This window comes from Argiope bruennichi, chromosome 5 (assembly GCF_947563725.1).
Source record: "Argiope bruennichi chromosome 5, qqArgBrue1.1, whole genome shotgun sequence".
In the NCBI taxonomy this organism is placed as follows: Eukaryota; Metazoa; Arthropoda; class Arachnida; order Araneae; family Araneidae; genus Argiope; species Argiope bruennichi.
The window spans coordinates 124,937,766-125,081,944 of NC_079155.1; the positions used below are offsets into that span (position 1 = coordinate 124,937,766).

At 28.2% G+C, this 144,179-nt stretch overlaps 5 protein-coding genes across 7 annotated transcripts; 3 read left to right on the plus strand and 2 right to left on the minus strand.

Moving 5' to 3' along the window:
* Positions 1 to 13,785: 13,785 nt before the first annotated feature.
* Positions 13,786 to 42,028, plus strand: LOC129968671 (ribosome biogenesis protein SPATA5-like). Of its 2 annotated transcripts, XM_056082798.1 has the most exons (14): positions 13,786 to 14,073; positions 14,798 to 15,118; positions 17,329 to 17,748; positions 21,360 to 21,495; positions 24,183 to 24,227; positions 24,339 to 24,432; positions 25,691 to 25,822; positions 29,106 to 29,223; positions 29,314 to 29,435; positions 32,340 to 32,549; positions 34,224 to 34,357; positions 37,745 to 37,874; positions 38,410 to 38,574; positions 41,559 to 42,028. In XM_056082798.1, exons 1-14 carry the CDS (start codon positions 14,043 to 14,045, stop codon positions 41,733 to 41,735), a joined length of 2,235 nt encoding a protein of 744 aa, XP_055938773.1. In that variant the 5' UTR covers positions 13,786 to 14,042; the 3' UTR covers positions 41,736 to 42,028. The 2 variants fall into 2 exon arrangements, with proteins under 2 accessions (XP_055938773.1, XP_055938774.1); XM_056082799.1 differs by lacking the exons at positions 13,786 to 14,073; positions 14,798 to 15,118; positions 17,329 to 17,748; positions 21,360 to 21,495 and adding an exon at positions 22,062 to 22,233.
* A 262-nt stretch (positions 42,029 to 42,290) lies between these two features.
* Positions 42,291 to 56,209, minus strand: LOC129968672 (GPALPP motifs-containing protein 1-like). The gene is made up of 6 exons (XM_056082800.1): positions 55,677 to 56,209; positions 52,356 to 52,693; positions 48,205 to 48,324; positions 47,919 to 47,984; positions 46,184 to 46,249; positions 42,291 to 42,562 (listed from the first exon to the last, which is right to left on the minus strand). The coding sequence occupies exons 1-6, from the start codon at positions 55,705 to 55,707 to the stop codon at positions 42,419 to 42,421; spliced, it is 765 nt and encodes a 254-aa protein (XP_055938775.1). The 5' UTR covers positions 55,708 to 56,209; the 3' UTR covers positions 42,291 to 42,418.
* A 530-nt stretch (positions 56,210 to 56,739) lies between these two features.
* On the plus strand, positions 56,740 to 86,471 carry LOC129968451 (nicastrin-like). Its single transcript, XM_056082319.1, has 15 exons — positions 56,740 to 56,912; positions 57,980 to 58,081; positions 58,287 to 58,410; positions 58,509 to 58,630; positions 60,953 to 61,110; positions 64,412 to 64,547; positions 68,764 to 68,870; positions 68,981 to 69,148; positions 70,300 to 70,524; positions 72,630 to 72,802; positions 74,473 to 74,626; positions 74,981 to 75,068; positions 78,774 to 78,931; positions 80,037 to 80,145; positions 85,071 to 86,471. Exons 1-15 carry the CDS (start codon positions 56,858 to 56,860, stop codon positions 85,274 to 85,276), a joined length of 2,085 nt encoding a protein of 694 aa, XP_055938294.1. The 5' UTR covers positions 56,740 to 56,857; the 3' UTR covers positions 85,277 to 86,471.
* Positions 86,472 to 86,699: 228 nt separating this feature from the next.
* LOC129968452 (electron transfer flavoprotein subunit beta-like) lies at positions 86,700 to 99,678 on the minus strand. 2 transcript variants are annotated; one of them, XM_056082322.1, is made up of 7 exons: positions 99,540 to 99,678; positions 95,509 to 95,667; positions 93,845 to 94,003; positions 93,412 to 93,474; positions 90,238 to 90,396; positions 89,927 to 90,108; positions 86,700 to 86,848 (listed from the first exon to the last, which is right to left on the minus strand). In XM_056082322.1, the coding sequence occupies exons 1-6, from the start codon at positions 99,591 to 99,593 to the stop codon at positions 89,938 to 89,940; spliced, it is 765 nt and encodes a 254-aa protein (XP_055938297.1). In that variant the 5' UTR covers positions 99,594 to 99,678; the 3' UTR covers positions 86,700 to 86,848; positions 89,927 to 89,937. The 2 variants fall into 2 exon arrangements, with proteins under 2 accessions (XP_055938297.1, XP_055938295.1); XM_056082320.1 differs by lacking the exon at positions 86,700 to 86,848 and adding an exon at positions 88,711 to 88,846.
* Positions 99,679 to 99,916: 238 nt separating this feature from the next.
* LOC129969474 (serine/threonine-protein kinase Chk1-like) lies at positions 99,917 to 118,811 on the plus strand. Its single transcript, XM_056084059.1, has 14 exons — positions 99,917 to 100,069; positions 100,691 to 100,780; positions 101,265 to 101,364; positions 103,910 to 104,033; positions 104,112 to 104,176; positions 106,005 to 106,074; positions 107,318 to 107,503; positions 110,387 to 110,491; positions 110,912 to 111,010; positions 113,065 to 113,140; positions 114,361 to 114,541; positions 115,512 to 115,640; positions 117,443 to 117,544; positions 118,419 to 118,811. The coding sequence occupies exons 2-14, from the start codon at positions 100,716 to 100,718 to the stop codon at positions 118,518 to 118,520; spliced, it is 1,404 nt and encodes a 467-aa protein (XP_055940034.1). The 5' UTR covers positions 99,917 to 100,069; positions 100,691 to 100,715; the 3' UTR covers positions 118,521 to 118,811.
* The last annotated feature ends 25,368 nt before the right edge of the window (positions 118,812 to 144,179 follow it).

Genomic DNA, 144,179 nt, shown 5'->3' on the forward strand with positions numbered 1-144,179 from the left:
TGCTGCGCCTTTCGAGTTATGCGTGGCCTAGTGGCCAGAATGACTCGTCTGTTTCCGATCTTTTATTGGTCTTGAGTTCGAGTCTCAAAACCGATGAATAGTATAATTTTTTTTATTTTTTTCATTTTTCATTATTTTTTTATTTTTATCCATGCATATTCTGTGGTTACAACGATTTCGACATATTTTCAAGCCTCCTTAAATGAAATTTTTCGTCTAAATCTGATTTAATTTAAATGAAACTTTTAGTGTCTATGACTTGCACATGCGCAGATATCATCCATATACTTAGCATTGTGCATTTAGAACCAGATTTCCATCACATTTGAAACTTGGTTGATTGGCATTAGGAATCTTCGAATGCTGCGACTATCGAGTCATGCGTGGCTTCGTGGCCAGAATGACCCGTCTGTTTCCGATCTTTTTTTGGTCTTAAGTTCGAGTCTCAAAAACAATGAATAGTATAATTTTTTTTATTTTTTCTTTTTTTCATTTTTTTTTTTATCCATGCATATTCTGTAGTTACAACGATTTCGACATATTTTCAAGCCTCCTTAAATGAAATTTTTCGTCTAAATTTGAATAAATTTAAATGAAACTTTTAGTGTCGATGTCTTGCACATGCGCAGACATCATCCATGAACTTAGCATTGAGCATTTAGAACCAGATTTCCATCACAGTTGAAACTTGGTTGATTGGCATTATGAATCTTCGAATGCTGAGCCTTTCGAGTTATGCGTGGCCTAGTGGCCAGAATGACTCGTCTGTTTCCGATCTTTTTTTGGTCTTGAGTTCGAGTCTCAAAACCGATGAATAGTATAATTTTTTTTTATTTTTTTCATTTTTCATTATTTTTTTTATTTTTATCCATGCATATTCTGTGGTTACAACGATTTCGACATATTTTCAAGCCTCCTTAAATGAAATTTTTCGTCGAAATCTGATTTAATATAAATGAAACTTTTAGTGTCTATGACTTGCACATGCGCAGATATCATCCATATACTTAGCATTGTGCATTTAGAACCAGATTTCCATCACATTTGAAACTTGGTTGATTGGCATTATGAATCTGCGAATGCTGCGTCTTTCGAGTCATGCGTGGCCTAGTGGCCAGAATGACCCTTCTTTTTTTGGTCTTAAGTTCGAGTCTGAAAGCCGATTATTGGAATAACGTTTTGATATTTGAGTTTTATTTTATTTTATTTTTATCCATGCATATTCTGTAGTTACAACGATTTCGACCGATTTTCAAGCCTCCTTAAATGAAATTTTTCGTCTAAATTTGAATAAATTTAAATGAAACTTTTAGTGTCAATGTCTTGCACATGCGCAGACATCATCCATGTACTTAGCATTGTGCATTTAGAACCAGATTTCCATCACAGTTGAAACTTGGTTGATTGGCATTATGAATCTTCGAATGCTGCGCCTATCGAGTTATGCGTGGCCTAGTGGCCAGAATGACTCGTCTGTTTCCGATCTTTTTTTGGTCTTGAGTTCGAGTCTCCAAACCGATGAATAGTAGAATTTTTTTTATTTTTTTCATTTTTCATTATTTTTTTATTTTTATCCATGCATATTCTGTGGTTACAACGATTTCGACATATTTTCAAGCCTCCTTAAATGAAATTTTTCGTCTAAATCTGATTTAATTTAAATGAAACTTTTAGTGTCTATGACTTGCACATGCGCAGATATCATCCATATACTTAGCATTGTGCATTTAGAACCAGATTTCCATCACATTTGAAACTTGGTTGATTGGCATTAGGAATCTTCGAATGCTGCGTCTATCGAGTCATGCGTGGCTTCGTGGCCAGAATGGCCCGTCTGTTTCCGATCTTTTTTTGGTCTTAAGTTCGAGTCTCAAAAACGATGAATAGTATAATTTTTTTTATTTTTTCTTTTTTTTTTCATTTTTTTTTTATCCATGCATATTCTGTAGTTACAACGATTTCGACATATTTTCAAGCCTCCTTAAATGAAATTTTTCGTGTAAATCTGATTAAATTTAAATGAAACTTTTAGTGTCTATGACTTGCACATGCGCAGATATCATCCATATACTTAGCATTGTGCATTTAGAACCAGATTTCCATCACATTTGAAACTTGGTTGATTGGCATTATGAATCTTCGAATGCAGCGTCTTTCGAGTCATGCGTGGCCTAGTGGCCAGAATGACCCGTCTTTTTTTGGTCTTAAGTTCGAGTCTGAAAGCCGATTATTGGAATAATGTTTTGATTTTTGAGTTTTATTTTATTTTATTTTTATCCATGCATATTCTGTAGTTACAACGATTTCCACCGATTTTCAAGCCTCCTTAAATGAAATTTTTCGTCTAAATTTGAATAAATTTAAATGAAACTTTTAGTGTCGATGTCTTGCACATGCGCAGACATCATCCATGTACTTAGCATTGAGCATTTAGAACCAGATTTCCATCACAGTTGAAACTTGGTTGATTGGCATTATGAATCTTCGAATGCTGCGCCTTTCGAGTCATGCGTGGCCTAGTGGCCAGAATGACCCGTCTTTTTTTGGTCTGAAGTTCGAGTCTGAAAGCCGATTATTGGAATAATGTTTTGATTTTTGAGTTTTATTTTATTTTATTTTTATCCATGCATATTCTGTAGTTACAACGATTTCGACCGATTTTCAAGCCTCCTTAAATGAAATTTTTCGTCTAAATTTGAATAAATTTAAATGAAACTTTAGTGTCGATGTCTTGCACATGCGCAGACATCATCCATGTACTTAGCATTGTGCATTTAAAACCAGATTTCCATCCCAGTTGAAACTTGGTTGATTGGCATTATGAATCTTCGAATGCTGCGCCTTTCGAGTTATGCGTGGCCTAGTGGCCAGAATGACTCGTCTGTTTCCGATCTTTTTTTGGTCTTGAGTTCGAGTCTCAAAACCGATGAATAGTATAATTTTTTTTATTTTTTTCATTTTTCATTATTTTTTTATTTTTATCCATGCATATTCTGTGGTTACAACGATTTCGACATATTTTCAAGCCTCCTTAAATGAAATTTTTCGTCTAAATCTGATTTAATTTAAATGAAACTTTTAGTGTCTATGACTTGCACATGCGCAGATATCATCCATATACTTAGCATTGTGCATTTAGAACCAGATTTCCATCACATTTGAAACTTGGTTGATTGGCATTAGGAATCTTCGAATGCTGCGACTATCGAGTCATGCGTGGCTTCGTGGCCAGAATGACCCGTCTGTTTCCGATCTTTTTTTGGTCTTAAGTTCGAGTCTCAAAAACAATGAATAGTATAATTTTTTTTCTTTTTTCTTTTTTTCATTTTTTTTTTTTATCCATGCATATTCTGTAGTTACAACGATTTCGACATATTTTCAAGCCTCCTTAAATGAAATTTTTCGTGTAAATCTGATTAAATTTAAATGAAACTTTTAGTGTCGATGTCTTGCATATGCGCAGATATCATCCATGTACTTAGCATTGTGCATTTAGAACCAGATTTCCATCACAGTTGAAACTTGGTTGATTGGCATTATGAATCTTCGAATGCTGAGCCTTTCGAGTTATGCGTGGCCTAGTGGCCAGAATGACTCGTCTGTTTCCGATCTTTTTTTGGTCTTGAGTTCGAGTCTCAAAACCGATGAATAGTATAATTTTTTTTTATTTTTTTCATTTTTCATTATTTTTTTTATTTTTATCCATGCATATTCTGTGGTTACAACGATTTCGACATATTTTCAAGCCTCCTTAAATGAAATTTTTCGTCGAAATCTGATTTAATATAAATGAAACTTTTAGTGTCTATGACTTGCACATGCGCAGATATCATCCATATACTTAGCATTGTGCATTTAGAACCAGATTTCCATCACATTTGAAACTTGGTTGATTGGCATTATGAATCTGCGAATGCTGCGTCTTTCGAGTCATGCGTGGCCTAGTGGCCAGAATGACCCTTCTTTTTTTGGTCTTAAGTTCGAGTCTGAAAGCCGATTATTGGAATAACGTTTTGATATTTGAGTTTTATTTTATTTTATTTTTATCCATGCATATTCTGTAGTTACAACGATTTCGACCGATTTTCAAGCCTCCTTAAATGAAATTTTTCGTCTAAATTTGAATAAATTTAAATGAAACTTTTAGTGTCAATGTCTTGCACATGCGCAGACATCATCCATGTACTTAGCATTGTGCATTTAGAACCAGATTTCCATCACAGTTGAAACTTGGTTGATTGGCATTATGAATCTTCGAATGCTGCGCCTATCGAGTTATGCGTGGCCTAGTGGCCAGAATGACTCGTCTGTTTCCGATCTTTTTTTGGTCTTGAGTTCGAGTCTCCAAACCGATGAATAGTAGAATTTTTTTTATTTTTTTCATTTTTCATTATTTTTTTATTTTTATCCATGCATATTCTGTGGTTACAACGATTTCGACATATTTTCAAGCCTCCTTAAATGAAATTTTTCGTCTAAATCTGATTTAATTTAAATGAAACTTTTAGTGTCTATGACTTGCACATGCGCAGATATCATCCATATACTTAGCATTGTGCATTTAGAACCAGATTTCCATCACATTTGAAACTTGGTTGATTGGCATTAGGAATCTTCGAATGCTGCGTCTATCGAGTCATGCGTGGCTTCGTGGCCAGAATGGCCCGTCTGTTTCCGATCTTTTTTTGGTCTTAAGTTCGAGTCTCAAAAACGATGAATAGTATAATTTTTTTTATTTTTTCTTTTTTTTTCATTTTTTTTTTTATCCATGCATATTCTGTAGTTACAACGATTTCGACATATTTTCAAGCCTCCTTAAATGAAATTTTTCGTGTAAATCTGATTAAATTTAAATGAAACTTTTAGTGTCTATGACTTGCACATGCGCAGATATCATCCATATACTTAGCATTGTGCATTTAGAACCAGATTTCCATCACATTTGAAACTTGGTTGATTGGCATTATGAATCTTCGAATGCAGCGTCTTTCGAGTCATGCGTGGCCTAGTGGCCAGAATGACCCGTCTTTTTTTGGTCTTAAGTTCGAGTCTGAAAGCCGATTATTGGAATAATGTTTTGATTTTTGAGTTTTATTTTATTTTATTTTTATCCATGCATATTCTGTAGTTACAACGATTTCCACCGATTTTCAAGCCTCCTTAAATGAAATTTTTCGTCTAAATTTGAATAAATTTAAATGAAACTTTTAGTGTCGATGTCTTGCACATGCGCAGACATCATCCATGTACTTAGCATTGAGCATTTAGAACCAGATTTCCATCACAGTTGAAACTTGGTTGATTGGCATTATGAATCTTCGAATGCTGCGCCTTTCGAGTCATGCGTGGCCTAGTGGCCAGAATGACCCGTCTTTTTTTGGTCTTAAGTTCGAGTCTGAAAGCCGATTATTGGAATAATGTTTTGATTTTTGAGTTTTATTTTATTTTATTTTTATCCATGCATATTCTGTAGTTACAACGATTTCGACCGATTTTCAAGCCTCCTTAAATGAAATTTTTCGTCTAAATTTGAATAAATTTAAATGAAACTTTTAGTGTCGATGTCTGGCACATGCGCAGACATCATCCATGTACTTAGCATTGTGCATTTAAAACCAGATTTCCATCACAGTTGAAACTTGGTTGATTGGCATTATGAATCTTCGAATGCTGCGCCTTTCGAGTTATGCGTGGCCTAGTGGCCAGAATGACTCGTCTGTTTCCGATCTTTTTTTGGTCTTGAGTTCGAGTCTCAAAACCGATGAATAGTATAATTTTTTTTATTTTTTTCATTTTTCATTATTTTTTTATTTTTATCCATGCATATTCTGTGGTTACAACGATTTCGACATATTTTCAAGCCTCCTTAAATGAAATTTTTCGTGTAAATCTGATTAAATTTAAATGAAAGTTTTAGTGTCGATGTCTTGCACATGCGCAGATATCATTCATATACTTAGCATTGTGCATTTAGAACCAGATTTCCATCACATTTGAAACTTGGTTGATTGACATTATGAATCTTCGAATGCTGCGTCTTTCGAGTCATGCGTGGCCTAGTGGCCAGAATGACCCGTCTTTTTTTGAAGTTCGAGTCTGAAAGCCGATTATTGGAATAATGTTTTGATTTTTGAGTTTTATTTTATTTTATTTTTATCCATGCATATTCTGTAGTTTCAACGATTTCGACCGATTTTCAAGCCTCCTTAAATGAAATTTTTCGTCTAAATTTGAATAAATTTAAATGAAACTTTTAGTGTCGATGTCTTGCACATGCGCAGACATCATCCATGTACTTAGCATTGTGCATTTAAAACCAGATTTCCATCACAGTTGAAACTTGGTTGATTGGCATTATGAATCTTCGAATGCTGCGCCTTTCGAGTTATGCGTGGCCTAGTGGCCAGAATGACTCGTCTGTTTCCGATCTTTTTTTGGTCTTGAGTTCGAGTCTCAAAACCGATGAATAGTATAATTTTTTTTATTTTTTTCATTTTTCATTATTTTTTTATTTTTATCCATGCATATTCTGTGGTTACAACGATTTCGACATATTTTCAAGCCTCCTTAAATGAAATTTTTCGTCTAAATCTGATTTAATTTAAATGAAACTTTTAGTGTCTATTACTTGCACATGCGCAGATATCATCCATATACTTAGCATTGTGCATTTAGAACCAGATTTCCATCACATTTGAAACTTGGTTGATTGGCATTAGGAATCTTCGAATGCTGCGACTATCGAGTCATGCGTGGCTTCGTGGCCAGAATGACCCGTCTGTTTCCGATCTTTTTTTGGTCTTAAGTTCGAGTCTCAAAAACAATGAATAGTATAATTTTTTTTATTTTTTCTTTTTTTCATTTTTTTTTTTTTTTTTTTTTTTTATCCATGCATATTCTGTAGTTACAACGATTTCGACATATTTTCAAGCCTCCTTAAATGAAATTTTTCGTGTAAATCTGATTAAATTTAAATGAAAGTTTTAGTGTCTATGACTTGCACATGCGCAGATATCATCCATATACTTAGCATTGTGCATTTAGAACCAGATTTCCATCACATTTGAAACTTGGTTGATTGGCATTATAAATCTTCGAATGCTGCGTCTATCGAGTTATGCGTGGCCTAGTGGCCAGAATGACTCGTCTGTTTCCGATCTTTTTTTGGTCTTGAGTTCGAGTCTCAAAACCGATGAATAGTATAATTTTTTTTATTTTTTTCATTTTTCATTATTTTTTTATTTTTATCTATGCATATTCTGTGGTTACAACGATTTCGACATATTTTCAAGCCTCCTTAAATGAAATTTTTCGTGTAAATCTGATTAAATTTAAATGAAAGTTTTAGTGTCGATGTCTTGCACATGCGCAGATATCATTCATATACTTAGCATTGTGCATTTAGAACCAGATTTCCATCACATTTGAAACTTGGTTGATTGACATTATGAATCTTCGAATGCTGCGTCTTTCGAGTCATACGTGGCCTAGTGGCCAGAATGACCCGTCTTTTTTTGGTCTTAAGTTCGAGTCTGAAAGCCGATTATTGGAATAATGTTTTGATTTTTGAGTTTTATTTTATTTTATTTTTATCCATGCATATTCTGTAGTTTCAACGATTTCGACCGATTTTCAAGCCTCCTTAAATGAAATTTTTCGTCTAAATTTGAATAAATTTAAATGAAACTTTTAGTGTCGATGTCTTGCACATGCGCAGACATCATCCATGTACTTAGCATTGTGCATTTAAAACCAGATTTCCATCACAGTTGAAACTTGGTTGATTGGCATTATGAATCTTCGAATGCTGCGCCTTTCGAGTTATGCGTGGCCTAGTGGCCAGATTGACTCGTCTGTTTCCGATCTTTTTTTGGTCTTGAGTTCGAGTCTCAAAACCGATGAATAGTATAATTTTTTTTATTTTTTTCATTTTTCATTATTTTTTTATTTTTATCCATGCATATTCTGTGGTTACAACGATTTCGACATATTTTCAAGCCTCCTTAAATGAAATTTTTCGTCTAAATCTGATTAAATTTAAATAAAACTTTTAGTGTCTATGACTTGCACATGCGCAGATATCATCCATATACTTAGCATTGTGCATTTAGAACCAGATTTCCATCACATTTGAAACTTGGTTGATTGGCATTAGGAATCTTCGAATGCTGCGACTATCGAGTCATGCGTGGCTTCGTGGCCAGAATGACCCGTCTGTTTCCGATCTTTTTTTGGTCTTAAGTTCGAGTCTCAAAAACAATGAATAGTATAATTTTTTTTATTTTTTCTTTTTTTCATTTTTTTTTTTTTTATCCATGCATATTCTGTGGTTACAACGATTTCGACATATTTTCAAGCCTCCTTAAATGAAATTTTTCGTCTAAATCTGATTAAATTTAAATAAAACTTTTAGTGTCTATGACTTGCACCTGCGCAGATATCATCCATATACTTAGCATTGTGCATTTAGAACCAGATTTCCATCACATTTGAAACTTGGTTGATTGGCATTATGAATCTTCGACTGCTGCGTCTTTCGATTCATGCGTCGCCTGCTGGCCAGAATGACCCGTCTGTTTTCGGTCTTTTTCAAGTCTTAAGTTCGAGTCTGAAAGCCGATGAATAGTAAAAATTTTTTATTTTTACATTTTTTTTATTTTTTATTTTTGTCCTTGCATATTCTGTAGTTACAACGATTTCGACCGAATTTCACGCCTCCTTAAATGAAATATTTCGTCTAAATCTGATTAAATTTAAATGAAACTTCTAGTGTCGATGTCTTGCACATGTGTAGAAATCAGCCATATATTTAGAACCAGTTTTCCATCACATTTGAAACTTGGTTGATTGGCATTGATTGGCATTATGGATCTTCGAATGCTGCGTCTTTCGAGTTATGCGTGGCCTAGTGGTCAGAATGACCCGTCTGTTTAATATCTTTTTTTGGTCTTAAGTTCGAGTCTCAAAAACGATAAATAGTATAATTTTTTTATTTTTTTTATTTTTTTATTTTTATCCTTGCATCTTCCATAGTTACTACGATTTCGACCGATTTTCAAGCTTCCTTAAATAAAACTTGACATCTAAATATGATGAAATTTAATTGAAACTTTTAGTGCCGATGTCTTGCAAATGCGCAGAGTTCATCCATATACTTAGCATTTACATTTAGAACCTGATTTCCATGACATTTGTAACTTGGTTGATTGTCATTATGAATATTCGAATGCTGCGTAGTTTGAGTAATGCGTGGCCTAGTGGGCTGAATGGCACGTCAGATTCCGCCATCTTTTTGGTTTTAAGTTCGCGTCTAAAAGCCGATAAATAGTTTAATTTTTTAATTTTTTTTTTATCCATGCATATTCTATAGTTACAACGATTTCGACTGATTTTCAAGCCTCTTTAATTGAAATTTGTCGTCTAAATCTGATTAAATTTAAATGCAACTTATAGTGTCGATGTCTTGCACATGCGCAGTGATGATCTATATACTTAGCATCATGCATTTAGAACCAGATTTCTTTGGCATTTGAAACTTGGTTGAATGGGATTAAGAATCTGAGACTGTGGGGGGTTTCTGGGGAATCATGGCCTGGTTGATTGAATGACCTGTTGTTTTCGCTTCTTTTTGTTGGTCTTAAGTTCGAGTCTGAAGGCAGATGAATAATTTAATTTTTTTTCTTCTTGACTTTTTTATTATTTTTTTTTTTTAAATTTTGCATACATGTTCCATTGCTGAAACGAATTCAATCGAATTTCAAGCCTCCTAAAATAAAATTTGACGTCTAAATATAAATTAATTTAATTGTATTTTTTAGTGTGGATGCCTTACACATGCTCAGACATCATCCGTATACTTAGCTTTGTCCATTTAGAATAGAGTTCCATCATGTTTGAAAACCGCAGTGGCCTGGTGGTAAGGTCTTGGCTTGTGAGCCGTAGAGTTTCAGGTTCGAGACCTATTACCACTGAAGAACTGTCGTCTTAGGGAGTCTGTTGTACGTTAAATCTGTCATGCCAAACGTCCTCCCATTGGTGTGGTGTGGAGAGGGGCGTGCCAGTTCAGGTGACGTCCTTGTTATCTGACCGCGGTTCTGAATTACGAGATCCATCGCAAAAAATAGCCGTTGTGTTGCTTTTCAACGGGACATTAATATAATTAAACTCTATTACATTTTAAACTTCTTGGAATGTTGTTAAGAATCTTGGACTGCTAATCTGTTCGAATTATGCTTGGTGTAGTGAATAGAATAGCCAGTAGTTTTCCGCTCCTTTTTGGTGATCTTAAGTTCGAATCTGATAGCCGACAAATAATTTTTTTATTAATTTTTTCCATTATTCTTATTCCTTAGTTAGTACGAATTCAATCGATTTTCATACCTCCTAAAATAAAGTTTGACTTAAAAATATCTATAAATTTATATTAAACTTTTTTTGTTCATGTCTTGCACATGCGCAAAAATCATCCGTATACTTAACATTGTGCATTTAGAACCAGATTTCCATCACTTTTGAAACTTGGAAATGGTATTAAGAATCTTACAGTGATATTAATTTGAAAGACTCTCGCGAATTAGTTTTTTTAATGGCATACTTCTGGACTTTAAATATTTGAAAACAACTCAGAGACAGCCAGACATCGAATGTCATATTCACCACAATAGCTTTCATTCTTATTTCATGATGAAAAGTTAGAAAATTTTGTTTTTTCTTTTACTTTTTTGGGGTGTATTTTAGACATGAAAAACCTGCTGTCAATCTTTGCTTCTCCCATTGCAGCTGATGGAGAATCACAATTTTACTGCTTGGATTCAGCACAAAACAGATGGATATTTGGCTCTCTCTGCGGATTTGCAGAGTATTTGTTATTGTCCAGAATGTTAGTTTAAGAATTTTGGATCGTAAGAAATTGTTTTTTCTGCATGATCGTCAATAGAGTATTCTTTTTAATCCACTGCTATTTTTATATACGATAAAGCTATTTTTAAGTGCATTTGATCAGAATATAATCGCCCGTTCAAGATAGATTAATTTTATTTTCATATGTTTGACTTTTCCCCTTGCTTTTTCCGATTTTATTTTTATACAATTTTCAATTTAATTTTTCTATTATTCTGTCTCTATCCCCGTTATTTCTCCTCCTCTTTAAGTAAGTGAAGAAATAATAGTTATTTTCAAACAGAAAAATTGATTATTGGAAATTGGAGAGTGAAAATCTACCTTTTTCTAGAATTTTGTGTATATCTGAAGAAATAGTTTCTTTCTTTTTATAGATAATGTGGAATGGGTTGCAGATAGCAAATATGAAAAGTGAATAGTAAATATTTATATTGAAGCATTACTAATCAAGTATTCCTTTAGTTTTCAATGCTGGTTTTTTACGAATTAAGAACATAAATTTTAGCCCTTCAACTAATAAATTTCAGAGACGTAAATAATCTTTATTACTTTTCTTTTTCAGAAATATCTGAATGAAATGTAAACTTGCGTCAAAGATAAAAATTTGTAAAAATTAATATACGAGAAATTTGGATATTTTCATAAAAATACAATCTTTTAAAATGTTTTGTTATATATATTTACTTAGAAATAACTATTATTTTTAACACGATATTTTACAGATAAATTTAGAATTATTACTCCTCGTTATGTTAGGAAATATTTAAATAATATTTCCTAACATATTTTTTCCACATCCAATATTTTTTTGATAAATATATTTTTTGTTATTATTGATCTGTGAAATCCAAATATCTTGGTAAAGGATGTAATTTTGCTAGAGTTTAATATCTTAAAGATTTTATTTATCATCTCGATTATTTTGCTTTTTCACAAAACATTCACAAAAAAAAAAAAAAAAAAAAATATAAATAAATAAATTTAAAAAAAATGCCGCTGCTATACTATGAAAATCTTTATTTCAAATCAAGACTTTTTGAAAACAAAAATTGCTTCTTCATTTACACAAAGGGCAGAAGAAATGATGAGGGGGAATATAAGAATAAAGAGTTAAAGTACAATTTATACAAAAATAAATTTTGGAGGGAAAGTGTGGTAACGAAATAAATCAAACACATGAAAACAAAGGCTATCTGTAATGAATCAAGGATTATGTTGAGTGAAAGGGCACTTAAACTTTGTTTTATCGTGTTTAAAAATAGCAATGGATAAAAAGAGTATTATGTTGATGAATTTGCAGGAGAATAACTCCTCAACTTCTAAATTCAATGCTTCAAACATCAATAACTAATGTTTGATCTTTTGCTGGCTATTTTGGTGCATTGCAGCATAAGTGCAAAAGCATTATTTCCTATCAAATGCAATTGAAAGATTCTACAGAATCACTGTAGAATTTTCATAATTTCGAACTGGGTAAAAAGAGTAAAAAAGCAAAAACAAAGTTTTCGTTTTATCATCAGACAAACCCAGAGTGAAAGCAATTAAGATGGTAAAAATTATTTCAAATGCTTGACTCCCTTATACTGTTTTTTTCGAAATTTTGGAAATCTAGGAGTCACCAACATTTGAATAAATACTTAATTTCAGAAAGGCATTACAATATACATAAAAAGATAAGGTATTAGCTGAGAAACTTGAAAATTTAGGAACATTTTACACAATGAAAACAAATTTTAAAAATAGAGAAGAAATATTATCAAGTTATGCAGATTGAAAAGGAGGGTGGAGGGATTTTAATCTAAATAGAATTAGACTGTGGCCACTGCGATGACAATACATAATACGATTTTATTGCTTTTTCGCTGACCTCGGTCAAACGGTCATAAAACTCTTTTTATATAAAATAACTTATTCAACTTTTATTAGACTATAGAATCAACTTATGCAAAATAGGCCTAAGGAAAAAAAAGTAAGAAATCTTAAAAAGAATAATAATAAATATATATGAAAAAGTTGTAAAAATTTTCAAATTGGAGAATAGTTCAACACGGTCAATTTATTTTAAGATTTACAAAAAATATCCCAAGCAATCAATTTCGTGATTATAAAAAAATACACTGTTGCTGCTTTCTCTTTTGTAGTTGCAAAATTATAGGTTATACTTATAAATTTTCTTTAAATATGAGATTAATCATAAAATTTTTATTTTTAATACTGACAAATTGAGAGGGAAGAAGGTTATGACTAATTTTCCGATGCTATTAAATCCAACGGAGTGGAAGGATGAGATATGAACAAGACAAAATTGAACTTACGGATTACATTTAAAGAAGAAATTTTAACGGGTGTTACAGAATCAATTTATTTGTCACAATCCAAATGCAAAAAGAAAAACAGCTTTAAATATTTCAGAAAATTTATAAATTTGAAAATAATCTAAAAAATACAATTATTCCTTTTTTTTTATATATATATATATGTATATATTTACAAAATATCCTTCAAGCGATAGAGTTTAAGATTGTGTTGTTTCTGCTTAGAATTAAAAAAATTAAAGAAATAGCCGTTTGAATGAGCTTTAAATTAATAAAAGAAAAATCAATAAAATGGAGATAAAAACTAAAACACGAGAACAAATACACCAAATATAATAATAAGAAAAATATGGCGATCGAACAAGATATGGTGCCTATTCCATTATCTTGGTATCAACAACATGGTCTGATCATTCCGGACCAGATCCATACAACTATGGTACCGGTACTGTAATACCAAGGAAATGTCTTTTTCATTCATTCATTCTACGAATCCGATTGAGAGAAAGGATCCGCATAATTGGTTCCAAAACCGACTAGTCGGATCCTTTGACTAGACCAGATCCAGTCCAGATTCGATCCGAAATGAACGACACGTCACAGCAGCACTACATTGTGATGGAAAGGAAAGTTATCGCGGCTCACGAATACTTGAACAAGTTGAAAAGTCTATTAATTTTGCCAGAAATAGGGATATGCGCGAGCATATCAGCACTCGTTGGTACGCATGCGTGTTATTCGGAAACATGACGGAGAGCACGTGCAATAAAAGACAGCTTTCACAAATCATATATAATAAACACTGAAATTTCTTCTCTATTTGTAATTATGTTGACAATAAATCTTCTTCCTTGGAAAGGTCTGCAATACATTTAATCGATATATCTTTTCTTCTTTAATGTGTTAATAAATTTTTATCTTTTTTACTTTGCATTTCTTAGGTAATTTACACCATGGTTAAAATGTTATTGGAGAATATAAAAAAGAGGTTTTCACAAATTCTATAGTATCTGATTGTTTAATATTTTCTGTTTGTTAATTTATTGAGTATTTGTTAATTTTTTTTTAATCACTACAAAGGAAATGTTTTAAGAGAACAAGAAAGAAAATATTTATTTATGAAGTATTAAATTCATTGAATTACAGAAATTACTTTTTAAAATCATATTATTTCATTGATATTTGGTGCAGCATAGTGTAGATTGACTTTCATGCTATAAAATTCAAAAAATAAAGCAAGATAAAATTTAATTGGACATTGTTTACAACATTTCTAACTTTATTCCATGAACATGACCAATTATTGCCAAGCTGCAATTTTGGCACAGAAATATAGGTTAAATGTAAATGACAATATTACATTGTAAATAAAAAAGAAATTAGATATTTATTTTTTTATAAGTTCATCGCTACACTAGATATAAATTTTGACCACTATCACACTAACATAAGAGTATTAAATTATTCTGTGTTTAAAGTCAATTTCAGTAGAATTTTATGTCAAAATGTATATTATAGCTCATTTTTGTGAATCAATATTAAGTGTTTAAAAAATTGTATTGCTATCATTTTTCTTTTTCCAGGCTCTTTTGTACCTAAGCAGAGGCAGATTATTTTTTTATCACTGTCTAAAATGAAGGAGCTTCAGTTACAAAGAGGTTCTCTAGTGATTTTAAGCTGCGTGAATGGAGAACTGCTTTTCAAATGTTGGCCAGTATTGCAAGAAGAATCTGAGGCAGTCTTACCTACATTTGCCATGTTCAAGCATTACACAGGATTTCAGCAATCCATTCATTTATTCAAAGGCCTCATATTTGAAGCAGAAAATGTTGTTTTTTCCACCTATAAATATATTCCGGTAATGGATACTGAAGACTTCCTATTGTATATAAAGAGAAAGCTTGGTAATATTTTTTTCAATTCTATTTTACATGTTGTTTTTTAATTTGGGAATCTTTATCTTATCATTCTATTACATAAGATGTAAATGATTTTAATAAACATATGCATGATTCAAATATCATAATGCTCGTATTAAATGATATATTTTTTAAAAATTAATAATATTAAATAATTTTTGATGAATTTTATAGTGATGAGAACTGTGTAACTAATGCATAATTTGATTCAAAATAGGAGTTATTTTGGAGTAAAAATCTAAATAATAATAAAAAAAAAATGCAAATGATTTAAAATATTAATGTGATACGCATATACGCATAGTTCATATATTTTCATTTAGATGTAAAACATGAACTTGGATTTTCTAGATGATAATTAATCAAATCTGACAAGCCAAAAAAGATTGGATGAATGTTACCATTTCAACAGTTAGTGCAAATCTCATGAATTGTGCTATGGTACTTATTGTACTGTGTTTTCAAATCTTATTATATTTTTAATTAATTTTATTAGCTTAACAAAACCTTTATTTTCGCTGTGTTAAAAGGTCAATATATATTTCAATTCACCTATTAAAAAGATTTTTTCTCAACATTAAAAAAATTACCTTGTTTTTTGGTGAAATTAAGATCTTTGAATTGCTGTACAATTTTCTATGCTAACAATTGAAACTAAAATTTGTAATCAACAAGACATTTTGATGCAGAATATACTTAAAAAAAATCTTTGAAAAATTAGATTATAAATAAATGGGTGCAAAATAATAAGTAGTGATTATATCTTGGAATGTAAAGAATTTTGGCATATTGTTGAGCTGTTCAGTAAATTATCTGATAAATCTATAGCAATAGAGTTTTGAAACATAATGACATGTAATGGCTTTATAACATGGCTGAAACAATCACATTTTTAATAATGTTTACAAGCACAAGATTATTCTCACAATTTTTTTTTTTTTTGTCTGTTTAGTAATATTACATATTTGTCGTCATAAATGTATAATCAATTATAAAACAGTTTGTTTCATGTCTTGTCTTTCTCATAGAACATATGCTTCATATATCAATTGCAAACGAGTGAAGTGACAAGAAAAAGAATATTATGTAATGACTTTGAAAATAAAACCAATAGAAAAGTAGCAAAATGGATCTTAGTCACTTGTTTATTCTAAATCTCTGTTTTTTGCATCTTTTTGCTATTTTAAATCTCTGTTTGCAATTACCTGGAATGCTAGAAATAATGAAAGAGTATGATCTGAAACTTCTGTTGTTTTCTTTTTACTTTATACTCTAACTGTCCATTCACACTATAAGAAGATGGGCATTTCTAATAGCTAAGAAGACAGTGCTCTGTTTCCAGTGAACCTTTTCAAGGAAAAAGACATTGAAACATATAGTTAACTATTATATATCTGACAAAATAATATAATTTATTGAAACTAGTGCTATTGATTAAATTTATGCAAGTGTTAAAAAATGTTTTCTGTTTAAAAAAATTTCAGCTACATTAAAAAAAAAAATTAATATTTTATTATTTATGCATTTTCAATATCAATGTTCAAGTATGTTCTTCATTCTGTCAAGTCTGCATATGATTATCAAAAATTTGATATAAATTGAATTAAATTATTTTTTGACTGGTTGCTTAGTATTTTGATAATAGAACAAAACCTCAGAATATATAATATTTATATTTTTAACCATTTTTGTAAGTAGTACTATTTGTTCAATTGAATTCAAGTTGACAATTGCCATAAACTTTTTTTTATAATGCAAAAGAGATTAAATTTAATGACTGACATTGAGAATTATTATTAATCATATAATAATGGTGTGGGGGGATTCAACCAAGTGTGAAAATGCTTTCATGAGAATTGATATAAAGTATTATTATTACATTAAAATGTTAGTAATATTTTCCCTCCATTATATCTTAACAAATCATACAGTTTAAAATATTCAGTGATGAAATTTTGATTTTTTATATCGATTCATCAGATTTTTAAAAATTTTTTATACTCTGCTTTTTCATCAAAACTAAATCAAAATTGTACAATTACTGCTTTTGAAACTACTGTTTTTATTAGTTGTAAAATGTATATGATGGAACTGATTCTTTTAAAGCAAAAATTTTCTATGAATTCCATTTGAAATGTTAAATCAAAAATGCTTATTTTTTATTTAAATGCTTATTTTAGATTTTTCTATTTCAGGTTATGTATACCTTAAAGAAGGGATGATTCTGCATTTAAATTATTTAGGATATTCTCTTGTTCTAACTGTACGGAAAATATTTTCAAGCTTTTCTGAAAATAAAGAGTTAGACTCAGAAAATAAAACTGTTTTGACTATGAATTTCCCATCATTAGATGAGAGTTTTAGTGAAAAAGGTATTATTAATCGGACCTTAGGATTCCAGAGCTCTACACCGATTTCATCTCCAAGAACTCAAATAATACATGATAATTCCAAGGCAAGAAAAACATTTTATTTCATTAGTAAAAAAACTAGATGTGTTGTTCAAAATCCAAATTCAGAGTGGCTGAATAATAGGTCTAAATTAAAAGATATTGCTGGCCTAGATGAACAAATTGATATTATCGAGTCATCTATCAGACATCTTTTGAATGGAGGTATGAACAATTTTGTCTTTTATAAATTTTTCCCTCTAATTATTCTATTAAATCTGATGCCACACAAACATATTCTAATGTTGAACACTTGATAGTTTGCAGCATTGTGTGAAGATGGGACTTGGAAGAAATTCTGGCAACTAATGATTTTTTTTTTTTTAACTTGAATCAAAAGAAAATTTTAAACAATCAAGGGCAGACACTAGTCATTCATTTGCATGTGTACATGGCTATATGACATTAATAATTTTGCTGCCATCAAAGAGGCATTTTATATTTTAATTTTTCATTTAGTCTTGCTGCTACTCTTATAATTGCTAATTATTCTATTTCATTAGAGTGGATTTTTAAAAATAAACAAAGATGAATATTAGTTGTGAAGTAAACAAACTAAAACATCTGAAAATTAGAAAATTATTTGAATTTTTATTAATAGATGCATACATGATTTTTAAGTTTTTAAACAAATAATGCATGTGAGTTTTTAAAAGAGCATATGGCATATTTTAATGGTATATTTATGCATATTACCTATTTTTTGGTTTTATCACAATATTTTTCATTTTGTTGCATTAATATATATTTGGAAAAACAAAATACTTCTGCTGAAGTAAGAAAAAGCTAAATCCTTCAGTTTATAAAACTATAAAATGAAAGAGTGGTAAATAAATGATTGCATTCTCAGGATCCCCCTCATTTCCCCTATCCTTTTCAGTGCAGTCTTTTCAGTTTCAATAACATCAAAACTAAGGTGCTCAAATATCAGCTTTCAGAATAAAGTCAACTTTCAGTTTCTATTATTTTTTATTTGTTAACACTGGCTAGTTAATGTATTTAGTATCATTTTACTATTTCTTGTAAATTCATCAATGATCAATTTGTCCTATCCTAAGGTTGCGCTGAAGAAATTGTAACAAAATTTTTAAATAATTTGTAAGTCATTACTATACAAAGCAGGAAAAATTATAATTTCTCTTGTTATTATATATTCCTTGCATATTTTGTAGGGTTTTTTTTTTTTGTTGCATAAAATTACATTCCTTATTTATGATTTCGTACTTTTAAAAAGGGTAGATTAGCTATAAAAAATATATTAAAAGAATTTATATTTTACTTTAGTCTTTTTATCTTAGTGATTTGTGAAAATAAATATTTGGTAGAAAAGTCTAAAAAAAATATATATATTTTATAGTTTAAACTATTCTCAGCTACCAAAATCATAGAGTTATTGCTTTCTTTCCTTGAAATTACTTTTTACATATAGGCATTTTATTTTTTAATTTTTGGAACAGTTTCATTCAATAAATATTCAAAATCTTCTGTTGACTTTCTATAAAAAATTTTCAGATGCTTTCAGAATTTATTTCTGAATCAAGTAGTAAATAATAAATCTTATCTTTTTTTTCTGTGGAAAATTAAAATACTAAAATGGAAATTATGAAACATTAAATTTTAATTTCTTTATATAAGCTGTTTTCTAGGCTTATCTAAAAATAAAATATTAAATTTTTTTTTTATATCTTCTATGTCTCATTTTTTTAACTACCACTGTAGCAGCAACAACTGCTATTTCTTCTTTTACCATCAAAAGTAAGTAATTAAATTATAGATCATAACATTCAACATACTATGCACTAGATATACTTGGCTCGCAAAAGATGAATTATTTGACTTGTTTGTGTGGCATCAGCTTTAGTTATCATTCAACTTCTTGCCATTTCAAATGCTGTTTTAAAGTTCTTATTCCCTACCTATATTTTTCAAAACTTTTTTAGATTGAAAAACTGTCTGCAATTTAACTATAAGATGATTATAAACGAATATCCCAACTTTGAAGGTCTGTTAAAAGAAACAAATAAAAGTACAATCTTGTTATTAATCGGAAGTCGAAAATAACAATTGAAAATTTAAATTTGACACAGATATAAATGTTTAAAGTGAGCACCGCCAGAAATCAAAAGGATGCTAAAGCGGTGCATTATTCATTCTACAGTTTTTTTCTGCATGTTTGGGGTGAAGCTTTGAAAACATTTAGATATTTGTGATGGCAATATTTGATTTTTTAAATTTTTTAATTGGGCTACATCAAATAGCAGGTGTTTCTTTCACTGCTACTAACTGGCATTGATGAATTTAAAACATGTATATCTGTAGGCTTTCAAAGTATCACATCAAAGATGCTGGAAAGTAAGGAATGAATTATCACATCCACTTTGGTTGTTTGTATGTTTGGAGGGTCTTGTGATGAACACTTATAACTGTATCAGATTTAAATATTCAACTATTATTTGCAATTTCTAAAGAACATGAAGGTTATACTTTGTTTTGTTTTCTTTCCTGCAGAATTGGGATATTCAAATATAATTATCCTGCATACTTCTTTTCTATGTGATAAATTATGCACTTTATGCTTACTTTTATACTATAAATTTCGTATAAGAATTTATGATAGTAAAATAAACAGTAACTAAGTATAGTCAAATAAATCACGATATGGGATAGGATTTTTGTTAAGTATTTTTTCTTTTCTTAGTGTTACAAAATATAATTTTTTCAAAAACTTTCTAAAATATTAGCTGTTAATGTTTTCCTTGTTTGCTTTTGATTTGGTAGAACAAGATCAGAATTTTTTTTTCAGTTTCTGTAAATAGCTATGGTTATGAGGACAGAAAAACCTAATGTCATAATCACGGAAAACTACGGATAAAATGGAAAAATTCATAAATCAGTCTTAGTTGATCATTGAAAATAGAAACATTCATTCATTTATTTAAAATTTGGTGTGTCCAGAATATTTCTCAGAATATGATACCTTACTGCATTAAATTTAGACTTCATAATTTTTTAAATTTATTTATAGGCCGAAACAAAATATTATTATAAATTTCATTTCAATCCTTTTGAAAGCAAAACTAAAAACTGAATTTTATGCTTATTCTGAGAAATTTTTGTTGAATTATTCTTTGAGATATTAAATAAATTATGAAAAATATTTTGTAATTCACATAAGACAAATACCGAGCAATTCTGTTTGCAGTACTCATATTCAATAATAATAATAATAAATAAATAACAATAAAAATGATAAATAAAATAAAATGCTTGGTTTCAATAAAAAATAACTTTATATTAATTGCAATCTCAGCATTTCCACTTTAAATTAAAGTTGAAGTTTTACCGGAAATGACAACAAATTAGGAAAATATATATAGTAAACGATCTAAACAACAATATAAGTTTGGTATGACTATCAAAATTTGAAGATTAAAAATGTTTTGTTTGAGAAGCTATTAAGAGACAAGTTACTGAAAATATTTAATTGAAAATTGTAGTGAGTGGTAATACTGGTGAACCGGCTGGTCGCCAAAGGCGGCTAGTATGTAATAAGGTAGAAAGAATTTATGTTTAACATTGCATTTATTTTTATGTATAATGTTTTGAAAAATCTTAATTGGATGATTCAAATCTGTGGATGTATATGCCTCATTAGATAAACTAATTAAATAACAAATAGTTTATATAATTTAATTAATGTTAGTTTAAAAATAAAATATTAATTTTGTATGATGAATTAAAGCTAAATTAGATAATTTGGCTGTTTCTCAATTTAGATCTTGCTTTTGGTACTCAAGGAATTTTAATTATTGGTCCTCCTGGAACTGGTAAAAGTTTTTTAATAGATACAATCCAAAATGAATATGGAAATCTGTTGCCTATTTACAACATCAAGAATATTATCTTTTGTAGGTATGCTCTTTTTTCTCAAAAAAACATTTATCTCTTATCTATGTATGTATACAATTAAAGAAAGACATGCATAAATAATGGTATGTAATAAAATATGTATGCATTTAAATATGCTCATTTTTACTTTCCTCATATATTAAAAATGTAGAAATAAGGAACCATTTAACTAGTTGGGTCTTTATCAACCGCAAAATTGAATAATGATTCTATCATATTAACACCAATGTTTATTATTAAGATTTGGTGATAAGAATACGTAATAAGATTTGGCAGCTTTACATCTGGCAACTAATGGTATTGTATCTTAAATAGAATGTGTTGTAGTTATTAAAAACTGAGATTTGAGATTTAAATGAATTTCACCCTTTAAATTTGCTTGACTCTGAAAAACTTTGTCTGTGACTGTAGTAGCGTAAAATTGGCCTGAGTTAGATGGTTGAAAATTTGTATATAATTATTATATTGGGATATTGAATAAGTTCTCTCTGTTTTTTTTGTGAAAATTAATGTTTTATATTTAAAAAATCATTAAAAAACATGTTACTGAAAATATTGTTCATCGCTAGATACTACATTTCAATTCGACGTCGAAAAAAATGATACGTCTTTTGAGGCTATCCAAGAGTCGACCCAATTTTGGGCATTTTCATAAGAATGGAAGTGCTGCTCAGCGAGGCCATGTGTCATCGACTGGAACAAGTGGTAATTGGAAGGGGCAATGTCCGGTGAATACAGCAGGTGAGGTAGGACATCCCTCTAAGCGTTTTCAAGTAGGTTTTTTACCGGTTTTGCTACTTGTGGCCGAGCGTTGTCATGCTGCCTTGTCGTGTCTGCTTGTATAGCGGGCGTTTTTCCTTTAATGCTCGGCTTAATGGCTCCAACTATAGTCTGTAGCGATCTCCCATGATGGTTTCATTTGGTTTGAGCAGCTCATAATAAATTATACCCAACTGATCCCACCAAATGCAGAACAGAAGCTTGGAACCATGGATATTCAGCTTTGCTGACGATGGCCGGGTTTACCCCATGATTTTCTACGCTTAGAGTTATCATAGTGTATCCATTTTTCATCGCCAGTTGTGATACGATGCAAAAGTCATTTCATTTTCTGCCGTTGAAGCAGTTTTTGACACGGGAAAAGACGACGTCTCGATTTCAACTCGTACGGCAACCAATGACCTTGCTGTTGAATCATACCTAATGCTATCAAACGTTTCGAAACTGTTGTGTGATCAACTTCTAATGATTCTGCAAGTTCAGCTAGCATTTGACATGAGTCTTCATGAAGTAATGATTCAAATTGTTCGTCTCCAAACTTCTTTGGTGCACCAGTGTTCTTTATCTTTTAGATCAAAATCATTATTTTTAAAACGCCTTAACTAATCTCTACAAATTGTTTCAGACAGAGCATAGTTCCGTAAGTCTCAACAAGAATTCTGTAAGCTTCAATTGCAGATTTTTAAAAAAAATAAAATAGTGCAATAAAATTCCCGCTATTGTTCATTTTTTGGCACAAAATTTGACATATTTAACGCAATGAAAAATAAAGTTGTTTGCACTTCGGCGAAATAACATACACTGAATTTCAAGTTTTCTTATAGTGCTTGTAAATAGATGGATCACAATCATAAACTAACGAAATCAGTTCCAGTAACGCCATCTGTTGGACAACAACGAGAATTTATTCAGCTAACTGATACTAAAATTTTAGTGCTGTATCAAATTTGCATAAAATCTGACAATGGGAAAACTGTTTCTGCTTGCTACCCTATAGTTAAAAAATGCAAGAAGTTAGATAGGTAAAAATTTTTATGTGTCTTGTGCATTAACAGAATAGATCTGTATTAAATATTTGATAAATTCTTTTTCTGCCTTTTTTTTTATTTATTTGCAAAAATAAAATAAAAATATAAATGTTTATTTGCAGAGTTAATTGCAGAGTTAAACTAAGTGAATAAAATTTGATGGGAAGTTGTTAAATTAAATTATTCTAGTAATTAATATAATTGATCATTTTGTGCTTCAATTGAAAACAAAATGTGCAATAATCATTCCACCTATATTTCACATGAAATTTTTTAACAAATTATGTGCATTGATAATACTTAAAATCTGTAATAATTTTTGATAGAAAAATGTTCAGTTGGAATTTTTACAAACTTTGAAGTATGTTTTTTATTAACACCACATCTCATTGGAAAAAAAAAAAAAAAATTCAAATTTTGATTAAAAAATGCAATTTTCTAACTTGTACTCTACTTTAAGTATAAAAACCAAGCTAATTATGAGCTAAAAGTTTTATAGTTACAAGATCCATACCTGCTTTCTTTAGAGCAGTGCACAAGACTAGGATATGTTATAACTATTAGGGATAAATATCTCCCTACTGGTGTATTGTCAAAATTTGAAGAGAGTATTGTCATTCTTGATATATCATTGTTAATGAAATTTACAAAAATCTTTCCATATTTTTAAACCTAGGTAATTAATAAATATGTATGATTTCATTCATCTGCCTTGGACTATGAAATTATTATTATATTGTAGCATTAAAAATTCATGGAGAGCTGTTAGGAAAAAAATTGATACTAATGTTATAAGTGTTACTTAAATTTTTGTATATTAGAAAGAATTTCTCCATTGTTTGTGTTATTTTTATTTATAAACATTTTTTTTTTTTTATGTAGTGGCTTTCATCTTCTAAAGAAACTAATAAAAAAAATTGAAGCTGAGTGAGTACATTGTGTAGAAATTACTTCTTTATGTGCATAAATTTATAATCTTCTACTCCTTTATGTGCTACAAATTCATTTTTTCATGTTTTCTTTTCTATGGTTGAATAGATCACCCAGTTTAATTCTTACAGACGATATTGACAAGCTTTGTGAAAATAAAGATCTGCAAAATGACTTTTCTTCCTTAATATACAAAATACTGGTAATTTGTATTGAGTTTTTTTAAACATCTGTTGAGTAATTTCTCTATATTTTTTATTTTATATAGTGTATTAAATTTCCAATATATATATAACTTATTTATGGTACTATTTTATCCTAATGAATGGATAAAATCCAGAGTTATTCATTTCACAACTAAATTTGTGAATTGTAATTGAGAATAAGTTATTTTGTTATATTCCAAATCTATGTTTAAACAAAAGGACAAGGAGTAAAACTAAATAAAGATTAAAATGAATGATTTCTTTATGTTTAAAGATATAATTTATAATTCACAATGACAAATTGTAATCAGATTTGGTCTCAGTCTATGTTAATTTTGCATTTGCTTAATAACAGCTAAAATGCTCCCCAAGTACAGTGAGTTAATACTGCAGAGTTGATAAGAGATAATGTTTTAAACACTAAAGTGCTTCATTTTGTGTATAATTTGTCTGCTGTTATATTTACAGAAAAATGATATTTCACTTTAATATTTACCTTTGATAAAAAATATAATAAAGGAGTGAATAAAAATAAAGTTTATCTGATCACTTTGTTATAATATTTTTATTTGATTGGAATATATCATTAATTTTTTGCATTAAATTAGAACTAAAATTTAAAAAAAAGTTTTATTGATAATTTTTTTAAATTAAGGCAATGATTTAAAATTTTTAAAGCAATAAAATAATCAACAAAGTCATTTTTATTATTTATATTTCATATTAGTTGGAATTTGATTTACATTCATTGAAAGTGTTTGTTGCCTTTTAAGGAAATTTAGCAAATGTGGTTATTATTATACTATGCATTTCAGTGAACTATTATTTAAAAAGGAATAAAGAGGAGTTTTGAAAAAGAATTTTATTTGTTTTATCTGATATTTCCTTTCATATTAAAAATTTATTAAATAATAAAATGAAAAATTTGGTTTTAGAAGGTTGTTTATAGATGTATAAATTGGTAAAACTAATATCAAATTCAGTGGTTAAAATTTAGTAAAAGGATTAAAAATAACAATTTTTAATGTATTATTATTATATATAGTCATTTACAATATATTTAAAACATAGTAATCATTTTTACACTGGAAATGCATGTATTTTGAAAGTCTTGGTAATACCCAACTGGAAATTTAATGCAGCTAATTTAATTAGTAACATTTATTTTAGAATTAGGATGCATAGTTCTTTCAGTTTTTATAGTATTACTTTTATCCTTCTTTTTAATGATCTCAATACATTTTTATTTGAAAGGATTCATCTGCCTCAATACTGGTGATTGCCACATGTCAGAATGAAAATTCTATTCCTGCAAATCTGCAGAAACCTGGTTTAATGGATGAAAAAATAAAATTTACCATACCATCTGCTTCTAATAGAGTTCAGGTATGAGTAATCCATTGAAATTAGTTGGAAATATTTTATGTTTTTATATTTTCTCAATGAGAAGTTGTCCATCAGGGCTACTGCATCTTCTATAATTATCAAAATGAAAAACTAATGTTTACCAATTTTTTATTCATAATGACAAAATGTAACTGAAGATTAAAATAGTTTATTAATAACATTAAAACAAAAACTTTGTTATAAAATCCTATTTTTTCCAGGGAATGTTTTTTAATATCATTATTGCCTTAATTTGTTTTTTCTTACAACTCGGATTTGTTCTCAGAAAGGGTTGCCATATTAAGGGGAAAACTGGGAAAATACAGAGAATTTAAAAACCATCTAATAAAACAAGAAAAATGGAGGAAAACTTGAAAGTTTCTATAAAAATTGGAAAGTACAGGGAACCTTAAGTTTCTCAGTTCCTTTTTTTTATTCATCTGAAAAGTACTGATCTCTAAACATTGCAAGAATAAAGGATTATAGCCATGGCTCCTAAAATGAAAGAACATTAATTGTCAGAGCCAAAAATTTACATTCAGTCCCACAAAAATGTTGGGCATTATTTGTTATGGATTAACTTCATTTTTTCAACAATCTTTTACAAAATCTTTAAATAATAAAATTTTGCAATATGCTTTGACGAAGCTTTGAACAACATTTCACAAAATAATTTTATTATATCGATTTTATTAATTCATGCTAATGAAATTAATTACTAATGAATTGTATTGTATGATATTAGTGTGAATCAATTAATGGAGTCTCCATAAGATATTGGAATTCAGTGTTTTTAAAGTATACCATTGCTCAAGAATTACTAAAAAAGTTATATCGTTTGAACTTATAGTTACTTTAATATGGATGAAGTAAATGGAAATAAAAATTTTTAAAAACATATCAAAGAAGAATTTTCTAGCAAAAATAACTGTAAAATATTAGATTTAGGTACTTGTGGATTACACATAATCCAGAGAGCATTTCAGTATGGACACAAATTTACTGGATAGAAAGTAGATGTTACTGTAAGAACCATGTATAGAATATTTAAAGATAACCCAGCTAGATGTGCCAATTTCATGGAAGTTAGAGGTTCTTCTGAATTTCCATTGAAGTTTTATTCTATCTTCTGGGTAGGAAATGTCAGTGTTTGCAAATGTGTTAAATGCTGTTAAAAGTTTTTGACTATATAGGGAAAAAAAAAGCATATATTTCAGCTAAATGTGTTGCCTGGATATGCCATAAATGATAATGCTTATCAGGATAAATTGATTATTTCTGAAATTAGTTTTTTCTCTTATTTTTCAAATGTTTCTTTAAAAATTTCAGACTGTTGAACCATTGGTGCCTTTTTTATATGAAAATCTTTTCATTCTTGTTAAACAATTAATGAAAAATATTGTTAGAAGAAACCTAATCAAAGGTGAAAAAAATTAGATAGTTTATTTTTGATAGAGAAAAAAATACTGATATTAGATTAGAGACTACAAGTTATTTGTTTACTAATAGGATTACTAAAACTAAAAAAAGATACTTTTTAGCAGAGTGTTTTACATTTATGAAGAATGTTATAAAAAATATTTGACCACATGTCCAAAAATTTTGCTAGTTTAAAAACTGCATCTTGTTTAAATCCATATTTCTTGAAGAACAATGCATTATTATGTGAAAAGGAATATTTAATTGCTTCAACTTATTTATTCTAAAGTACAAATTTTTCTGGTTTGTTCAAATTGTGCAAATATCCAATTTGAATTTCTTCTGAATAAACTAAAAAGTGAATACAAAGAAAGAACAGTTTTGATTCATTTAATAGAAAAATTCATTTAGATGATTTCTATTAAATATTTTGAAATCAAAAGGATTTCCTGGTTTAGGTAAAGTTATAATGATAACTCTTATGTTATCACATGGCCAATGCGACTATGGAAGGTGGATTTAGTATCCAATATGCTTGTTGATAATCTGAAGGAAAATTTGTTAATTAATCTGAACTGCTTATGATGTCTTAATGTTTTATGGTAGTATTTTAAATTTTCTGATTTCAAAAGATTTGCTTTAGTATGTTAAATTAGCATGTGCAAAGCATTTTGCAACTGTACAAAAAAAAAAAAAAAAAAAAAAGGAAAAGTTCAGGGGAAAAAAAGTATCCAACAGAAAAGTTACTTAGCTAGGTAATTCCTGCAAAAAGGAGGAAAAATTAAACTGCTAATTCAAAAATTTGTAGAAAATTGCAGAAATTTAATACTCAAATTAGTGAAAAGCTTTGGTGAAGTAGATGGTTTGTATCATAATAGCAAGAATGTTATTTTGTGTTTTATCTCAGTCCGTAATTTTGCACGAAATACAATTGTAGAGCATCAAAAGTGATCAATATCTCCCCCTCTTGTAATACATAAATTTTGTCTTGCTAAATGCTGAGTAATAAATAAAGATAATTTTTTTTCTGTATGTAAATATAAACATTCTTTTAATATACTATTTAATATATTATTTAAGGTAATCTTAAAAATTATTGCTAACTTTCCTTGTCTTTTCCACTGATTAAAACTACGGTGTATTATTAATCCATTAAAATTAGCACATCAGTGCTGTTCGCACATTTCCTTTTATATTACATGTGTGTACACAAAAAACACAGAGAATTTTAAGATTTAAATGGTAACCCTGTCAGAATCCATAAGTATGAATTGCGATATGATGGATAAACAGGGGAAGGCATTTATACATCAATTGGACATTCATCTTTTTTTAGATCAATGACATAGAGGCACAGGGAAAATTAGAAATTGTCATTCTTCCAGTAATGTATCTAATACATACATACATACATACATATATATTAAAATTTCTGCTCTCCTGAAATGTTTTCATTGACGTTTTTTTAATGAATTCATTTTAATATTTGCTTGAAGACAACAATTATTGTTTACGGCATATCTTAATCTTCTTTTATGAATTAATTTTATAGATTAATGTAATTGATCTTGAGATGGACAAATAAACATTTGAGTATGCTTTTTAAACATTTTACAATACCTGTGAATAGAGCAGACTAGACAAACATTAAAATCTACTCATACTTAACTGTTAAAATACAGAGGTTATAAGCTCTGATATTAAACATAAGAAATTATTATAATAGAAATGAAAATGACTTATTTTAACTTTGTATTGTAATAACCAAATGCACTTATATATTTTCTTGCAACATTGCATGTTTCAAAATTGATGAGGCATCCATGCTTTTACAAAAAATAATTGTATATGTTTCATATTTTAGATAGCACAGAAGATTTTAAAAATGTATGAAAATGATGTAACCAATGATCAAATTTGTGAAATATCTAATTTGGCTCATGGATTTACTGGTGGTGACATAAAAAGATTATGTCAGGATGGTATATATTTCAATTTAAATTCACTTCTTCCCCTTCTTTGAAATTTTTATGTTTGTAATACTAGTTTTTGATGATTTTTAATTATTTCAGCTTATCTGAAAGTAATTGAAGATAATTCTTCAGAGTGTCACATTACTTTTAGCCATCTCCAAAAGAGTTTCTTGAATATAAAACCTTCATCAATGGAAAAAATAAGATTAGAAGTTCCAAATGTAAGTTGCCTTAAATTTACTAAATATTTTGCTCTTGATTAAAAATTTTATGGAGAGTTTGTATGCGTATTATATGTCTGCATGCATTTTTATGAATTTTTACTTATATGTGTACTATGTTTCAAAATATTTTGAATGAATATTATAGCAAATACCCCAAGATCATAAATCTGTTTTCTTTTTGTTTTTAATTTAAGTTTATAGACATTATATTTTTCTATATGTAATTTAATGCATGTCATATTTGAAGAAAGATTTGATTACATTTTTTTTGTAGGGAGCAATTGATTTTACAATCAAATGAATTATGAAATTTATTTTATTGTACATATTCATAACTAGTAAATCTACTTACAGAATTAAAAAAAAGTTGTGAAGTGATTTATTTTTAAAATAGGTTAATATGGATTTATAAAAAGAGAGTTAGAATTTATTAATTTGTGTTGTTTCAACTCTTTTTCTTTCACAAATAGTTTTTGTTGTAGTTCGAGATTTCTCATTTGTATATTTTTTTGTATGGCAACAATTAGCTTACTTTTTTGCTGTTGATATTATTTATTAATAGTTTTTTTTTGCTATTATTTCTCCAAAGTCATGTAATATGCACAGAGTTTTCAAATTTTTATGACCACTTGACATTTATATGCAGATCAACCATAATTTCATGCTGTTGCCTTTAGACGGTGTGATAGCTATAAAAAAGTGAATACAGAATAAGTGAAGCATCTTTTGCACTGTATTACTTGAGAAAAAGTTGACAAAATGCATTTAATTGAGTTTGAATGAGGCATGATTTTATGTATTCCAAGCATTGGAACTAGTATCAGCAAAATGGAAGCACTTGTGAAGTATTCGAGAGCAACAGATATTAATGTTTACAGAGAGGGGGACTACTAAGCAGATAACCAAGTCTCAGTTTCAAGCTTGTGGTCCTTACGTCTGAAAGGATGCTTGCCAGAGTTGGCCAGCTCAACAAAAAAGCTATAGTACATCAAATTACTGGAATCTTAATAAAGAAGCAACAAGGAAGATCTCCAAATGAACTGTTTGTTAGAGGCTATGGAAGCCGACGTGTTTGAAAGCCTCTTCTCTCTGCCTTCTCCAGTTTGGAGTAGAAGGATTGCATAGTAGATAACTAGAAAAAAGTCATGTGGTCTGTTGAAACATATTTTTAATAATATCATGCAGATGGCATGGTACAAATATGGAGTAAACAGCATGAAAGCATAGGCCCCCAATTGCATTGCCATAATACTACAAGCTGGTGGAGGCAATATTATGATTTAAAGATCTTTTCTTGCCATTGTATAGTCCTGTGATTACTATGGAATAACATCTGAATGCCTAAAGTTATTTAAGTATTATCACTGATCAGATGCATCTTGTTAATGTATCCTGCCAGGGATGAATACTTTCAGCCGGATAATGCTCCCTATCATAAAGCTGGCATTGTTTGCAGATCATTCTAAGAAAATGACGAAAACTTTATCTGGCTTTGTTGACTTGCACAATTACCAGATTTCAATCCAGTTGAGAATCTATGGGATGAGATCACATGGAGCATTAGGCAATCTGATGCATACCATCAAATCTTAAGGAATTGGAAAATGTGGTTCATTGGATATGGTCTCAAATTCCTCATATCACCTACCAATATCTCATAGAGTCCATGCCAAGAAAAATCCATCAAGTATTAAGGCCACATAGTGGTCCAAAATTGTATTGAGAGGGTGATCATAATAATTGGTCACTCAGTGCATGTTTGATCACATTTTTATACATTAAAAATTTAAATATTGAATATTTTAGTTTCTCTTTTATTCCTATAAATAAATACCACCTAGTCTGTGTTTGATGCAAAAATTGGAACTTTATTTTGAATTTCCATTTGCAAATTATAATATATAAAAAATTTTAGATCATTAATTTTCATGTTGATCATTAATTTACTTATTGTGCTAGTAGTCCTTGCTCATCATCACTAAATAAAATATCAATTTGTGGTATAGATATTCTTAGGTTGTAAATAATTAATCTTAAGTACTTAAGGTTAATTGTTTATTCATATTCAAACAAATTCCTAATTCATATGTTCATTATATTCATTATACCAATGCAATTAACATTTTAAAATGAGTTCAATGTAATTTAATATTTAAGAATATCAAATATCTTTTACTAATGATTCAAAGTTGTTGGGAGTTATTGAAGAAATATTTTTGTAATATTGAAAGCTGCATAATTTTTGAAAAAAAACCTTTCATATGATGCTTTTTAAAAACATTATTTTAAAAATCGAAAAATTTTATGATCAGAAATTTAGAAAACTGTTACATTTCTAGAATTACCTGATTATCACAACTTTGATTTGATTCTAGAATTTACTGATCATCACAACTTTGAATTTTTTTCATCTTTAGATATAAAAATTGGCTTCAGTTATTTTCTAATTTTTCCACCCTAAAGCTTTAAGAATCTTTTTCATGAACATAAAATACATACCCTCTTTTCTATTTTGCAAATTCATTATCATCTTAATGCCTTTCACTATTTTAAGTGTATACAATGAAAAGTAAATGAATACAATGCAAGTTAATCAGAATTAAAAAAGTAATCGTGCTAATGCAGTTGCTTAATAAGCTGAATGAAATGTCTTAATGTGTAGTAAAAGATTAAGATAGCTTGTATTTTGCAATTTCCCACTACTTTTTTTGATAATTTGATAACTTACTCTTTTCTCAAAGTAATTATGACTCATTAGAGGTACATGGAATTTATGTATACCCTTCCTTTATTAATTTGAATTAAAATTTTATTTTGCTATTTTAAATTTTAAAAAATTATTGTTACTAGTATCTGATATATTACTTAAAATCTTATGCTTTGTTTCTTTTTACATTCTAGGTCAAATGGAGTGATATAGGAGGAATGAATGAGGTTAAAGACGCTGTGAAAGAAATGGTTGACTGGCCTTTGAAACATCCAGACAAATTGAGAAAATTCAAAATAGTTCCTCCGAGAGGTATTCTGTTGTATGGGCCACCAGGTTGTTGTAAAACAATGATAGCAAAGGCTTTGGCTTCAGAAAGTCAATTAAATTTTATAAATATTAAGGTAAAAATTAAAGATGAAATTTTAGATAATTTCAACCTCTTTTCATATTTCCTGACAGCTAATATAGCAGAGAGCTCAGGTTGCCAATTTTGTTGATTATCTTAGGACTTGGCATAGATTGAATTGGCACAGTAAATGATATTCCTAGCTCCACAATGATTGTTGTTAAGTAAAATTGTCTGATGTATGAAACTATATCATTTGCAGGAATAGAAAATGCTATCAAATAACATTTAATTCATAAATGATTTTAAGAATACAGATGATTTTTTAAAATAAGATTGGTAGATTGTTTGTGCCATATCAATTCATCTGTGGCTCACAGGCTCTATACTTCAAATCTATGTAGCTCTTCTTTATCATTGAGTAAAATTTTTTAAAAAAAAAAAATCCTTTTCTGGTCACAAGGAGATTATTAATTCTAGTGGAAGGCAGATGACAACTCTTTTATGAAACATTTATAAATATTGCATAGTAAACTAAGAATAAAATTAATTTTTGGAATTTCAGATATGTCAGTCTAACAATTTGATTTCATTTTAACCCTAGGTAACTAAACAATCGTCTAAGAGGCTACTGAGGCTTTTAACTAATTTTGAGAATTCAAGATGTTACTATTGCATTTACTCATGGTACCTTTTTGATTTGTAAAATTATTTCTATTTTCTAAATATTGAATTATTATAATAATTCTCTTAAGTTGCACTAATTTATTTGAAATAATTTAATTATAGATTATATTTGTTTTTAGTTCATAATCTTTTAGGCGAAGGATTAGTTACAGAATATTCATTCTGATTTAAGTTTAGTCATCTAGGGTTAAATTATTCAGAATCTTGTAATATTCACAATATTTCTAAATAATTCCATTAAGAAATCAAAAAAATCTTTACAAATAATTTGTTAAAAATTCTTTTTTGTTTCAGTTTATTTTTTCCTAAAGTAATTAAATTTATGGTTTTTCAGTTTTAAAGAAATGTAGCTGATAGACTTAGTTTGCTTTTTTGTGGGGGAGGAGGGGGAGAGGGAATTTATGCTAACATTTATAAACTTAGTAGGATTAATAATATATATTTATGTAAGTAATGCTTACTTCATCTTTTTTATATATATATATATATATATATAACTCCTCAAATATTAGATTAAAATCTGAAGCCTGCATTAGTAAGTATTTAGAGAATGGTTAATGTAATATAAAGAACATGTATTAACTGTTTAAACATTCAATAAATAATCTTGAGAAATTTCCTTGCACAGACACTTTACTCATATACTTGTTTAATGATAGTGAATTATTTTTCATAGTTTAGATAACATATAAATGTCAATTTTCAAGAATGCTCTATATTCTGTCATGGTATTGCTTCTATAATAATTTTCTAAATGTTCTATTAATAAATTTGTTCTAAAAGAATTGAAAATGATTTGAGTCTACATTTTATAAGTTCAAAATTTGCAAATTTGAGATAGTAGAAAAAATCTAGAATTCTTGTTACATTTAAATCCAGTCATCTTGTGATAAACTGATTTCATATAATTTGTTTTGGATAATGTTTCTTTTTGGACAATAATTTGAATTTGATTAATTCTTTGAAGTCAATAAAAATATATATTATTTTATTTATTGTGTTTGAGTCAGATTTTTTAATCAAAACTTTCCTATCTTTCCAGAGTTCCCAAGTTTTCAATATGTATGTTGGAGAATCTGAGAAATCAGTTTCAGAATTGTTTAAAAAGGCACGAGAAGCTGCACCTTGCATTCTGTTCCTTGATGAGGTAGATTCATTGGTTCCTGTAAGAGGAAGGTAATTTAATTTTCTGAATTCTTTTTGATAAATACTAACCATTTTTTGGAGCCAACTGATTTATTTGCATTGCTGGATGTTAAAATTTCAATTAAACATTCTGTGTAACATGGACTCTTAATAGCTTCCTCAGCAAAATATTTTTAAACCTTCTGCTGATTGTGTTATGCATCTTAATTTTCTATCATCTTCCCCAAAATTTTGAACTTTTATTTTGAATATGCAAAGCCACCAAATTTTGTAGACAAATGGCAAAATTTCTCATGCCATCAAAACGGGGACTATTAATGAGATGAAAAAAGGTATTTACGGAAAAAAAAATTAGTTCCAAAAGTTGCCAATAGAGGAAAATGTAGCGCTTTACACTTTAAGACAGCTAAAATTTTGCATAAAACATGGGGAAAAATTGCAAAATGCAAAATCCCGATTACGTAGTGGACACCAGTGCCAGTGTTTTGAGTTATAAAAAAGAAGCGAGGCATTGAAAATCATTTCAAGTATCAGTTGATTTGTAAAATGCGTCTCACTTTAGCACAGCGTGCATTACTTGTGAAGCTCTTTTATCTTAATCAATCTTCACGAATTTAGAAGTCAAAACAGTTTATGTAAAGGACCTCTATCAATTAATGCAGTGAAAACATTGATTAAAAAATTTGAAAAAACAGGTTCACTCGTAGCTCGGCATGGTAGAGGACGGAAACCGGTATCGGAGGATAGGATCACGTATATTGCGACTGTAATCGTTGAAAGAAATCAGGTGTGCTGTTAATAGCAGCACACGTGGAGTTGTCCGACAATTGGATGTTAGTGCTTCAACAGTATGGAACGTTTTAAGAAAAAATCTTCAATTTTATCCATATAAAATTAGTCATTTGCATGAATTAAAACCTACAGATTATGATCTTCGATTAACATTTGCTTTGACATTTCTTGCCAGAATGGAGGTGGACAAGACTTGGCCTTGAACAATTCTCTGGAGTGATGACAGGCCATTTTTATTTGAATAGGGCTGTTAACATTCAGAATTCTGAAATGTGGGCTTTTGAACAACCCCACACATTTCAAGAAATCCCACTCCATTCTGAAAAAGAAACTGTTTGGTGTGATTTTACAGTAGATTTTACCATCGGACCATACTTTTTTGAGACTATTACCAAAGCAAAACCGCAGACCTCTTCCGTAAATGCTCAAAGATATCATGATATGCTGAGTAGTTTTGTTATTCCACAACTTCAGCAAAGGCAATGCTTAGATAAAATTGTCTTTATGCAGGATAGAGCACCACCACATATTGGTACATCTGTACAGCCATTGTTGCACTATCACTTTACTGAAGAAACTGTCATTAGTCGCTGTTTTCGTGTTGCATGGCCGCCTTGTTCCCCGGATCTAATCCCATGTGACTTTTTTCTGTGGGGTTATTTAAAATCGAAGGATTGTCTTGGTGGAATCTCCAACTTATCAGTTTTAAAGGAAAACATATCACGGACTATTATGAATATACCTCCTGAAATGTTTCATTCACCTGTAGAGAATACGCTGTACAGAATGCAATGCTTAATCCAAGAAAATAGAGGATAGTCTTCCCCGGTAAAGCGATTCTACTGAATAAAAGCAAAAGAACGATTAATAAAAGAGAAGCCAAATAGAATCTCCTTTTTTAATTTTTTTATTTGCAACCATTTATAGAAGTTATTTTTTTGAATAAAGCACATTCGTGGAAAAATTAAGTCATTGTTATTAATTTAGCGTAGATCAAAAGCGTCACATTCCCCCTATCGGCAACTTTTCGACCTTTGAGGATTCCTTTTTCCCATGTCGTCATTAGTCCCCATACAAAATTTGGTTGCTTTGCGGCTGATGGTTTGAGCTACAGAGGTCTCTCAGTACCATCAGTTGTATATATATATATATATATATAATATTTTACCATTTATTAACGGCAAACACTAATGAAAGACTAAACTTTGTTGCATGGGTGCCGGCCGAATGAAACATGATCTACAATGATTGCTAAACGTTATGTGGTCAGATGAAGTCCACTTTTCACTGCATGGTGTCGTTAACAGTATAAAAAATTGTCGTACCTAAGTGACTCCAATTCTCATGTACATGACCAATCCATTTGATTCTCCTCATGTAACCGGATAAGAAGCCTGTACAGTCACTGCAAAATGGTATATTACGCTTTTCAGGACCATTTGCAGGAAAGACAATTTGTTGTTTGTCATCTTCATCTTCACCACTTTGCATACGAAAGATACTTTCACTGATGACCGAATGATAGGTCATCAGTTATGAGTTTTAGAGGCCCTCACGATCACCAGACTTGATCTTGGCAAATTTTTGGTTGTGAGGGTACTTAAAATCTTGTGTGTGCCAGAGTTTCCCAGCTCATTTGATATAAGTGGAAGATAATATTCAATGAACTGTCTGCGGCATCAATTTTTACATACTGCCTTCAGCGGTAATAAGCTAATGATGTGACTCACTTGCCTAATACCTTGTAGTAGCGGTCATGTTGAGTATCTTCTATTTTAAAATGTTACTTAAGACATGTTGTTGCATTCTATTTCATTATCTACTTTCTTTTGTCTAATTTGTATGAAACGTCTCTATATGATGGGTGATTGCGCATTTTTTGGTAGATTTTGGAATTATTTTCTTTATACCTGAAGGAAAAATATTATATCCCTCTGATCATATCCGAGCAAACTGAAATTTTTTACTTTTATGATTTGCTTTTACTACAATTTATTCCTGTATTTTGGTTTTTTTAAAGTTTGTACGAATTTATTGCACACCCTGTAGTTAAGTCACTGATAGATTTATTAATTTCATTTATTTGAAAGATTTTCTTAATATTTTTTGAAAATTGGATTTTTGGAAGCACGATGTTGGGCCGTTTTTCTTCATTTTCTTTTGTTAAACTTTTATTTATGTTTTCTTTGTAATATAATTGAAAACCCCAAACATATTGTAAGACAATCATCCTTTAAAATTAATGAGAAAAACTATTCATATTAAAAGAAACGAAATTAGAAGCAAACTGAAATAAAATTCTCAGGTGGAGAAAGTAAGGAAAACTGTCAAGAAATGCAAGGGAAACTTAAAGCTCGAAGCAGTATGCAAACAAAATACTTCATTACGAGTCGAAATTATACCTAAATGTTTTAATGCAGTGGAAAAAAAAAAAAAATATTTTCAATATTTTTTATATTTTTAAAAGCTTGGACTCCTGGCGATTTGGAAAGAAATTGCAGTTTTATGTCTGAATTCAATTGTTTCTTGTTTCTCAGAAGAAATAGTTTTATAGAATTTAGAGTTCTAAAAATATACAATTATATAAAAAAAAATTGCTGAATAGAAGTTTGTATTTTTGATTAGCACAAGTGGAAATTCCAATGTGACAGATCGAGTTGTAACCCAGATTTTAGTTGAGATTGATGGGATTGATGTACTTGAACAAGGAGTAAGTGTTATAGCTGCTACAAACAGACCTGAAAGGATTGATCCTGTAAGTATAAATTTGTGGATTTTCTTCCAAGAACTCTTATTTATAGTAATCAAGGTGTTAATTTAACTTATTTTATGTTTAGAAAATATCACATGTAGATGATATTAGTCCTTGAATGATACATAAAAAAAATTATCTAATTTTCACTTTAGAATTTTAAATTTAAATGAATGTTAAACTGGAAATCCGGTTGGCTATCCAACTGCTGATTTTATATTTTGTAAAAGTTTTTTCATAATTGCTTTTTATGAATCAATAACTTTTTTTTTGACTCATGAAAGTTTGTATCCAGTAAAATTTATGTAATTGCATTTTTATCCTAAAATTTTAAAATAAATTTGAATGGAATTAAATATTTTTGATTTAAATTATATATATGTTTTATATTAGTTTTATCATGAGAATAGGAACATATATATATATATATATATATATAGAGAGAGAGAGAGAATAATTAACAGATAAAATGTGGGACTAAGAAGTATATGGCTTAATTTGCCTGCATCGAATTTAAAAATAAACATTTCTGTTTCAGAGTCTCTTAAGACCTGGAAGGCTTGATCGTTTAATATACATAGCTTTACCTGATGCAAGGACAAGAAAAGAAATTTTTCAAGTAATGTTTCGAAAAAAACCAATTTCATCAGATATAGATTTACAATATTTAGTAGACAAAACAGCAAACTACACTGGAGCTGAGGTAAATAATATTTAATAATGTACTTTTAAAAGAAAGTATTCTCAGATTTAAAAACTACATCTTTTGATTGCTTTTTGTATTCATCTTTTATGACACATTTACTAGAATTTTAAAAATTTATCTACAGAATTACATTTTTTTACTTGTTGCCAAATATAGTAAATATTTTAACAACTTGGCAATAATATGAAAGCTAGGTAGTGTATCATATTATGCTCAGAAAAAAGCACTGGATATGATATTAACTCCTTTAAAGGACCCTTTTGAAAAGAAGTTTATTTTACATATCAATAATTTGTTCTTGAGCAGTGAAAATTTATTTTCCAAATAAATATTTTTTAGTTTATGGGTCTTATTTAAAATTATCGTGTGCTTGTTTAAAATCAACTAGTTTCTTCTTATAATAACACAAAATAGTTTATAGTATAATTAATTATAATAATAGCATAGCTGTGTATTCATTTCTAAATCGTGAACATTGATCATGTCAAAACTTTTACAAATACATAAAACTTTTACAAATTTGGATATTATTATCAATGACATTCAAATACTTTATATCATTGTATAAAATTTGCAGATGTTAGTAGCTTTAAATCTTCTATTTCATCTTCTAAAGAAATTAATGGTTTTGAATTCATCAGTGCTCCACAATCACATAATATAATTTCCAATATAATTCCTTATTATATTGGAAATCATTCTAGAACCTAACAATTAGATGTAATCATTATTGTTTTAGGACTCAAAACTCATTTCAAAAGCTCTCTGACCATTCATATTAATTTTTCTTAAAATCCATATCATCAGGTGGCTGTTGGAGGAGTGTTTCCATTTAATTTTCTCAACTGTGCAAATGCTTATTATTTTCTTCCAATCAAGCTCATTTTATGCATTATTAGGATATAATACATTTAGAGCAAATTTTCTTGAGTCATTCCTAAATGTATGCATTCTTTTAAAAGCCTTATCATTTAGTATTATAAAAACTCTTATTTTGGATCAAACACAACAGCTTTGCAAAATTCACTTCTTTTAAGATCAAATCTTTAAAATTTCCACTTTACATATTTTTGTGCTAAATTATCATTTCTGTGTCAGCACCAATAATTTAACATTCTTCTTCAATGATTTATTATTTACAGTTGATGCACACAATTTTGTACTCTTCAGTCTTAAATGATATTTGAATATAATCACTTAAAATTTCATAAAAAGATATTACTCTTATTAAAATGATTGTGCATTTAATAAACTTTGATCATTTAAAAATTATGGAGATTGTTAATACTTTTTTTAAAAATAGTTGCATGAAATGCATACACATGAAATAAAATTTTAAGAAAATGATTTTTTTAAAGAGCATACTTATATGAAGGATGCCTTACTTGTGATTTACATGATGCCTTTAAAAGCATGATGCATTGTATCTTAGTATTTAATTTATACTGTTCTAAATATTTCAAATCAATATTTTAAAAAGAGGTTTTATAATAGTTTTTAAGCAATAAAATGGTCTTTATACTTGCAATTGGCTTATCATGGTGAATCTTGGGGATCATAATATTAATGCTATAGCTCAGAAATATATTTGAATTCACTCAAATGTGTCATATAATATATATATAAAGTTAATTTTTAGAACATTCATCAAGTACACAATTTTTATTATTTTTCATTTTTACTACCATTATTAAACATTTACACAATGGTCAGTTTAAAAAGTATCCTTTTGTTTATTTTACATAAAAAACTATATTTAAATTATAAATAATTAACTAAAAAGAATAAAAAAATATTCCATTTAGCCTTTCTTCAGTATTAAGGATTGAAATTTAATTTCTCTATTATGATGTTTCATTTATTTTTATATTAATATCAATGTCAAATTTGATTGTAAAAAAAATCTTTATATAACTTTTAGCAATAATTTTCTGTGTTTATTAAAAAAATTATCTTTTTGTTTATATTCTTGTTAATTATATGTGAAATTAAAAATGATTGTTGTTTATAAAGAAAGTGCTATTAATGGTTCACTTCCTGTTTTTTAAATAATATAATTTGGGTGCAGCTATTATCCACCATAATTCTAATTGCGATTAAAATCTCTGCTGTAATAGGAGTTTCTAATTACGACTAGTGTGGATGTACATTTGTTACTATCCATTTTTTTTAAAGCCGAGTAGATCAGTAACTTTCTTGTCTGCTTTAGTAATAAGACATTCTTTAATTTTGTGATTATATTAAATACCAAAATACAAGATTAATTTCTTTTACAATATTAATTTTGATAAATATGAATTTAAAACTGAATAATCTTTAATCACAAATTAATGATATGGCTACATAGTTTTTCAGAGACTGAAATGCAAATTGTTTCATTAAATCTTTATTTTCAATTCTATAATTGTTGAAAAATTAGAGAAGAATATTTGATTGTAAGCAAAAGTGTAGTATTAAATTTATATTTATTTGATTAACAAATATTACAGGTTGATATTTTTATTCTTTTATTAGTTATTTTTAGTACTTTGTAACTGTCACATATTGAATATTTTTTAAATAAGCAAACATATAGAATTTTTTTCAACTGAAATGTCTTAGCTTGGGAGAATTTTAAGACATTTTTCTATTTTCTTGTATTTTTTTGCTTCTTATTCATTGTTTAAAAAAGATTACCATTTAGCATAAAAACTTTTAGTAACAAAGTTGTCTTTTTGTGATATAACCTTAAATTGCTATCTAAAATGTAATGCATTTTATGAAGAAAATTTTTAATATATTTTTGATTAATGTCAAATTGAATTTCCAAGTTTTATTATTTTGCATTTCGATTTTTAATGCTTTGTTTTCTAATTAAAAATCTTCATAATTAGAACACTGCATTTGATATACTAGTTATCATTTAATATTATTATTATACATAATGGTAGTTAATGATGTTTTATTTATTTAAATTAATGTCATAATTGTATTAATTTCAGATTTCTGCTGTCTGCCTTGAAGCTTCTAAATCTGCTTTAAAAGAAGGGAAATTTCTCTCTGCACCACCAGTCAACATGAAACATTTTCTTATGGCTTTAAAAAGTGTACAGCCAAGAACAACTCAAGAAATGTTAGATACTTTTGAAAATTATCACAACAAATTCAAGTTTAAGTAATGATAAAATCCTTCTATATTTTGCATCAATTAAATTATACACTTGCAGCGAACCATTTGTTTTAATTTTAAATTATGTTGAATCTTTCTATTGAGATTTCTTTAAAAGCTCTAAGCATAAGTTTTCTAATTGTATTTCTTGACTTGTTATCAAATATTTGAAGTTTTTATAATGCTGTAATATATTTTTTATATTAATAATATATGAAATAAACTTTAATATATCATATATGAGCTATTGTAACTAATTTGAAGTAGTATAGCATGAAATATATTAAAGTTGGATTTGATTAATGGAACTGTTTTTGTTCTTTAAAACTTCTTATGGAAACTTGATATTCATAAAAGATACTCTAATTATATATCTATGATCATTTATGAGTAGAGAATTGAAATACTGTGTCAAATTTTGACATAAGTTCATTTTGGAATTAGTTTTCATATAAAAATATATACACATGTAATTCAATAACATGAGCTGCAAATGGCTACTCAGTCATATGTTAATTAAAATTTAATGTTGCCAATGTCCTTAGGTATTAGAAAACTGCAAATATTATTTACAACCATTTTATCATGAAAAGAAACGGGTCAATTTTTATATATATTATACAATAGAGGAAATTTTATATAATACAAAAGTTTTCATAATACATTGATGTGAAAATGAACAAACAATGCGATTCAAAGATACTGTTGACTCCCAGATCCAAATCGAGAATTGAGGTATTTTGCCTTATCAACTATGGTGTTAACTTGTTGCTTTGAGAATTGCTTAATGCCAATTTCATCCCTATCAAAGGCTTTTCTCTCATTAGGCTTGTTTTTCTAGAGAGAAAAAAAAATCAATAAATTTAAACTTTGTTTTTGTAAATAAATTACACTATATATTTATAAATGCTCAAAAGAATCTAATCCAAGAGAACAACCATATGATGGCTTATAATTTTTGCTATTATGTATTTCAATTTAATTAGTTACAAAACTCATTCTAAGATTGTTGTTGTAAGAATATTAATGCAAAGAATATATGTGTTGTATTCTAATACATTTTTAACTTAGATATTCATTTTATAAAAATATTTTAAAACTTCCAATGAGGAGATTTCTTACATGTAAAATAATAACCAAGGTTTTTAGTGATTTATTTTTGTAAAAACAAGTAAAAATGTTTTTAAAACATAATAAATAATGCTACATGTTTTTAGATACTTTTAAATCAAAATAATACATTATAAACTGTATTAGTGTAAATCTGAGTATTTTATATGGATTCTTATGGAAATGAGTATTTTGCATTACAAATAAAATTTGGGAACAAATTATGCTTGTTCAGCAAGGTTCCATTAGAATAGTATTTACTTGTAATTCAGAGTTGCCACTCAAATCTGCAAAAAACTTTTATGTATACACAATATAAGAGGAAACACATGAGCAGCACTCATATGAAGGTTATTATAAAAGAATTGTAATATCCAATAGTTTTTATCAGAGGAAGTAAGCAATAATTCAACATAACCTGAAATAATGGATTTTGAATGTCTATATTTACACACAGAAAAAAAAAAATCTTTATTAATTATCTAGATTTTAACAAAAAATTTGTATTTAAAGGGGGGGGGGTATTACATGCATACCTCCCATGGTCTCTATTTTTAAAAAAATAACAATTAATATTAAATTTTTAAAAACTAATAAAATTAAGGATTTTGGTGAAATAAAACACAATTTTAAAGGCTACTCTCATTATTTTAAAGACAATTTGGAATACAACATTTTTGATGTACTATTAACATTTAATTTAACTAAGTTTGGGACAAAAAAAAAATTGAACACAAAATTCCAACTAAATTACAATAACTTGTCGCATTTACCTTCCTAAATAATTAAATAAATTAAACTATAAAGTAAAAAACAATTTGACATTTTAAAAGTTTATTCATTATGAATAGTGCTAATAAAGTTTAAAAGAACCTTAAAGAATGAACATGAATAATGTTTTTATCACAATTATACTCGTAACAATGTGAAGAGCACAAAAATTACAACTTTCTTTCAGGAGTCAGAAAATTTTTTGCGTTTGAATATGCAGAAATACACTAAGTATAAAAAAACATGATTACAAGGAAGGGAAATGAACTTTTTAAGCATTGTATTAAATTTTCCTTAATTCTTTCTGTGATCTTTTATATCATTTGTTAATTCAGCCTTCTCTGGTAATTTTTTTAGAGCTTTTTAAAATTTTTTCAATTGCAGTTTTTAAACACCTTTTCTTAGTGTTTAGTTAATTTAAATCATTAAAAAAGCATTTTTTTCTTTTAATATCTTCTGATCTTCAAGGTAAGCCAAACATTCTTGCCTAGCCCCAGTTACACACAATCTAAATTTCTTTGTGATTTCAACATAATCTGAATTTTTAATAAGCAAATCCTTGTTGATACTGAGTACATTTTCCACAGTTGCATTATCATGTCGTAATATAAAAATTATTTTTATGACTTCACAAAGATTAGGAAATTCTTTAGACTTTGAAACATTACAATAGAATAATCTAAATGGATTTCTTAATTCAATTAATCAAGCTGGACATTATATTTACTTTTTAATTTTTTCAGAAAAAATTCAAATTGGATCTTTGCATGTTCTGAAATATGGATTTGAAATTTGTACTTTGGGGTTAAGAAATGGAAGCAAATCAACCATTCTTGTTTCACACAGTTTAACAATCATGAATGGTTTGTTTTTAAAGCAATGACAATGATTTTTTATTCTTGCAATATTTAAAGAGATTGGCATTTCAGATTTTTTAAAAATAATAAATTTAAATTTTATGCATTTTTTTAGTTTTTCAGAAAAATTTCAAAATTATATGGGTTTTTAATATTTTAAAATGATTTTTAAATTCCCTTTATTTTCTCCAGTTCTGTGGCAACCATGTAATTTGATTGACTATGTAAATGTTTTTACCACATTTCTAATGCAACAAGAGTTACTGATTATGATTTATTAATGTTATTTTAAAATGGAAGGCAATAAAATGAATTCTTATATTCTTTTTTACTAAAAATGTTGTTTTAAAATTAAAATATTCATATGTATAGGCATTGTTCAATGAATTAACAAAAAATAATAATTTTTACTAAACCTTCAAATTTTGATGATTTTTCTCAAAATACCATTGCATGCACTTATACCACTTTCTTCCCAATCATCAAACACATGCTGGGCGTTTTTTTTTTTTTAAATAAGTTTTTTAAGCATTTTTCTGCAGTTTTTACCATTGCTTCTGATGATGAAAAACATTAACTAAGGGGCATTAAAGAGGTGAGAGAATGCTTGTCATGTTAATATTTTTAAAATATTCAACATTAGCAGAATGGGGCCTTGCATTATAATAGCATTTGGTGTACCTATTTTTAACTGTGGCTTTAGAAGGATTTCAATACATGCCTTTAGTATGCTCTAGTTTTAAATGTACCGGTACCATACTTTGACATGCGCATACACCATTCCTTGAATATCAAAAAACGACAAGACCATAACTTTTCCAGAAGCAAACTCTACAGTCTTTTTTCAAATGCCGATGGTGAACAAGAATTTCGCACAGAAAGCTGATGCTTGCACTTAACATCATACTGATGAAGCAAACTTCCATCATCAGGAATAATTTCAAAAGAAACCTGCCATTTTGTAATCTTGACTTCAAGAAATATATGAGTGACATCCAATGAAATAAATGTTCAGTCTCTCTGATAAATCTTTTAATGCAATTCAATAATCTTCCCTCACTATCATCGTAAAGATGTTGATGTTTTCTACTATTAAAGGAATCATAGGAACACCGGGTTCCAGTTTCTTATCAGATGGATTATCTTTCCTAAGTAAAGCATCTTCTAGCTATGCTACAGAAAAGCTACTCTCATAAAAAAGAATATACATGCTATAGAGAAAGCTATTCCTTAAAAGCTTCCTGTAGCATCATACAGGCTTTAGCTGACATTTTTTTACACATTTGTGGACAAGCGAATAATGTATCACACTTTGTCCCTGTAAAGAGTGGCATATGCTACTTTAGCCATAAGTGTGTTAAAGCAAATATTAAACTTAAAAACAGAGTATTGGCGTTACACATTTACATTCCAGACAAAAGTGAAATAAAATATAATTGGTAGGGTGCTAAGACCAGAATAATGATGCAATAATCATGAATGTATTCTTCACTTATCCTATAACACATGTATTTTTTTTTTTTTTTTTTTTTTTTGTAAAATCATCTATAATTTTTGTTGTTTCTCTTTACTGAACAACCCTAATATATTAAAAACATTTTGAAAGTTTCACAAGTTGGTTAAGTTACATCCTTATATTTGAATAATTCTTTTTCAGTTTATGTTCAAATGTTTCTTACCACTACCATATATATATATATATATATAAATTCTGACATACTTCTTTTGATTTCTTTTTCAAACTTTTCTTGTGCATATCCAACAGAGATTCGGAACGTTTTGATTTCTAAAATGAAAAGAGAAAAATATACTTTGAAATTAAATCATTAGTGGGGAAAAAAAAAAAAAAAAAAAAAACTCCCATTTACATTGTTTAAATAACTAATAAACAATAATAGTGCATAATGCTCATGATTTGGCTCCCAGCATTATTTCTTTCTTTTTGTTGAAAATAACCCATTCTTCAAAGCACAGTGAATATTTGCTAGTTTATTATTACATCCTGTTAAATAATCCTAATGTATAAAAGAATAATCTATGTTTCTGAATAGAACACTGATAATTTATTTTCCGTGCAATAAAACTCTATATCAAAATTTTCTTAATAACTTGGAATTCTATTTTCAAAGCCAGAAGATGCTTTGTTTCTTCAGTGGCATTTCTCATTTACAAATTACATTATTTATACTTGTAGTTTTCTGTTATTACTATTAATTCTTTTGGGTCTACACAAACCTAGAACAAGTTTCATGGAATCATATATCTTCAAATAATAATTAAACTAAACATTATTGGATAGGATTCATTTAAATTAGATATACTCTTCTGTTATTTAATTTGTACATGTTATGGCCTCAGGCAAGACAGTGAGATTAGTCCCTTCTGCCACAGACTAATGACAAGTGGAGAAAAGATACATGAGCATGAATGAAGTGGAAAAAGCATGTTGTTATTGTTTGGTTTATTGTCACAAGAGTCATAGCTGGTTATACTGTACCAAACATACGGTAAAATAAGAGCACTTAAAAAAATATAGTGGTACAAATGTTAAAAATCTATTTAAAAATAAGGCAATGATTAGAGCAAATGCAAAACTATTGTGCAAAGAAGACACATTCAACATAAAAAAAAAAAAAATGTCAAATGCAATTGATGAAACCAATAGCTTTTAAAAATGTAAAAATATTTAGGTGGTGTTTATCACCCACTAGGTCCTTTAGCTTAAGAGAAGATGAATTGAAAATATTACGACGAACATTAAAATCAGGACATTCAATTAAAATAAGTTTAACACTAAAAGTAATATGACAAGTGGCACACACTGTTAACCTTTCATCAAGGATGAGATGATGGTGAGTATAACAGACAGGTGTGTCCTATACAGAGGAGAGTCAACTTGACATCAATCTCTCGTATAGGGTGAACAGTCCACTGACGGAATGAAGGGTGGAAAAAGTAAGACACATGGAAACAAACTTTAAGTGGCAGGAAGGGAAATCATTTTCAAATCATAATTAATTGTGTTATCTCTTTCTAGCCTTTGATGTGACTTCTAGCCTTGAATACTCCACTTTGTGAAGTACTTAATATTTTTAATTTAGCAACCCATACCCAATATTTTTACAAAATAATCCATGAGGACAGTACATTTTTAGAGTTAGGAGTTGAAGATTAGCGCCATACAATGTTAGGTAGTAACTTTATTAGTAATGTAATATTAATATGATTTTGTCCTGATTGAATTTCTAATTTAAATAAAAAATGCTATAGAATCTTAACATTATCTTTAATTTTTTTGATGCAATAAATTTAAAATCAATATCAAATTTTCTAATCAAAATAAAATTTAGCATTTAAATAAATATTTTGTTATGCGAAACAAATAATATGTAATCGTCATTTCTTATGTTGCTTCTCAACAAGAGCCATGCATACATCTGAAAGTAAATATTTACATTATATTTCTTTAGCTCTTCAGTTGTCTTCTTGTCTTTTTCAGAGTGTCTATGATGATGTCTCTCCTGAAAATTACAAAAAGAAATTAGTCATTAAAAATAAAATAACCAATATTTTATTCATTCAAAAAAAAAAAAAAAAAAAAAAAAACTCATTATAAATTTCTGCAGTTACTTAATGATTTAATATTAATAATTTATATATTTATTTATCAACATACATTATTCTATTTAGTACTTTAATTAACAGTATTGATTATTTTAAGCAAGATAAATTTGAACCTACCTTCAATGCAGGTTTCTGTGGTGCTAAACATTGTGAAATAGCAGCCAATTGATTTTTGCTTGAAGTATCAGGTACTACCATCCATTCTTCTCTTTGAAGACTTTCAGTTAAAGGAGTATACTAATTAAAAAAATATATTAGCAAATAAATAAATAAAAAATAATTTGCAGTATTTCAAATCTACCAATATTTTGAGATGAAAGACAATCATCAGATGTTTCACACAACTGATCGTCATGTTGTTACATTTCTATTTAAATAAAATTATACAGCATCATCATAAATACATAGAGGGAATAATAAATAAGTATTTCATGATAAGTATCAGAAAAGTGCATTGCTTTTATAAATAAATTTGTAGATAACAAATTTTTGTTCTCTGTTTATTCCTACAATTGAATTGTAAAAGAATGGATATAATTAATTCTATTTAAGGTTTGAGAATTCACTTTAAAAATAATCAACTTTAAAATTAGCCAGGATAAAAATCTTTAAAATGTAATAAAAGGAAGGAAAAACATTTAAATCTCAAAGACTTACAAAATCAAATGCTTGAAAAATTCTAGCTCATAGTGAATAGAGATAATTTACAGAAATTATCTAAAAGAAAAGATTTAAATATTACACAAGCATAAAATGTAAGGAATAAAAAAAAAGTAAATTTCTGAAACTTCTTTAAATTAGCTATAATTTTTAAATTGTATATAAAATGTAGGCTAATGAGTATAAATTAAGTAAATTATTCAACAGATGAATGTTATATTGCTTATTATAAAAAGAACATTAAGGCTTTTTAAATATTTATTTCATGAAAAGCTTTAGTACATTAAGCCTGCTAAGTTAGTTTTCTAAAAACCAATGGAGCCAAGCTATGTGCCAAGATATCTTAACCAATAGATTGTAGGCTAGAGATCTAATTCCATAAAACATCCATCTTTTAATGCCTAATGAACATTAAATTTACTGTAGGAAATTTAGGAAAAAAAGGCACAGGTTCAGATGTTGTTATTTTATGAGTCGAACAAGAAATTAACATGAATCAAAATGACAAGGTCTGTCCTGAATAGACTTCAAAGTAAAACATTAATGTAGGAAATCTACCAGTCTATTGCAGAATATGGAGCACTTTTTAGAATGAAACATTTTATGAATTTAAGAGTAAGTTATCAAATTGAGTTAAGTAAGTTGAGAGCCAAATAATCGCAATTTAAATATATCAAAATATGAGAAAAAAAAAGAGGGGAGGGAGAGGAACAAGTAATAGAAAAGTATGTGCCCAATATAGCAATGCACAAAATATGAAAAACAGTATGCATTCTATAAATAAAATTGCTATTAAGAAATCTTATAAAACCAAACATGAAACATTATAAATATATAAAAGAATATTAAAAGAAATTAAATCCTCTTTCAATAACAGAATTATTAAATTACATATAGTTTAAAATTTTTATTTAAAGTTGGAAAATATTCATAAATTATCACCCACACATTTTGGTAAGAGACTATTTTATTCTCTTGTTTTATTGACATTTGTGTATCAATTGCATGCTGCATCATCAAAGATTTTGCAATAAATGGCCACCTATGTTCACCAATGACATGCAGTTAATACTTAATTTTATTTAACAGTATACATTTAGAATACATTTTATTTAACAGTAAGAAACATGCATTATGAAATAGATGATGTTTTAAAATTTAATTTAAGGATACCTCCATTTATAATTTTCTATTTCACATGGACTTTCTACTTTATGGCAGCCTGAGAAGATATAGTCAACCATAAAAGTGTTCAAATAAGCAAGTATTGTTTTGAAAAATAAGATCTTAACAATGCAAAATTTACACTGTTTTTTTTTTTTTTAATAGGAAAGAGTTGCATATATATATATATATATATATATATATATATATATATATATATATATATATATATATATATATATATATATATATATAAAATCAGAATCAATTACTATTTTCTTTATTAAATAGAACAGCTACAGCCTTTTGACTGAACCTAATTGTTACATCAGCTATAATATAATTAGCGTTTAAAATAGAAAACCTGATTTTTATGCCTCAGAAGTAGATTAAAATTCTTATCTTTTCAGTCTTATTATTTTTAAAATAAAAATATTTTAAATGTATAATAAAGTCAAAGATATAATGTTTATAAACTAGCAATCAAATTAAGCTTAAATGTAGCATGCTTTATCTGATATACTAATAATTAAAGTTTTTAATTTTTATTGATGTTGTTTAATAAAATTGGTTGTTACGATATTACAATGCAACAGTAAATTGATGATTTTAAATATTAAAATATATGTTAGCATACATTATTATATTATATATTTTAAATAATATAAAACAATAATGCACAACAATGAAATAGCTGAGCCACCATTAACTAAAGCAAAATGTATAAAATAAAATTTCACTATTTTTCAAAAATTTGCTTAAAAGACCCAGTGTCTCTAAACATGCTTTGTTACTCTTTATTTTTGTTAATAACTGCATCATTTAAAGTATGAATACATACTGTGGATCAATTCTGTATCATTTCATATTTAAAAAAAATCTTATTAAAATCCTGTTTACCTCTTAATTTTAGTTAAAGGAAATTCTACTGTAAATATAATGAATAAGCAATATAATAAATATTAATTAATGAAAAAATCTGGCTAAGTTATGAAATTTATTTCTTAAAGCTTTTGTCATTCTAAATTTAAAAAAAAATTACCAATTTTATAACTTCTATATAAAAATGCCATGAATATTGAAGAAAAAGCACCCAGAAAGAGAAAAATACATTAAATAAAAACATATTGCACTCAGTGGAAATGATTGTAAAAGAAAATAAAAGTTTTCAAGATGAAGCATTTCAAAACCAGTTCTTGTTTAGCATATCCAAAGCCATAAATCATTAAATGAAAAGGATATCAAAATTCAACATTTATTAATTTTAATTTTCTTAAACCTTATCCCATTTCTCCTTTATACGAGTCCCATACCTCTCTCTTGTATAGTAGGTGTGGGAACAAAAGTATTAGATTTTTTAACTATGCAAATAAAAAATAATTGTTTGCATTTTGCTGCTGTTGTATTTTTAAAAAATAAATTGAAAAGCACGCTATTGGATTTTTATAATATATAAAATGAGAAAAATTATATAAACAGCATTCTTGGTAAGTCTAAACTAGTAAATATTTTTTTTAAATAATGAAATCTGTCCCATCCTTCCTAACTCCCCCCCCCCCAATTATATGAAGATCTTGTGGATCATTTAAATTATCAGAATTTAAAGGACATTCTTGAATGTTTTCTATGCTTTATTTTATAACTTTTAATAAAGTTTATCAAATTTCCAAACTCTAAAAAATAGTGCCTTCCCTTGAATGTTCTTTTCAACATATTATTCATGACAAATGCATACATATTTATAACATAGTACAATAATAAGTAAATGATTTTGTAGTCTTTTCTATTAATTTGAAAGCTGCTACATTTAACATAACTAAGTAAGAAATGTGATTTTAAGTGTCAAAATCTAAGCTTGGCTTTTTTGTATTAACTGCATAGAAGTTACAATCCCCAAACATTTTATGGTTTATAGCAATTTATGTTATTTTAATTAAATTTTTGCATTATTATTTCTGTATAACTAAGCAATTAAATATTATATTTTCTTAAAATGGCTAATAGTAAACAACAAAATTATAATGAAAAATATCAATGAAACAGTTCTAATTATTATTTTGGTGGGCCTTTTTATTAGTTTCCTTTCAATATTAATCAGTTCATAAAGTTTGTAATTTGGAATAATAATAAAAATGATTCGATTATAATGATCTATAAACACATTCATAACTAAAATTTGACAATGCCACCAGCATGCAATTAATACTAAAATAACAAATGATTTATTTTTTGCATAATAGTATTATATAAATATTCTAAATGTAATTTTATATTAAACTGAATATTTGTAAAATAAAAAAGATATAGTAAAATTTTATATTTTCTTGTTATTTCAAATATATTATCACACGAAACTAAGTTAATGTAAGTACACAGAAAATAAATTTATCAAATGATTTCATATATAATTTCTAATTAATAGAACCAAATAAATATAGCAATACTTTATTGTCTAATTTGTTTCTCATGTTTTCAGCACGCTTTTCTATAGCAGCTCTTTGATCATATAAATCAGATTCACCAGAAGATTGATTTGGAAGAGGCCCATATGATTCATGATCTTCTTCATCATTATATGATGAATTCTGAAATGATGATGGCAATGTTGGCCCTATAGAATTCCTGGTTTCAGAATCTCCAGAATTTTCAGTAGTTTCATCACATAATTTTCTTTGTAAAAAGTCAGGAAACTGAGGTCCAATAATTTTCGGTGATCTTTTTGATTGTTTTTCAGACACATTGGAATCATTATCAGATTCATCATCATCAGGTTTCACATAGCCTGTAAAAATCAATAATTTAAGTATTTCAGTGAGATATTCAGATATGTAAAATAACTTATAAATAGAGTACAGCTCTATTTGATTATGGCTTTCTTTAAATTCTCTATTCATTATTGATTGGGTTCTTTGTAATCTAATCAATTATACTTAAAAAAAGTGTTTATTTATGCTAAAATTACATAAATTTGTTGTTTTAACAACACCACATTAATATATAGTTAGCTTGATGCATTTCTGATAATTTGCTGTAGTTATTATATATTGTTATGTTTATTTATTATATTGTTATATATATTATATTTATCTTAGCATTTTTATTTTACATTAACAACAACAAAAAATCCTACCCTTTCATTCAAATGAGTGGTTTTATAAATTAAGTTATTGCATTTAAAAATTCCTTCTTGGTGTTAAAAAAAGCAACAAGTGTCAAAGGAACCTACAACATAAAAATAACATTCACTCTAATAATCATGAATTTAAAGAGTGATTGATGAATATAAATTAATAATACTTTTTATATGTTAAAACGATATCAGTTAATGCTTTGTCTTTAGAGCATTTTCAAAACATATTTTTTAATTAAATGAAATTCCAATATATAAATATATTTTGTATACAAATTAATTTCACAATTCAACCTGTTTTATTGTTTTAAAGGCAATTGATAATAAATTATATAAATATATAATAATATTTAGTAACTTTCTTTTTCTCAACCACTCATAAATCTTTGTTAAAACCTAGGCTACTTATTTGAGAAGGTCTTAATTCATTTCCATGTTATTAGCAAATGAAACACTTTTTCCAAAGAAATGAAATTCTTATTTGGAATCATATTCATATAAGTATTAGCTATTAATCTTAGTCAGGCTGGTTTTATAATGTATCAACATGATGCAAAATATTCGATTGCCCTGGTGACACTATATGCATATATTATGTTTTCTAACTACCTTTATATATATATCTATGTTGTCAAGACATGTAAGGTGCATAATGGTCCATTAGAAAGGCATTGGATTCTACCCTTTAAAAAAAACTCAAAAACCCGTCGAAAAAAACCAAATCAATTTTTTATTACATCTAAGGTGATGGAAAAGAATATATTTATATTTTAAACTAAGAAACAAACATTTTCATAATAAAAATAGGATGATAGATTTTAAAAGAAAGATTTCTTTTAAAAAAGTACTTTCTTTATAATAAACCTTTAAAAAAATCAAATTAAAAATTAAATTCAATAACAAAATGTAACAAGCAACTTGGATAGAGGAAAATAATCTTTAAAGCTAAAATCTATTAACGGTTAATGTATTAATAGCTACTAACAGTAAAGAGATCAGTTTCCAGGTGAATATATAAAATTAGCAGATAAAAGTTTCAAATACAATCAAGTATCAATATCAATCTGCTCCAAATGCTGTAAAAAAGGAAATCAATTCAACCCTAATTTTGATGCAAGTGTCAGAGATGATGCACACCAAATACACAGTTTTATTCTGATAGGAAAAGAATCAATTACCAGTTGGTCGTATCACTATCATACATCAGTATGAACTTACACTTGATATAGTGTAATCAAGTATCCACCCAACCCAAGAAAGTTTGATAAAGTGCACACAGAAAGCCAAATTTAGCTAGACAAATATCAAAAGAAACTATTATTATGAGATGATATATTTTCCAATAAAACATAACAAGCTTGTCTATGTAACAGTTATACCTATTTCATACCATACTGAATTATTATAATTTAAAAGTCTTATTTTTCTTTAGTAATATGAACTGGATGTTTCGAAATGGTTTCAATATCTAATTGCAAATATAGTTTGCCAATGGATTCGAGAACCCTTCAAGATTTTGCGCATGCGCTAGGATGAGTTTAATTTGGCAAAATAGAGCGGAGAGGAAATGTTTACATTTAACAATAATGTAAATTCCAGAATTCGCGCATATCCTTCTGTGTGTCACTCCTTTCGTGAGATAGGACCATCGAAAAGTGATTGCCTCAGAATACTGAAATGAACAGTACTTAAATTATATAATTTTATTATGCTCAGATATATTACAAATGCTTCAACAATCTCATATATCAAATCCTTTATAATGAATTTAGTATAAAAAAGTATATTATACTAAATTAATTCAAAAATTTATAATTTGAAAGACAGTTAGATCCTAGTTTTATGTTTTGTTTGGGTCACATTTAAATTTAAAATAGATTTAAATAAGGAAATGGAATTACATGATTTGATGCTAACTTTATCAATGGTGGTGGTAATCATTTGCTTTGTAATCAAAGCTCCATAGCTTTGTATGCATTTAAAAAAAAAAAAAATCATTTAAAAAAAATTCTACAGATTCTGGCAATATTTTAATACTCTGTTCAGGCAATAAGCTATTCAAATAGAAGTTAAATTAAGATCTGATGGAAGTTTGAGAACATCATTATTACCTTTTCTCCCACATAGCAGGTTGTATTACTTAATTGGGGAGGCCAGTCTCGCAAACCATGATCCCTTAACACTCATTATAGCAGGTAATTTTGCACAAATAAACATTATAGAAAGCTGATTATTTTAAAAAAGTAAACTGGCTAGATAAAACAGAGTCAACTTCATCTCACATTATATAATTACATTTAATGAATACCTGAAGTTGGTCAGAAAAAAATATTTAATTACCAAGACTTCCTAAAGTATTCAGATTCCTCCTAATACTTCAATTACAATACAATTTTAAACGAATAAGTTTATTATAAAACAAATAATTTTTTAAAAGCAGTTATTAAATAATGAAAAAAACAACATTGGAAACAGAAACTATAAGTCTTCCATGGGGATTTCTATTTTTTTATACGTTCAATACATTATAATTTCTTAACTGAAACAATATGATAAAATATCACAACATTTGCAATATTTTAAAGAGATATTTAACCACAAAAAGAATGTAATATATATAATTAAAATTATTTACCTGGTGGTAGAGCTGGGCCGTAGAGATCCATAGATGCAATAAAAATGTTAGAGGTGAAAACACATGGGTTACTTTTAATAATTATTATTTTGCGACACTTTTTTTTTAAAAAAATGTAGAGGCTTTAGAATATTATATTAAAATAAGTATAATTCGAAAATATGCAATGTATATTTAAAAAAAAAAATCCGGCATAACTCATTAAACGAAAATATATATCTCAGAGATGTTGATGATTTAAGCTCGCTCTTCAGCTGTTTTACCTTGATTTGAATGAAAACAGAATGCGATAGCAACACATTTATTGCTATTTAAAAACTTTTATTTTAAATTTACTTGCGAGTTTAATCAAATTAATTTCTCATAGTCGGTAAGCAATTGCTAAAGGCAGTACTTGCTCCTTCATTAGGTTTGCTTATTGAAAATATACGAATAATAAGGGCATTTCCGCCAACATTACTATACATTCGTCGGAGACTTTACGCCAAAGAATGTTAGTAAATGAACTTACGGTCTGCTAGAGAAAAAGAAAAGGCTTATTCTTATTTCTGACAGAATGGATTGAAATGTATCTAAATATTATGGGATTAGAAGTGTATTCTTTTAATTGTAAAAAAGAACATAAAAAATACATCCAAAAATTTATTGATTAAAATTTTATACTCCAATTTTTGTAAGATAAATTGCGTATGCATCGCATTTCAAGCAAAGCATAGAGTATGAAGATGTGAAAAATAATATGTTTCATTTTCTTACGGCAAAATAAAGATAAAACAGGATAATTGGATAGCAGGTTTCTTGCTACGGCAGAAAAATTCGTAGCCAAACTATGATGCGAAAATCAAAAAAAAAAATTATATATATTTGGCAACTTTTGCTCTTAAAAAATTTACAATTTGGCGCCAAATAGCCACCAAGTATCACATTTTTCAGTACGGCCACACTAAAAGCGATTTCTCTCCAAATCTTACAACTTTTCGCCGCTAGGATACATTTGTTAGCCAATCAGCGGCTGATCTATCAAATTTCCCAGCTACCCCGAAATAGTATTGATTCTGGCATTAACATCTTGTGCTGTGTAAGGAGTGCTGTGATAAGCGATTGTACTGTATGTGTTTGATAGTTAACCGATGAGGATAAATACTGAAATCATATAAATATTGTTTGTATTAACATTTATTATGAAAGAATTAATAGTACATTCATTGGCTCTTTTTGTAACTATTCAAATCCAATGTAAGTTAGAAATTATATAGTTGTGAGATTACTCTTTCTGTTATTATTATTTTTTTTGTCTATATAATTGATTATTAAGGAGTATGAATCAGCAGAGATGCAAAAAGAAATAATTGACGATCACCTTCATTATAGAACGATAATTATTTAAACAAATTTTACATAATTTTGATTTGCTAAATATTAAATTTCTTTTCTTTTTTATAATTTATTTGAATGAAAAACGTAGTATAGGAAGTTTCGATTATTTTTGTGCACTTGCGGCTCTTGAACAAATCACATCTAACTTTTTTATAATAAATTAATTTATAATGTGTTGGGTTATTTCATTAAGAATTAAAAAGATGTAAAATAATGTCAACATGCTCTTGATCATCAATGATACCCATATTGTTATTTATATATTATAGGGGGAAAAATTGTACTGAATACTTTATACATCAAATTATATAATTCTACATTATATGATCGATGTGTATGCTCATGTTGCTCATAAGAATGCTTTTTCCATTTTATTATATCAAAAAATTACAGCTTTCTATTATAGGGAAAAATATTTATTGAAATATGAACTGTTTTTATTTAAATGTCTCAACTAAAGACTGCATTAAGTATTTCAGGCAAAAGAACTGTAGTTATTATTCAAAGTATATGAAAATATCCAAATTTTGCATAAATATATTTTTATTTCTACTTTAAAGACTTGTTTGTAAAATGTTATAATAATCACATATGTTTAAATTTTCTGGCATTGTTACTTCAGAAATAATAACATTTCATAATATTGTAATTGTTAATTTCGTCTAAGCATTATACATTTTTAAGACATTTAGTTTTCATTAAATACTTGTTCTATAGTTGCATTGCTTGGTATTCTTAGTATAAATATTTAAGCTTTCAGTGTTGTACTCTATATAAAGAATAAAGACAAAATAATAATTATAAGCTTTTAGTTTGCAGATAATATTCTATTATTTCAACTTTTTAATTTCTTAAAAAAACTGCTATTTTTAAATATTATTTTTGGTTATATATATTCTATAATTATATATTGATTTCTGTTCCAGGGGTTTTAGCTGATAGAACAAGCTTAAAAATTTACAAGAATATTCAAAGTGATATTTTTTGTTTTCGCAGATTGAATGCTACTCATCAAATAGGATGTGCTTGTAAGTTTAATTTCTTTTTGTAGCATTTAAATAATATTCCAATGTGCTCTTAAAGACCTTTTCCTCAGTATCAACCTCCTGTCAGTAGCTAAATTGCATGCCTATTACACTTTCACAAACTATGCATTTAAATGTATAAAAATTCTTGAATTCTCTTGGTAAATTACTGTATTTGGCAGTTAATATTATTTTATTTTTATTTTAGCTCATAGTGGTGGAAATGTTGGTGTTCTGTATCTTGTTGAAGATGATGAAGAAGTGATGAATATCACAGCTCATCCCCCACCAATGCCTTATGTTGTTGGAATGCCAATAGCTTTATTTAAGATGTAAGTTTTTGATTTGCTTTGTTGATTGGGATTTAACACTTTTTTACTAATGCTCAAGTTTTACATACATGTTTTTTTTTTTTTTTTTTTTTTTAAAGGAAAAATATGAAAGACCTTAAGCAGACTGGCAACATACGTGGTGTTTTACTTTTCAAACCAGCAACTTCAAAGGCTTTAAAAAATTTTTCTCCTGATCAGTCATGTCCAAACAGAAATTTTGGTATGTGGGTTCTTTGATTTCATTACATATTTCTCTTTAAGTTTTCTCTCAAGAATTGTAAGCATTAGTTATTTTTGCTGTTTTATTTGTGTTTTAATAAGAGCAAGATAAGAATAAGTACTTGAATCCTGTATATATGTTTTTAAACCTATAATTGAAAAATAAATAATTTCTGATTGGAGAAATGGAAATAAAGATAGCAAGAAAATATTTGTAATCTTTCGGCTGAAAAATTAATACTTATAAACATACATTTATACATGCTAACATGTTTAGTAAAATTTTAATGATATTTGCATATTAGGTTTAAATATTTGATGCTTTAATTTGCACATTAAGAGGGAAAGATGTATAAATCTGTTATGAAGCAGATATTTCTTTGTTCTTGATTAACATGCATGACCACTAAAATTTTACCATAAATCAGATTATTTTAACTGAATTAGGAAACTACAAATTATTACAAAATTTGATTTTGTAATATCATTTTTTATGCCTTTTATAATATTATGAACAAAATAATGAAATATATTACAGGGTAGGAAAAGAAAGAAAAAAAAAAGCTTATAATACAAAATATGTTACATGATATATTATTACATCTAGTCAAGTAGTCCTGAATATAATCTTAAAACATTAAGAAGCGTATAAAATATTTGAGCAAGATCTGTGGCAATTTCTCCATTAAGCTTTAGAATTGCAGTACATCTTATATTATTTTTTTAATCTAATTTAATAACTTTTGTTAATTTTTTCTGTTTAATAATTCATGATTTTGTTGATTGCATATTAAACCCATAATTAATCACATTCTATAGTTGTAGATAAAGTTGGAAAATATTGGTCATATCCCACACCATTGCTGCATTTGAAAATTAAAATCATCATTTATTGCTTCCACCAGAGTAACCATATCTGTATTCAGAGCAGAAACAGAACTAAACTAGGAGAATATATATATATATATATATATATATATAATATATATTTGTTAAAATTTTAGTAGACTTGAGTGGAAGAAATGTTTTTGGCTTAGCAAGTAATAGTAATGTAAATGTGTAGCACTTAAGTATTCCTAATATTACTAATCAGTCATTCACATTAAATTGTTTAATATAGCAGCAGAAAATAAACACGTTTTGGAGTAAAAAAAAAAATATATTTTTTTATTCTTACTGGAGAATATGAATAGTGATTTTTATGTTTTTATGAAATTTATTGTCAATGCATTCTCTTAGTTTTTTAAAATTTAGGTAGAAAAGGAAATATTTAATACTTTTTATTTAATTCTGTTACAATAGAAAAAACTCAATATCTCACACAGAATTTAAGAAATTTTATTCAATAAAAGTTAATTCTTTTCTCTTTAAAAAAAGTGTTGTAATCATTAAAAAATTTGGCCTTTAGATTTGATAAATCTGCATGTTTCATTGAGTTTCCTGAATAATATGAAGAAAAGGACCCTGTTCATGATTGTGATAACTCAGAAATACTACTAAGTAAATGATTTCTAAATTTAATATTCAGTTTTCATGCAAAAATTGTACATTTCCAGCAAATTTTTACTGAAATTATTTAAGACTATTTATGTCTGTGAGCATGCATATGAATGAGATAACTTACAAATATCAAGTTATGGGTTTTGACTTTATTATTTGAATTCTAGATCTGTATAAAACTTTGAACTCATTCTTTCAAAATTAATGTATCTACTGACCAAAAATTAAAGTATCTACAAATCTGTCTCTTCATTCATAATTGCAACCCTTGAAATAAGTGAGGGAGTATATGATCTTTAAAGTTATATGTTTCTTTAATTTTTTTAATCCATCAGTTGGGGAGGCTGTCCATGTATATGTGAATGCAGTAGCTCAAAAACACCTTAAGCATGATTAATGAATCTTGACATCAAAACCATAAATTTTAGACCCAATAGAATGCTGGAATACATTTGCAATTCTTTTTACTGCAAGTTAAAACACAGAACATGCCAAAATCCATAAGTATTCTAGAGAATTGATTTGAAAACTATTCTTGATTTGAATGCATAATATATATCAACCCTTGAGAAATATCTTTTGCAACAATTTTGGATTTTTAGTTGATGAGCTACCATTGATTTAGTGTTAAGTATTTTGCATAGTAAAATTTGCAATTAAAGTAAGACAGTTGTTTAATTTTATGAAGCTCTTTTATAAATGTAAAATTTGTTGTGTTTGAATGAAGATGGTGATGGGAAGAGAATAGGCATAAAATTGACATTTTATGAAATTTAAAATGAGCATATTATAACTAAGGTATTTAACTTTACTTTGTTTCCAGGGTTCTATACTGAAAAGATGAATGTTGAATATGCTGCATGTAAGAAAAAAGAATGGAATAACCTGCAGGGCAATGATGCTCTAGGGATGATGTTTGAAGACTGGGGAATGCCAATTTTTATCATTACTAATAAAACTCATATAAAAAGTATTAAAAAGGTATGTAATCATTTTTTTTAAATTACATAGAATTCCATTCTGTATTTTTTGCAATAATATTTTTTTTTTTTTTTTTCAGTTTTCTGCTTTTATTAAAGACTTTTATATTTGTTATTTATTTATTTTCCATTATGTTTATTTCATAATTATGTACATAAAAGGAAGGCATAAACATTTTCACTGCTGGTCAAAGGATTCTTATTTGAAAGAAGTGAAAACTTTTTTTGTTTCTCCATCTAGATCTATATTTTAAGACAATTTTGGAATTCCTTCCAGGTCAAAATCTTGCCATTAATAAATAAACAAAAATTAATCAACCTTTACTTTATATACTTTGACTAATGTATAAATTCCAAAATTCTATGCAGGCTGTGTATAAATTCATCACTGGTATAACTTAAGTTAAATATAAAGAGATTATAACTATTTTTTTCTAAATTTTCATGGTACTTACGTATTATTGCAACCAGGTTGGCGCGATTTGTTGGCGCAACTTTTTCACTTGCAGGCAGAACCCAAATACCCATAGTTAAAATATTTCACGGCATTCAATCTAACCAGTAAGCAAAATAATTTCTTTGCGAAAAACCACATATAACAAGTAGGGTCGCCAAATTTGGCGATTTATGCGAATTTTGGCCTGGTTGCGATAATACATAAGTACCATTTTCATTTAACGGTTTAAGTTTTTTTTTAAGTAACTTACAATATAAAAAAAGTTAAGTATTGATATTAACATTTTATTTCCTTTGGTCATTCACTGTTTTGTCACTGAACAACACTGTTTTTTCTATACATGAACATAAAAACAGATTTCCCCTTTTGTAGTTGTAACAGTAAAACTATTTGTATTGAGATATATGCTAATATTAATAGTTTTAGTTTTTCTGTGGAATTTTGAAATATAATAACTAATATAAAAAAAATCTTGCAATTTTAGTAACATTAAAAAAATTCATTACTTCTATCTTCTGTTTCTTATTTTAGCATAGCTTAAAATTTGAAGGTTAATTATATTCAGTGTTGTTGATATGTACATTATAATTTATTAAAGTAATTCATTTAAAAAAATAAAGTAATTATTCATAAAAATCTTTTTTTTTATTATTCTATTCAAATTTATCTTTGTTTACATAATTGATGCTTAAAAAAATTTGTGTTTGTGCAATTGCTAGTTTGAAAAAAAAAAAAAATATGAATATTTCTTCTAAAGTATATTATATTTATATTTTACAATATTCTATAAATTTACATACTTAATAAAACTTTGCAAATGTGTTGAAGTTTTTTGTTGTTTTGAAATTATTGTGCCAAACTTTGATGTACAGACTGTCTTAAAAATTTATTTGATGTTTATTAATTGTTTTGATTATTTTTTTATCCATATCATTTGTGATTAGCTTAGTTTTCATAAATGATTGTAGTAAAGTAATTTTTGAGATAAACTAGTTAATATCAGAAATAAATTCTTAGGATTTGAAATAAAATCAGTTTATTAATCTAAAAATAAGCATCGTTTTTTATACTTGGATTATTAGATTTAAGCAACTTCTATGAAAAATGCATTCTTGGGCAGTTTGGAATATTGTATACATTATTACATAATTTACACTGATCTTGTGTACATAATCAAAATTTTTATTTACTCTTCAGTCACTGATGCCTGTTTTCTAGCTAAGAATCATGGTTGCTATGCCACCTGATGAACCGGAAAAAAATAGGGAATTAAAAAACTTACAGAAAAAAAACCAGAAAAAATTTGAAAATTTTCATTAAACCTGGCGAAATAAAGGGAATTTTAAAATTGTTATTTTTTTCCATCTAGAAAATTGTGGTCTCTAATGATTGCATGAATAAAAGATTGTAGTCACATCTTCTGAAAGCAAAACAATACCATTCGCGATTATGTAATGTTTAAACTCAGCCCTTTTCCCTCTCCCTCTTTTTTCGGTATAGACCATTTATTATTGTTAGTATTGAGTCATTATTGATGTTAGTATTTAGAAGGAATACAGAAGAAAATGATTTGTCAAATTTAATGTCCGAAAATATGCTGATTTTGAACTTTTTTTAATTTAAGAACAATTATTTAAGTCAGATTTTTTATGGGTATTAAAACTTTTTTGTGTGTCACATTTGTCTCCTTTATGCATTCAATGATATATTGGAAATATTTTCACATATGTTCACTAATACTGAAATAGCTAAAAAATGTACATTAAGTCATACAAAAATGTCGTACTTTATTTTTTATGGATTAGCTCCATGAAACTGATGACTGCAGAAGTTGCATAAATTGATGCCCAAATACATGAATTGTACACTGAAAGAATTAAATAAAGTAATTCTGCTTTGTAACAGTTTTTTGTTAAGCAATCGTTAAATGATTGTATTATAAAAACAAAAATGTTGCATATTTTTTCCCCCACCCAAGTCCTTAGTTTTGTATGGCATAATTAAAGAGCATGAGAGATAATACCCCCCCCCTTCCCCTGCTTAATATATAAATTTTGTCTTACTAAATTCTAGATAATAAATAAAGATAATTTTTTTTTTTGTATGTAAATATAAACCTTTTTTTTAATATTGTGCTATTTTGAATGATGCTAAATTGTTACTTCCACTCCTTAAAATCATATTGCATTATAACTAGCATGAGTACTATTTGCACATTTCCTCATATCTTGAATATACGTACAGGGAAAACTCAGGGATTTTTTCCCCCAGTTTTGAGTGGCAATCCTGAGAATATACTTAGCTTCTTATGTCACTTGTTTGCATACTTTGTAATCATTTGTAGTCCTGTGGTTTGATGATAATAAGATTTTTGGTAATGTAGAAATTTGGCATGATTTAGACATTATAGTTAAACATATATTTTAATTGTTTTAAGATTTAAAATTTTTTTAGGTTAATATTTGTAATCTTGACAAATTCAATTGCAGAATATGCAATTTATATATGTTGAATTTTTACAATCTTTTACCTTGTTTATAACCTAATCTCAGTTTATAGAATAGCCATCTTCATTCAGGAGCCTTCAAATATGAAAATGCAATTAAATAAATGCAAAAAGTAAAAAGTGGTTGTCATTATTAATTGTTTTGTGATATTTGCTATAATTTGAAAATTCAAATAATTTAGATTATGAATATTACATTTGCATTTCATTTGTTAAATAATACTTTTAGATTATTATTTATAAGCTGAGCAAACTGAACTTCATGTATATATGTTTATGGATGTTGATTTTTGTTTAGCTACATATGCTTATTGCCTTTAATTATCTATTTTGTTTTAGTGCTATTCTGACTTTAATAATGATACTGAGAAAAGTTGGCCACTCTGTTCTGTGCAAATGTCCAGTGTTATGCTTGCTGCCAAAGACAGTGATACATGCATGCGTCGAAATAAGCTGATTTCCAACTTAAATGAAGGTATAGTTCTGTTACTTTTTTTCTCTCTTTTCTTTGATAGTAAATTAATGCAATGTAGCAATATACCAAATTTTCTATAAAATGTCCCCCTCCCAAATTTGCAATCTGACTTTTTAAATATTCTATCTTGCAAAATTATAAATGAAATCTGGCACAGATTTTTTTTCTTTTCTTTCCCATATTGGTTGGGTCTTAACTTCAGCAAGAAGAGTAATAAATTGAATATCATATTCAATTAAAGATCCTTTGCCTGTTTGGGTGGAGTGTATATGAAATTGATTGTGCTCAGAACTGCCTTTCTGTTAATTTGGTATAAGAGTTCAGATGTTCTTGCTATTCTGAGTATGGTTCAAAATTACTAATTTATTGTTCTACGGTTATCATGCAGATTCAAATTATGAACTTTGTCAAGTTAAAAATTTCAGAAAGTGAGAAGATTCGAAAAGATGCTGTTTTCTGCCCATATTTCAAAGTATAGAAGAAAGGATTCTCTCTTTTGATGAACTACTTGTTAAAATATAGACTTAATATTCAGGAAGCTTTTTATTATAAAAACATTCTAATTCTAAAACAAGTAATCAAAACACACATACTGAAAAAGCTAATATTATAATAATGATCTTCTTTAATTTCTTACGTTTAAATTGAACATTTTATAGAAATTGGTGGAAAACTTGTGCTTCCTGCTTTTGATCTGATCCAAATTTTTTGTATGCTTTGTTCTCTGTGTATTAATATTGATTTTTATCACGTATGGAGTTTCTTTTGTTTATAGCTGTTAGATGTTTTTGAAAATGGTAGGGTGGAAAAATCTGTTAAATTTTATCAGTGTAGTAATTAATTATGAAATTATCAATTTTAGAATAATTAAAAGTGAATAAATCAGGGTTCCTTTTTGTAATTAATGGTATAAGTATTTTTTGTGGTAAATTACTTTTCTATCAGATTGATTCTTATATCTGTCTACTTTGATAATGTTAAATGGGTTTTTTTTCTTATGCATTTTCATGGTGCTGCATTGGAGAGTTTGATAATATTCATATTGTGCTTTTATATTGATAGAGCTGTTAAAGTTTTTTCATTATTATTTATGATTCAAACTATATATTAGAAGTACATAAATTTAATTATAGATAAATTTTTTCGCTTGGGAAAGAGAGAAAGAAAATTGATTGATATAAAACTCTCTGTTTCTCTTTCTCTCTCTCTCTCTTTGCTCTTCTACAAATTTATAGTGTTTTATGCATTCAAGATCATTTACATGTGGCAATGCATAAGGATGGAGATGATGAATTAGTTTGGATGCATAACCTGTTAGTAATCATTTGCAAAAGCAACCTTTGGTAATTAATAATCAATTTATGTAAACAAGCATTTGTTGTTTTAATTGAGAATACTAGTTCCTGTAATATGGAGAATTGTAATTCAAGTGTATAAGGAGAGTAGCAACTCTTTTAGGGAGATTGAAAGAAATTGTTAAGTATATAGTTACAACTAGAGTAGAGGAAGTCAAGCTAGATTTTAAAGTAATTTTTGTCAGGTTCTATCCTGTTATCTTCATTGAGTAAGTGCCAATTTTGTAAGGTCAAATTAGATGTGTACATTTATGCTTCTATCAAACTTTATGTTGTAATTAAGCAAGTTAGCTATTATCTTTGTGGTCTAGATATAGTTTATAAGTTCTACATTCTTCAAATTTTTGTTTACCTTTAATTTTTTTATTCATTTAAAACCATTGTTTTAATTTCAGGAAATAAAAATTTCAGCTTATAAAAATGCTTTAAAATTAATATAAAATTATGTAATTTATTTAATCAATACTTAGTTAAATGTCATCATATTATTGTCTTTTGACTAGCTACAATCCTGTGTTAAAGTTAACCATTTATTTGCTTTTTTTAAAAAAAATTTAAAATCGTTTTTAAAAATTTAATAATAGGAAACAAACCAAATTATCTGTACTTGGTAACAATTCAATTTGGCAAACTAATAAAAATTATGAATTTGAAGAGGATGGATTAATCCATAATATTATTTGTCATGATCTGATTCCATATAAGGGTTTGGAAGTAATCACTTTCCATTTTATATCAAAAATATATCTTTATTCCACAACTAATAACATTGCACACCTTGTCATTGGGAGCTTCTTTGCATGTATTCCTTCGCGCTCTCTGCGAGGCAGGAATACTGAGTCATGTTGCACTCAAAGCCATTTTATGATTAATGGAGATGAACACACGTCACACTTTGGTATGCTTTCTCCGAGAGAATTAGAGAGATTGCTACAAATTCTATCATTGCATGCAGTTAAATAATTCTGAATATGATCTTTACATATTTGCAAATTTATATAAATATTTCTCTTCTGTAATTTGCAAAATATATGAAAATATTGCCTGCTTATTTCTTCAATGTTATTTCACTTTAATGCTGTTTATAGACGTTTTGAGAACGAGTGTTCTAACTCTGTAAAATGTAGAATTAAAAGCAAACTTTTTGATATAGTTGATCTGAAGTTATAGTTAAAAAAAAAGTATTTTTCCTTGATCAGATTTTTACTCGTCTTGGTATCTTCAAAATGTACATATCTTCTTTTAAACTGCAAAAGCATGAAAAAACTTCAAAGAGATGTGCTGAAGTTTGGAACGCTTCATTAAAAAATTACCCCTTTGTACCCTAGTTTCTAGGAATTTTCTTTATAAACTCAGAGTGTATCATAGATTATCTATCTTATTATTCTATTTATATATGTAAAAAAATATATAAGTATTTTATATTAATTTTTGCTTTTAGTATAATTTTTTCAATATTTTTTAAATTTCTCTGAATGGTATTATGCATGCACGTTTTAGCTTCATATATATATATATAGTAGCATGTATACTTTTAGAATCTTTCTTGCCCTTTCATGCACTGTATACCACTTTGGATCAGTAGGTGAAACTAGTGAAAGTTAAATGAATAAATATCTACATGATTTGGTAACATCTGTCTTAACAGATAAGGCATACAATTCCAATTTTTAATTGTGAACAAGCATGTGCAGTTTTTTTAAGCCTTCTCGATGAGTTAAAAATGAATTTAGTCCATTCTGTCAAATATTATTGAAAGAGTAGGGGGAAAAAAAAATCATCATGGAGCTGAAGCTATTTATGAAACTTTTGATAGGCATTCTGAATGAAGGACAAATAATTTTTTTCCAAGATGCTCTGGTGTTTGCATAGTTGTATTTACGGAGTGTCACATAAATATAACTAAATTAAATTCTTCTGAACATGAATAAGAACCTTATGAGATAATTGTGTATGTGGTTTAAATTTACATTTTTATCTATGAATGCATTATTTTTTAAAATGTATATTGATTGTTTCAGAGAATTCTTCACAGAATATACACATATACACAACTGCTAGCATGTTATTTATTTTATAATTTAATATTCATTACTTTTTTTACATCTCTATGATTTTTTAGTCATTTGTTTCTTGGATAATAAATAATTTCAAACCCTCTTCAAAATCAACAAATTTTATTCTATATTGTTTCAATGAAAGCATAAAAAAGAAATTTGTGTTAATCTGTTAAATTAAGTTTTCTTATTATAATTATTCCAAAATGGCAACCAAAGGTTCTTTATTGATAAATCATAGTATTTATTTTTAGGGTCATCTTTAAATATCTTAAAAAACTTCCATGTTTTTTACACTGTTGCAATTTTTTTTTTTCAAAGACGATAAATTTTCTTTACTGTTTGAAGTTAAAGTAATAAAAACAAATTAATATGTGAACTATAATTGGTTCCTCCCCCATAATTATGCTAAAAGGCACAGTCTCGAGCAATTATGCATAAGGTTAGCAGGATTTAAATAGCAAATTCAAACTCCTCTTGGGATTGGCAAGAGTTTATAAGAAAGCATAAAATCCCTAGTGAATGATAATTTTGAACAAAGTTTTCTAACACTTCTAATGAAAATTAATATTCAAAATAATATTTATTTAATTACATGAAATTTTATATGCCTTTATACTCACTGAGATATACATTACATCGTGTACCAGTAATACTGCCAGTCATAGTATGCCAACTAATCTCAACTTTTGTCATTGATTATTGAAAAAACACTTATTTAATAATGTTATTATAAATTTATATGTGAATGATTTATAGTCCACTTTTTCATCTTAAGCTCTAACAAATCTTTTGCTTTTCTAGTGAAAACATGTGATCCATTAAGTGACAAGAACATTGTCAATACTTTATTCCCTACTAACAAGAGTGAAGAAATAGCCAATAGATCTTTGATTGTTGTTAGTGCTCGAGTAAGCTCATTTAAGCTTATATTTTTAATTTCTTTGATAAATATTTTATATCATTAATTTCTGTGATATTTTAAATTTACTGTTAAGTATCTGTATAATATCTTTTTTAGCTAGATGCTTTCTCGATGTTTGATAAGTTGGCTCCAGGTGCTCACTCAACTGTTACTGGTTTAGTCACACTGCTCTCAGTTGCCAAGAACATGGATAGTTTAAGAAAGAGAATTTCAGAAAAAGAGGAAGCAAAGGACAAAAATGTGCTTTTTATTATTTTCAATGGGGTAAATTTAAATTAATTATTTCATGTAATTTTTGTGTTGTAACTGTTTTCTTTCTTAGATATATAAAAAAAAAATTGTGATTGTAAAAAAAAAAAAAAAAAAAAAAAGGAGAGGGAAAGAGAGAGAGATTTATGAATTTAAGTATTTTAGATCACCCCAATTTAAAATATATCACTTCTGAAGTATTATTTGTAAATTGTATAGTTCACAAAAGCAATAAATTAGGTAAATGAAATTTGCCATACAATCTTAATGTTGAATTTGTATGTAGATTTTAGAATATCTCAGCAAGACAAGATGATTTTCTTATTTACATATTCAATTACCTATAATGTTTATAAATTATTGTCATAATTTCTATACCTTTTGACTATTGAGTAAAAAGCATGATTTTCTTTTACCAATACAGAAAGGCAGCAAACACTTGTCCAAATTCCTCGCCCTTTCCTCAAGTGTATCTGATTGAATATCCATGGCGTTATATTAGTAAAAGTGCTTGCTTATATGGGTTAGTGGCTTAGAGAGGTTTTCTAAGAAAATTGTAAGGATGCTCAACTGTACATTTGTTTAATAACTGTCAACTGCGCAAAGACCTCTTTTGTATATTAATTTCCTAAAAATCCGAGTTGTCATTGCAGTTTTTGAGGGGGTGGAGACTTTTTCTTATCTTTGGAAGTGAAATTTGGGCATTCCAGTATTCTGAGTTGTCTGAATTAAAATGACTTCAGGAATGAGAGCATTAAAATTCAATGAGATAAAGTGAAACTTGATTTATCTATAGGATCTCTTGATTTTAACTGCATTATTGGCAATTATGACATCAGAATTAAAAATCCAATATAAAATAGCATATAAATATTATAATTTTTCATTATAAAATTTTCAGCTTAACATATTTTCAGAGGCAAGCAAAGGTAGCCCCTTCTTAAAATAAATCAAAAAATTTAATCTTATGAATTTCTTTATATCCCTAAGTCATGTAAAAACATTTTTTTTTTTTACATTCATCTGCAATCTAAATTTTGTGGCATTTTACTGACTGTCTAATTCAGTTGCCTTTGACTTTGAGCACCATTTGATTTTTATAAATTTAATATCCTGTCTATTTTATTTTTGTGATGTAATATTTATACATTTTTTTTTCTTTCTAGGAAGCATTTGATTATATTGGTTCAAGTCGTGTAGTCTTTGATATGCAGAAAGGACTGTTTCCAGTTCGAATACTCGATGGAATTAAATATCAACCTTCTCTAATTAATTTAAATCACATATCACACTTTATTGAGCTCAGTCAGTTAGCTCCACCACAGATTCCAGCTTCACTTTTTTTGCATACTGATCCAGTATCTGCAAAAACTGCTGATGTATCTAAAAAGGTATCTCATAACTTCTTGTCAATATAAATAAAACTCAAAATTCATAAAAGATTTTGTACTTTGGAAATCTAAACTACTCAATAATTTTTTTGCTTGCAATTGTTATGTAGCATAAAGAAGATTTTGTGATTATTAATTAAATAATTAATTTTTTAAAAAATAAAATCTATGTTTTCCTGAATAGAAAAGGTTATTTTTAACTTCAATATTTTCTATCTATTGAATGAAATTATTACATGTATAGTAAGTACATCATGTAATTTGCTTTCAAATTGCCATTCTGTATGTGTTAAGTAGATTTTGTATCATTTAAAAAAATATTTATAACTTATGATAATTAAAATTCACTTGTTTTTAAAAATCGCTTGGAACTGATATTTTGATAATTTAAAAATTCTTTTAATGCAAATGATATTCTCTTTTTGATTATAATGGTTATTGTAATTATAAGAAAAATTTAACTACTACAAATTTTGATCACAATTATTGAACAGTAAGAAAAACTTTGTGATGGCAAATTATTTGATTTTTTTCATTATAGAAAGAAAATGGAAATATTTTCATCTTTTATGCTGCAGTATATCAGTTTTTAAGTAAAGAAAAATATATGTTATAAATTCTGAATTTGAAATTTTTAAAGAAATTTTTTATTATCAAATGCAAACAAGCATCTTTAGACTATCTGTTCTCAAGAAAGGTAATCAACATCAAATTATTGATGAATATTTTTCATTTTTAAAGAATTTGCGATGAGTTTTAAATTAGTTACTGTATGAAATAACAATTTTTAAGTAATCCATTATCTTTATTTATAAAGGAGAATTTGTGTGCTCTATAGGTTATGCCTTTAGATCTAGAACTTTTAAATTTCACTTCTATATAATTTGGAAATGTGAATGTGTACATTGGAGTGAGTTTTTTGGAATTTTAAATAGAATTTCAGTAAAAAAATTAGCAAAATTTTGACATTTTTTATTAATTGAAAAAGTAATATAGCATAAAGGTAAATTTCATGCCATTTAAAAAAAAAAAAAAAAAATTTTTATCTTTTTAATAATATAAATTTAGTTGTGCAAATTTTTCTTGAATTTTAACAACTTAATTTTTAATAATATATTTCATTGTTGTAATAAAATTTTAACCATCTCATCATGCTATATTGAATGCAGTACTGTGAAAAACAAGATAAAAATTAATTATGCATTACTTAAAATACTTTTTATAATAGCAGTATGAGGTCTGAAGGACCTCACTTCATTATGAAAATTTATTTAAGCAGAACAAGTGTAAGGCTGTTAAAATTGTGTAACCTTATTTTCTGTAGCATTGTGATGCCTAAAAATATTTAATACAATATATCATGTGCATGGAAGTTATTAATTAAAATTACACACCACTAATATTCCTAATGAACCAGCTGAACACCAAAAGTAGCTAGTTTAGAAAAAAATGTAAATATAATGCCATTTTATGTAAATCCTATTTCATTACAAAATTAAATAGTTTTTTTGGCTAGTTAATGTTAAGACATTTTTCTTTAGTTAATTTAACTTATTGTATTGCAAGACTTTTGATTTTTTTTGAGGGGATGGGGTAATGCATGTCCATGTTCCAGTCATCCTAACATATATTAGAATTTTTGTAATAAAAAAAAAAAAATGAAGGGAAAAATCATAGATTGTTGTAAATTTTCAGTTAACATATTTTTGATTGTTGTTTTTTAAAACTGGGAATTTTAAATGTTGTAAGGAAAAAATTTAACTGTTATCCATTAGTTTGATTGCAATCAAAATGCAACAAAGTGTATGCTAAATATCTTTTACTTACTTTTAAGACTAGGGATTTTGCATTTGTCTATCTGAGGGCAAGGAAATAATGTTTTCCACTAAAATTTATGTTTAGCAAATTGCTTCTGTTAAGCTAGTCAGAAATTACTGAAAATATTTGATAATTATTACAAGATTTTGAGAGTAATTGTTGAATTTTGTATGTGGACTTATTTCATCAGCTTCATATTTCCTTGATATGCTAAGTAAGCCTAGTACCTTGATATACTGAAAAATGTTATGTTACTACTTTAATTTGACTTTTATATAATTTTTTAGGTCACTGAATTAGTTGATATACTTAAATCTGAAGCTGAGGCTGTTGGATTAGATGTATCTGTGGCACCAAAAGATTTACCACTTCCTCCTGCTTCATTTCAAAGTTTTCTGAAACATGACAAATCCATTCCTGGAATTGTTATTGCTGATCATGACAAAGAATTTATTAATAAGTAAAAATTTCTCCCTTTTCACCATTTTAAAATTAAATAAAATAACTTAAATAAACTCATGTATTTCTGCATATTGGTGCTGTGCAGGCCAGACCATTTGACTTACAGATACCAAATCTGAATAGTTATACTTGGACGGTGGAAATGTGCACCTTGGAATCATTTTAAACAATTTATTAGTTTTTAATTAATAAAAAATTAAAATAATTTTAAATGGGTTGAAAATATAAAAAGTTGTCTTTTTAATGATACCAACTTAACAATATTGGAAGTTGTAGTTAAATTTTGGCAATATTATATATTAATTTAATTCCCAACAGTTGTTACTTTGAAGCTCAAACGGTTTTCATGGTTCCATCAAATATTTATTCTTGTTATTTGCTGCCATTGTTGAAAGCTTAAGAAGAGTGACTGTTTTAACTATCTGTATAGATTAATAAAAAAAGTGAAATTACAATAGTATAAAATTTCGATGATATGTGAATTGGATATTTAAATTTTTTTAGAGCTTTAGGATGTTATGGGATAGTCTCCATTAAAAAGATTCTTGTAGTTAATAAAAAGAACTTAAATTTTATTGCTCTGGAAAAGTTACAAAAATATCTTAGGTAAAATTGTAGTGAGAGCATTTTACGCCAAGATTTAGTGCAATTCTTTGCATCCAAAGCCTAATGTCATCAAAATGATCATAACAACTGCAACTGAGACAGCTTTCTTTCAAAACTATTAGAAAAGTATTTTTGGAATTTCATTTAAATAAAAATAGCAAAAGGTAATGCATGTGGATAACAATAACCTTTACTGAACTTTTAGAAAGATTGGTTTTCATTTTTCAAAGAACATGAAGGTTAATAATTTTGGTCTGACCTGCTCTGCGATGATGCTATAATATTATTAATAATAATAATATACTTTTCCATGACAACACTAATGTTGAGAAAATTTCATTTAATTTAAGAAGTTAACTAATTGCCAGTCACAATAAGTTTGATTTCAGTTTTTTAAATCCTAACATGATTTAAACTTTGCCTAGAACCTTTCTATGCAAAAAATTGTTCAAATTAGCGAGTTCCTTTGTGTATGGTTTCTAACAGTCATATTTTTAAGCATGTACATTAGAATCTATTATTAAAACATAATTTATAAACTAAATCTTTCATACAATCAAACAGGTATTCCAAAATTCCTGAGTTATATTTTTAAATCTTTTCATGCTAAATGTGTGGCTTTTATGTGCCATTACAGTTGGAAATGAAATTATGTTTTCTGTTTTATTTCATTTTTTATTGTTGAAATTAGTTTCTTCCTAATTTTGTAGTTTCTCTATGCTTTTTTCTCCTCGTTCTTTACTATAGTGAATAATAATTCAATCAGTTTTTCCATTTTTTTTTTTAGTTATCATATTTAAAATATTGTAATTTAAGTAAGATATTTGTAATTGAATCATGGATTTTCCTTATTTGCTTTATCATTCATTTCTTTTAGTGTACTTTTACAGTTAATTCTGAAAATCACTTTAATGGTGGATAGTAAAAATTATAATTATGGTGATTTTTTTTCCATATTATATTTACTGTGCACTGGGATTTATTTACTTTTCATATTGAACTCTCACTAACTCTTTAATTTCTGGTACTTAATTCTTTATTTATACATATATTTCTATTCAGATATTACAACAGTATATTTGACACAAGTGAAACTCTCAGTGTTACTCTTTTGACACAAGTTTTGACTAATATCTCAACTGCAGTTTCTGGAACATTATACCAACTTCTTACTAAAGAGAAATTGAATGAAACTTTAGATTCTACTGAAAATTTGGTAAGTGTGTAATGCAAGATGCATACATGTTGCTTAATTATTATGTTATAAAACAATATTTAAAGTATTTTGAGATATGATATATTTGTATGACCTTCTGCCCCTCTCCCCCCCAAAAAAAGTTACTATTAAAAAGCAGACTTCTAGATTCTTTAGAAATTTTTTAATTCATCAATTCTTTGTTTAAATTCTTTTGCCATTTTAACTATAAATCAGTAATTTGGCCATATTTTAGAAAGACATTTGCTAAATTATATGTCAAATTTTATTTAATGATTAAATTTTTATATAAACTAATGATCACTAAGGCTTTATGAGGCACTGTTTATTATTATTATTATTTTCCTGTTGCAGGTGTCAGGACTTTTAGAATGCTATTTGCAAAATGCTTCATGTCCCTTATTTAGACAAATAGCTGATCCTGATATGACAGAAAGACTTCGTAAGTTCTAGTGTTACATTTATATTCAGTTGCTTTTGAATAAGATATAAATAAACTATTCCATATTATTGTGTAAAATTATTATTTATAATAGAGGCATCGTAAAATAATAATTTTTTACGAAATAGATTGAATTAAGATATAGTTTACATAGTTTATTTTATATTTTTTATTTTTATTCAAAATATTATTAATCCAAAATTGTTTTATTTATTATTTATAATTCTTTGATAAACTCAGAAATATCTCTTTAGTTGTATTTTTAATTAATTTCTTATCTCTTTATAACTGTATTTTTTATTACTATTTTTGTATTCACTGTGGATACATTTATTCAATAGTGTGGAATATATATACCAAGGGAAATGATGAATTTCTTCATATTAAATTTGCTATTAACATATTAACTATAGTTGCTATTAATATAAATTTGCTATAACATAAACTATCTATTTAAACCCATTAGAAAATTATTTTTATCATATCTTTCAAGTTTATAGTGCATGACTTTTATTGTTGAGTAGTTCTATCCATGACTTTTATTTTTGAGTAGCAAATGTAAGCAACTCAAGAAATTACATAAGATTTGAACCATATTAGTAAAATACAATGTTGTTTCAGTAATATCTCCTTCATTGTAATGGTTAATAATTATTTGGTTTCCAAGGAATAAAATAAAACTTGAAATAATGTGTAAATTCCAAGTTGTCAATTTTATAAATCTGGAATTGATGAATCTGGATTGTATTATTCAATGGTGAAGAATGAATTGAAATTTGTTAATGAATTATAATCTACCCACCAGTTTCAAAATTGATTTTCTACCACCAGTAATCTACCCACCAGTTTCAAAATTCAATTTTATTTTCAGTTCTGTATTTCCTCTTTAATAGATATTTTTGAATGTTTTTATACATTTGTAGGAGATCTGATATTCTGTTTTCTACTTACTCTTGTTATGCTTACTTTTTAAAATTTTTGTTTGTTTGTTAGAATGGTATATTAAACACATTATAGAGAGATAAATTTCTGATTTCATTATTTCTGCTTTATGGACAATCTGGTAAATCAATAGTAAATTTGTTTTTGTGCATATATTAAAAAAAATATCACAGACCATCTTATCAAACCAATTTCATGTTAGCATATAATGCTTGTGGATTTTATAAAAATATCTTAATAAACAGAATTTTTCTTTCCTCTTCTTTTTCTTATTCCCCCCAATTTTCTTTGAAAGCATGTCATATTTCACCATTTTTGTGGATTTTTTCTCCTTGAATTTTTTTTGAAAACATTGAAGCTAATATATATATATATACACTGTATTTAAATAATTGTTTCACTTAATTATTTAGTATATCTATAAAATATAACATTTTTTTTTAGTCCTGAAATGACATCATTATTTCACAGAATTCTGACAGATACCTTTTCCTATCTAGATTATTCATATTCACAACAGTTTTCATTTTTTGACAAGACAAATTTGTTATAATGGATTTTCACTCAAGATCTAATAATATTATTATAAGTTATTATGGGACAGTTTTAAGTATGTATTCAGAATTATTTGAAAGACAGTGTTGTAACCCGATATGGGATTATTGTTAATACAGTGCCCGAAAAAATTATAAGGACACGCGAAAAATCACCAAATCTAGAAGCCTTGTTTACAGAATCGTATGCAAATTTTTGCAGCAAAAATAGAAGCAAAACTAAAATATTTTATGCGTAAAGTAATTAAAATTTTCAATTTTAAATCTGCTAAAATTTAAATTTTGATTTTTAAACCTAAATGAAACCAGAAAAAGGTATAAGGACATTGCTTTTTCTCCAGTAATTATTTAAAAATTTGCATATTTGAAAGCATAAAATGACAATTCCGAGTTAAAAGATTCATTTGGGAAAAAAATTTCCCACTCGGCAACTTTCTGTGTGAATTTTTAAACGATGCCCAAAGGGACTCAACTTTCTGACTCTGAAAAAGGAAAAATTGTTGCTTTTCGAGAATGTGGATTAAGTGGATGGAAAATTTAAAAAAGAATCAAGAGATCTAAAACGGTGGTTTATAATTTTCTGGGAGACCAGAAATTCTCACTCGTCGACAGAAAAGAATGATTGTAAGGAGAGCTTGCGAGAAAAGAGAAACCATAAATGAAGTTAGACAAAATTTGAGTTTACCATGCTCAACAAGGACTGTTCAAAATGTTTTGAGTAAACATCCTCAAGTTTCTTATGGGGAATTAGTGTCACGCCCCCTTCTTACAAATCATCATAAGAAAAGAAGAGTTTACTTTGCCAAAAAATACATTTCTTTTGGTCAAAAGTGGGCTGATGTAATTTTTTCGGATGAAAAAAAGTTCAATCTTGATGGTTTTCGTTATTTTTGGTATGATCTGCGAAAGACCAAGGAAGTGTTTTCCAGGCGTCAATATGGTGGTGGCTCGGTTATGGTATGGGGCGCTTTTGCGGCAAATGGAACCACTCCAATTGTATTTATCAACCGTAAAATGAATTCGGACAGGTATGTTGATATGTTAGGAGACAGTTTGTTACCTGAAGCGCCACTAATTACTTCAGGGGACTATATTTTTCATCAGGATAATGCTTCGATACACGTTTCTACGAGTGCAAAACTCTGGTTTGAAGCTAATTCTGTAAATTTACTTGATTGGCCGGCGAGAAGTCCCGATCTTAATCCAATCGAAAACTTATGGGGACTTCTAGCTCGAGAAGTTTATAAAAACGGCACACAGTATCAATGTACACAAGATCTTGTCGTCGCTATCAAAGACGCTTGGGAAAAAATATCTGTGGACATTTTAAAAGATCTTTCAGGATCTATGACCTCTCGGCTTATTCAAGTGATTGAAAAAAAAAGTAGTTTTCTTGATTATGGAAACATTTTTTAGGTATTTTACAACATGTCCTTATACTTTTTTCCGTATTTCCTTTAATGTTAAATTTTGTAAAATCAATATTTTGTAGCTAAATTATGTTTTTTATGTGGTATAAGTGTTATCACAAAATTATGCAGCAGAAGTAAGAAATATAAAAAGTTCATTTAGGTGAAATGGAAACAAAGCATATTTTCATGCAATTACATTAAGTCCTTATAGTTTTTTCGCACACTGTATATATCACTAAATCACTGAACGTGGGGGGGGGGGGGCAGAAATAAAAATATTAATGTTTTTTGGTGCCTTTTTATGGAATGAAGCAAATGTTACTTTTATGTTCGAGAAAATTTATTTTGTCTTTAATTATAAATTTATTAGTTAAAAAAAACCCCATTTTCTCAGTAAAAATTAGAAAATATCTAAGATAGTTCATATGTAAATCTATTTACAATTTGGATTTCATTTTCATGAATTGTGTAAAGAAATAGAATCTGTCTGTTTAATATCTAAAATTTGTTGATAAAAATGCTTTAATGATTTTGGCTGTTTTTGTTATTAGAATTTGATTTCTAATAAATTAATGCTTCTTACGTTGATAAAAAATGATAGAACATTTGTCTTAAATTTAGATAAATGCTTTAAGCTTTTTCAAAAATGAAATATCTTAACGTTAAATAATAAGTCCTCTGATTGTTTGAAATCACCAAACTATCAGCACATGATATTTTAGGTTTTAGCTGATTTTAACAAACATATTTTTAGAATTCATCACTTGCACAGGCACATATACATTAAAATGTTTTAGGTGTTGAACCCTATCCTTTGTATGTGAGCGTTGATAGTGGAGGACACACCAAAGCAAATCCCATTACTCTGTACACCAGATATTTATTGGCTTACTTGACTGGGCAACAAGAACAGGATCGGGACAGAAAAAATTGCACTGGCAGTGTTCAGAATCAGGTAATTATTTTTTTCATTTCAATTTCTTATTGAATCGGTTAATCATATAATTATGAATTTTTTTAAAAAATCTAATGCATTATTTATAATAAAATTTTATTATAAGCAATTTGCTTGCTATTAATATATATATATATTCTATTTTGAAAATTTTTCCTGTTTTTTTTTTTTAAAGTCAAGTCCTTTCTAACATCATTATTTATAATTTTAAAAAATATTATCTTATATTCTTTATGGAAGAAATCAATATCATACTGGAATATGGTGTAAGAATGAATTTCTGTAATAAGTAATTTTTGTTTAAATTGAACACAAATTTACTTGAAATTTTATATCCTTTCTTCTCTGTTTACACAACAGTAAAAGCTTTCATGTTCTTTTGATTTTTATTTTCAGTTGCTGCTAAAAATATGCATAGTATTAAAGAATCTCTCACTAATCTCTTCAACAATGAACAACCATTTTTTTTTAGTTTATTTATTGCATTTCAAAATAAGATATTTAATATTTATATATATAAAAAAGCTGATTAGCTAATTTGGCATACATTGTGATTTTGCATCCATGGAAATATATGGGCAATTCAGCTTTCATTATTTCATCATGACAACCAATTAAAATTATCTTAATTTTTCCATTAAATAAATAAATAAAAAAATAAGTTTGAAAAGAATTCAAGATTACAACAAAAGCCTCTTGTGTGCCTTAACTTTTTCATAAATTGTATTTAATAGCTATAACTTATATTAATCTCAGCACTTAATTATTTTCATTCAATATTTAAATTTTACCCTGAAAACTTATTTTTAAAGTAGAATGCATCATATTTTCAATGTTAAGAAAATAAATAATTTAGTTATCTGCTTTAAAATTAGTCCACATGAAAGTGGAAAAATCTATACCACCTTGCAAGTTTATATCTAATATTTTTATTTTTACTTATTAACTATGATTTTTTTTTTTAAAAAAAATTGCTAATATGTATAATTTTTATTAAACTATGAGAAAATTAATGTTAAATTTAAATTAATTCAAATGATAATTGTATTTATTATGTGAATTTTTAAATTTCATATCGATTTACAAAGGTTTTTTTAAAATATAGATTTATCATTATGATTGGATGGCTGGATCTGAAGAAAACACTACTGGAGTTTGCATTAAATCTACTGTTATGTATACTATTGCACAGTCTCCTGCATATGTACTTAATGGTAAACATTTTTACAATGTCATAATTTTATATAAATTTTAATTTAATTTAAATTATTTATCTCCTTATTTGATAGCACATTTAATTTTGGATATTAAGAGATGTGTATGTATGGCCAAAAAAATCAGTGTCCAAAATCTACATATGTAAGAAACACCTTCAAAACATACACAGTTTAAAAATCAATACAGTTAGAAGTTTTACTGTTCTGCTTCTTAGATAGATTCTGTATAAGGATTGCAATATCAGACCAAAAGTTCAATACCGGTATTTTTTAGATCTTAATACTGGGATACCTGTTTTAATACCAGTAGTAAAAATTTTAGAAAGAGAAAGAAAACACAGGTGTTTCTTTGTTTCATTTACCAGTTTTATTAGAGAGTGTAAATATCACAAAAAATAATTTATAACTTATAAATTATAACAGTATATAAAGAGCCACAAAAAAGTGTAAATATCACTATTCAGTCTGTGGTACTATTACAAATTTCGGAAATGTGATCTTAAAATACATAAATTGTACTGTCATTAAACCTGGAATATAATTTTGTGAAAAAATTACCAGCTGTCGAAAACGCTATTTCGGCACCTACGCTAGTTGGTGGTATTGTTAGCAATGCACAATATGTTTTTTCCAAGTATTTACCTTTGAATCCCTCATCTTCAAATAAATTGATTTCTTGGTGGATGGTTTTGGATATAGCTGATTTCTGTATTGTATTTTGATTCGTTGAAGTTTTTTTATTTATTGCTAATTCTAATTTTTGTTCAAGACACAATTCCTTTTCACTATCGACATTATTGTCATCATAATCTTCAATAACTGTACCAAATTGAATGTGGATAGGTTTGTGAGTGAAAAATTTTAAGAAAATTTACTATAAACTTGACCAGGTTGGAACTGGTTAGTCTCTTTTCTTCTTTTTCATTTTTAAAATCATTATAATTATGTAAATACCATAAGACATTTTCTATTTCGGTATGCTTTTCTTCTGTACAATTTTTCAATGTAATATATAATTCTCTATATATATAATGTGTAATATATACCGGTATTCACCTTTGACCTTAGATTCCCCCCATTAGATACTTTTTTGTTCATTTTTATGCGTATGTGAGTGTTGTGTTATTTCTGTCATCATTTTATTTTAACTCAAAATTTTTTATTGATATGTGTAGCCAAAAGTGATAAAAAAGCTTTCAGGAATGATATGAAGAAAATTTTACATAATATCATTAAATATTGCGACCAAGTAGCAGAAAATGGGGAATTTAAATATTCCTGAAAAGACTTAATAACATATAAAAAAGATCATTATTATTTTGTAAAAAAGTAATTACCAAATTTTAAGAACAGAAATTTTTAATTTATTCTTCATAATTTAATGTTTATGTCTCTTATATTAAATAATAAAAATTGATCGGAAATATTTTACTCTACATTAGTACCTTTTTCCTTCTGCATTACTATGTTTTATTATCTGTAATGTTTATGTCTCATAAAACTGCAAGTCTTCATTGTTAAATGTAAACATCTCCTCCTTTCATCTTTCCTCTCACCCCAATTTTGTCGAATTAAACACATCCTAACGCATGTGCAAAAGCACAGAGGGTTTAACAATCCATTGTCAAACAGTATTTTATCACTTCTCTCGATTGTATGATGGAACTTTGTATTCACAGTCTAATTAAATTCGCTCATTAGGGAGACATAAAATCGAAAATGTATACTATGTTGCTATGTTGGAGACATAAAATCGAAAATGTATACTATTTTGCTATGTTGGAGACATAAAAACAAAAATGTATACTATTTTGCTATGTTGGCGATCCCTGAACATATAGTGGAGACAATTTTAAAAATTTCTAGTAAATACCTAAAAAACGGTATTTAAACTTGTGAATACCAGTATTGCAATTCTTAATTCTATAATTATGCATAATTATTGGATAGACTGCATTTTTGATACAGTGTGCCGTTGGATTTTCATTAAAATAGACATTCATTAGCTTCTATAAGTCCATTAGTTTTATTTTACTAGCACCCTTTGGTGACCAGTTAGCTCTTTCAGATTATTAACATTTTAGCCTGTTAAAAGATTAATAATATAGAATGCATCTAAAAAAAATTTGCATGTTGTTATTAGGTAAGATTTAAAAATAGAAATTCAATTGAATCAGTTTACTGCCAATTAAAAAAAAAAATTTGCATGTTGTTATTAGGTAAGATTTAAAAATAGAAATTCAATTGAATCAGTTTACTGCCAATTAAAAAAAAAATACATATTATAAAATAAAAGTGGAAGTGAAAATTCTACTACAGAGTTAATGATTAGTAAAAACATGCAAGAATATTTTGTTGAATGAGTTTGGATTCCAATGTAGCATTTATAGACATTGCTACATATAGTGTATCCAATAGAATTAAAAATGTTACTAAAATAAGGAATAAATTATATGGAGATGAAATTGATATTATTAAAAAGGTAATATTTCAGGATTGCCACAACACTAGGAATACTGGGAAAGTATGGGGAATTTAAAAATCATTTAAGAAACAGGGAAATATAAAAATTTCCATAGAAAGCAAGAAAATATAAGGAATTTTAACTTCCTTAGTGTTTTTTTTTTAATCTATAAAATGCCTATCTCTGAACATTGCAAGAATTAAAGGTTGTAGCCACAGCGATAAAAACGAAACAACTGTGTAAAGTGGACACTCGCCCCTTTCCTAATCAATTCACTTTTTTTTTTTTTTTGTAGATCAGTCTAATTTTGATTTCAGAGACAGCTGTTCTCTATCCATGAGATTCTAGATTGCAACTAATTAGAAAGTGTAAAATTGCTGTAACTGCTTGAGAGAATAGAATAAATTTCTCTGGTGGGAATAGCAGCATTCAATTTGTGGAAGCATCTCGGGAGTATTTAGTCGCGCACATGCAAATTTATTGAATGGTTAGTTTATTATTTGAGAAATTGTGGGCTTATTCAGAGTAGATTAGAAAATATTTTTTTAAACCATAAGCTGCTCAAAATTCCGTATTTAATACAGATTGGATGGATAGAAAAAAAAAATCAATTTTGATTTTGCTGATTGGGCTGGAGGAGTTCCACAAAATCTGTTTGCTACATATTGCTCTCTTTGTAATAAGATAATAAGCTTAAGTAATATGAGAAAAAAGGCACTTGTTAGCCATGCTAAAAGAAAAAAGCATAGAAAATTTCGTGCCCATTAAAAAAAAAGTAATTATAGCTATTGGACTTTATCTAAGAAGAATGCAGGTGAAAGTGGATATGCCAAGCCCAAAAATGACAAATTTGATATCATAAAATAACTATTTATTTCAAGTACTATAATTTAGAGCTAAACTTTTATGGGCATTAAAAATTTATTACATCATATTCCTCCTTTAATAGTGTAAGGTGAAATAGGCAATAAATGTAATGTGCCACATTTTAGAAAAATACCAAATTAATTCTATTTTAAGATATGGATGTGAATCAACCAATAGAGTCTCTACAAGATATTAGAATTTCACTTGCTTTATGTTTTAAGAAGTTATATCAAGTTTGGACATACAGTTAATTTTACAACTTAGTGTCGATAGACCAAATGTAATTCAAAATTTTTAAAATATGGCAGAAAGGAACTTCCATACAGAAATGATTGTAAAATTTTAGATCTAGATACTTTTGAATTACACATAATCCATTGAATGTTTCATGAACATAAATCTATTAAATGGAAATTAGATATTCTAAGAGCAATGAATAGAATATTTAAAGATAGTTTAACTAGACATGCCAATTTCCTGAAAGTTGTGGTTCTTCCAAACTGTTAAAGTTTTGTATCCACTGGGTAAGAAATTCAGTGTTTGTGAAAGTTCTCTAGAAATTTTTGACAGCACAAAGAAATACATAAAATAAAATATTCAATATTTTTTCCTAGATCTCTTACAAATGATAAAATATAAATAGTTGACAGGATAAATTGATTCTGACTAAAATTAGCTTCTCTGATATTGCTAATATTCTTTAGTCATTTCTTAAAAATATTCAACCAACTGAATTAACGGTACCTTTTTTATATGAAAATCTTTTCATTTTTGTCAAGCATTTAATGAAAAACGTTATCAAAAGAAGTATAATCAAAAATATTCAACACTTATTTTTGTTAGATTTGATGATCCTAAAAGCAAAAGCTGAGAAAAAAAATACCAATATTGGAATAATGATTATAAGTTACTAGATTATTAGTGGGGCTACTAAAACTTGGGGGGGGGGAGGCTTTTTAAACAAAGTGTTTAATAAAAGCATGTCCAAAAAATTTTACTGTTTTAAAAATTGCATCTTAAAATAAATTATTTAAAAAAATGTGGATTTAAACAATCCATATTTATTAAACCCTTTTTTTCCCATTCATTATAACTATAGAATACTGTTATTCCTTTATAACTGGCATGAGTGCTATTCCTACATATCCTCTTATATTGTATATATGTACAGGGAAAACACAGGGAATTTTTTTTCCAGATTTCAGTAACAACCCTGTATTTTTAATCTTAAGATAATACAAAGACTATTTTAAAATCTTGTTTGAAACCTCTTTCTTGATTTCTTTTATATCACTTCTTATTGAATGTGCCTTTTGCTGACATGACAAATTACCTTCAGAAATTTTTAATATTTTGCAGATCTATTAATTAGTTAAGTGAAGTATTAGATTCAATACAGTTGTAAAAACGTTTAATTTATATAATGGTTTGTTAACATTTAACTGTTGCCATTTAACAAAAGGTAATAAGCACGATTTCTATGCCATGTTTATTAGATAGATAGATAAACAAACAAATTAATGATCTGTTTAACTTATCTTGTTATTAGAATTCTTGGTTACATGCTTAAAAGTTTTATTTTAAATTTTAGAATGGAAATCGACTGAATATTCTACTTGGACAGAAAGTGTATGGCTAGAAACAACAGCCCGCATATTTGTACAGCCTGGTAAAACTCAAGAAGCTCTCACTCTAGTCACTGGATTTGTGATATTTTTCCTGTCCATTGTTTCTGTTTATTTCATTAATGACCGAGCTTCTATTATTTTCAACACCCGACCTTTGGTTGGTTGCTAGGAATTTGCCACAAATCACATAGCTTTGGATGAATTTTGTGGAGAGAATGGTTCTGGTTACCCATCACCAGCAAACCTTTAAGCCACTACAATCTGTTGAATATGCTATAGTACCTTTGTCAGCATAGCAATGATGTGTAACATAAAATAATTTGTGTGTGTATGTATATGTGTTTGTGCATTTTTAATTGATATCTCAAACAATGCTACAAGTACTTATTCAAATTATCTCATTTTATTTTTACAAACTAATGTTTTTATTTTAAAGTTAACACTGCAATTTAATTATTATTAATCATATTTTTACCCCCTCATTAATCTTCCTTGTATATTCAGTAGTATTTATAAAATTATATTAATGATATGTGTAATAAAAATTAGAAATTAATCCAAGCTGTAAATAAAATTGCATTTTTCATTTATTACAATTTTATGTAAATTTTTTAACTAATGCTATTGCAATTATAACAACAAAAATTAACTACATGTGGCAATTATTTAATATTTTTAGATTTTTTGGTCAGTATTGATCATTTACATTTTACCTTACATGATTTGGTTAATTTTTATTTGCATTTAAAAAAGAGAACTGTATTCAAATTATTTTTTTATTTATTCTTTTTCTGAAATTTTATAGATGTAATAGTTAAAATAAATTAAATGCTGGCATTTTGTTTTATATTATTTATGTGTAGAAAATTTTTCTTAAACATACTTTAATTTCATAAAATCTGGTATCTTAAACATTATTTAAGACTGCATTTCTTTTACAGTGTTATTATGAATCGTTAATTAGCTCTTGGAAACAAAGCTTATTGATTGATTGCATATTATCATAAAATTATCATTTAGTACTTCAGTATAATTTATTCTCACACAACTTTTATCTTAGTATGAAGTACAGAGGTACTGGCATTTATACTGGTTGATTAGTGCATCTGTGGCAAAGAAAAAGTACTTTTACAGAACATTTATTTTATATGTAACTATCAAAAGTAACTATAAAAAAATCGTCTGTGATAGTACATCGTGTATTCGTCCTAAAGCTTTGTGATTTGTGGGTTGGGAAGTATATGTAAATTTTGATTCATTTTTATTTCAAATAGTTTATAAACTTTACCCTTCACCTGTAATTTATTGTCATGATGAATTTGTAATCACATTTGTTTTATAAACTCCTTTTTTTTTAAATTTCATTTTGTGTTATCATTCTTATTCTGTAGCTTCACAGTTGTTTCTCCATTTTCTAAATTGATTCACTCTTAACAGTAAGTAATATTTAATTTCAAATTAGATAACTGTTAAAAATTCTTATCTAAATTCAACTTATGCTAAGCAGATACAGGATTCTCATAATGAAGCAAAACTTTATAAGCTTTAAATTGTAATTTATAAAAACTTTATAATTGATCTTTTTACAAAGTACAGATTTCACATTTTATTAGAATTAATTTTTAACTTATTATCAAACATACTGTATAACTTCTTTATAATTTTTCATTGGTAGAAGATCAAAGGTAGTTCCCTTCATCCATCTTTTTAATTTCTTGGTAATTTACAAAATTTCGTCCATCTAAAAGACAATCACAAAATAAATAAAAATTGTTGTGAACTAGTATTTACTCAATACTCAAAATATTCCAGAGGGTAAGTAGTTTATAGCCATTGATTTTGCTGTTGTAGTGTGTTGTCATTTTTAATACTCATGTATGATTTTATATGCATATTTTTTTAGAAAAGCTTGTGTTTTTTCAAAATTAACTCCATGTTTTAATTAAATAGTCTTAACTTGAAATGGAAATATAGTTTATTTTATGAAATACCCTTGCTAATCTTATAATTTGTAGTAAATGATTGGCAAAATCCATTTGCAGGGATATGCTCTAGCCTTTGTGCTAGATGATCGTTTTCTCAATAAAGATTATTACATTTAATTAAAAAAAATTTGAATTTACTGGGTTTATTCGATATTCTTAGATAAATCTAACTTAAAGCAACACTGTTAAAATTTTAAGATTTTTTTTTTCACACAAAGATGATAGCACTATTTTATTATTTCATTTTAAAACTGAATCATTAATGTATTTCAATTTTAAATTAGGATCGTTTTTGATAAAATATATTTATAGCTTATTTTAGATTCATATATGAATTTTGTTGATTAAATAATATCTATGGATAACATAACATCTATGAAAAGAAAAAAATTACATAAACTAATTCTTTTTCTTTAGTTTGCCATTTATTTGAGGAGATTAGATACACTTATGAGGCCCAAATTGCAAAATGTTATTGTGACACAATGTTGTCAGTTCCTAGTCAAATTAAAATTTTGACTGAGTTTATGTAGAGGTTAATGTGTAAGAAACTTACTCAGTGATATACATGAACAATTTATTGGGCAAAAGGAAATTGAAACAAATCTGGGTCTAGTGGTAGTAATACATCTGACTGAAATTCCAACAATGAATAAAACCAAGTTTCTGCTTCACTCTCCCAGAATGAAAATGCTCTGATTGCAATTCCACACAGTTCATGAGTTTTTGCCCATTCAACTTTTCTTTAGTCATTTTTAAATTAGGAAGAAAAAAAAAACGAATTCAGTTCATGAAAATACCTTGTAAACAATTCCCAGTAAAAAAAACACTTATTTAGAAACGACCAATTGCTCTTCTGTAGGTAAACATCTTGGCAGAGAATGGCATTAATGGAAAACTTCCTGTATGAACCCAGACTTTGTAAATGTCATGAAAAATTGATCAATAATAAAACAATAACCTAAGAAGGGTATGTTTGCCCTTAGTTGATTGATATTAAGACAGAGAAGGGTCCTGCCTATTTTCAGCAGGATGGAAACCATTGGATATTCGATTTGGCAACAAGTGGATTGAAAGGGCAGAGCCTATTTCTTGGTCTCCAAGGTGATCGGATCTGACTCCATCAGAGATTTTTCTTCTGAGGACATGTCAAAAATTTTATTTATACTAAGAAAATTCAGGATGTAAACCATTTCAGGTAAAAGGTAATCACATGTGGCAAACATCACTCACTTTGCATGTATGCCGTGACACAAAAAGAGCACATATTGAAATCTACTAAATAGTAAAAATCTTGTTTACCTTTAAGGACATATATATAACATTAAACTAATTTTATGATTTAATTTTAAAAATTTACATCAAAACCCCAGAGTTTTTTCATGGATACGATGCTTATAAACACCAATTAAATCAAACATGATACTTATGCAGATGACATTACAATGATGATTATTCTTATATGAAGGAAGAAAATTGGGTTCAAATTAAGATTTATGACAACTTAAGTGAGACAGATTTGAACGGCTACCATGAATAATTATAAGAAAAATGAAATGAAGTTATTACTCTTTTCTACCAAGCATATTTCTTGAATATATTTATAAAATAAAACAAATTGCCAAAAATGAAATATTTTATTAAAAAAATTCTAGTAATTCATTTGAAAATAATTATATTTATAAATCTTTGTACAAAACTTGCATTTCACAACATTTATTAATTTTTAGTAAAATAGTCTGCATACCACAGTCCTGAAAGATAAGAAAGAAATTACTTTTACAAATTGTATTAATTTTAAATTCTCAGATTAAAAATTATTATTGAAAAAAACTGGGCATTCTAAAAATAATGAGCCAGTAAATATGGAAGTGTAAAAATTTATTGCTCCACAAATTTTTTAATTATAACTGTTCAGATTTTGAGTAAAGCTTTCTATACAAAAAGTTAGAGATTCCAACTTAACCCTTTTGTATCAACATTTGATAGAAACCATTGCCTTTTTTTAAGCCTTTTGCAACTCAACTGTAAAAAGTCTGCAGTATGAGATCTTAAAAGTCTAGATGATATGGTAGATTACATTTACTTGAATGGGCCTTGTGTGTGTAAATATTATTTTGTCAGAGAATGACATTAATGGAAAACTTTGTTATGATACGTATTAATGGATGCGATTATTGTAACAATGACCTCAATATTTATTTTTTCATAATATCCCCTTTTCCCTGTTTTTAAATTCTAGGGACAGATCAAGGAAGTGCAAAATGGTCTGATCTACAGAGCGCTAACACACAAGACACATACATGCATCTTTATAAATAAAAATTGGATACCAAGTTGCAAAAAATAATAATTGTTATATTGATATTAATAAGGGAAATCATATGCTGCAATTTTATTCAAATAATCCAAGTACTAAATTGTATATTATATGATTATGAAGCAATTAATTTCACTATTTGAATTATTAGAAACTGAAATATTAACATTTCAAAATATATTCAGCATTTTCATATATTTCTTAAGCCTACTACATCAATTTCTGCAATGTTATAAATAGAAAAGGACAATATAGTATTTTGTTTTACAAATTAATTTAAAAAACCCTTCAAATTTCATTAATCAAACTTGTGCAACCATGCATCATTCCATTAAAAATGTAAGAACCGATTAGGGGCAATAAGCATGGCTTGTTGCTCTTCTAATTCAACTTGCTCTTCTTCATATAAGAATTTTTTTTTTCTTCTGAAATCATTAATTTTAGCATATTTTATTTGCACTGTAACAATCTGGTTCATTATTTATTGAATAAACTTTCTAATTTACATACATACCTATGATTAAATCATATTCTTCCTAGAGCTTTTAATTTTTCAAGTAATTCATCAACAGATTCTACTTTAGTACCAGCTTCTCGAGTGGGTGGATCTTCTACACTTATTACTTCAATTCGAGATGAAACATCAACACCTAAATCAGAAGGCTTCTTCACAGTGATGGGTTTTTTCTTAGCTTTCTGAAAAACATTTAAATATGTTTGTAATGATAGATAATAGATGAAAATACAATTCATAAATAAAAAACTATTAAAAAAAGCTAAGACTAGAATATGGAATTTAAAAAAATTATAAACCAATGTTTTTACCATAATATTAGGCAAAGTAGCATATCTTGGTTCATTTAGTCGCAAGTCTGCACTTACAACAGCTGGGAGTTTCACAGAAATATTTTCTAATCCACCATCAACTTCTCGAGTCACTTTTAAGTTACCATTTTCCTTTTCAATTTTGGATGCAAATGTAGCCTATAATGAAACCTTTACTATTATAAAAGTAAAACTGTAAATAAATAATTCGATAAATTCAAAAAATAACAATGTATTTGAAAAAATTAATAAATTTTTAAATATATAGTCTTCATTCTTTCTGCCCACATAAGTTAATCTGATTATCTGAATTAAATTTGAGAATAAAATCTTTCAATAGCAGAACTTACAACTCTGACCATAAATTAGTGTTACGGTCCTTGTTGCATATCTGGTTCAGCAGTGTAAAAATCCTTTTTCAATTATTTGATTATCACTATAATAAGGTTACATAAAATTATTATTTATAATAAAAGAGTTACTATATGTATAAATCATGAGGCTATTCAAATGTCTTTCTCCATCTGTTTCCAAACAATGGCAGATTTATGTATTTTGAAAATGAGCAATAACTATTAGATAATTTCTTTAAATATAAACAAAAACATTTAATCATAACAATATAAAATTAATAAGCTTCAAACAAATACAATACTAAAAATTATTTTACAGGATCTATCAATTGAAATATAACAATCCTTTTAATGGCTAATTAATATTCCAATATAATATAATAAAAAATAAAGTTTAACTTGATATGCCTTTAAAACAGCAAAATCTTTAATCACATCATTGAATGCAATAGAACAAGTTTGGAATTAGATGTGAAGAATTCTTCAACTGAAGAATTTCTGAGGCAATTCTTTACTCTTTTAAGACTACTATAAGGTTTTTTTATTTTATTTTACCATATGCATTAGCAGTCAGGGGGGGGGGAATAATTATTAGGTTTTTCAAGAAAAAATTTTAAGACTTTCAAAGGAACATTATAAGTTTTTTCTTTGTAGCTCAAAAGCATGTGCAAATCTTTTGCAGTGCATCCTTCACTACACTCTTTTAATAAGAATTTTGCTAGGTTCATACAAGCCATTCTTATTGGTTATCTCCTATGTTTTGCAATATATAAAGATCCAAATTGTTCATCATATTGAAAATAATTTACTTTTTTATACATTTCATGTATTGCGGAATGAATATTTCCCAAAGAATTATCTTTCAGCATACAGGGTTTTAAGTTAGTACTTTATTCATGTTCAGAAATGTTTGTATTGTTTATAAGATTGTTAAAAGCATCAGTACATTTTTTTATACAAAATAATTTGCATCATAAACAGTAGGCACATCCAAATGGGTTTGAATATCTCATAGATTTTCTCCCTCTCTCTCTCTCTCTCTCTCTTTTTTTTTTTTTTTTTTTGCCCCTCCTGCTTAGAAAAATATGTTTATTTGCAAGCTTATTGCATTGAAAGCAAACATATTTGGACTAGGAAAAATCAGTTTTTACTTCTCTTAAATGCTACACAGTATATATCTTATAACCTTATTCATATTCCTATACTCAAACTCCAGAATCACTCTAATTAAATTTTTTCAGTGTTTATCAGCATTTCATCCATTTATGCTCTTTAAGCGCCTTTAGATTAATTTTATTTTAAATTCTACTTAGGATTGTTAATTTATTTCAAATTTCCTTCTAGTTGTAGCTGGTATAAAAGTTGATGATTCATCTTTAATTTCACTTGCAGAAGTTCATAGAAAATTAACCAGGATTATATATTTCAGAACAGCTCTTCCTTTCTTCGGCTTTAATACATGCCGTTAGCATTGCATAAATTCTTTTCCCATTTTTTTTTCAGATTATTTATCACTTAATAAAATTATAAATGCTTTTTACAAGGTTCAACAGAAGGAAACTATTCACAAAACTGATATTTATTTGAAACATAAGCAAAGCTATTGCATACCTATTAATCATGATAACAACAAATAAATCACAAACAAAAATTGATTTTTTTTGGGGTTAGAAAATGCTGTTCTGGGCTTAAATAGAATCATGGCATTTTCTACATTAATTTTAATAGGGCAGCTTCATTCACTCACGAATGCAAATTTCATGCTTCTGATATTTATAAATATCTTGGTTACCAAATGAATTTAATGAAACAGATGAGAAGCAAACCAATTATACTTTGTATTTGTAATATTTTTATAAATTTAATTACTTGGTAACTAGGATAATAAAAATTTTCTTTATTTGACCTGCTTGTACCCTAGACAGCTGCCCAGTTGGAAATCCATCACTGTTCCCAAATCGTACCACTAAAGTGATACCACGCTTGCATCTATTCAAGATGCTCAACAGCATCATTTGAAGTAATAGAAATTTGTCACCATCTATTAACATAAATCCATTCCTTTCTAGGGAAATAGGCAGAGTCAATGATACAATTTCTCATTACTAAAATTTATATTTCTAAACTATAATTTTTGATAGTAATAAATTAGTTCATTGATTCTTTCTATCTATGTAAATTCGTCCAATCGGAGAGTGAGTTTTGAAAAACATCTTCATATGCATAAAGATCATCATACAAACATTACAAAGCAAGATATTTATTCTTGTTTTCTATACGGGACAAAAAAGTAACTAAAAAACAAAATTCCCAGTATTTTTCTGGGTTTTATGAAAATTTTGAAATTTCACAGTATATTAAGACAATTTTTAATTTCCCTGTGTTTTCCCAGTTTTCAAGATTTTCCCAGAGGTGTGGCAACCAAGACATACTCAATCAATACTACTCAACCTAACAACTCTTTCGATATGGCAATGCCCATTGAAAGAGTAATAAAAAATTATTTAATGATGTTAATCAAAAATTATCTACAATCTCTTCATTACTTTGTTTATACATCCCTTATCTTTAATATATTCTTTTAATTTTTTCCTTCATAATTCATTGATTATACTTTGAATATGACATTTTCTTTTGTATTTGTAGCCTTCAATTTATATCACAAATTATCACAATAAAACAACTCAAATGTCCTAAGATATATTTGAGGCATATATTATGACATAAATTAACACAATATTTGAAAGAATGTATACATATAAAAAAAAACACTCCAGAGGGAGAAAAAAAAAAAGTCAAAGTGATTAAAATGACTACTTACCTGCGGCCAATCTAAAATTGCAGCAGTCATTTGTGCTGTTTGATTAGCATCATCATCAATGGCCTAAAAGAAATATTTAAAACTTTTACATAAATAAGCTTTCTTATCATGTAAAATTTCAAAGCAGTTAAAAGAAGATGAATAATATCAACTTGAATAATTACTATGTTCTAACTTTTTTCCATTTTATATAATCAGAAATAATTTAAAATACAAATTAAAAATTAATCACAAATTCTGAAGAATACTTCATCACTAAAAAAGACACCCAAGTAACAATAGAAAATTAATGTTTAAGTGAGATATCAATTATGTTTAAGGTGAATTCTTTTGGGTATTTAAGTCTTGATGTTAACAAAGAGAGAGAGACAGAGAGAGAGATTAACAAAATTAAGCATGAAATAAAAATTAATTATTTTTAGTATACACTTACTTGTTTTCCCAAAATAATTAAATCAACTTTTTCTTGTTGTGCTAAAGCAGCAAGAATCTTTGATACATGAAGGGGTTGCAATGTTTCATAGTCTTTTCCATCTACTTCAATATGGATGCCTTTATCAGCTCCCATAGCAAGAGCTGTTCGCAAAGTTTCCTAAAACAAGCCACACTTAATTAAAAAGTGATAAAAATTTTATACTTAATCACTGGAGATAAAAGTTAACTACTTAAGGAGAAACACATGATTTTTCATTACGCCTTAGTCACGAATATCATTCCAATGCATTTAAAGGTAATAATTTAAAAGAACAATGTGTAACAGAGGTGCTACTCAAATCTGGATACGAGAAAATGCATTCATGTATTAGTTATAATGGAATATGGTTTTAAGGAGTGGGAAAAGTAAAGAAAAGAAGCAACAGTTTAATATTATTCAAAAATAAGAATTTATTTGTTATCTGGAAAAAATCTACAAATGGAAATGTAATCAAGCATAAGATCTGTATCAGTAAAATAGGGGGGGGGGGAGGGAAGACACGATTGATCTGTTATCATTTGCACTACCAATATATTCAAACAATACTACTATTGAAGATAATTTAGGCCCTCTATTATGTTATAAGGAGCAGGTGGTGGGAGAAGGGGTATGGAATAAAGTAAAGGCCCAGACAAAAAAATATAAAAATTAAACATGTTGTTTTTGTCAAAAACCATATAACGATAAGAGCTGTTGAAAAATTAAAATATCTTCGAAATATAACTGCAGATTTTCTCTCAGTGAATCAACTGTCAGTATAGAATGAAAGTGGTATACATCCTTTTACGTTACTTGAAAATAACATAGGGTAGTTTTTGATTAAAGTCAGTGCATAATAAAAATAGTGTCTTTACAAACACAAATCTATCATTTGAAGTTGCAATATGTGAAATTATGATTTTTATTTGCAGATGGTTATTAATTAAAATTAAAAATTAATTAAAATAAAGTAAGGAGATTTAACACCACTTTCCTTCTGACCTTTCATACCTTCACCATCAGCAGCGGAACAAAAGTCAGGATGAAATATTAATAACCATGAAAATGAATCGAGTTTCACATAAACAGTGAAAAAAATTTAAAAATATTTTTAAAAACTAATTAAAAATAGAAAAACTATACAGCCAAAAATTGGTATATGATGTAAATACATATACAACTGCATTATTTTCAGAAGTTATAACAGAAAAATGACAAAATCCAACTTAAGTTTCAACTAAAATTAAAAAAAAAAAAAATACTGGAAATTATAATCCTCTGAAGTAAATAAGTATCAAGTTTGATATTTATACATCAAGTAGTCTGGTCTGTGAAGTACCTAACTGACACTCATCTTTATTATATGTAGAGGTGATCAACATCAAAATTTTAGAAAATATTTTCTCATTCCTTAATTAAAATCGCTCTTCTCAATGATATTACCTACTAAAATTGAATTGTTGCCTACATTGTCTAAAATGGGGGAGGGGGGAATAACAAAAGAAAGAAAAATTAAAAATTTGCATTAAAATATAAGCTTGCATTAATAATATATAAAACCATAACATTTAGTATCTATATATTTTTATTTTTTAATGTTAAAAATTATTTAAATCTAATACTGTAATTTAAAAAAAAAATACTTGGCAAGTTGTTGGCCCACAAGAAACTGCAATAATTTCACTGCATAGTTTCTTTTCTTTCATACGCACAGCTTCTTCAACAGCTATTTCATCAAAAGGATTTAAACTGTGTTTCACACCTTCTGTCACAACACCAGTTTTATCTGGTTTGATTCGAATCTGAAATGTTCAATAAGAGAAGCCTTTAAATTATATTTACCTATTACATCAACATATCTAATAGTTCAAATGATTAATATGTAAATATATATATTGTAAAATATGACAGTGATGCATACATTAAAAATTAATTTAACAACAGTTACTTCAATAGGAATACCAAAGTAAATGATTCATGGGAACATAATAAATTTTAGTACATGAATTTCCAGGTATATGTATTGCTGAGGTGGAGAAATTAATAGTTTTTGCTCAAACACATAAGGTAAGTTAGAGATTAACCTGAGATAGACAATAAGAGAAGGTGAAGAAGAGATACCAACTAATTAAACCCATAGTTCTACACAGAACAGAAGAAAATAATAATAATAATAATAAACTTTATTCTTAGTGTTTGTTATTTCCTTGATCTTGAAGTAATGATGATAGAAAATTCATTACACTTGATGAAGTTCTTGATTGCTAACAAGCCAACAAAAAAGTATTATAGAATATAACACAATAAATATATAATGTCAATAAAAATTCTATGTTCATGAATATAAATCAAATAATAGGAAAATTAAACTGGGAAAAAGTTTTGCTTTGCTTTTTAAAATTAATGACAATTTCATCAATCAAGATCTGCCATGCTTTCCATTCATTACTAAAAGTGTGCATATATAATAACACACAAACATCCTCAACGTTTAACAAAGAAAACATTAGCAGTATTAAGATATATTGTCCCTCTTTAGTGAAATCAAGCTAATCTTCATAAATATGAAAGGGATTTCAAAACTCATTGTACATAAAAATTCATAATAAACCGATTAATTCTTCATATATATGAATTTCCTTAAAAATAACATTGCTGTTTCATATTAAACACTGATGCCACTTTCTATTTGGTAAAGATGAAATATATATATACATATCACCTTAATGCAATCCTTGTAATAAAGTATTTGAATTATTATAGAGAAAAAGACAATTCTGTTGTACCTCCTTCCTAATGACTGGTAAATATACTAACACAACTTTGTAAAACTAAATATGCCAATAGATTTTATTATATAAAACTTCTTCCCACCCTTTCATTTCCCTTACATTATTATTACGATTGCATATTTTCACCTTCATTTTAATCTTTAAAGGCATTCAACACATATTAAATATTTGAATTGTCATACTACCTCTCTTAAGAACTGAAAGGTTACAAAAGTTCAGAGCCATAAAGTTTGCACACTCCATCTACCTTCCTTTATTGAGAACTTTTGAAAAGATAAAACTAACATAAAGAAATATTCGGTCATTAAAAATTTTAAACAAAATTTGAGAAACAAACTAACTTATGCCAATAGAGAAAGGCAGAAATGACCGCAGGATGCATATAATTATTTTATCTTAAAAAATAAGCACTTTGTAAGCAGAAAAAATAAAAACCAACATTAGCCTAATATTTTCTTATTATAGAATAACTATAAGTTCAATAAAATAAATTAAGTTGGGTATTAAGTAAGTGTCCAATTTTATATAAACAGAAAATACTAACAGGAATCATTGAATATATATTACTTACCAGCATTGAAACTAAGTTATTTAAATTTTTGTTATGCAAGTTTCACTTCAAAAACATTATTAAAAGACTTTTACTGCATATTTTAAATTACATTACACTCCTGATTATCTGCGGAATTGGGTGGTGCGGCCGACGCAGATAACAAAAATCACAGATAATCCGAAAAAATTTAAAAACGGGTATAGCAAAAAAAAAAAAAAAAAAAAGTCATTCGAACTTTGAAAAATCGTTTTATGTACAATAAAACGTAAAATAAACAGCAGGAAATGTTTAACTAAAGCTTAATATTTTAGTATATCACTCAAAACCAACCTAAAATGCATTTTGTTAATGAAAACAGAAAAGTGCTTTGTGCTTATGAGAGGCGTCAAGGATACACAGAAAAATTAATACATATGTACTGTTTTAATACTGTAATGTATTATGTAATTACAAAAACATAACTGTAAAACTGCACCTTTTTAAAGAAATCAGTCAAAAAAAAAAAAAAACTTTGTGTGACAGGCGCAGATAATCCGCTCCGTGGATAACCTGTCCGCGGATAATCGGGAATCTACTGTATTTAATTACAATGTATAAAAGGGAAAAAAGTTATCTTGTTACTTCATCAATATTCCAATTTGTAGCAAAAAAGTTAAGAACAAAAGCATACAAATTTAGAATATAAAAATCATGCTTATTTTATTAAATACATAAGTAAAAGATTGTTTTCTCAACTAATTAATTTTGTTAACAGAGAAAAATTTCTGGCTTGTCATACAAGTACGTACAATAGTTTTATATTCAATTTCTGCAATTTGCCTTTCTAAAAAAAGCAAATCATTTTTTTTCCGTGAGCTCTTTTTCTGTAAAGTGATCAAGAAATCAGAGTTTAACTTTCTTTATGACATCCACAACTATTTTTTCAACATTTGTTTCCCCAAAGGCAATATTTTGAATGGCTCATATTAGTAACATTCTCAATTCTTTAATTATGTTTAATGTATTGATACTGCCAGACTGCTTTATGTGGTCATAGAGTACATGTTGTGAAACATGATATTTTTCATTAATATTTTCCACTTGCAATATTTCTATTAATACTAAATCTTCTTTCAATAAGTACTTGTTCATGAAAAAGAATGAAATTGTCAAACTCTCACTTTTTAAAAAATTAATGATCTTCAAATGAAGAATTATGAAAAACCTTTGTCCAATCTTATTTTACAGACCTAAAAACTAGAGAAATCAAGTAAAGGTGATTGAAATAGGAAATCTATAAACTCCATGAGAATGGCATTTTTATACAGTCTTTTATCTTTTCTGATGAAAGTACAACACAGGACATGATTCATTCTTTACACTGCCTTGTTATCTGCCAAAACAATATATCTTGTTGAAATAAAATTTAGTGAATTCACTATGCTTTCCAACATTTTTAATATAGTATATAAATAAAAAGTCTGACAATCATACTTGAAATGCATATAATGTTAATGGATATTACTTTTGTGGAATGAGTCTTTTAATAATTTTTTCCTTCTTATGATAGAAAAGAGATAAAATTATTTGGTCTTCAATTTTATATAAACATTAAGAATATGTACATATATGATGAATAAACACACTCATGTAGTTAGAATAACTTAAATATATATTTAAAAAATAACAAATTCTGGCAAGGATGAAGATATCATTATGAAAGAATTGATTTATTATTTGACAAACAACAAGCAACCTCAAGAATGTTTATATAATGCACAAACAATTTGGAGCTTAAACATTAGTTCATTCTTTGATTTTACTTTACATCTTTTAAAAAAAAGATGAATTATTTTCAGAATTGAACAAATTCTTGGTATATTATTATCAGCGAATTAAATTACAAACAAACGGAAACTCACTTTTAATTCCCATACATCAATTTTTATGTAATAAGGATATATTTACTTCAATTATATTTTACATCAATCTTTACATTTCACATATTTTATTAAATCGTGTCTAAAAACAATTTAATGACATTAAATATAATTAACAAGTATTTTATGACACAGTTTCAATAAAACAAATGTTTATGTAACAAGTTTCACGTTTGTTTCCTGGTAGCACAAAATATATCGCAAAAATGATTCGACTGTTTTGATACAATGTTTGGAGTTAAGTTAATACATATATGCATGAAAAAAACATAATAAAAGTCAAAGAAAACAATATTATATAATTTTTTTACGCACGAATCTATTTTTGATTTTCAAGATAAGGTAAATACAGAAAACGATCAAGAAATGCAGAGATTCTGAGGAGAAAAAAAAAAGATAAATATACCTACCCTGACTGCATAATCAATAACTCTTTTGCAACCAACTAATATACGCATAGACATTTTAAAAAATTTCTTCTATATTATAAATAAACAATATACTTTTGACATATACACTTCACACAGTATGAAATCAGAGGACTAAATATATTGTGATTACGATTACTAAGTATAAAAATTTGATATCTAAACGATATTGAATTTGATCTTTGATAAAAAAAAATTCCTTGTGATATACTATGCTGCTTTCAAAAAATATCAAACAATTTATTTTCAAAATAAATTTTTTATAAGATTTTAGATAAATTGAATATATTATTTTTGCAAAATATTTAATTTGCAACTTTATAAAGAAGAAACATATTCATGGCGCGAAAATGCCAGTGCAAAACGAAATATGTTATTAATGTTGTCTGTCTTACTATAGTCAAATTATTTTTAGTTTTAAATTGTAGTGTTAATTTGTGACAAATTTATATAAATTTTAAAATTAAAAAATAATATACGTGTTTGCAAAATTTACATTGCTTTCATTTGTAGTATGTAAAATTTGCTTTTATTATTTTTTAGTTAAAAAGTAGTTATGTTTTCGTTTTGTATTTCTTTAGAGATTATTTGCACTTCTGTGATTAAATAGATTGAATAGTCATTTACATAATGCAAATTTTAAAAGTTTCTTTTGTCATACCCTCAGAGGAGAATAAGTATCTGTATAATTTTTACCTCATATGGATATATAATACATATATATATAATTATTTACGAAAACGTGCGTTCCGGGGGGATTTTCTTTAAGTTATTTTGTATGCTCATTAAAAATATTACCCAATTTTGTTATTGTATAAGAAAAAAAGATTATGTAAAGGTAGCAAATGTTTAAATTTCTGATCATTAAAGATATATTTTTAGATGTTAATTTTCATATATACATTTAATTCAAAAAATGTATTTTCGGAAAACATTCTTTGCAAAATTTTCTGACTTTTCGTATGTTTCAACTTGGCTGTAATTTAAATGGCTTAACATTAATTTTTATACGTACACACACACACACACACACACACATATATATATATATATTAAAGTAGTTAAAAAATATGCAAGAAAATTATAGATATTTTGTAAAACTTATTTCATCGAAACCATTTAATTTTTTCCAGAATTATTTGAATCATTAGTTTAAGTATGGGTAAACAATTTGTGGAAGGATGGTCTGTAGTTCAAGTGTTAGGTGAAGGTGCATATGGAGAGTAAGTACATTTTAAATAATTTAGGTACTTTACAGAAATTTTTTCCTATTTACAATTTTTTCTTGGAAAAAATATTCTTCACTTTTCTTGTAGCCAAGCAATGAGCTATATTTCATTTGATAATCTAATTTATAAAAGGAAAAAAAAAAAAAAAAACTGAGTAGTTGAATTTTTAATTAGCAAGATAGTTATAATTTCATTCACTAGTATTATCAATTATCATTGTTAATTTTGAAGAATTTCAAAATTTTGCTTTACAACCGTTGATGTCATTTAAGAGATTTTTTTATTTAGAACTGATTAAAATAAATTGTCAGAATGTACTTTTTTCTCATTCTAAGATTAAATTATGGATACATGATTCTATATTATTTAAAATGTTATAAATATTATTTGTATCATTACAAATGTATTGATTTTGAATAAACTATAAAGCAATATAATAATTATAATTTGTTTTAAAATTCTTTTAAAATCTGCATAGGGTACAATTAGTTATCAATAATAGTACAAATGAAGCAGTTGCAGTAAAACATCTTGATACAAGAAAAGAAGCTGCTGCTGCAAGCAATATACAAAAGGAAGTAAGATTTTTATGATTTGAAAGCTTTTGTTTGAAGTATTTTAAATATAATTTTTTGATTTAAAGGTTTGGAATATCATAAATTTGTACTGGATAATGATTTAGTATTTCATCTGTGCACTTTTTTACATTTCCTGTAGAATGTGCATAAATCCGCTGCTTTAAAGCTCTGCGTGTTTCTGTATTCTAATATATTGCAGTGATACATTAAAAATGAATAGAGTAGCATTTTAATTTCATTTGATAGATATTCATTTTTAATCTTATTTGCTAACTTGCTTTTTAGACTGAAATCTTGTGTGTCCCACTGTATTAAATGTGATTATTTAAAATTTACTTACTATTTTTTTACATTAAAATTATAAATTCTATAAAAGTAGAAAAATAATTGAGCTTTTTATTAGTACACTTTAAAAATAAATATAAAAAATTATAGTAAATTTGTGTTTATATTCCTTATTTGTAAATTTTTTCTTGTGTCATATTTTGCACGGCAACAGTTATTTTTTTCTTTATTGTTGCTTCATTTATCCATTTCTTTATTATTGTTCTTAGTTTTTTATTCTTCCTTTCTAGATGATGTAAAGTAATAATTTTATTTTTATTTTTTCTTCACTAAATATATTATTTATATTCTTCTATGTAAGCCGATAACTTTATTACAAGTGCAGACAACATAAATAATGTTTGAAGATCTTTCTTGATGCCTATAATATAAGGAAAATTGCTTATATGTGTCTATGAAAGTGAATTTCCATTATTGGAGAAAAAAGGTTTTCAGTTCTTTCTCATAAAATGTTTCTCAAATGTAAATTGCTTTGAAAGACCACTATTTTTTTAAAGCTGCAGTTGTAGAGTAGACCAGCTACTTGCTTGGCAAATCGGATATTAATGTTGATAAATATGTTAAACAGAAAATGTTTTATAGTTGTTTAAAAATAATTATATTAAGCTGGATATCTTTAAAACTGAACTAACATTGTTGTCACAGAAGTAATTTTGAAATTTAAAATAGCTGCCTTGTTTAATTCGGAATCATAAAGAATTATAGTTATTTTTTTATTGGCAATGAATGTTTTTTTTTTTTTTCGTCTTCAGCAAAAACAAATTTCTTGGCTGTCCGATTCGTAAGCATTCAGCACACAACTGGCCATGTGAAAAACAGATTTTCTAGGTTCAATCCACACACTTGAAGGGATTAACCTTGCGATGTATTGATGGTTATCGAGAATGCATGTCAATTGGGAACTACAGTCATTTGAAATTAAAAGGCATCTTAATTACCTTTCTTTTTATTGCATATTAGTCTTTTGATTCTCATGCACATGATCAGGTAGCACTTAAATGCTGCCTTTCGATTCTTGCTGCATATTGATCTTGAGGTTCTGAAGCACGTGAATTTCAATTCGTTAACGATCTGCTTGATTGCTTGCTTGTCGTTCCTCGTTTGTTTGAGAAGCTCGAATTTGCTTATTTCTACATGCTGCGCTGGTACAACTAAGTAATGAACGTTTTGTTGAAAGAATCAACATGATATACGCTTTTATAACCAAAATATCTTTTGGCAATTAACTGATTAAATATAGAAAAACTACTGTTTGCACTAGAAAATTTCCCTTGTATATCATTTAATTGGATAGGCATCGATAATAATTCTATTTTGTGCATGCGAGGCAAACTCTGAATAATATGTGTGGCTCGCCGTAGATAAAATATTATGCACGCTGAATTACAACATTCTGCGTATATGGCTATTCATTAATGTGAAGGAAAAAGTAGTGCTTCCTCTAAATATTTTCGATTTCATTTCACTCACAATGATCGACACCAATCGTAATAATTTTATTTTGTTTGATATATGTGTTATTAATTCCGATTGACATGTGCTGTTTGCCAATTTTAAAATATAACCTTCGCGCAAGTGCAAGCAGTAATTTTCAGTTTTTCACAGAAGTGTCATCACAATCAGTTGAATGGAACGGCAGTGCATAAGGTATGAACAAACAAAAATTCATTTTTATATATTAGATATTGCTTTGTTCAGTTTCACAATTTGAAAAGCCCTCAGACTGGAAAGATAAGAAAGAAAAGTTTATCATTATTGTTTTTATATATATATAACTTAGTTGATTGAGGACAAAGTTGAAAGAAATTTTTGTATTAAACATATATTATTGGTGGTGAGCTTTAGGCTTTATTGCATCTGATTGCTGAATATAGTTGGTACACTGAGATGACATTTAATCACTGATATGTTAAACAGTTTGGTAAATGAATTAATTGCTGGTTTGCAATTAATACACAAAGAGAATGTATATAATCTAAGAGAATGTATACAACCTACTTTTTAATGAATGCGATGGCATATTTAAGTTTATGAATTTAGTTGAGATGGATTTAACATCTCCAACTGGAATATAAGGTGAATATGATATAGATAAAGAGAAAATGTCATGTGAATTAAACAGAAATGAGAATTCAGGTAATATGTTAGGAGTTATGTGCTTTGATATAATTTATCCTTGATATTTGTTTGTATTTTATAGGTTTTTATTCATCGAAGATTAAATCATGAAAATATTATTAAATATTTTGGACATCGAGAAGAAGGACCTATCCATTATATATTTCTTGAGTATGCTGCTGGAGGTGAACTATTTGATCGCATTGGTATGAATTTCTTAATTATAACTCTTATTAATTTAATTTAAAAAATATTTATTAATTTTTTTTTAAATTTGAAATTAGAACCAGATGTTGGCATGCCTCATCCAAAGGCTCAAAAATATTTTCTTCAGATAATAAAAGGAGTAGTAAGTGATTTTGATTCATTTTTTTTTCAGTGATTGTTTTTATATTGCATATGTAATTAAATTTTGCTTATTTGTTAGATAACATTTTATTTAAATTATTTTAGTAATTCTGTTGAATTGAGGTTACTACTTGGGCTCCTATTTTTTTAATAAATTAATTAGTCTGCATGAATAGAATTATAATTATTAGTTCAATAAATCGTAATTGTACTCTAAAAGAAATTTGAGCATATGGTAAAAGCTACAAAATATATCAGTTTACCCAGTAAAATAGGTCTAAAATAGTCCTATTATATTTTGAAAATAACTTGGTTATTTGAACAGAATTTGGTTTTAAAAAGCAATATCCTCTATAATAAAACTATTTTAAAAGTAAAAGAGCTTAATATTGTTAAATCTCTCGCCCTCCTTTCCCCCACCCCCCATTCCATTGTTTGAGATTATGCCAATGGAAATTTGACCTAGGTATGTTTTAGAAAAATGTATGTTTTAGTTTGAGATTTTATATATTCTATACTACCTTCTACAAGGTTTTGCTTTTGCAAAATTGTTTATGATTCGTTGTAGAAAATATTATTTTAATAAATATTTGGAGATTATTTTAATTGCTGTATAGTTGAAAATTAGATGTAATTTTTTCAAAAAGGATTTTAAAATCTTGTTTTTTAATTCATAGTGCAAAAGAAATGCGTAAAATTTAAATAAAAAGTGCTTCACAAAATTTTTAAGAAATATATTCATTAAATATCTTTAGTCTCATCACCATCTGTATAGCATATCTTTGCTCAATAATTTGAGCATTTTTTTTTTCGGGTATATCTTTTACAGAAATTTAGTCAAGCTTTTTTATCTAATTTCTTTAAAAGAACTGAATATTTGTAACCACAACAAATGTCTAATTATTTTTGTCCAATAAATTGAGAAAGATCATGATTGCCATGCCACTGGGAGAACCAGGAAAACATAGGGAATTTAAAAATCGATTTAAAAAATACTGGGGAAATATATTGAAATTGGGAAAATTTTCATGAAAAGCGGGAAAATATATGGAATTTTAAGTTTCTTAGTCCCCACCCCACCCCGATTTAAAAATTGCAGATTTCTGAAGATTGTAAGAATAAAAGATTGTAGTTATCACTTCTAAAAACAAAAAATGCCATTTGCAATTATGTTATGCAGAAACTTGTACTTTTTTCATTTTCTCCCCCTTTTTTTCTGTATATATCAGTTCAGCTTTGATTTGTAAGACGGTTCTTTCTCCATAAGATTCCTGAATTGCAGTTAATGAGAATGCATGACTTCTGTAATTGTGTGAAAGATTAGAATACATTTCTCTGGCAGAAATAGCAACATTCAACATGGGGACGCATCACGGTGGTATGTAGTTACTTGCATGCAAGTTTATTAATTGGTTTGTTTATCTTTTAAGAAAACAAATTCAGAGTAGTTTAGAGATTTTTAAAAAGAAAACAATGAGCTGCTCAAAATCTGTATTTAATACGAATTGGATGAATAAATAAAATCAATCCTGATTTTGCTGAAAGGGGTCCGAGAAATCCCACAAAATCCATTTGTTGCTTGCTTTGTAAAAAAATAATAAGCTTAATTAATATGGGAAAACAGGCATTTACTAGTCATGCCAAAAAGAGGGAAACAAAATTCTGAGTCAGTGTAAGAAAGTCATTTTTATTATTAGATTTTGTATCTAAAGGAATGAAATATTTTATTTTTTATTAATCTATTAAAAAATTTAAGTTGACTTGAAATATATATTGCTATTATTAACATGCTTATTTGTTCTTGTTTAGATATATTTCATATTTTTTAGGAATATTTGCACTCAGTGGGTGTAACACATAGAGATCTGAAGCCAGAAAATATCCTATTAGATGAGCATGGTTTGTAATTTATTGATATACATTTTTTTTTTTTCTGTAATGCTACTTTCAGATATGCTTAAACATGCCATTAGATTATTTATTATTATTTTTGCCATTATAATGAATGCTATGTATTATGAGCTGAAGCAAGATCTGTTTAAAAATTTCATTGCATATTTATAAATGTAATTTCAGTGCAGATTTTATTTGTACCAGATCTTGTTTTCTTTTGATTTTGGCTAAGCAAAATTTGAGATTTCTACCTGGAACATGATCTTTACCTAAAGAATCAGTTTCCTCCATTTGCCTACATCCACAGCCTTTTTCTAGTCATTGAAAGATAAATCTACTTTTTCTTTAGATTATCTGTTGGTTTATTTATTTTTTATCTTCACTTAGCAACAAATGTATTCATTACATATGTCGTAACACATTAAAAGGTGGAATGAATATTATCCTTTGTACTATTGGAGACCTAATAGATAAATGCATATTAGAAGGGAAATTATAATAGCTCAGTAATGCAGAAACATGCCACCACATATGCAGAGTTAAAAAAAAATTGTGGGCACACATTTCTAAAAAATGCACAAGTCTAATAAACAATTAATTTGCAATAAATAATTTTTAAAAATTGACTTATGAATATTTCATATGTGTATTCTGTTTCATTTCAGCTTGAGACTTTATCATTAAAGTACTGTTAAAATAAATTGTCATGCAATATATCTATAGTTAATTTTATTATTAATAATTTAGATTTTAAACTATTCTTTGGACTATCCTGCAAAATGTGAAGAATTTATATTTTTATTATTATTATGTTTTCTTTTTAATGTGTGAGGGTTTTGATCTTTAATATTTATTCTATGATTGCACAATCTATAAATCATTTTTTATTTCTTATACTCTTTTGTTAATATATATTATTGTATTCTAATTTTATTTGGAATGTTCTATGATTGGTTAAATTTTTGTTACATTTTTATGTATATATGTATTTTCATTCCATTAATATATATTTGCACTACTTGTAAACTATTTTATCATTCGATCTGTGAATATGTATGAATTAGTTAAATAGTTATTAACACATTTTAAAAATGAATAACAAAATTTGTGACAATCAAAATCATAATATTATAATATGAAATCTATAAATAATTGTTTTGCATCTGAATTTCATTGCTGAGATTGAGTTAAAAACAATTTTTCTGAAATATTCTTGTAAAAATATACTAATATTTCTTTTTCTTGATAGATAATGTCAAAATTTCTGATTTTGGCTTAGCTACAATTTTTCGTCACAAAGGAATTGAAAGAATTTTGCAGAATAGATGTGGAACATTACCTTATGTAGCACCTGAAGTATTTTTCCGAAAATACAAAGCAGAACCGGCAGATGTATGGAGTTGTGGTATTTTATTGGTTGTGATGCTTGCAGGTGGTGAGTTTCATCCTCTGTTTCAGCATTTAAATTATTACATTTTATTGGCATTGATTCTCTATCATTACAAAAATTTTCAAATTTAATATGGAGAAATTTTTACATAATTTCAAGTAATTCGGTATGTTAATAACATATTGGCATTCATACATTTTTTTTAATGAGAACTAAGAATGTTTTAAAGCATAAAATTTTTAAAAAATCTTTTTACAAATTTGTTTACTTTTTTTTTTTTTTTTTTTTTTTTTTGCTTTTTAGAATTAAAGTAATTGTGTAGTTTAGCTGGTTTTTGTGGGTGAGGGTTGAATTCTGAAAAAATACTGTTCTATATAAAATTAGATTTTTCTCAAGTTTTTACTTTTTCTTTTTACAACTTCACTACAAGTAAAAACGTTTTTACTTAAGCTTCTAAATCATGCATTTTAGTTTTTCCCATGACTCTCGAAATAATCTTTATCTAACCGAATGAAATATATAAAATCAGATACTTTCTATAGTTTCATCTCCCAAATGAGGGAAAATCTGTCTTAATGTCACTATATCGACTTTTTTTTTTTAAATCTTTTGCTGTTTTACCAAGAGTATGTATCCTTGTTTTCAAATCATGATTATCAGCAAAATCGTTGTTGAAATGAGGCTTATTATTAAATAATTAAAAACAAAAATGCAGTAAAGTGGAAAAGTCCCCTTGTTATTATATTTCTAAAAGTTGAAAGTTCAATGTAATTTAGCAAAGCATTTTGTTGCATATAATGTCTAATTATATAAGAACCAATCATATTCATACTAACATTTATTGGAAATTAAAGTTGCTGTAAAGAGAATGTTTTGGAATGTGCTGAAATTTAATAAAATCTCCAATCATCCATAAAATTTTCCTTAACATTTTTCTGTAAAGATTTTCTAACCTAAGATCTTCATTTGTGTTTCTGTTTAATAAGAATAAAGAAAATTTCATAGCATCTGGCAAGGATATTCTAGATCCTTTCATAATATTATTTGTATATTAGAACCATAATTACCTCCAGTTTTTCAGCCATTTTAATTAAGCAGTATATTACCGTATTGTGCTTGTATTTTAGGTTATATAATTTAGTTTTCTAGAATTGTTATAAATAAAGTTAAAAAAAAATTAAGTATAATTTTGTAGATATTTTTTATATGATCATAATAAGCTGCCTCATCAGTTTTTTGCTCCAGTAGTACTTGTATATATTGCATGATTATTACATCTAAATTAATATAAAAGTTTCAAATCTTAATTTTTTTTTAAATACATGCTTTTTTTGCGAAATTAAATTATTATTGATTTTTGTTTTATTTTGCTGTAAAATTCCATTTGCTGTTCATTCTTGGATTCGTAAACCCTCCACACTCTTCTGCACATCTCAGGATGTGTTTATTTAGTCTCAGTAGGAATGAGACGAAAGAGGAAATGGTTACATTTAAAAATAAGATGAACTCAATTATCCACAGATTTGGGAGGCATAAAAACTGCAGATAATTTGTAAAATTATCGGAAAAAATATTAATGTACAAAACAAAATAATTTGGAGCAATTTTTATTTTATTTTATTATTTATTTACAGCATTGAAAATCCAAGTCAAAGAATTCATGAAATGCTCTCATTGTTTTGCATCTCACCTCTTATGAAAATTGTCAAGAAGGGATAAGCTTATGATACTAAAACGAACAATATGTACTAATTGTATTAGAAAACTTCCTTTTTTTTGTAATTCATCAGTTTTTCAACAGGGGTGTTTGTGCTCCGGGGAAACCCCGGAATTCCGGGGATTTTGAACTTTGATACCCGGAAATTCCGGGGATGGTCATTCAAAAGGAAGTAGGAATAATAATGAATTATTTATTTTGATCTGGGTAATTTTGTTTGCTTTGAAAGCAGAAAACGCAAGGTCAGTGTGTGTGGTGAAAACTTTTCCTTTCTTTCTCCAAAGGCAGTGATAATGCGTGAAAAGGGGGAAAAAACTTCTTTTTTGTTCTTTCCTTATTGCGAGTTATGACTCATTCCCCCGGTTCTCGGACATTCACTTCTGGATTCTTTTCGGCAAGTAGGCGCGGCAGAAAAAAAAGGGAGAGACTTCGTTCGACCAGATGTGTGATCACGTGACCTGGGTTCAAAGGTCTTAATTTTGCAAAATTAATGGTTATTAATTTTGCAAAAAAAGTAATTCGTGGAACTTTTATAATTAGGTCATTCAATACTTCATAATTGTAATTTTTCATTTCTCCCCCCCCCCCCTTCTCGGAACTCCAAAATGTTGGTAGTAAGTCCGTAAAAGTTTCAGGGGATTTTTTGGGGTCCCACAAACACCCCTGTTTTCAAGCACATGTATATATGCAGTAATTTTGAATTATCACCTCACCACCACTATAAAAAAAATCAATTCAAAATGCATTAAAAAAATTTGGAGATTTCTGTGATGTCTTTTACAGAAAAATTTAGATTGGCTTCCTAGCTGAATGTAATTTTAATTGCATGTTGCAATAGTCTTTCAAAACAATGTTTTGTAAAAGTTTTACTTCTTCATAATTATCCAGAAATCCTAATTTTTTCGTTTGTATTTAAGATAGTTTCAAAGTTGATAAAAATATTTTATTATTGTTTTCACATTTTTGGAAAATTTTATGTTGAGATCTTTTTAAGCATAGATGGGATTTAAATTCTTCAATATCCTACCCCCCCCCCCCCCCCCGTTTCATTTGGAATGCTTTTTTAAAATCTTTCCTATGAAATATTTTTACTGCTGAAATCAATTCATGAATAAAAAGAGCTTAAGAATTCCTACTTTACATTATGTTAAGATTATATTAAAGTTTAGTTTAATTTCTGATGCATAAAAATAAGCCTATTTATGTTTCAGAGCTTCCTTGGAATGAAGCAACTAGTGATTGTAAAGAATTTATATTATGGAAAGAGTCTAGTTACTCTATAACTCCATGGACTAAAATTGATAATCTTGCTTTAGGTAAATAGTGACTAATGTTCTTATCTTTCTGACTATTTAGTTTATTATGCTATATTTTCATCTAATGTCAGTGTATTTTGAAAAAAAAAAATTACAATACTATTTGAAACAATGTTTTTATTTGTTATTCTATTTGAGTCAACTTAATTGTTTCAGTAAATCTTATTTTTTAATCTTGTATTTTTCACATTGTTGATAGGATTAAAATTTTTTAAAGTTTTAATTACTCTTTATAATAATTTATTGTGATCAAATAATTAGAAAAAAAAGATCTTTTTTGAATAACTGTACAAGCAATTTAATAACCAAGAATGCCAGTATTTCCTTTAAAGTAACTTATCATTAACAATGACTTATAAGAAAACAGAACTTTTGTATAGAATGATAAAACTTCTTATTTATTTATTTATTATTTTTTAGCATTGTTAACTAAAATATTGTGCTATTCACCTTCAAAGAGGTATACTCTTAAAGAAATTGAAAATCATCTATGGTGTAAGAAACTTCTTATACATGAAGGTATTGCATTTCATTTCATACATATATAAACTTCTTATACTGGACTTGTACTGTTTTTGAAACAATGAATAGTTTTATATTGGATTATTTCACTGATCCACGTAATAATTCCCTGTATAAAGCATGTATTTTAAAATGTATGTATTTAAGAAAGAGGAGGTCAAGTAGACAAATATTGGAATGAAGTTTTTCGTGCCCCCTCTTTTTTTGTTGTTTAAATTTTGTGAGCAAAGGATTGTTCATAAAATCTTCTGGACTTAAAAAGTTCCGGCATTCTGTCAAGAAGCATTATATTGTTATTGCAGTTACTGGTTTTCATTTAAGAGAAATTTTTGTGTTATCTGTCACAGTATAGAAAATTTTCATACATCTCCGTATAGCAGGTAGTTACACTACTATATCATGTCAGTTGTATTCAAGAAACTCTAAATAATTTGTATTTACAAGTACTGCCCTTTCTAAGTCCTAAGAGCTCTGACTTTCATTGTTTGCTTTGAAATGGTACGAGTTCCATTTCAAAGAACAGTTGGTGTTCTTTCCATCACAGTTGGTACTCTATAACATTTCAAAACATTTTCCTGACATTTATTAGTTTTTTTCGCGAATATCTTGGATTGGTTTTTAATGGGTCATTAGCCGGGGTGGGGTATCTACTACCAAATTGAAATGAGGAATCTGCTCGTCCAATAGAGTTCATTAAAAAAATTACTAGTAATCATAATATAGCTTTTTGCCTGCAATCTTATCTGCCAATGCAATGAGGTTATCTCTACTGATGGAATAGGCTCTGTGCAGTTAGCTTTCAACGTAGCAAGGTTTGGTACAGTCTCAGAAGAAACAGGAAAATGTAACTACTTTGCTTGAAGTCCCATTCACCAATGATTAATCAAAAATCATAATCTGAAATATAAAATTTTCTCTTTAATATATATAAATAATATATTTGCATTTTTTTTTATATTCTACAAGGGGTATTCAAATGAAAAGGTACAAAACAACATTGTGGATATAAATGAAAACTTTATTCAAACTTCATACAAATAGGCCTGAGCACTATGATCCCATTGATTAACAAACCAAAGGATTCTTTGTTCCCTAAATTCCTGTGGACGTGAAAAGACCCAGTCCTTCACAGTGTCCTTGAGTTTGCCATCCAAAGCCTGCTACTTATTGAATTCCTTGAGCACAGAAGAACCATTAACTTCATTGTGTACTGCGAGACACTCCGAAGACTATGCAGGTCCATCAAGAACAAAAGACCATGTCTACTCGCAGAAGATGTGGTTTTGTGCCATGATAACGCACATCCAAACATCTCCAGGGTCATACATGCGGAACTGATCAAGTTCAAGTGGGAGTAGCTAAAAAATCCTCTCTACAGCCCAGAGATGTTGCCCTGCAATTTTTATGTGTTTGGTCCCCTGAAAAAACATCTGAAAGGGAAGCGCTTCAATTCAGATGGCGAACTCAAGGGCGCTGTGAAGGACTGGGTCTCGTCATGGTCGCAGGAATTCTGGAACAAAGAATCCTTCGGCTCATTAATCAATGGAATTGTTGTGCGCAGGCTTATGATATATACTTTGAATAAAGTCTTCATTTATACCCACAGTGTTATTTTGTACCTTTTCATTTGAACACCCCTTATAGATTTTAAGACAAATTTAATAAAAAATTTAATGCATTAAAAATATTTATAATTTAAATTCAGTCTGTTAATTTTTATTTTATATAACTTTTAATAATCTTTACTATGAATTGTAGTTAAAAAGAATTGTTTACCTAAGCAAATATTTTTAAAACATTAAGCTTTGAAAACATGCTTATTATACAGTTTGTCTTGGATTAATCCTGTAATTCAATTTCAGACATTGTTAGACGAGTTTATTGTTGTTTGTTTTTAATATGTAAAATGTATGAAAGAAATATTGCTTTGGATTAGAAATTAGATAAATATTAGAGCAAACAAGAAATGACTTATCTACTGCTTCCTACTCTTTTCAGAATGTTTTAATATTTTAATTTAGTGATGTTTCTGTATATTTATTATCTTTTAGAAACCACTCGAATTGTAGCTGATACTCCAGCATACAAACGATTGTGTTCAGATGTGGAACAACCATGTGTTTTGAGGTAATTATTTTTAAAGTGACAGACTAAAGTTTTATTTTAAATAAAATAATGAGAACAAAGACTTATTTGTAATATGATTTAAATGCATTGTGTACTTTAATATGTTAATTTCAGCCACTGGTATGTACTTCTTTAAAATGCATATTAGTAATGATATATCTGCTGTAGCATTGCAACAATTATAATATTTTATTTTTTGTTTGAATTTAATTTGTAAAAATTTTAAGTTTAAGTAAGTTAATCTCACAAGCTTTAAAAATTGTTTAAAGGCAAAAATATATTATATAATTTTTTTATAAATTGAAAATCTTGTCAAACTACATGTAATTTAAAAAAGAATTTGAAATTTTCTCTTACAAATTCATATGATCTGAATGATATGATGTGATTTTTCAGACTGAAAACGGAAAGTATTCCAAACTATATTAATTGTGATCTATTTCAAGAATTTTTAGGAATAAAATAAATCACATAAAATATTAAATAAATGAAAAAATATAATGTTATACACAAACATTTATAAAAACATAAATTTTCAAGCAGTTTCATTGAAGTTTTAGTTTTAGGGCTTTAAATTTAGTAGGTTTAGCTCAGTTTGTCTTTGTCATGTTGGCAGCAGAACAGACTATATTTAATTTGAATAAATAATTGTTATATTTATATATTTCAAAAATTTGAAGCTCTGTAGAGCAGTAAGTGATTTTGATATAGACAGTAAATTCCCTTGTAACCTTTCAAAAGTTAGTTTAGTGCATGCAAACATTTCAACGTGCTAACAAATTTGGAGGTGGGAAATTTGCTACATGACATGGATTATAAAAAATGTTTGGAAACTGTCAAGATATTCAATTAAATATTATTAAAATCTTGACTCTAGGTCTTTAAAAGCATTTTCTAACCTAGCAACTTTTAACCTTAGCAACAATACATTGTATTTTGTTGTCTACATCATCCTGATTATCATTATTGTAGGATTTTGTTCATTCTGTAAAACCCAAGGTTTTTGATAACCTATGTAGCGTTATCAGTTATAAATCACGTAACTATTCTAAAAACAAAATGTATGAAGTTTGAGAAAAATAATGATTGGCTTTTGCAAATCTGGAAATTTCGGATTTTAGAAAGCAATAAGATTCTGATTATATCCAGACTATATTTATCTTATTTTTTAAAATTAATTTCTGTATTATTTACTTCAGTTTTCATATTTCTCCTTGTAGGGAAGACAGTGTTTCTAAAATGTCCTATTCACAGCCTGCTCCTCTTCTTAGAGAAGATAATAGTGACAGTTTGCCTAAGGATATTAGTGGCATTACCATTGGGTACAGTTTCTCCCAACCTGTTGATCCTGAAAATATGATATTGACATCACAGTTCTCTTCATCTCAAATGGTTTCAAAGGTATTTTATTTACATGATTTAATGTTTCATGAAATATAAAATTTTCTTTATAAACTAATCACTGTGTAAAAATACCCCCCCCCCTAAAAATATAGATAAAAAGTATGCAAGTTATTTGTATTAAAATATGCTTTAGTTCCAAGGGACTATTACCATGTTTCATAACAGTGAAGATTAAAAATTTATATATATATCAAGTAGAAGTACATTACCTAGTTAAAAAGGAATGTTGGAATATACAAACAACTTATGTCGTTCTTGTTAAAATACATTAACATACCTTTATGTTATTTCATTAAACATTTTTTAAATTGCTGCATGATTTTTCTACGTGAAATTTAATTAATCTATTTCAACTTAAATGCTATTAATTTTCTTGGGCGATATTTGGAGAATGTTATTTTGTGACAAATAAACAGAGGACTTATTTTGTAAGAATTCAGATTATGTTTTGTTTTAAAAATCTGCATTATATCGATTTTATGTTTCCTACTCTTAATTTAGGTATTATAAAGCTTTTCTTAAAATGTGTGCAGTGTCTTTTTTCATGGACTTCCTTTTTCTGTGATAAGTTTGATAGATTTGTATCAAATTTGAAAGCATGCATTTATCAAGTTCTGGAGATATAGTAATAAGAACAAACTCTGTTATAAAAAGGGATTTTATAATGATATGGAAGGAGTAGAAAGTAGGTATTTATATAACTCTAGCCTGTTTGGTTTTTGTTATCAGTCCTGCCCTTCCCTCAAATTAGGTTAGATAATTAAATCTATTACATTTCATTTTTGTTTCCATGCATACAGCTTTTCAAACTATCTATGAATAATTTTTGTGTATTGTTTAGTTATATTTTTATGGAATTTTTTATATGCTAAATCATTAATTTTAACTCTGTATATTCATTAATAATAATAACCATTTCATTAGAAAATGCTTTACTTTTTACTTAATTAATTTTTTTAATTAACAGACACCATTGCCAATTGGTACCAGATTAACAAGGTTCTGTATTGGAATGGATATTGAAACTGTATATGAAGAAATTACAAAAGCATTTGAAAAGCTTAATTACAATTGGAAGCATAGTGGGAAACAACAGGTAAAAGTTTAGGATCTTTGAGTTGGTATTGCTATTAATAATATCTTAAGTTGGCAGGAAGTAGAAAACTATAAGCAGCTATATCACTTTTAAATGTTATGTATATTTCTTTGCCACATAATGCTAAAGGTAAAGTTAAATTAATTTAAATAGTATTCATTTTAAACATCTAGTTTTACTTCCCAGAATATTTATCATAGTATTTAAAATAAAGTTTGCTCAAATGTATAAGTTGCTTTAAATACTTTAAGCTCACATTCATGATTATTTAATTAGAATAATAAAACATCATAGTTTTTTTTTTTTTTTCCTTTATCACAACTTGAATGGTATTAACTGAAGTAAATCTGCAGTTTTTTTTTTTAAATTCATTTTGTTTTTCTTATGTTTGCTTGATTTTAGTGATTTTATTTTTAATTTTATGTTAACAAAATTTTTGGTTGGTCATATTAAAAAAAAAGAGAGAGAATGTTCAAAACTTTATTATAATTTCATATGAAAAGATGTTTTTCATTCTAATAATTACTTTTTGTGGAGCCTACAGCTCAAAAGTATGACCCTATGTTGTATTGAATGAATTTAGATATTTTGATTTCCAAAAATGAAATGAACTTATTGTATCCAACATAGAAACTAATAATATCACTGTTTGTATTATTTAGTGCCCATTCACATTTATGCCTTGTTTCTTTGGTGGTTATTTTCAGTACTATTTTTTAAACTTAACTGGAATTATGATATTATTAAATGAGAAATTTCATAATTGCAGAAAAAACTGCCATTTACAAAAATTGAGAATTAGAAAGCAAATTATATGTTAAGCTGAAGGTAGGGATAAGCAGAGTTAATAAAATTATATTGGAAATTTTGCTTAATTTTCTAAATATTTTAGTTAAGATGATTTTCTTTATTCCTTTTGGTTCCAAAAATAGAGGAATCTTAAAGTTTGTTATATACAAATTTTTATTTATCACTTAATGTTCTGCACTACTCCACTAGTATTTGTTGTTCATTGCTTAAGAATTCCTGCTACTGATGGTAACTTGTAAAACAATTTGAAATATATATATATCTGTATTGAAACACTTATGCTCATAAAACAAAGTATATTATATTTTATTATAATCATATAATTGCATGTTATTATTGTATTGCTAAAAGTCATGATAATGTAGTCTATGAGATGTAATTAATAAGTTTTAATTTTTTTTTTCATACTGGTTAGTTTTAATCATCAAGTCTCTTTTATTGCCTATGTTTTACATTTTTATTTGCCTGTCATTTCTTCTATAAGAATTTCTCTAACAGTAATTACTTAATGAAAATAATTTTCAAAATCATTCATGTTTTTATTATTTATTAAAATGAAATTCATTGAAAAAAGAAAATATATTGAATGCATTAATTTGTATTAGGTGTATAAGCTTAATGTTTATAATGCCAAGGAATTAGTGCTTTTATTTTACAACTTAGAAAAAAAAATATTAATTACTTTTTAGCTCTATATTTATTTCTATTTTGATTATTTTTGATTTTGCATTGATTTTTTTTCCGCTTTATCCTTTTTGTTTTTAAAAAATATCTACTTCTGCTTGGTTTCTTTCTAAAGGTTTTTAAGGCTTTCACAGGATATTTTAATTGAAAAGGAAGATTTTGAATAACAGAAATTACTGAAGAACTTGATTTATGAGAACTCATTTTTAGATTATTAGTATTTAATTTTAGATAGTTTCAAGTTTTTCTAATAAGATTCAGCAAATTTTCCCCGCCAACAATTTATTTATTTGTTTCAACCGTTTTAGATGACAGTTACTACACAGGATAGAAGAAAAATGCACCTAATTTTCAAGGCAAATCTGATTCCTATGAAAGAAAAAATTCTCATAGATTTTCGGCGATCAAGAGTAAGTTCAAAAATTTTTATTAAAATTTATAATTAAAAATTGTTGAAAACAGCAATTGCTTTTATAGCTTGTAAATGGTATCTTGTGAAGTAACAATTGCACAACAAATGCAACTGTGTATATCATACAAATATGGAACTTAATGTTTCACATTAAGATACTTTGCACATGTACCTGTTATCTTAGGCATTGTCATTATTTGTGCAAATTTTCTGTGTTGGAAAAATTCGGAATTATTTAACTTTTACCAATCATTGTTGTACTACAAAAATAGAAATTGATCATTTTCTTGAAATCATTTTTTTTTTAAATTTTTTCCGAGTAATTCTGATTTAATAAAAAAAAAAAGTCATTTTTCAGCTTAAATTTTTAAAAATTGCATTATGCATTTTATTTATTTTTAAAAATGAATTGTTATCTGAGAAATAAGTAAACTAAACATAAATAATAACAACTTAGCTAAATATATTAATAATTTGCAAAACACCAATACAATTTAAATTAAATCTTACTGTAATGCTAATTCAAATGAATAATTTGAATCTTAATGTGAGATGAAAACTTAAATTAGTCCAAGTGTAGGAATTAAAAAAAAAAAAAAAAAAGATTTTACTCCATTTGATTTTTAAATACAGAATTTTATTTCATATAAAATTGTTCATAGTTTGAAGAAGAAATTGGAGCAAATATATAAATTGTTTTGAGATTTATTAGATTGTTAGATCAAGATTGTTTAACTTGCTCCATCACTCTCTGTGATGTCAGAAGTGAGATATTTCTTTAGACTCTTTAATTTATTGCTGATTAAAATGTTAATCTGTTTAATGTATGATCAACTTTTTTTTGATGCAAATATTTTTACTATTTTTTCCAGGGAGATGGTATTGAGTTCAAGCGTCACTTTCTGAAAATCAAAGATGCTCTAATTAAAATAATTGATAAAGAAACATTTGTTGGATCTCTACCTACTAAATGAGATATATATATACTTATGTGTATATATACGATTATACATAACAATTTTAAACATGAATTTCATTTGCCGCCAAAGATGGAAGTTACTATTTCATGTGTATAACCATTTTCATAATATTTTTATAGAAAAGATTGTATACTTTTTTATTAATCTGTCGTACTGCAATTTATGTGCCACTCATCGTATATGTGTACTTATTTTTCAACAAAGGTTTTAATGAGAAAATATATTTGCTTTGTTCTCTTTGTGCATTTATATACATATATATTTTAATTCTTGAAAGTTCATTCATCCAAAGAATAGTAAAATAAATGTGATTTCCATAGAAAGATTTTAGAAATAATCATGCATTAGATAAGGATTCTTTTTTTCATATGAATGCAAAATCTTGATCTATCCTGGTTTTTTTAAAAAAAATTATTTATTTATCATTATTATTATTATTTGCTATTTCAATTATTAATGTAAATCGGGAATATCATCCAATTTTATATTTAATAAAATCAATTAAAAAAGTTAGTTTATTGAACAGATATGGATGGCACTTTCCCACTTATTTTGGAATCAAAATTTATCATTCTTGGGATTGTTGTAAATCTGTATTATTATTATTATTATTATTATTTTAATATGTTGGGCAGTGGGAGATGTGCACACAAAAAATGCCAGTAACACTTAAAAAAAATGCACATGTAGGTTTAATTCAGTTATTAAATATGGAAACCTTCCATGCTTGCACCAAGAAATATTTATTCTATGAAAATAGGGATGAGATTTAAAATATTTATATGCATATATAATGGGATGGAAGATAAGCTGAAGGCTTAATAAAGAATTTCAGAAACATGCAAATTTTACTGCATACCCCTTTGCAAAATTAAATCATCCAAAAGTTCTGGTATTGGGATCTTGACAAACACTATGTAAGGCTCTAAGGGGAAGAATTTCGAATTTGTGTAATTCTATCGAAAACCGTTTGAATGATGTATGAGAGGAAGAGCGGAGAGGTGTTTGTGTTCATTTCATCCAGTCAGGAAATACTTAGAATGAAGGGATGCAACTGCTTGCGTCTTGCAGCATAAGAGAAAAACTGGTAGCTCTTCACGATTTTATTTTTCCAATTTTTTAGCATTTCTTTGTGTTTTTTTTTTACTTATTTAAATTAAGCAGTTTTAAATCATTTATCATTTAATAAGAATCACGCATCCTCCAAAATAAAATTTGGTGTTACGAAGCATTTGTGTGAGGCGCTTTGAAAAAGTTTCTATAAAATTTACTTTCAATTTAGGTGAAATTAATAATTATTTGAAACTTTCAGTATTCTCAAGTTATTTGTCTCTTTTTGTAAATAGAATTGTGGTGAAACATCTTGTTTCTTCAAATGGTGTAAGTAATAAGTAGTTTCAAGAAACATATTTAAAAAAATTTGAATAATTAAATAAAATTTTCTGAGGAAATCATGGACTTTTGCAAGAATGAAACAGGGTGCATAATGTCATGAAAAGTGCTTAAATTTGAAAACTACTTTTAAGCACCTTAAAAGTGCTTAATTTTCTTGTGAAGAGCAAACAAAGTTTTTTGTTTTATTTCCCCAGAACTTGAATATGTTATTTCGAAATCATGGTCGTAAAGGCGTGTTCACTGGATGTATAAAAAAATAAAGCCAACAAAAGGGAAGAATTCAAAGAATGTTTTTTGCTTCCTACCTTTTTCTTCAACCTTGTTCATTGCCATTTATTAAAATACAGAAATACTTATCTGGAAGAGGCAGTACAAAATGTGTAATTTGTTATACTTGTTGGATTCGAAATTCTTAAATGAATTCTTCAACATCTAAAACATTAAGTTATGCCTGGTGAGTAACATATTTAAACTTTTATGTGTTGTTAAAGAAGAATATGTAGATTGATCCGATCAATGGAAAATTTGAATGAATTTGGGAAAAGCGGGGTGAATTTGGAGCTCCAAAAAGATATATCGAACATGGGAGAAGCTGCTCTAAAAACAATCCGTCAATCGCTTGAACGGCCTATTACACGTATTAAACTATATTATATTGAATTGTAATTAATTGTGGTATGTAATTATTTTAGTCAATCGCATGAAGTCTAATGTGATGAAATTTTAACTCGAAGCCTTAAATTTTCATTGATCGTGCTATCTTTCGCGGTGTTTTCTAAATGTATCCATCCATTAATTTTTTATTTTATTTTATTTGTTAGACCAGTATTGCCAAATTTTAGTTTTGACTAAAGGAAAGAGAGAGAAACTGTTGGATCTCGATTTTTGGATTTCAATATATATAAAGGCTTGTCTTGAGCAAGGCGCAACATAAACCATTGAAGTTAGGAGTATGAAATTTGGGAAGTTAGTTTTAGGGCAGTAGAGACCCGCTAAAAACGAATTTCTCAAACTTTTAATTCGGAGTTTAATAAATGAATTTAACGTATTTTCATCATAACTGCAAAGCACATTATCGCACAAATTATTTTAGTACCGTTTTAAAGGTTTTAAAAAAAGCTTTTGAAAGATACAAATTTTATTTGCATGAATGTATTTATTCTTTAATTTTCCTAATTGTTGAGGAATTGGTTTTGGACACAGTTTACAATGATATAACACATTATAACAATGGTATTTATGTTACGGCCAAAGCCCGAAGTTCGCGAATTGGTTGGCCAATTCGCGTTTTTGCCAAAGTCCGAAGTACTTGCGATTAATATTATATATTCTACTTTGGCTCGCCATTTCGCGAAGTGGCTGTGAATCCTTGGCCAAAGCCCGATGTGATAATGGTAGATTGACCTGTCGGCGGCACATCTGTCGTTTCCGATGTAACGGCGTGCACGTGGTAGAAAGGAGTGTGCCACGTTCCTGAGGTCTTTAACATTATGGAGCTGAAAAAGACTAAGGATCACCCTTAAAGGTATTTGACACTTGAGTATTCTATTTGCCTTTATATTCATACACGATACACAACGCATTTGCTGAAGATATAATTCGCCATTTTGAAGGGCGCAAATCTAATCTTCACGTTGTTACAGCATATACGTTCACTGAATAATTTCTATAATAGCTTTAATATGAGAGCAAAATAACACGAAATCATATTTTTATATATTACAAGCTTATTTTTTAACTCAGAGGTGTCACTTATATTTGAACTCGCTTCTGAAACATTTGTACTTTTAAAAACACAGTACACAAAAGTACTCATTTTTAACAGTGTGTAAAATAATCTATTCTTGATTTCTTTCTTCCTACTTTAGCCGATCTCCCAAGAAACTTCGCGAATCGGTCGGCCAAAGTCTAAAATCAAGAAAAGATCGGACATTGGCCGGTAAATTTACAGCAACGTTGGCCAAAACGCAAACTGGCCGATTTCGGGCCTTGGCCGTAAAATTTATTATTATGAAATTCAAAATAATATCATTGCTTCCTTGAATCCGTTATTTTGCAAACTCATGAAGTTGTGATGGAAGAGGGTGTGTGCGTTATTTACTTTCGTTTAAATAATTTTAAAGCAGTTCTTTTAATAAAATTTTTTCATTTGATGAATTTTGTTAAATTTTGAAGAAATGCGATATATGTTTAGGGCTAGCTTCAAAAAATACTTTTTAAGAAAATGCTTCAACTGGCATTTTTACTTTCTCGCATACAAAATATAGAGAAAGTATTGTAATCGTCGAAAAATTCAAACTCGAGATTTTGACGAATCTCCATGTTTCAAACCTCCTTAAATTCGGAAAATGTCTGTCTCTTTGTGACAAAGACAACACAAAAACCTCTTTGAGCTAGATGGATAAAATTTGGTCTTCATACCCAGGGGTGTTTGTGCTCCGGGGAAACTCCGGAATTCCGGGGATTTTGAACTTCGATATCCGGAAATTCCGGGGATCGTCGTTCAAAAGGAAGTAGAAATAATAATGAATTATTTATTTTGATCTGGGTAATTTTGTTTGCTTTGAAAGCAGAAAACGCAAGGTCAGTGTGTGTGGTGAAAACTTTTCCTTTCTTTCTCCAAAGGCAGTGATAATGCGTGAAAAGGGGGAAAAAACTTCTTTTTTGTTCTTTCCTTATTGCGAGTTATGACTCATATCCCCGGTTCTCGGACATTCTCTTCTGGATTCTTTTCGGCAAGTAGGCGCGGCAGAAAAAAAAGGGAGAGACTTCGTTCGACCAGATGTGCGATCACGTGACTCTGGGTTCAAAGGTCTTATCTCTCCTGGCGTGGCGCCAATAAGTAGAGAAGGGGGATTTTTCGCCGTATTAGCTATTTGTCATTGATCGCTTCGCAACTTTTTTTCTCCGCTGTGTAAAATTTTCGTTTCATTTATTGATGCACGTGTAAATTTTTCATTTCGCTTATTGAAATATTTTTTTATTTATGTACGCAAGAGAATTTCACTTTGAAATTTCAGCACATGAAACAGAAATTACCCCTTAAAAATTCATATCTAATTAGTTTTACAGCATTAGATCCAGAGCTAAGAGGTAAAACAAGTACAATATTAGCTTTTGAAAAATTATCATCTTTTATGTCCCATATTTTTAGTGATAATGAAAAGTCAAAAGTAGAAGCTGAAATAAGGTTATACCAGAGTGATATTGATATCACCAAAGAAATGCTCTACACATCTGATGAAAGTGGAAATCAAGTCAAGTGTACAATTGATAAATATTGGTCTAAAGTTTTTAATTTAAAAGATGATTTCACAAATGATTATAAGTATCCTACATTGGCTAAATTGGTCAAAGCCTGCCTTAGCTGCTTCCATGGCCCATTAGTGGAAAGTGCATTCAACTTAATGGATACACTTGTCACTGACTATAGAACCTCTCTTAAGATTGATTCCCTAGATGCAGTGCAGACTATTAAATATGATTTAATGGCTACTAAAGAAACCTCATGTGAAAAATATGGCTCAAAAAATCCAATGACTGATCCAATTCACAAAGATCTCTTACTGAATATGAACAGAAGTTGGAAAACATATCAAGACGACTTAAAAACATGTATTTCAGATGAGTCACCCATAAAAGTCTCTGAAAAACCTTCTACATTAGCAGAAAAGCAAACTGCTTCTACCTCTGCATGTGCTGTTCTCGAGGAAATTTCTTCAACTGTAAATGAGAAAAATAAAAGTCAACCTTCCTGCAATTATGAAGTTCACCACAAAAGAAAGACAAGCCCACAAACATCAGAAAATAAAAAAAAAGCAGCAGAAATTAGATAATTTTTTTAAAAAGAATTAATTAAGGTAATTTAAAATATTTGCATAAAATGTAGTAGTTTATATGTTTGAAAATTTATGGTTATTAATTTTGCAAAAAAAGTAATTCATTGAACTTTTATTAATTAGGTCATTCAATACTTCATAATTGTAATTTTTCATTTCTCCCCCCCCCCTTCTCGAAACTCCAAAATGCCGGTAGTAAGTCCGTAAAAGTTTCAGGGGATTTTTTGGGGTCCCACAAACACCCCTGCATACCAAATTCGTAGAATTTTGAGCAAAATCCGTTCAGAGGAAGTCTGTCCGGCTGTTCGAATTTAAGTTAATGCGATATTCAAAACGTAGAGATCTAGGTGGATGAAATTCTGCGCAGAGATTTAACATCTGTATTGTAGACATCCGTCAAATTTTGAGCCAAATCCAACTATAGGTTCACCGTCTGTCGGTCTGTACTTTCAGAAACATATAAACGCCATAACTAAAAATTGCAATGACTTAAATATATCAAATTTGGTATGCACTTTTGTGACTAAAAGTGTAGTTTTGAGCCTAATTTTTGTTCTGATCAGTTGGAGAGAACGCATTTAAAATTCAAATTCGCTTTCGGATATTTTCAACCGCACGCCAGGGACTAATCGCCAAAATACGTGCGAAGGACCACAAGATAAAATCAGTAGAAATGTTTTAATTCATGCCGGAGGTTAATATTTCGTAGCTAATGTACGTCAATGCCATGCAAGGTATTTTCTGGGGGTATGCGAAAATGTTTGGGGAGACAGTTCCGCTGGTTTATTTCCATTTTGCTTCTAACTACAGCGCTGATGTTTTATTTGTTTCCGTTATTTATGAAAACTGCGACTTGTTAAAGCATTTTCCGTACTTCGTAATATATATACAGTGACTCAAATAATTGAGAATACACTTACTTTTACTTGATAAATTCAGCTTTCAATATAAATAATACATTATGAAGGAATGCAAACATGTTTTTGTTTTTTCCCGTAACAAGTGGTTTAATTTAAAGTAGAAATAAAGAACAATCAACGAAAAACTTCTAATTTGAAAAGTTTCAGAAGCATTTTAAATAAACATATACAGATTTTTGCCTCAAAAAATTGAGAATACACCAAAGAAGTTTTTGTTATATCTCGCATACAAAGAAAGTGTCACTATTTAATTGCATGTCCTTTGGCTTTTATAAAGGTTAAACGGCGTGGTACCGATTCGAGCAACTTTTTGGTGGTATCTGAAGATATGTTTAACTCATTCTTCTTACAACACTTATTTTAAATGACTCTTGTTTATAATTTTGTGTTTGTGGACCACCGTTTCTAGTGTGGACAACAGATTTTCAGTGAAATTGATATGGGGGGGGGAGATTTGTGTGGTGTGTGTAACTGCTGTTCACTAAGAAAAAGACCACAATTTTGACGTTACTTGGGGTCGTTGTCCTAGAAAATGAAATTTCCATCTGAACCCAAATTTTTAGCACTTTTCCTTAGATTATTTCGAAGTATATTCAAGGAAACTATATGGTTGATAATGCCATCTATAAAAACTAAATTTCCTACCCGGATGAAGCCATACAACCCCAAACCTTGTTTTAACTGTAGGACTAAAATTTTTTGGATTCGAATCAGTATTGGGCTTTCTCCGTACCGTCGTCTCTGCCAAAAAGGTTGAATTTACTTTCATCACTAAATATAGTTTTCTTCCAAAAGTGATTGGTTTTCAATTGATGAGTTTTTGCAAACTCCAAACGCTTTTTTCCGATTTTGCAAATTGACGAACGGTTTCTTTCTAACGACTCAACTTTTATATCTATCTTGTCTAATTACATTTCACACAGTTTCAGCACTTACACTTCTGCCGGTGATTTAAGAAGTTTCTGCAGCGTTAGACTACACTTAGTTTAGGAGTAATGTTGATTCCTTTCAAAATTTTCCTTTTTGCGATATCAATCAGAATGCCTTTCCTTTTTCTTCCACATTTATTTTCAACATTCAATTTTACAATGATTTTCTGGATACACTTACACTTCTACCAACAATTTCAGCTGTTTTATGATAAGATTTTCCTTTTTTAAATAATCTTATTACGAATTTTTTCATATCAATACTGTATTCTCTTCCAGGAGCCATTTTCCAATTAAAAATTCAGCTTTAAATCATTTAACAAACCGAATCACACAAAAATGATCGTTGAAAAGGTCTAAGATAAGATTACGCAAAATTAGATTAAAGTAACAGTCAAGTTGAAAATATTTAGTGGTAGTTCTAAAAATGAGCGAACATATTTTTCATAAGTTCTCTCATTTTTTAAACGAAGTTTATTCGCCGGAAAAAAAAATCCTTTGAATGGAAAATTTTATTTTCACAACAGTTATATTTTTGGAAGTTTTATTTTATTTTTTAAGAATTTTTAAATTATTACTAAGAATTTTTGTTTACGAACAAAATGGCGCTTTTCAAATGGCAAATGGATGGAAGGATACGTTTCCGCTCTTTCCAAAAAGGCGTATTCTTGATCAATAATTCAGAAACAATCTAAAAGCCATGGTGGAATATCATGCCATAGAATTTACGATCTAGAATAATAGTTATGAACAAGGGCTATTAAATTAAATATTTAAAACACAAAATATGAATGTAATTTTTTCTGTACACACCGTCAAAATCGTCTAAAAAAATGTGCGATTATAAAGTTTCCCTAAATAAGATGAACAATTATGTCAAATCATTTTGGCTTCAATGGAGGTTGATCATGAAGGTAATAGAAAAACAAGTTTTCAAACGGATTCCTATTCGTAAAATATTCTATATACCGTACTATTTTATTAACATGCAAAGTTTCACCTTTCTATTCGCAGTATTTTTAGAGATATTAAAAAGTGTATTTATTGAATTGGGCCAGACTTTTTCGGAATATAACAGTACAATACAGATAATATTAGATATATAGACTATAATAAGGGCAGAATTGTAGGAATATAATGCATTTACTAAATGCTATTAAATTAAAAAATTGTTAAGTAAAACATTTATTGATTTACAAAACTTATTCAAAATGTGCACTTCGTAACCTATAGCTTGTTGCATTCGCTTTATGTATATTCGATGCAGTTCTTTAATTTTTGGCAATAGGGCAGATTTCTTGAATTCAAACAACATGGTTATTAATTGGAATTGGAAGAATTTTTAATTTACAGGAGATATATTATAATCAGCCGAACACAACGTCTCTAAGAAATAAAAATCAAGAGATGTCAAGTCAAATGAGCTGGAAGGAAATAATTTAAATCATGCTAGTTCGACAAAGATCAACGAGGCCACTCCTTTCGAATTTCTTAGCTATATCAATGGAAAACACTTTATCCCGATAGATTTGCTAGCATTAGGCAAGTCTGTGGTAGAATCAAATCTCGATTAAGTTATCGTCCAGTTTTGCAGCCAGTAATGTCACTAGGCTGATGTAGCCTGAAACTTGTTAAAATGACATTTAATAATCTAGCTTACCTTTAACATCTTCTGGTCTTTATTTTACTTATTTTTTTATCCTGTTAGGAGAAAGAATCTCACTTACTCATCATTAAGCCAACTAACAGTTTTCACTGATCTAAACGCAAAAGTATTTATTTGTCTTTGCTTTTTTTTTTTTTTTTTTTCCTGAGGAAGAAACTTCGGAACAAAGGGAAACATCTCTACGATTCAAATTCTTCTTTTTCGCCCATTTCCTGGCTAAGAAGATTAGGAAGAAAAAAGATTTTTAAAATAGCTTCATTATACTCAATTTCCCTCACTGCTGGAGACAAATTAAAGCTCCTGAAATGTGGGCTACGTGAACGGTCTGTCCAAACGGAAGAAGAGTTCTCACGAACCACTTCGCTTCGTTTATTCTTGGAAGACACACTTTTTCCGAACTTCTCCAGTGCGCCCCATTACACAAGAAAAAGGACTCTCCTGTTTCTTCCCAGTGTTTGATCGTTTTCAATAAAAAAGATCTTAAGTACCAGTGAGATTAAAAGATGGCGGAAGGCAGCTTTCTTTCTTTTTTTTTCTCGTGCAATTCGATTTAAGCTGTGTACAAAGCACTCAAAATTAGATTCACCGGTTCTTTTTTTAGGGGGGGGGGTGAGGGGGCATTTGCAGTGGGAAAAACTATCCAGTTCATTCTGAATAAAAATAATTCTTTCAGTTAGTATGTAAATGCATGTAATAATGATGAGAAGCTAAAATAATTATTTCGTAATCATCATCCGTCGGAATGCTGATTAATTCATTGGATATATATTCCATAAGGATGGATGCTGCACAGTGTCAATTAGAATAAAACAAGGAATTTTCAATACGGTCATATCAATGTTGTGGTGCCAAGGGCATAAGATAATTTAAACCTATATTATCATTGATAGTATTACAAATATAAAGAGCATAATATCAGGTTTTCGACCTCTTAATATATTTGGCTTTAATGCATTCATAATGCATCGTTTCTCTGCTAGCATCTTTTGTATTTCGATGGTTATTTTGACGGAAGTTATTATTTTAGAAAATGTCCTAAAATGAATGTCAATAATTCTAACTCTCAGTTTAAAAATGAGATAATAGCTGGTACCAGTAAATACTTCCAAGTATGGAAATAGCTTCATAAGACAATTAATTAATATATTCAAATTCTACGATCTCTCCAAACGGCTGAAGTTCTCGCTGTCTCCACGCTTTAGCTGTATCCAACTGCCGACTCACTATTAAACGACTGGCTACTCCACACACGACACAACGCTGGTACTCCGCATTTGCTTCGCTATCCTCTTGAACTCGATACTTGACTACGACTCCAACCACGACCACTTGGAGCTTGAGACTGACGTCCTTTCATAGTTTCCGGGAGACGGGCCGAGAACCTTCTAGGCCAATTAGGCGTATCTCGGTTCCTAATGGACGGATAGTTAAAATTCGCGAAGTTTCAAGATTATCTATTTTGTCACCAAGCTCTGGGATTACTGGCTCGACACCCGAGCATCATCCAATACAGATGATTGTAAATCAGTTTTTCCGGTGACAGAACTAACCGTGCTGGGAAGCAGCATTGCAGGTTTGTAACAATATTTAGAAAATCTTTGATAACGAATATTTTGTAAAATGAAAGTATAAGCGCTTAATTTTGAGTTGATATTGTAAGCAATTGGCTCAAATAAATATGTGCTCGGCTCTAGAAATAAATAAATGAACACCGAGAGTTCGATTGAATTATAGTCCATTAATTAATTTCTAAAACGTTAGAAAAAGACATATATTTCCATTTGGAAAAAAATCTTTGAATAAAGAACTATATTTTATGCCATTTGAGTAAAAACAAAATGTGTTTCTAAAAGATTATGAAGTTTAAATTTTTATATCTCATTCCCCGATCCCAGTTATAAAATTCATAGTAACATTTTAAACAAAACTATTAATATTGACTGAATTATGAAGCTTTGTATAACACATGTTCATGCGATTCTAGACTATTTTAATGATTACCCCGAGGAAGTTCTGCCTATCAATTCATGGTTATACTTTCAGGTGGCCCTTGAGCAGGGCTGCGCCAATTTTCGATTTATCGAAAAAAATCAGTATTTTTGAAAAATCGATTTTTTGATGCCAGTTTCGAAAAATATTGTTATATCCAAATAATGATCATGAATAATAATTCACAATAAATCGATATTCACATTTAATTTGCGTTTTCGATTTCGTTTTGGTTATCGGTAAGTGTTTATTTTTGTTGCACTTCATTCTTTTTCACCTTCATACAGAATTTTTGTTAATATTTCTATAAATACTATCATATTCTATTATATAAAAATACTTGTTTTAAATGCAATGCTATAAATTGTAACATGCAGACATTGCTTTGGCATTGACACGTTTTATTAAAGAGGTTTTAATAAAATTATTTTCTAAATATTTTTATTCAAAAGAAAACAAATATTTTTATTATAGAAATTGAAACTTCCTTTTATTTGGATTCGTTCTAATCAGTGAATATGCTAAGAGATAATATTTAAAACTTATAATTGCTATAAATAAATAATGATATCAAGATATATCGAAAAATATCGGTATGTGTTGGACGATATATCGCAATGATAAAGTTCCGTCATCACCTTTGAGTGGCTCAAAATAACGAAAGTTAAAAGCTTTATTACTCGATCAGTTTTGATTGCAGAGGATATTTTTTTCGTTTAAGACGCCGTGTGTTAAAATATTTTATTAAATTGACTAATAGAATCAGGAAATAGTATAAAACCCAGGTTTCATAGTTGTTTTTTTTTTTTATTGTAGATATGGACTTAACAACAGTAAATATAATTTTTTATATCATTTATAGCAGCTTCCCCGCTAGAAGTGCATGTTCATCTAAAACAGTTTAAAATTAATTTTTAGTCTATGATTAGAATCGACACTCTATAATAATACAAGTAAGATACGCAAAAGGTTTTATTTATATTTTAAGCTGCCTGGAAATAAGTTAAATCACTCTGCCAATTGCATCTGATAACTGAATGCAGTAAAATTGCGAATAAAAAGGAAAAAAGAAATGCACATACATAAACTGCAACTGTACGTCAGAAAAGAGACATCATTCATTCTTTTCTTTAATAAAGATAACTTTCCCGCTGAAAATAAGTATCTCGGACTAGTAAAAGTGACAATCTAAGGATAATTTATTTTCGTTGAGGAAGGATATCTAATGCCATTTAATATCTAAAAAGACATAAAAAGAATTGTTTCTCCATAAAAACAAGCGTTTGCAGCATGAATAGGAAAAATCGATGCGGAAGATTTATACTTACATTTGAATTAAAAATAAAAAAATACAATAGTTTTTTTCCACCTAACCTATTTGTTTCAGAAACATGAATTCTTTTTGCTTTAATTGCTTAGTTAATGACCACATTCTGAAATACTGAATATTATCATTATTCGTGGAATCTAACTACATGGAGTATAGAAGAATATCTTTCCCCCCCCCCCCCCAAAGAGTTTTTTTTTTTTTAAGTTACTTTTGTTTAAACCTAAAACATTATTAGAATGATTTCTATATCATATTGCCCGAGAAATATGGATGTGCCGCTATTTCAAACTCAGGAAAGTTACAAATTTAGTTTTGTCCTATAATGGTATTTTACACCTAAGAATAATTCTCCCGAATAGCTCGCAAACTGCTCGTTTCGGATAATAACAGAAAATCACACGTATATTTGAAAGATAATTTTTTTTATTAAGTAATAATTTACTTGCACTAATAGCAGACAGAAAATTACCATTGCAATACATTAATATTGGGCTCAGTCTGCAACAAAATCCATCTTCTATAAATATATACCATTAGCTCTTATATTCTTCAAATTACGTGCAATTAATTTACATGTACTTTCAAATTCATATTATAGTCCGTCTTGCATGCCATTGGCGTACAACAGTTACAAAATATTAACCCTTAGCATGAATTTAGCAATCTTGCCGAATCCATTATGTCACCACTGGCAAGCGGTTAATAGTATACAAAAATTAAATTTGTGTTTCAGACCCTTTTTTTTTCTCAATCGATTAAAACAAAAATTTGACACATAATTACAAATGTAGTCATAAAATCGCATACCAAATGTGATATTTTTAAGTCATTGAGTTATCACATTTACGTATTTCCGAAAGTATAGACTGACAGACATTCAACCCCTGGTACGATTTGGTTCAAAATTAGACGGGATTCTACAATATAGATGTTAAATCGGTGTACCGAATTTTATCCATCTAGCAATCTTCGTTTTGCATTTATCGAATTAACTTTTATTCGAATAGCTGGACAGACAAACTTTATCCGAATAGAAATGAGCTCAAAATCTGCTAGGAATCTACGAATTTGGTGTAAAGACCATATACAACATTTAACAATTCTTGTACAAGGCGTTTTTGAGTTATCCTTGTCGCAAGTATGTAGACAGACGTTTTCCAAAGATGTATTTTTTGAACTCAAGCAGTTCTAAAACATGGCGATTCATCAAGATCCCGAGTTCGAACTTTTTGAAGATTACAATAGTTTTTCTATACTTCGTATATTAGAAAGGAAACATTTTTTTTTTTTTTGAACTCAGGGAAATCTGAAACACGGAGACTCCAAGAGTGTGAATTTTTAAACGATTGCAATGCTTTCTCTCTACATCCTTTATATGCAAGAATGTATTAAAATTTATTGTATCAGCTGAAATAACTTTAACTCTAAAACTTCTGGCTTCATATCCAAGCTGAATATAGTAAAAGGGAGTAGTTAAGGAAAAAGAATTTGGAGTTTTTTAAAAATTTTGATATAATCAGAGTTTTGCTTTGAAATGCAGATGCGATTGAAAAAGCTACAAAGATCTTTTTTAAACATATCTATATATGTTGTTGTTGTTTCTAATGGCACTTGTCATAGATAAGCCCACTGACTTTAGAAGTCAGTGATTTAAAGTCAAGGGTGCGTCTCTTGTTTTTTCAATAGCGCCATCTAGGGCCAAGAGTACGACTTAGCTACACACACGTCACAACTCTTTTTACGGGGCGAACTTCATTCATGCATTTCTTTCACTCATCCACAGATCGTAATTTAGACCTGAATCAGAGAACGATCGCCCCTGATCCAGTGACCCCAGTGGTATTGCACTCGAAATGGAGGAATTTGTGACCACGACAAATTTATGCGTGCGCCAGCCATCACGCACACGGAGAGTCTTCGGCTGGCGGGGTTCGAACTCGCAACCTAAGGGACGCGAATCCAATGCCCTACCAACCGCTAACCCAACCCCCAAATTTATATCTTGACCATTTGTGTCTTTCATGCTTGCAGAAAAATTGGAATTCAATTCAAGACTTTTCAATATTCGTAATTTGTTTGACCAGACGCTGGATATTAAGAATGACATAAAATGCTTATAATTAAAAAAAAATATTCTAAAAAATTAATAGTATTAATTGAAATCATTCTAAAATTTGTACAGAAAAAAAAGAAAAACCAGTTGGACTGCCTTTCCCTAAGGTTTCTCGTCGTTTTATGTTCCGCAGCTCAACGAAAAAAAAATCATTATGAATCTGAGACATCTTCTCTTTGTAAAATAAGTCAAAAATTTTATACATTTGACCTTTTTTAGATTCAAAAGAATATCTCGAATTTCATTTATGTAGTAATTTGAGGTTTTGAGCCATTGTTTTCACATTGAACTCGAAAAGATAGATTGGTAGATAGTCAACATCTTGTTGGATATCGTGAAGATCATATTCAGTCATCATATATTTCCTACACACATGAAAGGGGCAGGCACATAAAATACAAATTTGGATTTTACTGATTCAAATGTTGAAAATGTGATGATTTATCAAAATTTGCTGATCGAATATTTTGATAATTACAATTTTGTCTATGTTTTTATACTCCACGTATAAGTGTAACTAGGCTAATTGAAAAATTCTAAGGATAAACGTTTAAAAAAACGAAAATTTTAGGAAATATTGTCTGAAAAAAAAACAAATATAAGGAGAGCATCATTTCTGAACTAAAGTCCCAAAGGGCGAATAATTCTTCTCCTTGCCTTGGAACAGTGTGAAAAATAAACAGAAACCATTTGAAGACTTAATAATTCTCATAATATTTTTTTAAAAAAAATCTTCTCTGAATGTAAAAAACAAAGTGACGTTTGGCATTTGTTCGAGATGGAATGATTGAAAAGAAAGCCGTGAAACAAAAGCAAACACAGAAACTGGTAAAATCGAGAACACTCATCTGTGCCATTGTTTCTATGACAACAGAAAATCTACTTAAATTAGTTGCATTTTGCAGCAGGTGCTCTTTCAAATTGTCAGCAGAAAGGCAAAAGTTCAGATGGATTTTGCTACATAGAATACGCTCTGTTTTTCCATGCGTTGGAATTTAATGATTCCTTTTTTGTTGTTTGAGCTAGCTTGAAAATCGTCCTCGTTCGTCGAAGAAAATGGATGTAAGGCGGAGGAACTTCCCGAAGCAACATTCGGGCTTTCAAAGAATGTTTTTATTTCAATCAATATGGGATTTCTTCTCTGCTTTTGAAGTTAAGATTTTTAAAGTATATTTCCACATCTTTTCGTTATGTAAGTAGGTAGACGTTCAAAAAATCGAAAACTGGTAAATATAATAAGTTTTAATAAAAAAAGGTGCTTGATAAAGGAGAAAGGGGAAAAAACAGCGAAGGGATATCATGAAAATTATAGTGAGTGACATTTCCTACTACTTTTTACAAACTCACTCTGGTATTTTTGGAAAATCATTTTGACATTTTTTGAGATTTTTTGAAGACAGAGGGGAAAAAAAAAAAAAAAAAAAAAAAAAAAACAAGAGTGTTCTATTTTTAATTTTCTCTACACATCAATAAACAAGAAATTCTACAGCAGGATATTATTAAGAAAATATTTTGAATTATTTTATGTCAATAATTTTAATAATATAAGGTTAAAGTGCTCATTGTTTGTGACAATTTCAGGTCTTCAAATTAAACTTTTGATATATATATAAAGAGAGAAGACTATTTTATGTTTAATTTTTGATACTCTGCACTGGATATATAGACTTTTTAATTTTCTATAATATTATTATTAAGTTAATAGCTAATATTTTAGCTTAATAATCGCTAAGAAATATTAAAGTATTATTATTGTTCCTAAAAATAATTATTTATAAGCACCACTGAATAAAAGATAGTATTTTGTAATGTTTTACAAATACCTACAAAACTGACTTTATATGCAATTTCTTGTCGAAGTGGGCCGCAATGACAAGCCCAGACTACGGAACCGGAGGCTTTCAGGATCGAGACCCGATTCCACCAAAGAACCGTCGTGTAAGCGGGTCTGGTGCACGTTAAATCCGTCGAGGCCAAACGTCCTCCTGCTGGAGTGCTGTGGAAGTTTGGAGAGGGTGGGTGCCAGCTCTGGTGTCGCTTCATCATTTGACCGCTGTTTAAAATGACGAGGTCCGTCCCAAAACAGGTCTAGTGTTGCTTTAAAATGGGACGTTAATATAACTAAACTTATTGTTGAAGTGCATGCATTTCAAAATCTGGATACTTACATTTTTCATTATGGAGGTTTTGTAATCTTTAAAAATACCTACAGATCTATTTTTAGTTTATTTATTACTTCAGATACTCTTTCATCCTGAAATATTATTTATATTTCTTGGGGTCTTTCAGTGAGAAAGGATAAAATCCTCCAAATTTATTCAGCTCTAAATGTGGGCACGATTTTATTTTAGTGAGGTAGAAATCGGCAGAAAGAGGTAAAAAAAAATCGCTGAGCAGTTGAAGATCGGCCATCAAAGTTTATGAAATTACGTAATGGTGCATCATTTCGGTCTAGGCAATCACGGTTGAGTTTTCGGAATATAACAAATGATCAAAAGTAAAGATCCAGTAGGGTTTCATTTATTTATTTTTTTAAAGCTGAGCTCTAAATATGGAACGATGCTGCTTATGCTCGAATAAATCATTTTAAAAGTTTTTACGTTCGAATGATATTTTGAACTTTAACATAATTTTCCACTTAAATAAGTCAAAAAGCCACTTAGTTTGAAATGCAGATGTAGGAATGCTAAATTTCTTTTTCGTAATTTTTAAATTATTTAGTTAAAAACAACAATTTGAATCTAATGCGAATGATTTTATTCTTGAACAGCCAGGTTGTAAGTATTTTCCAAGAACCACAATAACTCATCCATAACTGTATGAAAATAATAAAGATAGAAAAAGAAATGTATTTTTTAATTGTTTGCAAAATCTTGAATGATCTTTATCGTATGAATTAATTTGATATATCTGGAAATAAAAATATTTTCATGTAATATTTCTATATGTACATTTTAAATGTCATGCCACAGCTTTTCGCTACCGCTACTTGGGTTTATTTTCATTTGCTCTCTCCAAAGTTCTCTGACACCTCGACCAGCCGCTAAACTTTTTTTTTTCTTGTCTCTTTTAAATAGATCTTATACGAAGACTTTGAAACATTTGGCATGAATTTGTTTTGAGATTCCATTTGTCGATTCATCAGTTATACTGTATATTTCCTTATATTTTATTTTTTCTCCCTCATTGTTATAATAATAATGAATCATTGATGATTCCTCCTTCTCGATGGTGTTCAATACTCAATCACTGTTTTTATTGCAAAGTCTGAAATAGAATCGTCTTGTTTTTGATTGTTGTTGGTTTAAGTAACTTAATAGAAAAAAACAGCATAATACTTCTTGTTTTCTAAGTAGATTATTTTCTTCCAGTAGAAGCTTAGTTTAGTTATAACAACGTTCCGCTTTAAAGCAACACTAGGGCTATTTTGGGGTGGATATAGTATTTTTATACCACGATCAGATGACGAGGACGACAGATGAGTTGGCATCCCCCTCTCCAAACTTCCACATTGCACAAGCTGGAGAGCGTTTGACACTGCCGAATTTAACGTGCACCAGACCCACTTTCACGGCTATTCTTCAGTAGAATCGGTTCTCGAACTTGACGTCTTACGGTTCTAAAGCGAAGACCTTACCACCAGGCCACCGGTGAGGAGAGGAGGAAATAATGAAGTTTAAACAGAGCAACAGCCTTCCAATGCATAAAGGAGATGTTAGAACTATGATAAATTATTGTATTGTGTGTTAAACATAATTCTTATAGGCCAATAGCTACGAGCACTATAAATTCTTTAATGATAATCTTTTTAGGCCAAAATGATGCATATTTTATTTTAGCCAAATTTTAAAGTGCAGCCAAAAACTAATATTATAATATTGGATTTTGTATAACAAATATATATATATATATATATATATATATATATATATATATATATATATATATATATATAAAATCGAGAAACAAAATTAATTATGATGTTGCCTTCATTCCGACATGATTCATGTCGAAATTACATAATTTTAAACAATAATAAAGATAAATTGACAAATAGAATTAGTTCGTGCTAGCACGAAGTTTGAAAGAATGTTTCTCAATATGAACAAATGCAGGAAAAGGATTGTGACTTCTGAGACGATAGGAAATATATTTTAAATAAACTGTACTTTGCAATATTTGATCCGAATTGTCAATAGGAAGACATATGATATTTTGCCATAAGGAATGCTCGCTATTCTTCCATGCGTAGGAATTTAATGATTTCGTTTCGGCTGTTTCCCAGTTTGCTGGAAAATCGAAACCGTTCGTTGAAGCGTACGAATCTTCTAGTGGAAATTTAATTTTTCTTGGAGGAACAATTTGAGTTCCAAAGTACATTTTTATTTCAAGCTACTGAAGTGTTCTTCTTATTTTGAAAGTTTTGGATTCACAACTGTGTTTTCACTTATCATTGCCATGTAAACGTTTTGCAGTATGAAAACATTTGCAAACAGAATGAAAACAGATAAAAATATTGCGAAGAGAAAAGCTTTACATAAATATATGAAATTTTGAGATAACGATAAAAATTTTCATAACTTACCTATTTTACCGTATACAAATTTATATGGTCCTACAGTTTTATTGAGGCCGGCGTCCTGGCATAGGGGTAGCGCGTCTTCCCCGTGATCTGGGCGTCCCGGGTTCGAATCCCGGTTTGGGCATGGTTGTTCTTCTGTTGTTCTATCTGTGAGATGTGTGAATGTGCCCTCCTGTAAAAAGGGGTTGTGCAAGCGAATGAATGATGCGTGAGTGGCAAAGTCGTACTCTTGGCCCTAGTTGGCGCTGCTATAAAAAATAAGAGACGTCCCCCTCAGGCTTAAATCGCTGTCTTCGTAACAGCGGGCTTGTCAGTGGCAAGTGCCATAAGAAACAAACAAACAACAAACAGTTTTATCGATGTAAAAAACCGCGATTATGTATTTCGGAGCTCTTCTTTGTTTCAGGAGGATAGTCATTGAAATTTAGAAGTTGAAAACTCTTTATCAACATTACTCCTTATACCTGATGATCGATTGAACTTCCACAACTCGAAACTTTTTGATTATACAGTACAGTTCCGAGTATGTACAATACAGTCCGATCTGCGATTATCCGGCCTAGTTTTCTTTATCGTAATTAATTGATAAAGGCAAGGCATAGCATTGGTACATTGCAACGCACATTTAAATTCCGTTTTATTTATCGCTCTCCGCTTTTGCAGTCACCTCGTTATTGGTTGGTTAAATTTCAATGCCGAAGTTTGTTTTAAATATCTTACACATAGCTTATTACTCATGCATCTAATTGTAAAATATCTTCAAACTTTAACTTGTGATCCATATTTACTATCCATGTATACATAAAGCTGTGATAACGTAATGCACACTTATCTAGAAGAATGTATTCGATCTTATTTTTCGTTTTAAGTCTGAGGCTGAAACCACCATTACATTGGACCACGTTTCACGTATCACATGAGTATGTCCTTCAACCTACCATTTGAATATGAACATACTGATAAGAATTAAAGAATCATATGTATAATCATTAACCGGTTATAAAAATGTGTTTCCTGGTGTATTTAATATCGTAGAGAAAAATCGTGTTTATAGTTTTCTGAAATGTTTCAATTAAATGAAATAAGAAACTTAAAATATTCGTTACAATAACGATAAAGAGTGTGAAAAATAAGCAAACTCTTCATCCATTTGCTCTTGAAAGCTCACTAAAAGTTATTTCTTAAAACAAGGAAAATTATTTTAATTTGTGGTGCAATGAAGATCATTATGATTCGTACAGAGGAAGCAAGAGGATCCATGTTTTCGGGAGCATTTCTTTAATGATCACATTTCACAAAACACGCATTCACGCGCGCAGACCTTAACAGCACATCATCACATCTCATTATTTACAATCGCAATGCACTGTGGGATGCGTACCTAATCAGGCATCGCCATCGATTATTCAAAAGAGAAGATAGAGTAATGCAACTGCTATAAATTTCATTTGAACAATGACGAGTATAGTTGAAAATTGTATATAAAAATAATTTTTTTATTACAAATGCTTCACATTTAAATTGATATCATTGACAAAAATAATTATTTGAATTTTTTTAATGATGGGGAAAACAATTTTTGAGTGATAAATTTCAGAAAGTTATCAAGTTTATCCAATAAATTTTTCAGCCTTTCATTAAAATTCTAATTTATATTTCTAAAAATGAGGCTCCGAGGTATTTAACCCTCTCTCCACCAAAGTGTATCAATGCCAAATTTGGGAATTCTAAGTCCACCTATTTTGCCTACTGAAAGTCAATAAACATAGACATACAGAGACACTCTTTCACTTTTATTATTACCAGAAATTCATTTATGTTTCTTTTTCTATATGCTGAGGATGTAATAGGTTTCTTTTTTCAATGAAACTGGTGATGAAATCCGATATAGTTAGAACATTTTTTAAAGAAACATTGATATAAACAACCAAGTCAGAATATTTTGGCCTCGCTTTTAAAGAATAGTATTGTTTTACTTTTCTGCTCATGCAAATCCAGCTGAAACCGATGTAAAATATTCTAGGGCTCTCCTGTTGTTGTTTCCTCTGGCCCGAAAATAAATAAAAAGGAATTGCATACATATCGCTCCCGGTGGAATGCTCGTAAAACAAGGAGCTGGGAATTTATAAGAGCCGGGGATGGAAGAATTATTGCCGGATATGTATGTATCCCCTGCGATATATGGAAGAGCAGAATTTCCCCAAAAGCTATTCAGGATAAGATTAGTTACTGTTACATGTGTGCATTCCAAGAAGGAAAGGGAGCTCTAGATGCAGATATAATTAACTCGATTCTTCATAACGCTTTATCTTTGCATTCTATATTAATGATTGATTCATCCACAAGAACAAAGCGACCCGGTTTCTAGGACAATCTCGGTGTGATAATTCATTCCTTTTTATTTTCGGATTTGAAAGAGAAAGTATGGCATTCTCGCATGGAAAGATAAAGTATGTTTTTTGCTTTAGAAATTAAAAAAAAAAAATTATTGCACAAAATAATCTTTATTTACTATAAATGTTATAAATTGAATTGTAACTATGCAAAAGAATACTAAGAAATTTCAATTTCATTAACAGTAAAAATATGAAAATTGCTTGCATAAAATTTATCTCATCAGTTGAATTATTTTCAAGCGCTTTTATGGATATAGTTTTATAAATGGAAACTATCCACTACTCTATAATGAAAAAAAAAAACTGCATGAAAAATGTATAGAATTTATTTCCCAAAACGCAGTCAACTGCAATATTTAGCACAATACAATACGCAATAAAATTTTGTGCAAAGTGGACAAAGCAATTATTTATGTACTTTTTTTCAAAAATATTCTTGTATGAAATGTACACCTTTCGACTGAAATATATTTTATTTACTATAAAATGGAGATCTAACCGTAAAGCTAGTAACTCTAAATGAACCCCCTCTTTCTACGAAAGAATAAAGATAGTAGCTATTTTAACAAATTTATAATCGAAATTCCAATTAATTAGCGAATTCTCTCTCTGGACAAATATATTTTGTAAGGCTCTTATTCTAAATTCCATTTCAGAATAGAAAGGCTCTTCAAAACATAAATTGTTCGGAAAATAACTATCGAGTCCCCATTGACCCTTATTTACAGATTCTCCGGATTGCTGGAGAGCGAATGTAATGAAATTAGGTTGCCTCAGTTATCATTTGCTCTTTAAAAGTTAATTAGTTTAGTTATATTAACATCCCTGTTTTAAAGCAAAGCTGGGGCTATTTTGGAGTGGATCTCGTAATTTTGAACCGCTGTCAGATGTCGAGGACGACACCTGATTTAAAAGTTAATTGGCATTATTGTAGGGAAATAATTACATTGGAAAACCTGCTAACGAAGGAGCTGAGAAGAACTTGATCGCGACATCTAGATGATACATGTCCATCGCAATGCTAAGAAACTTTCAAATGAAATACTTTTTAATTGAAGCGTAACATATTTTAGCAATCTAGAGATTTAAGAATAATTTGTCAAGAGACTGGATGAAAAGAATTTTACTAGAAAAGTGTAAAATTATGCCTCAAAAATCTTAGATTAGAAAATGCCAATGCTTTTAGATTATTAAAAAAATGAAAATAGCGAGAATTACTAATATGCAATTTTAATTTCAATTATTCCTTTATCAAATTCTTCAACTCAAATGGGTTGTTTTTTCCCTTCATAAAATTTGTCAATAAACAGTATTTGACAAAATTATAAACTCGGCCTTCTTTGCTTTGATCATAACTTAAACAATGATAATTAGTGTAAACATGCAAAAACAATAGTAACAACAATATTTATTTAAACGAATAAAGAACGGGTACTGATGACGGTTAGTTTTTAAAATATTGCTTGAATCTGCCCATTATTATAAACTAAAACTCTTAAACATAAATTGAACCACTCTTTTTTTTTATCCCACTTTAGGGAATTAATGTAGACTTCACAAACTTCTTAATTGGTCTAAATCTGATCACTCATGCTGAGAATATAGTTATTTTGAGAATATTCTAATCATATGTTAAGAATATTATTATTTTTGTAATCACTCCTGTTCTAATACTGATTGCCATTACAATAAACTGTAAGTACTACTAGGCGCTGGGAATTCTCAATGAAATAAATATCACAACTGGTTATTTCGTTACTTCCATATAACAACGATCAAACGATTCTTTAATGCAAATTGTTGCTTTATTTTCAACTCTTTGAGAAAAGCCAACTCATTGCAACAAAGAACGGTTGAAGATATTCTTGTCTTATATCTATGATATTTTAAGTCTTCTGGGTCATCAAAATTGTTCTTTTTTTTTTCTTCATACAATCAGACCTTGAATTCCACTTTGTTATCCATGACAAGCGAAATTTAATGTAAACGTGGTAGGTGGTAGTAGGTAGGTCAGCTGTGGCCTAGCCTTCATTTTCTTTTATTTCATGCTTGATGATTGTTAGAAAACTGATTTTGCTGTGCAGAAGGTCACATCAAGCTTTATTCAGAAGACGCTCCAGTAAAACTGAGCTTCAATCTATCTCAGTCATAAGATTGAATGGTACTGAATAAACCTGATTGTTTTTCAGAAACACAAAACTGATACAGATCAAGAGTGTCAAGTATTCAGCATCAGGTTTTAGATTAAATTAATAATCTCTTTTTCTATATTATACTCTTATACTATATAAATCTGGCATAAAGAATTAAGTAGATAATCCTGGTTAGTCATCTTGTCTCGGCGGTAATCGTATCATGATGCTTTTTTTTTTTTACCTAGATATGTTTTACCCCAGCTATTATAGCTCTTTCTCACATGTAAAAATGAACATACCATAGAAGAATCCCTTTCTTTCCTTATAATAACTATATCACATATCTTTCCTCTTCTCCTCCATCCATCAAACAGTGATCAAATATCTTGATTAAGACCGATTAAATAATAGAATAGCGTAACAAAATAATTCTTTTATTTACAGACTTGTACGTTACAACTTGTTCGTAACTAGTTAATATTATTTACAAACAAATAACAGTTCAATCACGAAGTAATTCCTGGATCAAATCGGCGAATCAGTCACCAAGAAAAAAAAATCACTAACAGTTTGTTAACGGCTACTCCAGGGCCGCTCCAGAAATCCACCGATCTTTATCGAAGGAATCCTAATACAGAAGCCCTTTCAATCAAAGAATCCAAAGGACCAATTCAGAAAGAATCAAAAGGAGCTTCTCAAAAATCAGAAACAACTTTTACGCCCTTTGAATTCTAATTCTAAGCCTTTTTCTCCCCTCTCCCGAGAAAAAAAACAACAACAAAAATACTGCATTTTATTTCCATTAGATATCCGCCTCCGGTTTTCCCATTGGGGAGCTTGAGTTCCAGTCACCCAATAGCTACTCAGCAACAATTTCACAATGGTCTCCACTAGATAGAGGGAGTGTCTGTTAAGAATTCTTCTTCGCAGCTAACACTGGCTGAAGTGCACCTGGGTTTGACATTTAATGACAACGGTTGCTGGTGATTGATGGTTTCTTGATGACTTGAGGAATCTATTCATAAAGGAAATAAGTTTAGCATCTGGATGTTTTGACATTCCTTTCCCTTGAAGACATGATGGATCTATTTGAAACGATGGAGCACACATTTGTGTTCCCACACCTGGATAGTAACGACTGACCAGACACAATGACTTTCCTAGTGAAAAGGATCCACTGGCGGTTCGTATGCACTTAACTATGTGTGGAGAAAACAGGTGACGTTACATCTAGTCGAAATACCAATTAACATGTGAGGAAAAAGTGGGAAATGTTACCGTGTCAAAACCAAGGCTGTTGGTGTATCGTCATCAATACTTCTCCTGAAGAAGCGATTTAGTTTCACCGAGCAAAGCAATTCGGAATTATATTCTTATTAATATCAACTACCTTTCTCGGAAAGTACGAGAATCGATACCTACTGTGTACCCGGTTTTATTCCGAAGAGGAAAATATCAGTTACCGCGTATCAAGTACACTGAACTATCAGTAACAATCCGTGTCTGATATAGAAAAAAACCGGGTATTCATTATTATCTATCCAGCAGCGCCAATCATTTTCATTTTGGTTTTTGTAAGCAAAGGATTATTTAGAGCATTTTTTTATTATTTTTTTATGCCATTATGCAAAAGCCATGCCTTTCATTTTTTTTCTATAAAGTAAAAAATAACAATTAAAGTCTAGACAAAATAAAATCATACATGAAAAAAAAATGAAAACTATTCTGAAGTTAATTAAAAATCGGACAAAAGAAATTTAATTAAAGTCGGAAAAAAGAAAATGTGGTAAAATTCCATTTGAGATCAATATCAATGGGAAGAATTTTTGCTTTATTTTTATTATTAACTCGTGTATTTTACCAAGTGATACTTTTTTATGAGAAATAAAGAAAAGATTATATTAAAAACGCTTACTACTTTTTAAATCATAAAACATACTTATGCAAACAAAAGCGACACTTCCCTAGGATTTCATACATAAGAATTTTTAGTTTAAATTAGCATCTTATCGTTGAATATTAAAATAACTAGTTTAGACGTTTCTACTGTTCAGAATTAATATGTGTACAGTTTCGAGGAGGACTACAATAAGTCATACTTCTGACACTCCAACCCACCACGAAGGCACACGGATTTAAAGCATAAAACTGAATGGCCGGACCATCGCAACATCAACATTGGCGGGAACTGTTGTTGAGTCCTAAGGAAAATCACCAGCCACGGTACAACCCTCCCCGAAGGAAGTACATCCCGTCATCGATGGGAGAAGTCAGATCACCTATTTCTGTACCCTCCAGGGTGGCGAGATCCAACAACCATACCGGAAGCATCTCATCCTCATTTCGAGGCCCCCCCCCC

Excerpts from the sequence above, each read along its gene's own strand:
- LOC129969474 (XM_056084059.1), top strand. The coding sequence starts at position 100,716 with ATGGGTAAACAATTTGTGGAAGGATGGTCTGTAGTTCAAGTGTTAGGT. Across the intron at positions 104,177-106,004 it reads TTCAGATAATAAAAGGAGTA|GAATATTTGCACTCAGTGGG; the intron begins GTAAGTGATTTT and ends CATATTTTTTAG. Across the intron at positions 114,542-115,511 it reads CATCTCAAATGGTTTCAAAG|ACACCATTGCCAATTGGTAC; the intron begins GTATTTTATTTA and ends TTTAATTAACAG.
- LOC129968671 (XM_056082798.1), top strand. The coding sequence starts at position 14,043 with ATGTTGACAATAAATCTTCTTCCTTGGAAAG. Across the intron at positions 21,496-24,182 it reads AAGAATATTATCTTTTGTAG|TGGCTTTCATCTTCTAAAGA; the intron begins GTATGCTCTTTT and ends TTTTTTATGTAG. Across the intron at positions 24,433-25,690 it reads CCTTAATATACAAAATACTG|GATTCATCTGCCTCAATACT; the intron begins GTAATTTGTATT and ends TTTATTTGAAAG.
- LOC129968451 (XM_056082319.1), top strand. The coding sequence starts at position 56,858 with ATGAAAGAATTAATAGTACATTCATTGGCTCTTTTTGTAACTATTCAA. Across the intron at positions 64,548-68,763 it reads GATTTCCAACTTAAATGAAG|TGAAAACATGTGATCCATTA; the intron begins GTATAGTTCTGT and ends TTGCTTTTCTAG. Across the intron at positions 69,149-70,299 it reads TTTTTATTATTTTCAATGGG|GAAGCATTTGATTATATTGG; the intron begins GTAAATTTAAAT and ends TTTTCTTTCTAG.
- LOC129968672 (XM_056082800.1), bottom strand. The coding sequence starts at position 55,707 with ATGGATCTCTACGGCCCAGCTCTACCACCAG. Across the intron at positions 52,694-55,676 it reads CGGCCCAGCTCTACCACCAG|GCTATGTGAAACCTGATGAT; the intron begins GTAAATAATTTT and ends TGATTTTTACAG. Across the intron at positions 48,325-52,355 it reads GAAACAAATTAGACAATAAA|TATACTCCTTTAACTGAAAG; the intron begins GTATTGCTATAT and ends TTTTTTAATTAG.
- LOC129968452 (XM_056082322.1), bottom strand. The coding sequence starts at position 99,593 with ATGTCTATGCGTATATTAGTTGGTTGCAAAAGAGTTATTGATTATGCA. Across the intron at positions 90,397-93,411 it reads CAATTTTAGATTGGCCGCAG|GCTACATTTGCATCCAAAAT; the intron begins GTAAGTAGTCAT and ends GTTTCATTATAG. Across the intron at positions 90,109-90,237 it reads CTACTTTGCCTAATATTATG|AAAGCTAAGAAAAAACCCAT; the intron begins GTAAAAACATTG and ends AATGTTTTTCAG.